The sequence below is a fragment of the Loxodonta africana genome, chromosome 6 (assembly GCF_030014295.1).
Source record: "Loxodonta africana isolate mLoxAfr1 chromosome 6, mLoxAfr1.hap2, whole genome shotgun sequence".
Classification (NCBI taxonomy): domain Eukaryota; kingdom Metazoa; phylum Chordata; class Mammalia; order Proboscidea; family Elephantidae; genus Loxodonta; species Loxodonta africana.
Window position 1 is genome coordinate 98240406 of NC_087347.1, and position 144179 is coordinate 98384584.

Genomic DNA, 144179 nt, shown 5'->3' on the forward strand with positions numbered 1-144179 from the left:
TAGGGCAGAGTAGAACTTCCCCATAGGGTTTTAAGGCTATAAATCTTTACAGAATCAGATTATGGCTGGTGGGTTTGAACCACAGACCTTTCAATTAGCAGCCAAGAGCTGAACCACTGCTCCACCAGGGCTCCAGAGGTAACCTCTAGAAGCTGGAAAAGGCAAAGAAGTGGGTTCTCCTTCCAGATCCTCCAGAAGGAACACAGCTCTGCTGATACCCAGTGAGACCCATTTCAGGCTTCTGACTTCTAGAATTGTAAGATGATAAATTTGTGTGTCTTAAGTTACCAAGTTTCTGGTAATTTGTTATAGCAACAGGATACTAATATACCCCCCTCCCAACAACAACAAAAAAAGATTTTTAATAATAATAATAATAACTATAACTACTTTGGTAAAGTAATATGTCAGCAAAATAAATCAACATGGCACATATGAACTAGCAGCAGCCACTTTGGGGACTATCTGAAATCCTCATTCATGAGAAGAAAGCAGAATAATTCAGCCACTTACATACTTTATGAAACACTTTTTTCATACTCCTCAGCACAGAAGATGTATTTGTTTGAACATAATAAATTATTAAAACATAGCATTACCAAACACATATATATTTTTTATTGTCTAGCAGTTTTTAAAATGATTTCTGGTAAAAACCCACCCTGGCTATAGAGGCAGGTGACTTCAGGAACTAGGAATAAAATCAAATTAAAAGGAGAATTTAAGATAATTTAGACTCCTCCCTTCATTTTACAAGTAAGTGTTTGGAGCCCTGCTGGTGTAGTAGTTAAGAGCTTGCTGCTAACCAAAAGGTCAGCAGTTCAAATCCAGTAGCCACTCCTGGGAAACCCCATGGGGCAGTTCCACTCTGTCCTATAGGGTTGCTATTAGTCAGAATCAAAGGCAATGGGTTTTTTGTTTGTTTGCTTTGTTTAGCCCAGATGTAAAGAGACTTGCCCAAAGCTTTTAGTAGGAGAAGGGGAAGAAAGATTGACATCTCCTCCCTTGTACTCCAGGCCAGTGTCTCTGATTGTCTTAGTCATCTAGTGCTGCTGTAACAGAAATACCACAAGTGGGTGGCTTTAACAAAGAGAAATTTATTTTCTCACAGTGTAGTAGGTTACAAGTCCAAATTCGGGGCATCGGCTCCAGCGGAAGGCTCTATTTCTCTGTGTCAACTCTGGAGGAAGGTCCTTGTCCTCAATCTTTTCATGGTTGAGCAGCTTCTCAGGCACAGGGACCCCAGGTCCAAAGGATGCACTCTGTTCCCAGCACTGCTTTCTTAGTGATGTGAGGTCCCCAACTCTCTGTTTGCTTCCTTTTCCTTGTATCTCTTGAGAGAGAAAAGGTGGTGCAGGCCACACCCCAGGGAAACTCCCTTTACATTGCATCAGGGATGTGACCTGAGCAAGGATGTTACATCTCACCCTAATCCTCTTTAACCACAGGCAGAGATTATTGTTTATGACACATAGGAAAATCACAAAATGGAGGACGACCACACATGGCCGAACCAAGTTGACACATTTTTGGGGGGACACAGTTCAATCCATTACACTGATAGATGACGAACAGAAGGGAGACTGGTAGATCAGAACCTAGAGAGGATAGGAACTAGCCACATACAGGAATTTGGATTTAATCTAAAGAGCAATTAGAAGCCATAAATCTGATGTATATTTTTTAATTTGTAAATTTACTATAAGCTTAATAAATGAATATATAAATTTGCTCTTAAAAAGGCAAAAGAGTAGGCGGGGCCAAGATGGCAGAATAGCCAGACACTTCTTGCGATCCCTCTTACAACAAAAACCCGAAAAAACAAGTGAAATCATTATATTTATGACAAGCTAGGAGCTCTGAACATCAACAGCAAAGTTGGAAAATGGACTGAGAGGCAGGCGGAGGGAGAGACTGTTCAGAAGCGGAGAGGAGTTGCCGGACCTGAACCGCCAGGATCCCTCATGCACCATTCCCAGGAGTGGCTGCAGCAGGCTGGTGGTAGCATTTGGCTGTAGTTTCCTCAGGGAGAAGCGGCCAGCCGCACAGCCTACTCACACCTCCAGAACCAGAGAATAACGGTGCTCTCAGCAAAAGCTAAGTACTTGCGTGTATTTTACCGCACCCCAGCCCCAAGCCACCTTCGGTGGCTGTTGATTTCCCTGGACTTGAGATGGGTCCCATTAAGTGTCCTGAGCCATCCTCCCGGTTTTGGAGTAGGAATAAATTCACAACTGGGGGAAAAGATAATTTACCAGCTCCACTAACCAGGGGAGCTCAGGACAGAAGAGGCTCCTGTCCAGGCATAAATGGTCTGTGGACTTTGAATAGCCTTCCCCCCTGCATGGTCCTGTGTGGGACTTGTTGGCAGACTGCAACAATTTCAGCTGTGTAGTGAAGAGGTGGGTGTTTCATATTTAATACCACTTTGCCTATTAAACAGGGTCCTCACCTACCCACATCAGGGGCCTAAGGACTGGTGGCTCCACTCAGGTCACCCAGCCACCTGTGACAGGGGCCTAAGGATAACTGGTACCTCCCAGTTCTTAAAACCAAAAGCATTGGGTGCCCAAGGTCCATCTGCAGAACCGGCCCACCTGTACGCTCTAGGGAACAGGGACATGCTTTCCTTGCAGACAGTCAAGGGATGGCTGTCAGCCCCCTGCCTTGTTCAGAGCATGACCCCCTGCTGCAACTAGATAGCGGTACCTACACCAATCACCCCTGCCCCTCTAAGACTGTAGAACAGAGCCTGTACCACACACTTGATGATCAGCTACCCAGACACTTGAGCTGAATTCATACAAGAAAACTGAATGGACTCCTAGACTGATATACCTGATAACAGCTCTAGCCACCTGGGGACAGGACATCAGCCTAGGTCACTCAAGCAACCCATTTGGGCATATCAAAACAAAACAAAGCAATAAGCCAGGATACAGTAAGCAAACATAAAGTAATACAATAGCTTATAAATGGCTCAGAGAAAACAGTCAATATCAAGTCACATAAAGAAACAGACCATGATTGCCTCAACAAGCTCTCAAAACAAAGAATCAACGGATCTTCTGGATGAAGGTGCATTCCTGGAATTACCAGATGCAGAATTCAAAGGATTAATATGCAGAACTCTTCATGACATCAGGAACAAGATCAGGAAAGAGATCAGGCAATATGCAGAACAAGCCAAGGAATACACAGATAAAGCAGTTGAAGAAATTAAAAAGGTTATTCAAGAATATAATGAAAAATTTAATAAGCTGCAAGAATCCATAGAGAGACAGCAATCAGAAATTCAGAAGAGTAACAATAAAATTACACAATTAGACAACACAATAGAAAGAGGAGCAGAATTGAGCAAGTGGAAGGCAGAATTTGTGAACTTGAAGATAAAGCACATGGCAGTAATAAATTTAAGAAAAATAAGATAAAAGAATTAAAAAAAATGAAGAAACCTTAAGAATCATGTGGGACTCCCTCAAGAGAAATAACCTACAAGTGATTGGAGTACCAGAAGAGGGAGGGACAACTGAAAATGCAGAGAGAATTGTTGAAGATTTTTTGGCAGAAAATGTCCTTGATATTGTGAAAGATGAGAAGATATCTATCCAAGATGGTCAGTGAACTCCATATAAGGTAGATTTTAAAAGGAAGTCACCAAGACATAGTATAATCAAACTTCCCAAAACCAAAGATAAAGAGAGAATTTTAAGAGCAGTTATGGATAAATGAAAAGTCACCTACAAAGGAGAGTCAATAAGAATAAGCTCGGACTACTCAGCAGAAACCATGCCAGCAAGAAGGCAATCAGATGACTTATATAAAGCATTGAAGGAAAAAAATTGCCAACCAAGAATCATATATCCAGCAAAACTGTCTCTCAAATATGAAGGTGAAATTGGCATATTTACAGATAAACAGAAGTTTAGGGAATTCATAAAAACCAAACCAAAACTACAAGAAATTCTAAAGGGAGTTCTTTGGTTAGGAAATCAATATCAGGTATCAACCCAAGACTAGAACACTGGACAGAACAATCAGATGTCAACCCAGACAGGGAAATCACAAAAATAAATCAAGATAAAAAAAAAACCCCTCAAAACAGGGAAACAGCGATGTTATTATGTAAAAGAAGACAACATTAAAACACTAAAGAGGGACTAAGAAATGTAGTCATAGATCTTTCATATGGAGAGGAAGACCAGGCGATACAATATACAAAGAAATAAAAGTTAGGTTTAAATTTAGAAAAATAGGGGTAAATATTAAGGTAACCACAAAGGAGACAAACTATCCTACCCATAAAAATAAAATATAAGAAAAAATAGAGACTCAGCAGAAACAAAACCAAGAATAACGAATAAGAGGAAAAGACAATATATAAAGATAAACTACTCAGCACAGAAAATTAAGTGGGAAAAAGAAACTGTCAACCACACACAAAAAAAGACATCAAAATGATAGTACTAAATTATACCTATCCGTAATTACGCTGAATGTAAATGGACTAAATGCACCAATAAAGAGACAGAGAGTGACTGAATGGATTAAAAACCATGATCCGTCTATATGCTGCCTACAAGAGACATACCTTATACTTAGAGACACAAACAAACTAAAACTCAAAGGACGGAAAAAAATATATCAAGCTAACAACAATCAAAAAAGAGCAGGAGTGGCAATATTAATTTCTGACAAAATAGACTTTAAAGTTAAATCCATTATAAAGAATATGGAAAGACACTATATAATGATTAAAGGGACAATATACCAGGAGGATATAACCATATTAAATATTTAAGTACCCAATGACAGGGCTGCAAGATACATAAAACAAACTCTATCAGCATTGAAAAGTGAGATAGACAGCTCCACAATAATAGTAGAGACTTCAACACACCGCTTTCGGTGTAGGACAGGACATCCACAAAGAAGCTCAGTAAAGACACAGAAGACCTAAACGCCACAATCAACCAACTTGACCTCGTAGACATATACAGAACACTCCACCCAACAGCAACCAAGTATACTTTCTTTTCTAGTGCACATGGAACATTCTCTAGACTAGACCACATATTAGGTCATAAAGCAAGCCTTAGCAGAATCCAAAACATTGACATTACAAAGCATCTTCTCTGACGATAAGGCCATAAAAGTAGAAATCTATAACAGAAAAAGCAGGGAAAAGAAATCAAATACTTGGAAACTGCACAATACCCTGCTCAAAAACGACTGGGTTATAGAAGACATTAAGGATGAAATAAAAAAATTCATAGAATACAATGAGAATGAAAACACTCCTATCAGAACCTTTGGGACACAGCGAAAGCAGTGCTCAGAGGTCAATTTATATCAATAAATGCACACATCCAAAAAGAAGAAAGGGCTAAAATCAAAGAATTATCCCTACTACTTGAACAAATAGAGAGCAAGAAAGGAACCCTCAGGCACCAGAAGAAAGCAAATAATAAAAATTAGAGCAGAATTAAATGAAATGGAAAACAGAAAAACAATTGAAAGAGTTAAAAAGACCAAAAGTTGGTTCTTTGAAAAAATTAACAAAATTGATAAACCATTGGCCACACTGACAAAAGAAAAACAGGAGAGGAAGCAAATAACCCAAATAAGAAATGAGATGGGCGATATTACAACATGCCCAATGGAAATTAAAAAAATCATATCAGATTACTATGAAAAATTGTACTCTAACAAATTTGAAAACCTAGAAGAAATGGATGAACTCCTAGAAACACACTACCTACCTAAACTAACACAAACATGGGTCGATTTAAACACACTACCTACCTAAACTAACTACTTAAACACACTACCTACCTAAACCAACACAAACATGGGTCTATTTAGAACAACTAAATAGACCAATAACAAAAAAAAAGAGATTGAAAAGGTAATCAAAAAACTCCCAACAACAAAAAAAAGAAGCCCTGGTCCAGACAGTTTCACTGCAGAGTTCTACCAAACCTTCAGAGAAGAGTTAACACCACTACTACTAAAGGTATTTCAGAGCATAGAAAAGGATAGAATACTCCCAAACTCATTCTATGAAGCCAGCACATCCCTGATACCAAACCAGGTAAAGATTCCACAAAAAAACAAAACAAAACAAAAATTACAGACCTATATGCCTCATGAACTTAGATGTAAAAATCTTCAGCAAAATTCTAGCCAATAGAATTCAACAACATATCAAAAAAATAATTCATCATGATCAAATGGGACTCAAACCAGGTATGCAGGGATGGTTCAACATTAGAAAAACAACTAATATAATCCATCATATAAATAAAACAAAGACAAGAACCACACGATTTTATCAATTGATGCAGAAAAGGTATTTGACAAAGTTCAACACCTCTGCATGATAAAAACTCCCAGCAAAATAGGAATAGAAGGAAAATTGCTCAACATAATAAAGGTCATTTATACAAAGCCAATAGCCAACATCATCCTAAATGGAGAGAGTCTGAAAGCAATCCCCTTGAGATCAGGAAGCAGACAAGGATGCTCTTTATCACCACTCTTATACAACATTGTGCTGGACTAAACTAAAAGCAAAGAAGTTTCCTGAATAAACTGAATGCTTTGAAGGCCAGCGTAACAGGGGCTGGGGTTTGGGAACCATGGTTTCAGGTGATATTTAAGTCAATTGGCATAATAAAATCTATTAAGAAAACATTCTGCATCCCACTTTGGAGAGTGGCTTAAATGCTAGCAAGCGGCCATCTCAACCCACCTGGAGCAAAGAAGAATGAAGAACACCAAAGACACGAGGTAATTATGAGCCCAAGCGACAGAAAGGGCCACATAAACCAGAAACTGCATTGGCCTGAGACCAGAAGAGCTAGACGGTGCCCAGCTACAACTGATGACTGCCCTGACAGGGAGCTCAACGGAGAACCTCTGAGGGAGCAGGAGAGCAGTGGGGTGCAGACCCCAAATTCTCGTAAAGAGACCAGACTTAATGGTCTGACTGAGACCAGAAGAACCCCAGAGGTCATGGTTCCAGACCTTCTTTTAGCCCAAACAGGAGCCATTACAAAGTCAACTCTTCAGACAGGGATTGGAATGGACTATGGGATAAAAAATGATATTGGTGAAGGCTGAGCTTCTTGGATCAAGTAGACACATGAGACTATGTTGGCATCTCCTATCTGGAGGGTAGATCAGAGAGTAGAGGGGGTCAGAAGCTGGCGGAATGGACATGAAAATAGAGAGTAAGGGGAAGAAGTATGCTATCTCACTAGGGGAGAGCAATTAATTAGGTGTATATAAATTTTTGTATGAGAGACTGACTTGATTAGTAAACTTTCACTTAAAGCACAACGAAAATTTAAAAAAAGAATAAATTTCATTTGGGCAGCTAGAGAATCATTTGAAGACAGTATATTTTCCACATATAATAATATGGGGAAATATTCAATGTGCGTGTGGAGAAAATACTTCAAAGCCGGGGATGCGGCAGGGGAAGGGTGTACCAGGTAGAAGAAATTTGTTAGTAAAAGTCTAGTTTCAGGATTTTGTGATCAGATCATTGTGGTCCATTACATTATTATGCTTTATAACTTACAAATACATAGCGTTATGTTATTTTCTACGGATCAAACATTGTAGCAAAGTAAAGAGAAAAAACTGGATATAGAAGAAGGAAAAAACACTTGTATGCATGGATCATATTTAGTGAAATAAATTGACATGATCAAAAAAAAAAAAAAAGACAAAAGAGTGAAAATAAAGAGACCAGCTGCAAAGCTATTGCAGTAATCGAGGTGAAAGATGAAAGCAGCTTGAACAAGAATGATAGCCACGGTGATACAGAAAACTGGATTAGTTAAGATCTATTTGGAGGTATAATCAATAGAACTTGCTGACTGATTGATAAGTAAAGAGACGGAATCAAAGATTATTCCCAGATTTGGGGTAAATGGCCCCATATACTGAACTGGGAAAACTCAGGAAGAACAGATTTGGGAAGGGAAAAGCAGAGGTTCTATTGTATCCTCTTAAGTTCAACCAACCAGTTAAAAATCAATGTTCCATTTCCTGATTCAGTCCTTCAGAATGCACCTACTTGTAAAGCATTCTTCTGGGAATAATAACGTATTCTCTTCTCTTACACACGTTGTGATCAAGGGAAAGGGGAGGTGGGGGAGGGTGTTGGATAAGTTTAAAGATACCTGTGCGGGGCAGGCAGAATAGGACCTGTCACGAGAGATATAGTGCAGTGCTACAAGAGTGTAAGTGAGGTTAGTACTTACAGGAGTAAGAAAAAGAGAGGTATCCTAGAGGAAGTGTTACTTGAAATGCACCTTACAGGAGTGAGAGAGAGAGAGATGGCATTCCAGGCACAGGGAACAATGTTCTCAAAGGCAAAGGGATAGGGAAGCTCAGAGCATGTCCAAAGTCCACGGAATAGTGCAGTTTGGTTTTGATTGATTGATTCAGTGATTCATTCAACAAGTATTTATTGAAAACTTAGTATATGCCAAGTGTCACCTGCTAGGGACTGAAAGATGTTGGAAGCATAACCTTTGCCCTCAGGAGGTTTACTGCCTGATAAGCATGTCAAATGAATTCAGTAGACTTATCAGGAAGAGGTACATAAACAAATATTTGTTTCATCCTTTTTTTTTTATTCAATAGAAATTTATTTAGTGTCAACAGTGCTCCTGACATTGTTCTAGGCATGCTTTCGTTGGAAATTATATTTTAGTACAAATAGATGAGGTTATGGACATATTAGAGAAGAATTAGCAAACTCCATCTGGTTTTAGGTGAGGTAGGGGTGGGATCGTTGAAGAAATTTTATATGAGAGTAGTTGGGGTTAAGACCAAACTATTAGGCAAGGGTCATATACTATGTAAGCCCTTGCATGTCAGCCCAAGGGGTTTAGACTTAACTTAGTTGGAAATCATCGAGGGATTTTGACCGCTCAAGTAGCAGAATTACAGCTTTAATTTGACGCAGGCAGAGCTAAAATAAGGAGAAAGGGGGGGCGGGGGAGGAGTTCTGAAAGCCTTTCCTTCTCTCAGAGGAAAAGTAATGAAGCTATATGGTCTAGGTGGTAGCAGTTTGTGTGGAAAGCAGAAGACAGACTAAAAGAGATACTACAGAGATTAAATAAATGAGACTGGGCAACTAATTAGCTACTCCTTTGTTTCTACATTTAAACATGACTGCAGTTTCAAAAGTGAGTGGCTTTTGTTGGAAAGGATAGAGAAACTGGAACCTTCCTACACTGCTGGTGAGAATGTAAAATGGTGGAGCCATTCTGGAAAAGAACCTGGCAGTGCTTCAAAAAGTTAAACATAGAGTTACCATTGCTGTTGTTGTTAGGTGCCATTCAGCCGGTTCCGATTCATAACAACCCTATGTCCAACAGAACGAAACGCTGCCTGGTCCTGCACCATCCTCACAATCATTGCTATGTTTCAGCCCATTGTTGCAGCCACTGTTGGAGTCAGTCCATCTCATTAAGGGTCTTCTTTTTGCTGACCCACTACTTTAGCAAGTATGACATCCTTCTCCAGGGACTGGTCCCTCCTGATAACATGTCCAAAGTATATGAGACAAAGTCCCACCATCCTTGTTTCTAAAGAGCATTCTGGCTATACTTCTTCCAAGACAGATTTGTTTGTTCTTCTGGAAGTCCATGGTATATTCAATATTCTTCATCAACACCGTATTTCAAAGGCATCAGTTCTTCACTCTTCCTTATTCATTGTCCAGCTTTTTCATGCATATGAGGCAATTGAAAATACCATGCTTGGGTAAGGTACAACTTAGTCCTCAAAGTGACATTTTTTTCTCTTCAATACTTTAAAGAGTCTTTTGCAGCAGATTCTCCCAATGCAATATGTCTATCTGATTTCTTGACTGCTGCTTCCATGGCTGTTGATTGTGGATCCAAGTAAAATGAAATCCTTGACAACTTCAATCTTTCCTCCATTTATCATGATGTTGCTTATTGGTTCAGTTGTGAAGATTTTCATTTTCTTTATGTTGAAGTGTAATACATACTGAAGGCTGCAGTCTGTGATCTTCATCAGTAAGTGCTTCAAGTCCTCTTCAGTTTCAGCAAGCAAGGTTGTGTCATCTGCATAACGCAAGTTGTTAATGAGTCTTCCTCCAATACTGATGTAGCACTCTCCTTCGTATAGTCCAGCTTCTCAGATTATTTGCTCAGCATAGAGACTGGTTAGGTATGGTAAAATGATACAACCCTGACACATACCTTTCCTGATGTTAAATTATGCAGTATCCCCTTGTTCTGTTTGAGCAACTGCCTCTTGGTCTGTATACAGGTTCCACATGAGCACAATTAAATGTTCCAGAATTCCCATTCTTCACAATGTTACCCAAAATTTGTCATGATCCACACAGTCAAATGCCTTGGCATAGTCAATAAAACACAGATAAACTTCTTTCTGGTATTCTGTGCTTTCAGCTAACATCCGTTTGACAACAGCAATGATATCTCTTATTCCATGTGCTCTTCTGCATCTGGAATTTCTGGCAGTTCCCTGTCGATGTACTGCTGCAATCATTTTTGAATTATCGTCAGCAAAATTTTATTTGTGTGTGCTATTAATTAGATTGTCCGATAATTTGCACATTCTGTTGGATCACCTTCCAGTTGGATGGCCAAATAGTTGTCTTCCAATTTTCTTGGCACAGACAAGTGAGTGTTTTCAGCATTGCATCCATTTGCTGAAACATCTCGACTGATATTCCATCAATTCCTGGAGCCTTGTTTTTCACCAATGCCTTCACTACAGCTTGGATTACTTCCTTCAATACTATTGATCATATGCTACCTTCTGAAATGGCTAAATGTTGACCAATTCTTTTTAGTACAGTAGGCTTTGTGTATTTCTTCCATCTTCTTTTGTTGCTTCCTGCATTGTTCAATATTTTAACCATAAAATCCTTCAATGTTGCAACTCAAGTCTTGATTTTTTTCTTCAGTTCTTTCGGCTTGAGAAATGCCAAGCTACCATACCAAAACCAAACCCACTGCCATTGAGTAGATTTCAACTCATAGTAGAACTGCCCCATAGAGTTTCCAAGGAGAACCTGGAGGATTCGAACTGCTGACCTCTTGGTTAGCAGCCATAGCATTTAACCACTACGCCACCAGGGTTTCCAAGCTACCATATAATCGAGCAATTCTACTTCTATGTACATACCCAAGAGAGAAAAAGAAAATATATATATGTCTATACAAAAACCTGCACATAAATATTCACAGCAACATTATTTGTAAGAGCAAAAAAGTGGGAAAAACCCAAATGTTAACGAACTGATCAATGAAAAAACAAAGTGTGATATATCCAAACAATGGAATATTATCTGGCAGTAAAAACGAATGAAGTACTGATACATGCTACAACATGGATGAACCTTGAAAACATTATACTAAACGAAAGAAGCCAGACACAAAAGGCCACATATTTTATGATTCTATTTATATGAAATGTCCAAAATGGGCAAATTCATAGAAAGAGAAAGTAAATTAGTGATTTTCAGGTACAGGGGAGAAGGGAGGAGGATGAGCGTGGCTACAGGGTTTCTTTTTGGAATGAAGAAAATACTCAAAAATCCAATATTGTTGACGGTTGTACAACTCCACGAAAAAATTAAAACACTTAATTTTATACTTTAAAATGGCAAATTTTATGGTCTATCTCAATAAAGATGTTATTTTTCTTAAATGAATGGTTTTAAGACTGATGATATTATTAATAGGGTCTAGATAGCATAAGGAAGAGGAGATTTTAGAAGACGATGAGCTTATTAGGACATACTAAGTGGAAATATCTATTATTGGAAATGCTCATCTGCAGCTTTAAAAGAGATTTGGGAATTGTCTGTACAGAAATGATTATTAAAACCATGTTTTTGTTGTTGTTGTTAGGTTGCCATTGAGTCAGTTCCAACTCATAGCGATCCTATGCACAACAGAATGAAACACTGCACAGTCCTGAGCCATCCTTACAATCATTGTTATGCTTGAGCTTATTGTTGCAGCCACTGAGTCAATCCACCTCGTTAAGGGTCTTCCTCTTGTCCACTGACCCTGTACTCTGCCAAGCATGTGTCCTTCTGCAGGGACTGATCCCTCCTGACAACATGTCCAAAGTATGTAAGACGCAGTCTCGCCATCCTTGCCTCTAAGGAGCATTCTGGCCGCACTTATTCCAAGACAGATTTGTTCGTTCTTTTCGCTGTCCAAGGTACATTCAATATTCTTCGCCAACACCACAATTCAAAGGCATCAATTCTTTCCCGGTCTTCCTTATTCATTATCCATCTTTCACATACATATGATGTGATTGAAAATACCATGGCTTGGGTCAGGCGCACCTTAGTCTTCAGGGTGACGTCTTTGCTCTTCAACACTTTGAAGAGGTCCTTTGCAGCAGATTTGCCCAATGCAATGCATCTTTGGATTTCTTGACTGCTGCTTCCATGGCTGTTGATTGTGGATCCAAGTAAAATGAAATCCTGGACAACTTCAATCTTTTCTCTGTTTATCATGATGTTGCTCATTGGTACAGTTATGAGGATTTTTGTCTTCTTTATGTTGAGGTGTAATCCATACTGAAGGCCATGGTCTTTGATCTTCATTAGTAAGTGCTTCAAGTCCTCTTCACTTTCAGCAAGCAAGGTTGTGTCATCTGCATAACACAGGTTGTTAATGAGTCTTCCTCCAATCCTAATGCCCCGTTCTTCTTCATATAGTTCAGCTTCTTGGATTATTTGCTCAGCATACAGATTGAATAGGTATGGTGAAAGAATACAACCCTGACACACACCTTTCCTGACTTTAAACCAATCAGTATCCCCTTGTTCTGTCCGAACAACTGCCCCCTGATCTATGTAAAGGTTCCTCATGAGCACAATTAAGTGTTCTGGAATTCCCATTCTTCGCAATGTTATCCATAATTTGTGATAATCCACACAGTCGAATGCCTTTGCATAGTCAATAAAACACAGGTAAACATCCTTGTGGTATTCTCTGCTTTCAGCCAGGATCCATCTGACATCAGCAATGATATCCCTGGTTCCACGTCCTCTTCTGAAACTGGCCTGAATTTCTGGAGAGTTCCCTGTTGATATACTGCTGCAGCTGTTTTTGAATGATCTTCAGCAAAATTTTGCTTGTGTGTGATATTAATGATATTGTTCTATAATTTCCACATTCAGTTGGATCACCTTTCTCGGGAATAGGCATAAATATGGATCTCTTCCAGTCAGTTGGCCAGGAAGCTGTCTTCCATATTTCTTGGCATAGACGAGTGAGCACCGCCAGTGCTGCATCTGTTTGTTGAAACATCTCAATTGATAGTCCATCAATTTCCAGAGCCTTGATTTTCCCCAATGCCTTCAGAGCATTTGGGCTTCTTCCTTCAGTACCATCGGTTCCTGATCATATGCCAACTCTTGAAATGGTTGAACATTGACTAATTCTTTTTGGTATAATGACTCCATGTATTCCTTCCATCTTCTTTTGATGCTTCCTGAGTCATTTAATATTTTCCCCATGGAATCCTTCACTAGTGCAACTCGATGCTTGAATTTTTTCTTCGGTTCTTTCAGCTTGAGAAATGCCAAGTGTGTTCTTCCCTTTTGGTTTTCCATCTCCAGCTCTTTGCATATGTCATTATAATACTTTATTTTGTCTTCTCAAGAGGCCCTTTGAAATCTTCTGTTCAGTTCTTTTACTTCATCAATTCTTCCTTTTGCTTTAGCTGCTCGACACTCAAAAGCAAGTTTCAGAGTCTTCTCTGACATCCATCTTGGTCTTTTCTTTCTTTCCTGTCTTTTCAGTGACCTCTTACTTTCTTCATGGATGATGTCCTTGATGTCATTCCACAACTCGTCTGGTCTTCAGTCACTAGTGTTCAATGCGTCAAATCCATTCTTCAGACGGTCTATAAATTTGGGTGGGATATACTCAAGGTCATATTTTGGCTCTCATGGACTTGCTCTGATTTTCTTCAGTTTCGGCTTGAACTTGCCTATGAGCAATTGATGGTCTGTTCCACAGTCAGCCCCTGGCCTTGTTCTGACTGATGATATTGAGCTTTTCCATTGTCTCTTTCCACAGATGTAGTCAATTTGATTTCTGTGTGCTCCATCTGGCAAGGTCCATGTGTATAGTCACCGTATATGTTGGTGAAGAAAGGTATTTGCAATGAACAAGTTGTTGGTCTTGCAAAATTCTATCATTCGATCTCCAGCATTGTTTCTCTCACCAAGGCCATAGTTTCCAACTACTGATCCTTCTTCTTTGTTTCCAACTTTCACATTCCAATCGCCAGTAATTATCAATGCATCTTGATTGCATGTTCAATCAATTTCAGACTGCGGCAGCTGATAAAAATCTTCTATTTCTTCATTTTTGGCCCTAGTGGTTGGTGCGTAAATTTGAATAACAGTCTTATTAACTGGTCTTCCTTGTAGGCATATGGATATTATCCTATCACTGACAGTGTTGTACTTCAGGATAGATCTCAAAACGTTCTTTTGACGATGAATGCAACACCATTCCTCTTCGAGTTGTCATTCCCAGCATAGTAGACTATATGATTGTCCAATTCAGAATGGCCAATGCCAGTCCATTTCAGCTCACTAATGCCTAGGATATCAATGTTTATGTGTTCCATTTCATTTTTCAAGATTTCCAATTTTCCTAGATTCATACTTCGTACATTCCAGGTTCCGATTATTAATGGATGTTTGCAGCTGTGTCTTCTCATTTTGAGTCATGCCACATCAGCAAATGAAGGTCCCGAAAGCTTTACTCCATCCACATCGTTAAGGTCGACTCTACTTTGAGGAGGCAGCTCATCCCCAGTCATCTTTTGAGTGCCTTCCAACCTGGGGGGCTCATCTTCCAGCACTATATCAGACAGTGTTCCACTGGTATTCATAAGATTTTCACTGGCTAATGCTTTTCAGAAGTAGACTGCCGGGTCCTTCTTCCTAGGCTGTCTTAGTCTGGAAGCTCAGCTGAAACCTGTCCTCCATGGGTGACCCTGCTGGTATCCGAATACCGGTGGCATAGCTTCCAGCATCACAGCAACACACAAGCCCCCACAGTACGACAAACTGACAGACATGTTGGGGGAAATTCAATTAGGAAAAACCAAAACCAAAACCAAACCTGTTGCCATCAAGCTGATTCCTACACATGCCGACCCCATGTGTTAATGAGTAGAACTGTACCATTGAATTTTCTTGTCTGTAATCTTTATGGAAGCAGTTCGCCAGACCTTTTTCCCATGGCACCACTGGGTAGGCTTGAACTGTCAACTTTTAGGTTAGTAGTTGGAGCTCTGGTGGCTCAGTGGTTAAAAGCTTGGCCGCTAAGCAAAAGGTCAGCAGTTTGAATCCACCAGCTCCTCCTTGGAAACTCTATGGGTGGTTCCATCACCTAGGGACCTATTCAATAAGGATGAAGACTGAAAAAAAAGAAAAAATTGATGAAAACTTCAAATATAATTCCACAGTGAAAATATACCGTAAATATTTTAAATTACAAAACCCAAACCTGGACACAATCTTTGGATGAGTTGTAACCGATGTTGTTGATGGTTGTTGAACACGGTTTGGGAAAGTTGAAAGGGGCCACTGAGATTCGGTGGCCTTCCAAGAAGCTTCAGTAATAGGCTATGACTCGACCACCTGAAGGGGGTTCCAGAGATGGCGTTTCCAAACCCAAAGTCTCCCAGCTCCTCCCTCTCCAGAGTTTCCACTCAAAGACAGCCAGGAATGTGGAAACAAGCTGGGAATTCCCTATAATACCTGGCAATTTCTTAGTCGCTAAAAAACAGAGGAGGAAAACATCCACACCTGATTCACTAAATCTTGTATGTATTTCTTAAAGAATATGTTTATCTTTTCCTATCTACACACCCCACTCCCACCTTCAACAATCTAAAAATTTGTGCTCTAATTCCAGTGAGCCAAAGGTATAATTGGTCAGTTTTGGGGGTTTTACCCAGTTAGATGTGCAAAAATAATCACAGCGTAAATTACAACATTGGCTAACAATTTTGTGCGGAAAATATCACAATCCAATAATAACTTCAGTGCTAATGGCTATCAGTGAGGTAGGATAGTGATTTTCTGTTATTTAAGGTAATTCAGTCCAAGTAGTCCATAAACATTATAAAAATTTATACTTTTAGTTAGATCTATCTTACGTGCATTTGAAAGCTAGCTGTATTTAATCATTTTTAATTACATAAACTAATGATGTGGGTAATGTTGTTGACTTTTCGCCCATGTCTTAATGGGTAGTTTCAGAGCTAACCCACCTAAGTGCCCTCCTACAAAGCTGCTAAATGATATGATCAAAGTCATAGGAAGGTGACCAGTCATTCATCAAGAACCAGAGCCCTAAGTCAAAGGAAAGAAAAAATGGAGTTGAAAGGTATGCATAGGATCTCTCCTGCAGTTGCTCAAGAAATATTTAAGTATCTTTAAGTTTGGTTGCATTTGGCTTAAAACTATACTGCGCATAAAAATTACACTGCCCTGATAATCTTTTTTCCAAGTATAATTTGCAAAGTTTGATTTTTAGGGGGTGTGGGCTTTTAAATTAATGTGCAGCAAAAACCAAAAACCAAACCAGTTGTCGTCAAGTTGATTCTGACACACAGCAACCCCACGAGTGTCAGAATAGAACTGTGCTCCATAACGTTTTTAATAGCTGATTTTTTCAGAAGTAGATTACCAGGCCTTTCTTCTGAGGCACCAATGGATGCCGAGTATATGAACCATTTGTGCCACTCAGGAATAGCAATGTTCAGTCAGCCTTTACTTATTTGCAGACTATAAAGCTTGGTTATAATGTTTTTGGGTTGTACTGGTCTCTGCTTCTCTTTTTTCTTCTCTTCTTCTTTTTTTTTTTTTCTTCTGCTGCCTGTTTTGGAGTTCTGTCATCCCTTGTTTGTACCTCCACTTGGCAAGGGAACAGAGAAAGGAACTGAAACTTAATTCTATTCATTTTACCTCTTGCTTACAGCAGTGGTAGATTTATTACAGGAAGAGGTTGGAAGTATTGGCAAAATGAAGTTCAGGGAATTTGGTATATTTCAATTACTTGTGCTCTCGCTCTGTTCTTTAGCCAAATAATCCAGTCCTGGGCACGCAGTCAGTTGTTCAAGTCTAATTGTCTCAAGTGTGGGGTGTTCAGGTGCCGTGCGTGCCTCTTCTTTGCTGTTCTCTCTACCCACCTTTGTCAGCGGTCCTAACTGTCTGCAGAAAGACAGCACAAGTGAAGTCTAGCCTCTCATTGGGTTCACAGTACTGTAGGGAGAGTGAGAAATTACAGTGTTGGAAGACACAGTCCTTTGAGGTAATTTACAGTCATCTAGAGATCTTGTTAAAATGCAGATTCTGATTCAGTAGGTCTGGGAGGAGCTTGAGATTTTGCATTTCTAACAAACACCAGGAGCCCTGGTGGTGAAGTGATTAAGAGCTCAGGCTACTAATCAAAAGGGTCAGCAGTTCGAATCCACCAGCCACTCCTTGGAAACCCTATGGGGCAGTTCTACTGTGTCCTATAGGGTCTCTTTGATGCCACACAACAATAACAACAACAAGCACCCAGATGATGCTGATGCTGCTGGCCTCTAGACGCACACACCTTGAGTAGGAAATGCTTAGGAAAACCGTCTGTGGTAGATCTTGATGAGCAATAAATAAGAACTGATTTTATTTTCGTAGAACTGACCCATAGGGTTTCCAAGGAGCAGCTGGTGGATTCAAACTGCCAACCTTTCAGTTAGCTGCCAAGCTCTTAACCACTATGCCATCAGGGCTCCACATAAGGTTCAGGGTACAGATAATAAAGGTCCTCCATGGTGAATATTTATTTTAATACAGACAGATGTATATTTTGCTATAGATCAACGGTTTTCAAACATGTTTTCTGAAAAGCAGTTGAACCTTTTCTCAAAAGAAATATTTTATAAAATTTCAATGTATAAAACAGATTAAAGTGGTTGAATGAAGGGAGAATCCCCTAAACCCTACTCATTTGCCCACCCTCTTGGTTTTCATCAGCTGAACGTATCCCATGGAACTCCAGGTTCCAAAGGACACAGATTAAAAACCATTGCTTTAGGCTGCAGTTATGTCTCCTGGCCAGTGCCACAAGGTAGCATTCATTCACTCACTCAGCATGTATTATTGAGTGTCTATTACGTGCCCGGCACAGAGCGGAGCTTACATTCTGGTGGAAGAGACCAACAATAAACATAACAAATAAATAAATGATATAATACATTGCATTGCTTAGGGGACACTGGGCATTTGTTAAGGATGATGGAAAATTTTGGTAGTGGATAATGGTGATAGTTGAACAACACGGTAAACATAATTAATCTCACAAAGCAAATGTTTTGTTACATAAATATTCACCATAATAATAAAAAAAAAAGAGAGAGAGAGAAGTGCAATAATGAAGCTATAGAAGGCAATGAAGAGCAGAGTAAGAGGGATCAGGAATCCCTCTATGGGGCAGTTCTACTCTATCACATGGGGTCACTGTGAGTTGGAACCAACTTGACAGCACACAACAACAGCACAGTGAGGATTCAGAGCAGGCTACCAACCCAGGCTTGGGGGATCACAGAGGGCTACCTGACATAAAGGACAAGCAGCCTCCAGAAATAGCAACCTACCCCCTCCACCAACAATCTCCCTGGCTGAAAAATTGCCCCTACAAGTCTGAAACCTTTTATAAATACCAGGTTTTGACTCATGGGTTTATTTTATTTTATAATTTTTTTTTATTATTGTTAATTGAAGTAAATCGTTACCTTCATATATTCCTGGACTCTGCGTTAGTGAAATGTTTTTCCTCATTTACGGAGTAATTTATTTTGCTATACATTTATTGTGCATGACACTTCATCATGCTGAAATGCATTTTCTTGATTGTCTGTGGAGTTACCCAGGGGTAATAAATGTGTTGCTACATTTTGTAAACTGAAAAATGTCCTTGGTGGGAGAGCAACAGAGAGGGAGGGTAGAAGGAGGAGGGAGAGAGGGACACAGATATACAGAGAGAAAGGCAGAGAGCAAACAAAAATAAGTCAGCCCCAGAGCAGCAGAAGGAGAAGCCTGTTTTGTCCATATTATAGCAAGGCTTGTGCCAGTCAGACCCAGGGGTCAGCCTTCTGGTCATTTATGACACCTTCATCCTGAAACAAGGTGCCCAGAAGAGGAAGTGGATAAATAGCACAATATCCCAGCACGGAGAATTTGTCTTTGGTGGGGACCAGACTTTTCAATTGAGAGATCAAAGAGGCATGTCAGAGCGGAAGCCAGATTTCAAAGGCTGTCACCAGAGCTGGGCAGATAGGCGTGGTGGTTCCTGTGTTCTCACAGTCCCACCCAGACTCCTTTAGGAGGCCACGCAGACAGCCTCTGGCTGTCGTGTTTCTCATCAGTATGTGTGTGCCCCAGCAGGCAAGTATGCATTTTTTGTTTATAGGACTTGGCGATCTTTTAGCCTATGGGTCCAGCTCTCTTGCACAAAAGTTGATGTACATACTGGGGACTGAGTCCCTGGGTGGTGCAAACCATTGCACGCTCAACCACTAGACAAGAGGTTGGTAGCTTGAACCCACCCAGAGGTGTTTCGGAAGACAGGGCTGGTGATCTGCTTCCGAAAGGTCACAGCCTTGAAAACCCTATGGAACAATTCTACTCTGCACAGACGGGGTCGCCATGAGTCGGAATCACAGCAACTAACAACAATGAGCACACTGGGGTGGCCCCAGATGCCCTTTGCTGCCCTTCTCTCTCTACCCCCTCCTTCCTTCCCCACTCTGCCCTCTATTCCTTACAGACACCTCAAGCAAAAATAGCTAGAACACAGCTCTCTCGATTGTTCTGAACATTAATTGATCACCACCCCCCACCCCCAACCCAGGCTGGAGAAACTCCATTGTGATTATTCCTGGGACTGTGCCTTGTGCCACAGATGGACACAGAGCCAGTTTTTGAGTGCCCCCCCTCCTCATTATCATAGATGCCTTCTTAGATCCGAGGCCATCAATCAAGGAGCACTCCTCAGGAGGCTCAACTAGGAATGCTGAAGAGAGAAATAATTGCCAATGTTCATGCCTGGCCTCGCTTTAAACACCCAGGTTTCAAAAAGAATAACCATGTGGACACATGGACCACTCAGCCCATTATCCTCTTTCTGACAGTGACATTGAGGGACCGTTTGTGCAAAGCATAATTTGGAGAACTTTCTCCAAATCGTAGTTCATTTTAGCAGCAATCTCAAAAGATTCCCTCAAGCATTCCTCTAATGGTGACATAGTGATCATGAATTTATTTATATACTCTCAGTCCTACTAATTATTTCATGTAGGAAATACCTTCCCTGGGTTTCCTATTAATTGTATAAAGTACTTCTTTTGGGGGAGAGTGTGCTAAATTTATCTCTTTAATTCCTACTTGCAGCATTTAGTGAACAAATCTATATTCTATACCCTATAGGATTTTTATTCACTTGTGTATGTATTCAATAAACACCTACAAGGGTTGGCAAAAGGTGACTCTGTGGAGAAAAAAAAACCCTGGTGATCTTCTTCCATAAAGATTACAACCAAGAAAAACCCAATGAGTTAGTTTTTATTGAGCACTTACTACTTATGGCTAAAATATGTTACTTTTTTTGTAATTTACCTTCACAGAGCTATCTTTTTGTCTCCTTGCTTACTTGCCCTTAGGTGTGCTATCTCAGGAAGCCTTATGCTTTTCTGAATGATTGGCAGCCAGCCCTTTACATTGCACCCCAGCTATGGACCCCTATATTTTAACACAAAGGTAAGATAATGCTCTGTGTCTTGTTCCAATACTCCTAGTGATAGACTGCATTTTGTTAGTCTTTTTATTGCAACTCTACATGTTACTGTAAAGAATTAGTAGTTACCACTAGGATCTTTCATAAGTAATGCCTGAGTATTAGCTTAAGGTATCACTCCTTTGGAGTACTTTTTCCTAGTGCCATTACTGTCCCCTGTGCATACTCTAATGCATTAGACATTCAAAACATCTATTAGCAAAGCCTTGGAAACCCTGGTGGCATAGTGGTTAAGTGCTACAGCTGCTAACCAAAAGGTTGGCAGTTCGAATCGCCAGGTGCTCCTTGGAACCTCTGTGGGGCAGTTCTGCTCTGTCCTATAGGGTCGCTATGAGTTGGAATCGACTCGACAGCACTGGGTTTGGTTTGGTTGGTTTATTAGCAAAGCCTAGAAAGAGGTCATCAGTTAGCATTATACTGTCTGGAATATTTCATTCTATTCTGCGATATGAATTCAAATCAACTGAAAAGCAGCTACACTATCTAATAGTTCCTAATTTGCCTATTAAATTGTATCAAATTGAATTTTAGCTTTATCAATATTTTTTCAACCCCTATCAATTATCTATGATTATAGATAACAAAGAGAGCTGTGTTGTTATTAAATCCACAAATAATTCATCAGTCTCATTCTAGCCTTCACTATTGAACCTTCTTTTACTGTTTTTCACCTTCTTTGCTCTTCTCTGTTATCATTCTATCAAAAAAGTTATGAATGGTCAAAATCACTGATAAAAATAGTAGAGATGTGAATAGTATCCCAGATTTAATAGCCAAATCATTGATAAGCAAAGCAGTTGAAGGCATCATTTTCTATTTTTGGATGGTTTCAAGGTATCCACCAAAATCCATTCTTCCCTTCTTCCTGGGACACACCTAAACTTCATTTTCCAGCCCCCCTCCCATTCAGGGTGACTGAGTTCTGGCTAACATCTATTGTATTGAGCCTGTTTACATGTTTGTGTCTATTTCTTACCACAACTTAGTTTACTGATTAATAAAAGGACCTGTCTCCCTTATAGTCAGTCTCTCAGCCAGGAGGAATGATTCCCATTGCCTAATAAACAGATACCCATGCTATCAAGTTATGTGGTAGAATTCCCGGAGAAAAAAGGACCCTGCTACTCTCTACTACCAGCACTATGAATCTGTGATTTTAAGAGATGGGAAGAAGTTTTATGTGGACGCTCATGTATACTCATGGTTAACTCTTCTGGTGAATAGTCCCCTGTTTCTAATTCAGGGTTTTTCTCCCCGAGCTGTTTCCCTTGTGGTTTCGATAACTTATACAGGCTCTGCTGCAGGAGAAGCATCCAGAAAGACAAGCACAGATGGCTTTTCTGTGAGGTTCATGAAGTTGAAGCTTCAAGAGCCTTCATTTGCTCAGGCCTTTCTAGGGCCCTGTCCCCCCTCAACACACTTTTTTTTTCTTACTAAGATTTAATTTATACACAGTAAAATGCACACAGTTGAGGGTATAATTAGTTGACTTTTGACAAACATGAACTTCCAAAAGTTCTATATCATGCAAATAAAACTGTATATGTTCTCTCTTCAAGAATATCATATAAACGGAATCATACAGTATATACGTAGCTTTCTGAGTCTGGTTTTCCATTGTATTGATTATTGCATTGAGTTGGATTCCATTGTATTGATTATCACAGATTATTTATTCATCCCCAGTTGAGGGATATTTGGTTGACTTTCAGTTTGGATTATTATAAATAAAGTTACTCTAGACATTCATGCACAGGTTTTAGTGTGAACATAGTTTCTGTTTGACTTGGATAAATACCTAGGAGTGGGGTGGCTGGATTGTATAGTAAGTGTATGTGTAACTTTACAAGAAACCACCAAACTGTTGAATCATTTGTCTGGTTCTTTCACCAAGTTTAGTGTCTGGAAAGTGTTTCCTCATGATTACATGTACCAGTAGTTCATTCCTTTTATTGTTGAGTAGTATTCCACTCTGTGAATATACCTCTTTTGTTCATGCATTTGCTTGTTGATGGACATTTGGGTTGTTTCCAGTTCAAGGCTGTGAATGTTCTAGTACTAGTCTGTTTATGGACATATGCTAATTCTCTGGGCTATGTACCTAGGAGTGGAATTGCTAGGTCATAGAGTAGGTGTATGTTTAACTTTGTTTGAAACTCAGGTACCAAATGTATATTCTTTTTCTTAAAGAGAATCTCTAAAATTGTATAAGCTGAAGGTCTCGCAGAAGATGAATCTGCCCTGCAAACAAGATTTCAATCAAGAGGCCAAAGTCGAAGACAAATCTCCTTCTAATAAGTTAAATCAGAACATACATGGCTACCACCACCCATCTGTCAGTTTGTCACACCGTGGTGGCTTAAGTGTTGCTATGATGCTAGAAACTATGCCATTAGTATTTCAAATACCAGCAGGGTTACCCATGGTGAACAGGTTTCAGCATGGGTCATAGTGCTGGAAGATGAACCCCCTAAGTGGTCACAACAATGGACACAATTATACCAACAATCATAACGATGGCACAGGACTGGGCAACATTTCATTCTGTTGTGCATGGGCTTGCCATGAGTCAGAGCCGACTTGATAGCAAGCAACAACAACACATTTGTCTACCATTTAGAGTTATCAGTCTTGTATTCCCTACAGTGCAGCATCCTGCTGACAGCTACGGTGAGCTCTTTAGCTCACACTGCAGGCCAGATCTGTACAAGCAACTTAGAACATGTGCCCTGAAGTCAATGTATCTGGTATCCGGAAAGAAGGGGCAGTTAGCTGCCCAGATAACCCAGGACCTTGATCCCTTTTAGCTAACTCTCAGTTAATTGGCTATTGCTTCACACGTCTGTTCTCCTCTTCACTTGGTGGGTATTGACAGAGGCTTGACACATCATTAGGATATTTTTTGTGACCCAAGTTCTCTCAATGTCCAAGAAATCCAATGCCCTCTCATGTGTCCTTTGTAGTGGAAATGCTCTAACCAAGTTTTCCTGCCTCTGGGTGGAGAAGATTAGTCAATAGCCTACATCAGGTAGAGGCATCTTGCATTTACAGGATGCTAACTACTTCTCCATTTCTGACCAGGGTCTTCCCATGGGTCAGCTTGTTTCCCCATTTGGCTAGGTCATTTTCATGGTTCATTTCAGAAAATAAGCCTGTGATGAAAGACATGAAGTTCACCTATGGTCACTGATACTCCTCTGCACAAAGAGAACACTCCCTCACAATGCTTTCCCAAGGACACACCTCTCATGCTGGGCAACCCAAATATAATAGTCTGATTAACCCACCAGGGGCTCACAGGGGCTTTAATCAGTGCAAATTCACCTGGGCACTCGTCTTGCAGTTAATCCTATCAAAAGTTGTAGGCTGGGGCTGGGATGAGATTACAAATCCAAACATATTTACACAGATGTCTTTTTTAGCCCTGCCACACAGCCAGAATTGCTTTTGCATCTTGTAACAAAATCACAATTATCACCCATCAGGCTTGTTGGAAACTCAAGACCAGGATATTGAGAGAGAGAGAAACGATGGAGATTAAGTGAAAAAACAGCTTATGGGGAAGGGCTTCCTGCAGCAATAGGCTGAGACCAGTAGGTCTGTGTCCAGCCTATGTGGTTATTTTCTGATTAAGCTGAGTTGTCTGTTTAATCAGATTTTCTGCTCCCCTGTTATCCATCCTATTAGGCTCTCTCTACATGTGCGGCTTAGGGTTCCCTGGCAGTCACAAGATGATTCAAAGTAATGACCAACAGAGGGTAGGATAGCATTTATTAGGTTTATTCCAAGCCAGAGCTCTCTGACTCCTAATAAGTAAGAGGATAGATTTTCGCATTTAAGTCTCATGAGGAATCTAGTTTTCATACAAATCTAATAATGAAAATAGTTTCTAGATTAATCACACAAGGTCTCCTGGGCAGAACTTGATCTAGTAGAATTCCTTCAAGATAAATAAATACTACTCAAGGCCAGCTACAGACCAGGCACCAGGCCAGAGAGTAGGAATAGGATGAGGGATAGAAAGATGGATAGAATACGTACAGCACCTGTAATTTTTATAGTCTGGGGTACAGAAGTGAAAATTACTTTCTTTGCCTAAAAATTGTACAGGCAGAAGGGGCACAGGAAGTCAACCCTTGCTCTGCCAGGAATGGTGACATTAGAAAGAATGTTTTTTCTAACAGTCAAGAGGGTATGGCGATCCCTGCCCCCCTAGTAGCTAGAACAGAATGCCCTTGTGAAGTCTTTATGTAAGCAACTTTGAAAACAAATTAAAATGACACAAGGTCTTCACAAAGCCTTCCTGTACTTTTAAACTTGACTATTTGGGGCTATAAGAATGATAGAATTGTTTTGTAAAAAATATCATTTTAAAGAAAAGAAAGACAAGTACATTATGCAGTTGTACGCAGGGTAATCTTTCAGATTCCATGACAAGCAAAATATGGCTATTTAGCAGAGAAGGCAAATTCTGCCCAATGGCTAAGAATTGAAGTCCAAATCGAATGTGAGAAGAAAACTCATCATCTCTTTAAATGCCATCTACAGATGGTCTCAATGCCTTCAGCAAGAATTGCGTAAGTTTACAAAATCACACACTGCACAAGGATCTTTTAAAGGTCATGCTCACATTAAAGTGTTCAGAGACCCTCCGTTTGTTACACGAACATTCTATACTTGCTACTAAAGCCAGCCCTGACTACCACAGAATTTCTTACACTGTGAAAAGAAACCCTCGTTGACCTGTGAGTTCTTCTGATTTCAGAACCTATGCTTCAGAAATTTGCCTTAAATCCAGCATCTAAGTTTTCTGAGTCCACCCTGGCTGAGGTAGAATGGGAACAGGAAGGGTGGAGTTGACCAGAATGTTCTACTTTGGGAATCAACCATCTAGGAATGGTAACTTCATGCATTGATCCAGCTCTCTAGCCACCATATAACATTTATCAAGGTCCAGTTACGATGTGCCAGGCCCTGTGCTAGGCCCTGGAATCACAAAAACAACATATTAACCCTCAAAGGTTTGATGTTTTTTATAAAAACCTCACATGGCTCTCATGGTAAGAACTGTGCTTTACCGCCTCATTTGCTCCTGTGATGGGGCATTCCAGCCTCCTCTCCTTTGCTCCACAATGTCTGAAATCTTCTCTAACGGTCTGCCAGAATGCCAAACACACTTAGGATTTATTCTAGATTTGGTTCCCCAAATAAGAAACCAGAAAAGCAAATATGAAGCCTCCAAGGGGAGAAAGGGCGGCTCCTGATGTCTTGTTTCCATTCCTACATTGACACTGGACGAGAGAGCTCAAGCTCACTGAAAACTAGTGCAAAGTAGAGCCCACCTTCCTATTGTATGGAAATTGAGGGTGAGCATAGGAGAGCAACAAAGTTCTAGAGGCATCTCTATGAACTAAATCCTGCTACTCAGTACTTCTCTTGTTACCTACATGACAAACTTGTCTTCTAGCCCCTGCTCTCTTCATTCCCATTACCTGTGACTACTGCCACAGTCTAGACTCCTGCCACAGTCTAGACTCCTGCCACCTGTTCCAAGGCTCTTAGGCTTTCCAATTCAGACTCCCCCTCTTCAGATCCCCACCACCATCATTCTAACAGCTTCCCGTGTCCCCATTCTCTCATAAACAATTTCTGGGGTTACCAAACTTTGCTTCATATATATCTTCTACCTGCTAGTGGCTAACACGTGCCTTTCCCTTTACCCTCCATGACAGTGGGGATGTCTCAGTGGTATCACTTTCTCTGTTTCTCCCACCCTGCAACCCATGGCTGAACCCTGAGCAGGGATCAGCAAAGCCCTTACAACTACCTCCACATTATTGACCCATTGCCTTCACTATACAACCACCTCTTTGATGGGAATGCATCTGTGGCATCCTCTGAACCCCCAGGCTCCCACTACCCTCCACGATATCAGTCTAGGAATTAGAAAAGTTAAAGTCAAACTACCTATCAGATACTCAAAGTCCTGGTGCAAACCCCCAGTGAGCCCATACTTGAATATCCTAGTGATTAAAAAAAAAAAACAAAAACTCACTACAGCAGAAACCATGCTTTCTATTTTCAAACATCTCTAGCCATGATAAAATTCTTTAATAAGCTAAAATCTATATCCCTATAATTAATGTTATTGGTTCTAGTTCTGTCTTTTGAAGCACTATAAAAGAAATTAAATTGCCATTCCATGTGATAGCCTTTGGACAACTTGGATACTTTTATCACGTTTTTGCTAAGACTTTTTTGCTTCAGAATAACCAACTCCAGGGCTTTTAAATTTTCTGAATATAACACAGCTTTGGGTTTCTTCACCCATATAGTTTGCTGTTCCCTGATCATTCTCAAGGTTGTACTTGTGGCACACAGAACTTTACACATTGTTCTGAGTGTGACGTGATTAGTGGAGCTACTCCCTCCCGTCTGGAGACTGTTTCCAGGAACCACATTCCAGGAACACAGACTAAGAGCTCATTAAATTGTTGTTGTGGTAGTGATGGTGGTAGTGGTGGTAGTGGTAGTGCTAACGGTGATGGTGGTGGTGGTCACGGTGGTAGTGATGATGATGGAGGTGGTCATGATGGTGGTGGTCACGGTGGTGTTAGTGTTGGTGGTGGTGGTGGTAGTGGTGATGATGATTGTTTCAGTGATCACGTAGTACTGTTGACTCATAATAGTCAACTAATTAAAACCAGAAGATTGTTTTGCTGTGACCAAGTCACATCCCTGCCATTTTTTGCATGTACTGTTGGCTTTTCGGACCAAGATTAAGACTACTGAAATTTATCTTGCTATATTTGAGCCATCATTCAACCCACTAAAGATCACTTTAGATCCTGATTTTTTTCACTGTTTGTTTGTCTTTCTTTCCAACTCTGGTTCATCTGCAGATGAATAAACATGTCTTCTATATTTTCATTCAAGTTGCTGCTTAAATATTCATCAAACAGGGTTAAGGTTAGAGGTCTATGAAAAGACACTAAAGAGTATTCTTCATGGTAATATCCATTTATTAATTAGCATCTTTTGGATAAAATTGTTCAATTTTAATGTGTCTCATTTTTCTTGATTTTTGTTCCCAAGAATACGCTGAAATTTGGCTGCTTTCTATGTTGCATTTCTCATGTGTACCAATTTAATAATCATCCAGAAAATCAGTTGTCATCAAGTCTGTTCTGACTCATGTCAACCCCATGTGTTACCTCATGTGTGTCAGAGTGGAACTGTGCTCCATAGGGTTTGCAATGGCTAATGTTTTGGAAGCAGATTGCCTCGCCTTTCTTCTGAAGCCCGTTCTTGGTGGACTCGAACCTTCAACCTTTTTGTTAGCAGCTGAGTACTTAACTGTTGGTGTCACCCAGAGACATTTCAATAACCACACACACAAAAAAATTGCTGTCTAGTCGATTCTGACTCATAGTGACTCTATAAGACAGAGTAGAACTGCCCCATAGAGTTTCCAAGGAGTGGCTGGTGGATTCCAACTGCCGACCTTTTGGTCAGCAGCTGAGCTGTACCAGCAGAACTGTACCACCAGGGCTTCCTACTCCCCTCAAAAACATTGGTTTGATATGACTTCTTCAGTGAGATTTAGTGATCACCAGATTCCTTTTGTACGTAAGCTCTCCCCACCATCTATTCCTCGAGTCTTTGAATCTATGAAATCCCCACTGATCTGGAGTGATTATCGAGAACTCCTAATTTTCATTCTGAGAGCCAGAATCACACCTGCCCATCTCCAGTCTTTCAACATCTCTGCTCTTGACAATTCCCTCATTGTGGAAATAATGTATTCCGCCTTTGAATCTCAGGACTCATTGAAGCCTCATGAAACAGATCTTACCCTGCCTTATGTTAGGGCTATCTATATAAATACCTTGTTCTCTCTATCCTTCACCTCCCAAGAGACTCACGCATGATTATAAACTCCTTGGCAACAAGGGATGGTGCTTATTTTCCTTGCTCTTCCTTGCAGTGCTTTGTACTGTATATTTGAAAGTTTGAATTGAACTGAATTGCACAAAGGAAGAAAATCAGTTTTATCTATGCAGTCTCAAAATCATTTTTTGGTCAAACTGGATTCTTTTCATCTATCTTAATATCTAATTTGTGCATAGTTGAATCAGTCTTGCAGTTAATCAGATGTGGTCGTTAAGACTACTGAAGACAGTAAATTCATTTTCTTGATCTGGTGATTTTTAATCATATAGTCACAGTCATTCACACAGAAAAATAAAACAGCAGATTAAACAGCAAATTAAAGCAGAATGATGAATGGAATTATCCGTAGCCCTAAAGGCTATTACAGACAAATCTACAGCTTCTGCCAAATTCACTCATTCAGTTTCAATCCAACACTCTTTTGTTAGATGGTAATAATAGCCCCCAATTACTGAAGACTTCCTATGGGCTAAACCCTTTGCTAACAGAGAATAACATAGTGGCTAAGATATCAGGGCTTGGCTTGTGTTCTGGCTCCACCAGCTACTATTCATGTAACCTTAAGCAATTGCTTCAAGTTTCTAAACTTATTCTTCATATGGAAAACAAAGCATAATAAATGTTAGTGATACTGTTATTATTTAAATGTATTATCTTGCTTAATCCTCACAACAACCCTAAGAGCAAATATTATTTTCTCCTAATTTAAAAATTTGTAAGGTACAGGGTGCTGGATGCTGTAGGATTCATATAAGTGTCCACATCGGATTCAGACATGGTCCTGCCCTCCAGAACTTTACAATTAAGAAGGCTGGATTTTAAATAGATCACTCTAATCAAAAGCAGAATAAAGTCTCTGCCATGGAAATGTACGCATAAAATGCATGAGAGGACAGAGGAGTTAATGGATGGTGTCTTAGTTACCCAGCGTTGCCATAACAGAAATACTATCAGCGATGAGAGAACAGAAATTTATTTTCTCTCAGTTCTGGAAGCTAGAAGTCCAAATCAGGGTCTCGGCTGTGTTAACTCCTTTTGTGGGCCTTTCTTCTAGTTTCTCGGGTCTGCCAGAGATCCTTGGTGTTCCTTGGCATTTGTCTTCCTCTGTGTGTGTGTCTCTGTGTCTATTACAGCCTTCTGATAACTCAGACGTGACTAGGTTTAAGATCCATCCTACACTGGTATGACTGTATTAATGTAACAAAAAGAATATCTATATTTCCAAACAGGATCACATCCACAAGCACGAGGGTCAAGAATTCAACATATATTTTGGGGGGACACATTTCAATCCCAGCTAGCTTTACAGGAAAGGTAGAATTACAGTTTAATTTGGAGAATTTCCAAAATCATAGAAGTTAGGGGTGATCCAGAGTGAGGGCACCATATAAGCAAAGAATAGCAGCATGAAAGACCTCTGAGGGGTACAATAATAACCAGAGAGCATTTCTCAACTTGCTGGGTTAAATAAGTCCTCCCATTTTAGTGGGTCCCAACTAGAATTATTTTTAAATATGCTATATATTAGATGGAAACCCTGGCTGCTAGCCAAAAGGTCAGCAGTTAGAATCCACCAGGCGCTCCTTGGAAACTCTATGGGGCAGTTCTACTCTGTCCTATAGGGTTGCTGTGAGTCAGAATTGATTCAATGGCACTAGGTTTGTTTTGGCTTTGGTTTATATATTAGATAGAAGTCCCTGGGTAGTGCAAACAGTTAAGCACTCAAATACAAACCAAAACATTGGCAGTTCAAATCCACCTGAAGGCTCAGGGAAGAAAGGCCAGGCGATGTGCTTCCAAAAGGTCAAAGACTTGAAAACTCTGTGGGACACGGCTCTACTCTGCAACACATGGGGCCACCATAAACCGGAATCAACTGGATGTCAACTGAAAAAAAAATTTTTTAATATTAGATAGAAAATATTAGCATACATTGCACAAAGAAATAATATTTATTTAGTGAAATGTTTTTCAGTGGTATATATGGGTATGGTGTTACAATATAAAATATATTTCTTATTGTGAGTTGTAGTCAAAGTTTGAAAGATCCTAAGTTAGTTGCCTAGGGCTGCTGTAACAAAGTGCCAAAAACTAGGTGGCTTAAAACGACAGAAATTTATCCTCTCACAGTTCTGGAAGCTAAGAAACTGAAATTACGGTGATGCCAGGGCCAAGCTCTCCCTGAAGGCTTTAGGGAACAATCCTTTCTTGCTTCTTCTTAGCTTCTGGTGGTTCCTAGCAATTCTTCGTTTTCCTTGGGTTGTGGATGGGTCACTCCGCTCTCTGCATCATCCTCACATGGTCGCCTTCTCTCTGCATCTGTATCTTCTCCTGTTGTTATAAGAATGTCACTCATATTGGATCAGGACCCAGCCTACTTCAGTATGACCTCGTGTTAACCTGTACTGTCTTCGAAGCCTTCTTCCAAACAAGGTCACATTCACAGGGGGTTAGAACTTCAACGTATCATTTTGGGGACACAATTCAATTGATTACAGACACTGATCTAGAGAGGCTGGACTCTAAGTCATGAAGAGAGATAGATATACTGCGGGTATGAGCCTGTTGTTCTAGAAAAATAGCAGCTGTGAAATGATAAATTCATATTTGAGTTGAGAGGTGGAGAGAGATAAGTTAGGAAAAGTCTACGTTAGCACTTCCCAACTTTGTGTTAGTAAACCTATTCTGAGGGTTATGAGTAGGAGTGGAAGAGAAAAAAGTCTTCCCATCTGCAAACCCTTTATTTAACATGTAAAACCCCAAACCAAACCCAGTGCCATCGAGTCGATCCCGACTCATAGCGACCCTATAGGACCGAGTAAAACTGCCCCATAGAGTTTCCAAGGAGCGCCTGGCAGATTCGAACTGCCGACCCTTTGGTTAGCAGCCATAGCACTTAACCACTACACCACCAGGATTTCCAGTTCCTATCATCCTCTGGGAAGACCCTGGTCAGTTTAGCTTACGCTAAAGAAGCATAAGCTTCTGAGACTCTCATTTGCATGGGTTCCTTCCAAGCCTCTGTTCTTAACTTTATATTCATAATTTTGTAATCTTTTTCTTAAAGAAGGCCCCAAATTGTATAAGCTTCAGGACCCACAGAACCTGAATCCTCTTCAAGCTTGTCTATAAATTTAAACAGGTGTCTTTTTTGCAATGCAGGGCTTCTCAGAGACTTTAAGATACTAATTAGCATTTTGGATCCCCTGAGGTAACAATTGTATACCTTCTCCTCTTTTTTAAACCCCACATACCTCTTTGCCCTCTTTTTTAACTGGCACTCACACCTCATACTTTATGAGCAAAATGGAAGCTGTAAGATGCAACCTCGCTCACCTTTTTTGCACCAACACACTTAAACCACATTGGTGTCAAAAGGTATGCTACAGTTCAAGTGAGGGGAAATGGTGACTTTTTTTTTCTCTAATTGACTTCATCTTTCTCAAGAGTTTCCATGAAAATAAGTTCATTAAAAGTAACTTAAAAAAAAACAAAAACAATAAAAGACTTCTTTTTTAAAGAACATTTTCAACAGATTGAAACCTATAAAATATATCTAAATACATGAGTCCTTAATGATAATTTTTTTTTAATAACTGATTGCCTTCAGAGGATGATAGGAACCAATCTCTTATCTTGAAAATTAATAAATAAAGGGTAAAAAAAAAAGTTGCTGTCGAGTTGATTCCGACTCATGGCAACCCCATGCGTTGCAGAATAGAACAGCACTGCACAGGGTTTTCAAGGCTGTGACCTTTGGAAACAGATTGCGAGGTCTTTCTTCTGAGGTGCCTCTGGGTAGGTTCAAAGCACCAACCTTTAGGTTAGTAGTTGAGTGCTTAACCATTTGTACCACCCAGGGACTACTAAAAGTAACTTCGTTTCTTTTAACTTAAAAAGGTCTTTTGGTTAAATACTCTCTTTGGGGTAACTATGCAACCTTTCAGAGTGTTTTCAATTTTCCTCTGGTCCCGGGGCACCATCCAGACACAGATGAAGTTCACGTGCATTTACAAAGAGGGGGAAGAGGCCTGTCTCTCCTATCACAGGACACCATCTTTCCTATCATTCACAGCAAACCACTTGGAGTCCTTTAAGTCTTCACTGATCCCTGCTAAAGGATGGGTCATTCTGGTCTGCTCCTGTCTGTCCTGCAGTATCCACAGATGATGCCCTGGTGTACATTGCCACCTCAGGCTTATCCTGAGCGACTATTCCTCTCAGCAGCTCCATCTTCACAGGAAGCTGGAAACTCAGCTGCTTTCTCATGCCTTCGGAATGATTTTGTGTTGATGGAGAGCCTCTGAGAGGCAGCTCTCTGACATCTCTTCCAGCCTGAATTTCTCTCCTGTGCCTTATTAGATGTGATGTTATGCCGCATGTAGGGCTTATCTGAGAGGATTTCAGCCACCCCAAGCTATCCCTCAAGGAAGTATACACCAGAGCTCCAGATTCTGTTTCCTGGAACCCTGTTCGGAACTTTCCAACATATCATACTCTCAGGCTAGACACTAAGAGGACTTGTGTGACTGATTCTTCCTTTTAAACATCTTCCCTCTGGAGTCTCTTTCCAGGGCCAGAGCGCTTTATACTTCCCTTGCCTGCCTGGCAGGAACTCCCCTCACATCACTTCCTCCTCGTCTTCTATTCTTTCTGCTTTACTCTGGGCAGTATCCTCCACTTCTTCCCTGCGAAAGCATGCTTTCTAATTTAGCCTTATAGTCGTGGGTGCACAAGGGAAGAAAAACCCAGATGGTAGTAAAGAAAAAATATATAAGAAAATGTTCTTAAAATTTCGAATTTACTACACTACAAACGTATCCATCTTTTCATCCATCACAACTTTCTTTCCCAGTTACCACTGAAATCAGTTATATCAAAGGCCAGTCCTCCACTTATCTTTGTGATAACAACCCTCATCGCCCTCAAAATGTCTCCGTTTAGGTTATTTCTCCTCACTCTGCTTTATCAGTCTCTTCCTCCCAGATTACTATCCTCAGCATACAAACATTCCAATATCAGACATCTTAAAATACCTCATTGTTGACCCAAAATACCTCTTCATCTAAAGCACCTGTCTGTCCTATTATTCAGATCCTGTCTTAGTCATCTAGTGCTGCTTTAACAGAAATACCACAAATGGATGGCTTTAACAAAGAGAAGTTTATTCTTTCACAGTCTAGTATGTTACAAGTTCAAATTCAGGGTGTCAGCTCCAGGGGGAAGGCTCTCTCTGTCTGTCAGCTCTGGAGGAAGATTTCCTGTCATCAGTCTTCCCCTGGTTGAGGAGCTTCTCAGGCACAGGGACCCCAGGTCCAAAGGACATGCTTTGCTCTTGGTGGTATGAGGTCCCCCTGTCTCTCTGCTTGCTTCTATCTTTTGTGTCTCAAGAGATTGCCTCAAGACACAGTCGAATCCTGTAAGCTGAGTCCTGCCTCACTAACACAATTGCCGCACATCCTCCCTTATTAACACCATAGAGGCAGGATTTACAACATATAGGAAAATTGCACAATACCAGGAATCATGGCCCTACCAAACTGATACACACATTTTGGGGGGGAGGGGGCGGACATAATTCAATCCATGACAGATCCAAACCTCTCAAAAGAGTTATCCCATATCACATTTCCATTTCCTGGTCTCCCTCTCACTATTCAATTCACTAAGATCTGGTTTCTTCCCCAGCCCTTCCACTGACTTTAATATTGTCAAGATCACCAATGACCTTACTTCCAAATCCAGCAGACATTTGGCATCTCATTTTTTGCCTTCTCGACAATATTTGATACAATCAACCATTGCTGTCTTCTTGAAACATGTTTCCCTCTTAGTTCAGTGGTAGCACTTTTGTTTCTCTGGATTTTCCTCTGCCTCTCTGGCCTCACTTTTTCAAGCCTTTTTGCTAGGTCTCTTTCTACTTCCTGGCATCTGATTGTTGGGATTACTAAGGGGTCAGTCCTAGATGCTGTCCCTCTATGTTCATGATCCTCCAATTTATATTATCAGCCCAGGCTTCTATGTTGGGTTCTTCATTTCCATATCCATATGCCTAAACAGCTCCTCTTGGATGTCTTACATGTATCTTATGCTTGACTTGTCTGAAAAACAATGATTGATTCTTCTCAACACACTCCATACCAAACCAAAACCAAACCCACGGCTGTGGAGTCAATTCGGCTCATAGCAACCCTACAAAACAGAGTAGAACTGCCCCACGGAGTTTCCAAGGACCGCCTGGTGAATTCGAACTGCTGACCTTTTGGTTAGCAGCCATAGCACTTGTCCACCATGCCACCAGGGTTTCCAACACATGCCATACCCACCCCCAATCCCTTTGCCATTTTAGTAAAGGGCACTGTGGTTTAATCCGTTTCTGTAGTCAAAACCTAAGAGTTCTTTGTAGTTTCTACTTTTCCTTCACCTCCCACATACTCTCCAACAGAAAGGTCCTTAAACCCTCCAAATATCTTCTTTTTCCCTCAGCTGCCAGCCTCTAAAATCAGGCTTACTGACCTTTTGCAGTAAGCTTCTAACTGCTTTACTTCTGCCCCCTTCCAACCATTCTCCGTATGATAACAAGGGATATTGACTTAAAATACAGTGGGGGTCTTCGTCTTCCTTTTCTTCGCTTCCCTACCTTTCCTAAACAATTCAGCCCAAAAGCCATCTGGTGGTGCTAAACCAGGTAGGCATCTGTGGTGTGGGGAACTGGGCACCACAACCCAGGGCAGGTGTAAAACCCAAGCAGGGCTGAGGAGGGCAGCCCTGTACGGAGGTGGTTTGGTGCAAACTGTCTAAGCCCGGATGGGTGAGAAGGATAGAAGGTGGGCGGCTTGCCCTGTGAGGCCGGCTGAGGAGGCGGAGGTTGGGCCTCAGTTACCACTCAGTCGGCTCTCGGTTCTCGGGCTCTAAGCTGCAGGCGTGCCGGGCGACGGCGTAGCGGCCCGTGGAGTTCCAGGCGGCGCTGCTGAGCCCCGGCTCCCCGTAGCGGCGGCGCGGCACCCCTCTGCCCGGCCCAACTCTAGGCCTCAGAGCCCCGGCTCCCCGTAGCGGCGGCGCGGCGCCCCTCTGCCCGGCCCGACTCTGGGCCTCAGAGCCCCGGCTCCCCGTAGCGGCGGCGCGGCGCCCCTCTGCCCGGCGCGACTCTAGGCCTCAGAGCCCCGACGCCGACCGCCCCCGCCGCCGCTTCAGACGACTCTGCAGCGGTCCGCCCCGCCCGGCAGCAAGCGGCGCCTTCCAACTCCAGAGCGCGTTTTCCAGAACGTAAAACTATAGGGTCGCGATGAGTCGGAATCGACTCAACGGCAATGGGTTTGGGTTTTTTTTTTTTAAACAAGAATATAGTCGTTATCAGAGGTGGAGGCATTTAGAAGTTGTACTTAATCAGAGTGAAGCTGAAAGTTTGCCTCACTCGTGGGCACTCACAGCAGCTAGTTCTCCAGGTTCTTCCTGATGAAGAAGGACCAGCCCACCTTCACCCTCCGACAAGTTGGAATAATATGTGAGCATCTCTTAAAAGACCATGAAGATAAAATTGGGGGGGAATATGAGCAAATGCTTAATACCAAACTAGGAACAATGTGACTCTTGTGAAGTTCACACATGAGCAGATCATGAGATGATATGGGACAAGGCCAACAAGCTGCGTCTGGGGGCTTCCTTGTGTATCCGGGTACCAGGTTTAACCTTAAGAGATGTCTGTGTACACTTTTAGCAAATGGTATGATGTCGCATTTCAACTCCAACTTTGCATCCTGAGAACACTTAAACATTTCTGCAGGTCCATTTTTATATGGTTTGAAAGACCTTGGGAAATGCTGGTGGGGTAGTGGTTAAGAGCTACAGCTGCTAAACAAAAGGTCGTAGTTCATGTCCACCAGGCACTCCTTGGAAACCCTGTGGGGTGGTTCTACTCTGTCTTATAGTGTCGCTATGAGTCAGAATGACTCCACAGCAGTGGGTTTGGTTTTTTGGGGGGTTTGGAAAGACCTTGAACCTTTCACATTGCCACAAGCATACCTTTCTTTTCTGCTCATCCAATAAACAACTCTGCCCTATGGTTGTAGATTTTCCAAGCAAAGTAGCCGGAGCAGCAGTTTAGCAAAATATGCCTTCAGTATGCCTTCAGTGGCACTCAGCAAATGGAGTTTTCCTAAGCACAGTTCTGTAAGAAGTGTGTATAAGAATGTGTGTATGTGTATGTGTATTTTAAGTTATTATTTGTATCATTCTTAAGTTTTTTGATCTTGGGGAGTCTGGCTGTGAATTTTATGCAGGACAATTATGGTTAAAAACATTTGCTTGATCTATGGAAGATCATTAACGTTTTGTGACCACGTAAGTTGTAACAGTAGATTGTTTTATGCGTAGGTATTCTTGTTAAATACAAAGATTGTTTCCAGGCACAGATTATGAATCATAAATTAGGAAGGACATTAGATTATGATAACATTGTGAAGGTCTGCGGTCCTAGGTCTGCAAATGTATGGTGAGGAGTTAGAAAAAACAGAGATGGGGTCATTTGACACATGGATTCTGCCTAACCATGTTAGAAAAATACTTTGACTCTAAGCCTTAAAATAGCCATGTGGAGTCTGCTCACTTCATTCACCCAATCAGAGAGCTCCCTGGACACTGAAGCTCCAAGGGGAAAAGATCTCCTGGGAGAAAGAGCATCAGGGTTTGCTCAGGAGCATAAGTGAGCCTAGGACTGGGCCAGGCCCCAGCACACTGCTACTTGGGAGGAACCTCTTCACCCTTGTATCAGTCATTACAAATAGAATTTGGATCCCTTCATCAGGTTCCCCCAAATTCTTTTCAGAGGTGTCCATATCCAACTACTTGAGCTTTGTTTTGGCAACCCCCTGCCTGAAGTTGCTTACAGGCTATTCTTCACCTTGTATCCAAGGCTGAGGAGCAGAAAGTAGCCTCTGTTTTGAGGAGGTGGAAGTAATGTACATGTTTATTTTTTACTGTGACTTGTTTAGGACCACATTTGACAAAATGCCTTGTTTCAATTATTATTGTTTCTGGAAAGGAAAGTTCTGTTAAAATTGTTTTCATTAGAATATAATTTTTTTTTAATTAAAGGCTTATTTTGAAAAATTCTGATTTTAATTAAAATGTATGCCAATACCTTCCAAAGCAAGGTAATACTCAGAGACAATTGTTCTGATCAGATGGCTTAGAGAAATTTCTGGAATATTCCTATTCGAAGATTCCTTATTAATGAATGTCTTTGATTTAAATCTAAACAAAAACTGCAACATTATTCTTTGTATACTTTCATTATGTAGTGTTAACATGCTTAAAAAAATTTTTTTTTAGTTGCAAATAAATAAAATACTTAAGCTAAAAAAGAAAGAAAGAGAGTGGTTAAGATGGCAATAGTCTGGCACAGGCTGTTGGACCCTGAGTGGGAGCCGGGGAGGTGGCAGCAGACTAGGGAGATTGATTACATGCAGGGACACTGATCAAATAAGTAAATATGTTATGGATAATGGGAGCCAGGTTTCTCATGGCAGGAGAAGGGGTCTACAAATATGAAAAAGCAGAAAAATAGAATTTACCCCATGGTGTGGCATTGGAATTGGAGATGTCAACGTGAATTCATGGTTCCCAGCATATGGAGATAGATATAAAGATAAATGAGGAGTCCCTGGGAGGCACAGATGGTTAAGCACTTGACTACTAGCCAAAAGGTTGGCAATTTGAACCCAAGCGGGGGGGCCTTGGAAGACAGGCCTGGCAATCTGCTTCTGAAAGGTTACAGCCTTGAAAACCATATGGAGCAGTTCTACTTTGCACACGTGGGGTCACCAGGAGTCAGAATTGACTCGACGGCAACTAACAACAACAACATGTAAATAAACACAGATGTTAATGTGTGTAAACACATAGACACATACATACATATATCCTAGCTCTGTCCACTGGGAAAGCCTGGCAGCAGTGACAGCCCAATAACAATAAGCACAGATCTTAGTTTCTAAATATCATTCTCTACTGAAAGGAACCAGGGCTCTTCAGTGACATGACTGATCCCAAGGCTGGGGTAGGGAAAGTACAAGATGAGCCTGGAACATGTTTTGTGTTAGAAACTAAGGGAGTACTAAAAATTGATGAGACATGTCAAAAGAAGGTAGAGAACAGCTTGAAGGAACTCCTACTGGCCAAATCTGAAATTATTTTAGCATCAAAGAAAATAGTGATGGTAATATATTATTATCCATTGAACAAAATAGAAATCTATTATTTCATACTCATATAAATGAATAAATCAAATGTTTCACGAGGAACAGGATATTTACGTAGGCTTAAAATACCGCTGCATAATATAATATTAAACACAAAGGGGGAAAAAAAGCAATTTTATAGTGGAGAAGCCTGGTCGACATCACCCTAATCGAGTGATCAAAGTTAGCATCAGTAATAATGAACGGATAAGCTTATAATGTTCAAAAGTATCATATGACCATCAGGGAAAGATCAAGGAACTAGAGCAAACTGAAGGAAACTAAACAGACATGACAACTAAAATGTGATTCCACACTAGATTCTTTTGATATAAAGGGCATTATTATGACAATTGATAACACTTGAATAGGATCTGAGGATTAGATAATAGTAATGTATCGATTTGATTCACTAATTTTGATTATATTGTGGTCATGTAGGACAGTGTCCTTGCTTGAAAAGTGTGTGGGGCGATGGGGCAGCTGGTGGGCAGCTTCCTGGCGTTCATGCCCTTGTATATTCCCCTCCCCTTGAGTGTGTGATAGGCCTAGTGACTCACTTCTAACTGATAAACTGAAAAGCCAAACCCATTGCGGTCGAGTCGATTCCGAATGGTAGCGACATCATAGGATAGAGTAGACCTGCCCCATAGAGTTTCCATGGAGCAGCTGGTGGATTCGAACTGATGACCTTTTGGTTAGCAGCTGGGCTCTTAACCACTTCATTAGGAAACCCTATTCTAACTAATAGAATATGGCAACAGTGAGGGGTTGTTGCTTATGATATTAGGTACAAAAAGAACGTAGTTCCCATCTTAAGTGTTCTTTTTTGTTTTCTCACTTACTTCATTTCACAGAGAAACTAGCTGCCATCTTGTGAGCTGCCCTATGGAGAGGCTCTCATGTCAAGGAACTGAGGGAGGCTCCCAGCCGACAGTCTGTGAGGAACTGAATCCTCAGCGAAAAACCGAAGCCATTGGTTCAATAGCCTGAGAGGAACTACATCCTGTCAGCCACCATGTGAGCGGGCTTGCTCAGAATCCTTCTGCAATCCAGCATTCAGGGGAGAGTGCGGCCCTGGAAGATGCTTCTTTGCAGCCTTGTGAGAGTCTCTGAGACACCAGACTCAACTGAGCCTCTCCTAGATTCTGACCCATAGAAACTTTGAGATAAAGGTTTGTTGATGTTGTTGTGGGAGCCCTGGAGGTGCCGTGGTTAAATGTTCAGCTGCTAACCAAAAAGCCAGCAGTCTGAATCCACCAACTGCTCCTTGGAAACCCTGTGGGGCAGTTCTACTCTGTCCTTTAGAGTTGCTATGGGTTGGAATGGACTTGACAGCAATGGATTTGGTTTTGTTTTTTTTGTTGTTGTTGTTGTTTTTTGATGTTGTTGTTAGCTGCCATCAAGTTGGCCTCCGAATCATGGTGACCACATGCACAATGGAATGAAATGCTGCCCGGTCCTGTGCCATCCCCCTGATCAGCTGTAGATCGGACAATTGTGATCCATAGAATTTTCACTGGCTGATTTTTGAAAGTAGATGACGAGGCTCTTCTTCCCAGCCCGTCTTATCTGGAAGCTCCACAGAAACCTGTTCAGTGTTGTAGCGACACTCAAGCCTCTGCTGACAGACAGCTGGTGGTTGCACATGAGGTGCATTGGATGAGAATCCAGTCCGGGTCTCCTACATGGAAGCCAAGAATTCTACCACTGAACCACCACTGCCCTCAGATAAGTGATAAAATATCCACTGCCGTCGAGTCACTTCCAACTCATAGTGACCCTACAGGACAGAGTGGAACTGCCCCGTAGGGTTTCCAAGGCTGAATCTTCATGGAAGCAGACTGCCACATCTTTCTCCCACTAATAAGTGATGCAGAGCATTGTATCAGAACTTACTCTCAAAGGGCTCTAGGGGCGGGTAGGAAAGCTGTACTTTAAGTTTGAGGTTGTTTAAAAAAGAAGTGTGTGTGTGTGAGAGAGTTGTGTCACTTTCATGCTCAAAACTCTTCACTGGCATCCCATCACACTTAGAATAAAATCCAAACTCCTCACCACGCCCCACATGTTCTGCTCCTCATCATTTCTCCAACCCCTTCTCACTGCTCTCATCCTTCCTAACTGCTCCTGCCACACTGGTTTTCTTTGAGTTCCTTGAACAAACTTTTTCCCATGAGAGGGCCTTTGAATTTGCTGTTCCCTTTACCTGAGATGATCTTTCCCCATTTCTCACAACTATCCTATTCTCATCCTTTAGATCTCACCTTAAGTATCGGCAGAAGTACCCTAACCCTCATTCTTATTCTCTTTCTCAGCTCCTGGTTTCATATACTTATCAGAATGTATGATTATTTCATTTATCTATATGCATGTTTTTATCAGTCTCTACCCATTGCTACCGAGTTGATTCTGACTCACAGTGACTCTGTAAGCCACAAGGGAATTATTCTTCTCTTCTGCATCATTGTATCCCCAGTAAATCCTCTTTAAATAATTCTTGAATTAATTAACTAATATAATGCTTGAGCACCTCGAAAGAATTTTAAAAGCCAAAATTTCATTTCTTGTCTCTCCTAAAAATAAATTTTTAAACAGGGAGTGTTCAATTTTATAAATACAGGCAATCAAGCCTGATCATCCTAGATTTTTTATCTTCCAGTATCAAAATTGACTGTGTATACTGGACTGCATAACCATTCATTGTATCCTTTATCCATATTCTTTTCTTGTTTTCTTGGATATCATATGTACTTGTGTATACAATGTTGGTATTGTTTTCTATATTCTCTCAAGCCTAGGGTTTCATTCTTGGTATAGCAAAATTCTACAAGCAAATAACAGCACCATCTTCCAAGAATTCCAGGAATGACCCCCACATGGATTTAGTGGGCCAGGGTGCATGGCTCCTAGGTTGACTTCGATGGTGGAGCTGAAGACACTCTTCTAACAGCTGCATCCCCCTCCCCAGTCCCTGCAAAGTTCAGCACCATGAGCGGGGGGTGGGGGGGGTGCGGCGGGGGGCGTGCTAGAAAGAGGCAGCAAGTGAACCTGAAATCTCCCAGCCTGTGTCTGCCAGAACACATCAGTTCCGGGTCATGTTTCTGCAACACACATGTCATGACGCAAGCACGAGCTGTCGATATGGAGAACTGAGAAGCTCGTTTGACAGCTCTCACGTCTACATTCCAGACCCATTACAGCAGGAAAATTTGTTGTTCCTCTTGAATGAGCCCCCTCTCCCTCTGCTGAGTCCCCCAGCTAGAGAAATACATCCACTGCTGGAAGAACCCTCAGTGTCAAGAGCTGGAAGAGGCCGTGTCCCTGCCCGTCATTTATAGTTCCAGGACTAAAACTGTTATAGTTAGGGGTAGGGGTGAGGAGGGACAAACAGGCAGAAACACAGCCTGTCTCCCAGGAAGGTCCCACCTGTCATTTCCCAGTCTCACCATGCAAGTGTGTTCAGTTCAAACCTAGACTCACAAAAAAGCAAGCTTCAGAATTAACTTCCTTTTGATGGGAATATCCTGGTTCGGGGAGTAGCTTTCAAGAAATGAGTAACTAAACATTTTATTGAAAATTATAAACTCTGACAAATTACCTACCGGTAGAATTCTCCCTTTCCATGTGGGAGACCTGGGCTCTATTCTGGGCCAGTGCACCTCATGTGCAGCTACCATTTGTCTGTCAGTGGAGGCTTACATTTTGCTATGATGCTGAACAGGTTTCAGTGGCGCTTCCAGAATAAGATGGACGAGGAAGGGAAGGCTTGTTTATCTACTTCTAAAAATCAGCCAGTGAAAACCCTATGGATCACAACACTCTGATCCACAACTGACCATGGAGATGGTGCAGTTCTGGGCAGCATTTCCTTCTGTCATGCAAAGGCTGCCATGCGTTGGGCCAACTTGATGGCAGCTAACATCAACAACAATTATTCATTACCTTTGAATTCTAATTTCTGGGTCTGAGAGGATTGGGAAGGAAAGCAAAACATTTATTGACTGGGGTTACATATTATAAAATAAAGGAAGAGAGGAAATTCCATTTGACAACAGAACCTGGTTTGAAGACCCTGAGGCAGTCTCTCCCAGCTTTGGATTAAAATTCCTGAAAACCCAGTAAAAAAAAGTTCCTTTTTTACACTGACCAGAGCTAGTACTGATCATCAAGCTCTTGCTAGAATCTAGGAGGAATTTTGATGAACTACAAGGATAGTAGAATTGGATTGAGAAACACATTTTGTGGGCTTGTAACTCTTCACTCCTGAAAGAGATCAAATCTGGCAGTCCTTCCACTATCACTGCTGGTCCAACAAGCAAGGGCTAAAACAGCAGAGAAACTGGGAACTGCCTCTCTACCACAAAGGTGGCTCGTCAAAGGGCTGTTGTTGGCTAACGGTGATGATGTCATGGTAAAAAAAATGGGTAAAGATGAAACAGGCCTTAACAGCATTGCATACAGGGAGTGGAATTTTTTTTTTTTTTTTTAAGTATTCCAAAGGTTCAGAGCGTCAGGGAACCTTGCCACATTCCAGGAGATCTACACTGGATGGACACTTACGAGGTACAAGGACCTGGTCTTGGACCTATTCATAAAATCCTTTCATCTTTAAGGTAAAATTGTTCATTCATTCAGCCAATTTATTTACTGAGCAGCTACTATAGGCCAGATACTATTCTCGGCACGGGAGTCCCTGGGTAGCTCAAAATGGTTAAGCACTTGACTACTAGCTGAAAGTTTGGCGATTTGAACCCACCCAGAGGCACTTTGGAAGACAGGCCTGGTAATCTTCTGAAAGGCCACAGCCTTGAAAACCGTGTGGAGCAGTTCTACTTTGCACACATGGGGTCACCATGAGTTGGAATTGACTTGACGGCACCTAACTACAAATTCTCAGCACTGGATAAACAACCTGCCTTTGCAGGAGCTTATTTTCAAGAAGTGAATCAAATAAGTAAATAGCAAATGGTGCTGTTTAACATTAAGAGCTACGAAGAAAATTAACTGCAAATAAGGATGTGGGGATGGAATCTAGGAAGGCCTAAGGAAGTGATATTTGAACAAAGACTTGAAAGAAGTAAAGGTAGGAGATCAATATGAAGATTGAGGGAGAACATTGTAGAGACCAACCAAACAAAAAAAGTGGGTGGCGGAAATGAATGCAGACGCCTGTGTGATCTAGGGGAGATTGGCAGGAGAAGAGAGAAGACAGATGGGCAGGACCAGATAACAGAGGGCCTGGATTTTATTCTAAGCGTAATGTGGGTCTTGGAGGGTTTCGAAATGGTGAGTAACATGATCAGATTCACATCATTTAAGGAGCCTTCTGACTACTGTGTTAAGAATTTACGCTACGTGAACAAAGTAGAAGAGGGACACCAGTTAGCTATCACATAAGTCCAGGCAGGAGATGGAGGTGGCATGGATTAGGGGAGTGGCTATGTAGATGGTTAGAGGTGGTCATATTCAGGATATATTTTGAAGGAAGAGGTGACAGGATTGGCTAATGAATTACATGAGTAATTTGAGAGGAAGAGAAGTATTAACAATGACTCCTTGATTCTGGGCCACAACAACCAGATGAGCGGTAGTGCCATTTATTGAGATGAAAAAATCTAGGGCAGAAGATAGTTTAAAAAAAAAAAAAAAAAATCTGGATTCTGTCTTGTATATCTTTAATTTTAGCTATACTTTAGGCATCCAGACCAAGATGTGTGTGTGTGTGTATAGTTCAGGGGACAGATTAGCTGGAGATAGGAATTTGGGGATCATTAGCATAGAGTTGGAATTTAAAGCCATGAGACTGATTGATATTACCTAAGAAATGAGTGTAGATCTAGAAGAGAAGACAGCCAAGGCCTGCGCCCTATAGCACTCCAGCATTTCATCAAGAAGAGGAACTAGAAAAACCAATGAGGTATGAGAAAAACCCAGAAGAGGACAGTATGGTAGAAATCAAGTGAAAAAAGGGTTCTAAGAAGGAGGAAGTTACAAATGTTTCAAATGCTGCCAAGGGGTTAAGATGAGGACTAGGAATTGGCCTTTGGAGTTGGCAAGATGGAGGTTACTAGCCTTGGAAAAAATGATTTCATTTAAGAATGGACAAAAAAAAAAAAAGTGGTAGGAGTGGGTTCAAGAGTGAAAAGGAGGTGAGGAAGTGGGGGCAGCAAGTATAGACTACCCTTCTAGAACGTTTTCTTGTAAAGAGAAGCAGAGAAGTTGGGTAATAGCTCGAAGGAGACATTAGTCTAGGTAGATATTTTCTTTTCTTTTTTAATCAATCCATCCAGAAATAGAAGGAAGGATCAGCTCTTCTCACTCCTATCACAATGCACTTTCCATTTTACCTCAGAGATTCTTGCTTCATTTTAACTTAGATGAGAAAGCGCGAAAAGCTTCATAGTTGGGAGACTATTTGCTGGCGTGAGCAGCATTACGGCATGCTTGTACACCGATGGGAGAAAAATCCAATACAGCTAGAGAAATTGAAGATGGGTGACTGTGGTTGCCATGCTGAATCTGTACTTCTGGCTGCTTTTTTAAATAAAATTTTATTGGAACACAGTGACAGGCATCACTAAAATATTTACTTCCTGGCCCTTCACAGAAAAAAAAAGGAAAAGGGCATTTTATAACTTCCTTCATAACTGGAGTAGGGGCAGACAGTATACAAACAAGTACATTAATAAATCTGGTAGTAGGGTATCGGTTGTTCTCTTTTGATTATTTGTTTTCTCTGTGAGAAAAAAGTGAAGTTATCCATTGAGAGTGTGGGAGGGAGAGAATGTTGGATCTGAAGATGTGAGAAATAAATTCAAAAGTGCCAAAGGGAAGGGGGGCAGCAAGGATGGACGTACCCAATCATGTGACAAAGAGTGTATCTGGATAGATCTTTCCTCATTTGAAAATTTGCAAATTAAAAATAAATTAACATGGGACCTTCAAACAATCACTAAAGATCAAGAGAAAGGGAACATTCTCACTTCGCGAAGAGAATAGCTAAAAACTAACACTTTATTATCTTGCTGTTAGTTGCCATCAAGTAGAGTCCAACTCATGACAACTGTGTGTGTGCAGAATAGAACTGCTCCACAGGGTTTTCCAGGCTGTGATCTCTCAGAAGCAGATCGCCAGGCCTGGCTTCCAAGGTGCCTCTGGGTAGGCTCAAACTGCCAACCTTTGGCAAGTAGTTGAGCACTTAACCCATCTGCACCACCCAGGGACTCCTTGCTTTATTATAAGAGATATTAATGTCTAACAACATTTAAAATGTACATTTTTCACGTGTACACTTCAGTGACACCAGTTCTGTCAATCATGTTGTGAGACCATAAAAGGACTGCATGAGATCCATAACCAAATTTCTCATCACCATAACCAGAATCTCAGTGTCTCCTAAACAATGATTCCCCCTTCCTCCCTCCCATAATGTTGAACTGCCAAATGATGTCATCTATATCTCTGCAACAATTTTTTTAAAATGTGTATTTCAATGACCTAGTAATTGCATTTTTAGGTATAGTCTAATGAAATTCTCTTCAGTGTGTAAACATAAATAAATAGATAAATAAACTCCATCAAAGGACTTTTACTGCAGTCCTTTCCTAGTAATAGCAAAAAATTGAAAACCACCCATATGTTCATAGCAGTGGTACAGCCAAATTAATTCTGGTAGATTCATATGGTGGAATTCATTAACACGTAAGTAGACCTGGAGAGCATAATGTTAAGAAGACATTCAAGTTGCAGAATATTATTACAGTAAATTATTTACATAAAATTTACACCCACATAAAACATTCTACACTGTTTGAGAATGTATAAAACAAGGACTAAAATCACAAAATTCATTATAGCAGTTAACTCTGGGGAGAGAGGATGAAGAGAAACATGACCAAGGAAAGGTTTATAGGGATTTCAACTTTACTGGTAATATTTTATTTCTTTTAAAGATTGAAGAAAATATGACATAATATTAACATCTGTATATTCTGGGTGGTAACTACATGGGTATTTTTCTTACTTTTTTTTTTTTTTTTTACTTTTTTGGTATTTAAATTATTTTTTCACATGAAAAATAAATTATGACAGTTTATAAGTTTTTTTTTTTTTAATAACTAAAACTGGAGCCGAGATGGGTTATTTTTAGAATGTTACCGGATGGCAATCACCATTATAAAAAGCTCAGTAAAAACATGTGACCTGCGAGGACCTTGCCGTTTGACTCCTTACTTACTCATTGGCAGCCTGAGCCTCTGAATGCATTTCCTCTCCTCCCTATTACCTGGCTCCATTTCATCCTCAGGTCTCCCCTTACACATCATTTTCTCTGCGAAGTCTTTCTTATTTTGTAAGAGTGAGTTATTACCCTCCCCACTTTGTGCTTGATAAGTTTTTGTGTGTACCTCAACCTTGAAGCATTTATAACTCAAGTATAATTTCTTATTTACTCGCTTGTTTCCCTTGCGAGATTGCTAGCACCTTAGGGGAGGGGCAATATAGCTCCCACTTGGCAGAGTTCCCAGCCCAAAGTACAGCCTTCCTTCATTTTTGCTGAATTTTGCAAATTCTTTGCCCAGATATATGCTGGCAGAGGGCAGAATGAGGGTACTAAACGCCTGAAGATGCCAGTAGGAAATATTCAAGATAAACCATCCATTGAAAACGTTTTGCCTGGAGCTGGCCTTGCATTTCAGAGTCGTTATCATCTGATGCTGATTTTCTTGAAAAACGTTAAGACTCACACAATCTTAATTTTAAAAAAGAGTTGATTTTCAGGCTTGCTTTTCTTCCATGTTTTATCTAAACACCCAGAGAGGGAAAGTTGGCTCAGATTGTCCAAAATTGGATTTTTCTTTTATAATCTTCACTCAAAATCTCTCATTAAACAGTTTTCCTCATAAAAAAAAAAAAAAACTTTAGTCCTACGGAAAACATTCTATAGACATTTTCCTGTTTTTGCATCTTGTCCAATTTTGGAAAATGTAGCCCATCAGATCTACCTATTCTAACTAATAGGGAACAGATGGGTAGTGATGATGGGGGTTGCAAAGAATGAAAACCACGCCCCAGTTAAGCTCGACCCTGGCCCGTCCCTAGCTTTAAGATCATAATTTAATACTGATATCCCTGGCTTGAGAGCCATTGGTCAGAACACTTCGAAAGGCATGGTTCGCAGTCTGAATCTTGAAGAACACAATGCTTCTGGGACTCAGACACACAGCTAAGTAAAAGACCACGTGGTAGGCTGTGTTGTGGTTCCTGCGTCTTCACTGCCCCTTCCCTGGAGAAAAATTATACACTTGGAGCCCCTTTCATGTGACTTAGAAGCATCAGGTTGGAGGAATTTACCTCCCTACAGTGCTTTTGGCAGCAGTTTGGCCACATGACTCACCTGGGCCAATGAAATGTGAGCAAAAGCAAAACTGGGCCAGTTGCTTGTAGAAGACGTTAAGCGGTGTCATGGTTTCCTTTCAGCTTTCTTGCTCTCCTCCCCTTCCACCAAGAGAATGGCATGTTCCAGAGGGAGGCAACGTTTTTAGCTTGGATTCCAGAATGAAGGCGATCCCTGGAGCTCACCTACAGCTGACGTATAACATGAGCAAGGGATTAAAAAAAAAAACTTTTGTTTTTGAAGCCACTAGGATTTTAGAGTAGTCCCTGGGTAGTGCACACGGTTAAATGCTTAACTACTAGCTAAAAGATTGGCTGTTCAACCCACCCAGCAGTGCCTGGGAAGACAGGCCAGGCCATCTGCTTCCAAAACGTCACAGCCATTGAAAACCCTACGAGCAGTTCTACTCTGAACACATGGAGTTGCCATTAATCGGAATCCACTGGCAAGCAATTAACAATAACAACAGGAGTTTAGGGTTCTTGGTTATCATGGCACAACCTACTGAAAAACATAGATGGTGACTTAAAAAAATAATAAAAAATAAAAACTGTACTGCACACAGTGGGCTCCTCTCTGCCTCCAACCAGCAGGTGTTCTGTAGAGAGTGTGACGGGACTTTGGCCTGGATGGGCCTCTCTTCTTCTGCAAGGCTGGCTGTAGCAAATGCTCTGTTTCTGGTGCACAAACTGACAAGAAGCCGTTTTGGTCTTTTTTTTTTAATTCATTTTAAAGATCCAGAAATATCTTGAGTTCAGGACAAGCTCCCATGTTCCACTTAACCTCCTAGGGAGAAGTTTAACGAATTCCTCTCCCGGTTGTGGCAAGTGACCTTTGTTGTTTGAGCAGAGCAGATTGTTCCCTATCTTTTGTGTCACTGGTTGGAAGTACTAGAATTTCCCAAATTAGAGTTATTTTGTTCTTATTGATTTTGCCATTAAGGGCTATAAGTGGCTTCTCCGGGAAGATAGAAAGCTTTTCATCAAATATTCCTTGAATGTGAGTGCAGCCCAGAGCCTGCCCGTGGCTATCCCATGGTACAGGAGCTAGATAAGGGTTTCATGACCGCAGAGAAAAGAAAAAAAAGCAGAGTTTCATGGAAACATGGTGCTGGGCAGGTAACAGGAACTATGATAAAAATGATTTATAAACACTGGAAACTTAGAATGAGCTGGACCTTCTGTCCATTTAATTTTAGTGGAGTCAATACATCATTTTTTTCAGCACACATGGGAACAATGCTGTATATCAAAATAATTATTTCTCAATACAAAACATATACATGCTGTTGATAATTCAATACATCATTCCAGTTGACTATGGGTCACACAAACAAATGGTTCAGTGGTCGGCTACTAACAGAAAGGTTGGTGGCTCTCAACCACCTAGAGGTGCCTCAGAAGAAAGACCTGGTAATCTTCCAAAAAGTCACAACCATGAAAATTCTGTGGAGTACAGTTCTGCTCTGAAACACACGTGGGGTCACCAAGAGTTGGAATTAACTCAGTGGCAACTGGTTTTGGTTTTTCTGATCATTTTATGATCATAGGTACATATTTTTTAAACCAAACAATAGAGACACATGACTAGAATGATTGCTGTCAATTTTTAGAATGCTTATCTACAACAAACCTTTAGAAATTGATGTAGGGTGTAGTCCTTTGTAGTAAATCATCTCCCTTTGATACCAACGCTCTCATTTTTGCTACCTCCCATCCCAGTCCTGATCTTTATTTTCTCCTCCTTTCTTCTTTCATATCTTCTCTCCCATCCCCCATCCTTCTCTCTGGACAGTTGAGATCCTCTTTGCCTGGTCTCCGTCTCCTGCCTCCACCATCCACTTGGGCCTCCTCTCTTCTCATTCTGTGTTTACAGCATCTCCTCAACCCTAAGAGAGGTTGTGGTGCAGTGGCACATGAATGGAGCTCAGACAGATGAAACTTAGGTTTGAGTCTTAGTGCTGCTATCAGCATACTGAGTGACCTGTAATAAGTCACACAACCTCTCTGGGTATCAGTGCGCTTATCATAAAGAGAACTAAGGATGCTTGGTTTAAATTTTTCTAAGGTCCATTGCAGCTTTTCGATAATATTGATCTTTCTGCTTCTGTGCGTATCAATTGGCCATTTGATTTTGTTCTAGTTTTCCTGAACCATTTTTGTCATTGACATTTGGACTTTGGAAAATCGGTATTCCCTCTTTTATGGCAGTTGCTCTATTATATTTAAACATAATATCAGTTGTCCCTAAGATGATATTCCTGCTTCGTAGATATTTTTAAAATCCAGAATACAGGGTTGAAGGCTTGCAGGGCAAACAGGGTAGTGGGGAATTTTCTTCTGCCTGGAGATAGCAAGTGAGTTAATCTAAGTCACCAAAGAGGACCATCCCAAAGCTACTCTTAACATAATTTCAGCATTTGTTCTGCAAAAGACAAGAGGGTTTATTTCCATTTGTGCTAAGCTAAGTCATAAGTAACAAGGGGCAATGGCATTATATTTACCTTTCGGTTGATGGAATGAAGGAGAGGAAGTAAAATGATTTGTGTTGAGGCAATACAGCCTGTGTTTGGCAGAGTGGAGAGACGGTATCCAGATTTGTCGTGTGCCATTTGATTCACAATCTGATACATAGTAAGTGCCTCAGGCCTTCAGAGAGAAATGTGTCCTGCAGGTAGACAACAGCCGGTGTGGCATCTCCCTTGGGAGGCAATATGACCTGTCCCATAAGAAGCCCTTGCTCCATATTATTCCTAAAGGGGAAGGTCATTGTCCCCCCTTATCTACACATCTCCTACTTTCCTCTACTGACCTAAAATAAACATGCTTGTTAATATTTTCAAATGAGGGGAAAAAAGAAATTGCAGAGATTAAAATATTAATAATACCAAGTTTAGGAGGGTGTAAGGATACAGACACTTATACACTCTTGGTGTAGGCATGAATTGCTACAACTTTCTGGAAGGTTATCTGGGAATATAGATCAAAATGGAGAGGAAAGCAGAGGAGACGGGAGGAGGGGGAAGAGAGAAGAGGGAGGATGCTCTGAATGCTTTAGTATTCCTTGGGAGCACTAAGACCTCCCCCCCTTCTCAGCACAGCATTCCCACACATTCAGCCAACATAGATTGGAGGGTGAGAAGCGGTGAGAGGATATCTGCTGGGAAATACATTTTTCAGCATCTTTCTTCCTCCAGGGAAATATGCTGCCCATAACTCTGGAGTTGAGGAGTCATGTTGAGACAGATGTTTCCTGGCTGAATACTCTCTTATCACGGAGTAGACAGGGAGGCCCTGTATCTGAATCCCATTTGCTGGAATGCCAGGCGAAGGTAGGCTCCCAACATCCTACCTGGAGGCCAAGGTGGATCCCCTGGGCCCACAGACACCACTTTCATGCCGACTCAAACCTGAGGGAGTGTTGGTGACTGGCCTGGGCTTGACAGACCTCAGCTGGGCTTCCATCCAGCAGGTTCTCCAGGCACAGTGAACCTTCTGCACTAGTCTTTAAAGTTCCATGTCTGGAGGATTTCCCAGGCCATGGCTTCCTCAGGTGCTGGGAGAGAAGCCATCTTTTTTGCTCACTCAGAGCTCTATCCTGTCAGGTGAGATCTCCTGTAGACAAGTATTCCACTTGCCTTCCAGGAGTTTCTTTATCATGGAACATTTTTGTACTAAAATAGAGAGGGGGGAATGTCCTAGACCAGGCCATAACCAAGAGAAACTCATAACAGACCCAGAATTCTATGAACAGTCCCAGTTCAACTACTGTGAACCAGTGGGGTTCTTAGGTGGCAAGCAACAGAAACTGATTCCAGCTAATTTAAGAACTTTGTTGGAATAAAATGGGATTGATCAGAAGAATATGGAGGAGCTCACAGAATTGAAGGGAGGCTGAAAAAACAGGAAAGCGCAAGAACCAACCATTATACCAGGGCTGATTCCCTCTGCTTTTGCAGCTTTTGGCTTTCGTAACCAGAATAACAATTATAAGACAGCCAATTACTCAATAATACTTTCTTCTTAAAATGCTCATCTTAGAATCTGAATGTTGTTGTTAGGTGCCATCGAGTCCATTCCAACTCATAGTGACCCTATAGGACAGAGTAGAACCACCCCCATAGGGTTTCTAAGGAGTGGCTGGTGGATTTGAACTGCTGACCTTTTGGTTAGCAGCCAAGCTCTTAACCACTACAGCACCAGGGCTCCAGGAACAGAACATGGATTATAAATTAGATGAAAGTAATGTATCAGTGATGAGTTTCTTGATTTTGATAACTACAGAGTGGTTAAATTAGAGACTATCTTTGTTCTTAAGACATACGTGAAGTCTTAAGGGGTAAGGAAGCATAGTGTATGCAGCCTTCTCTGAAATGGCTCTGAAAATAAATATAATATTATTACAGAGAAAGGGGATGGTAAATCAAATGACACAAAATTTAAAAATTAATGAATCCTCTGGAAACTTTTCTGTAAGTTTGGAATTATTTCAAAATAAATAGTTTAAAAAAAGAATTTAAAAGGAATGAAGTACTGATACATTCCACAACTTGGATGAACCTCAAAAATGTTGTTGTTTTTGTTAGCTCCCGTGGTGTCAGCCCTCGACTCATGTCAACCCCATGTACAACGTAATAAAATGCTGCCTGGTCTTGCACCATCCCATGATTGGTTAGGGATCAGACCGTTGTGAACCACAGGGTTTTCATTGGCTAATTTCTGGAAGTAAATCACCAGGCTTTTTTTCCTGTCCGTCTTAGTCTGGAAGCTACACTATTCAGCATCATAGCAACACGTAAGCCTCCACCAACACGTGGCCGGTGGCTGCACATAAGTTGCATTGGCCTGGAATTGAACTTGGGTCTCCTGCATGGAAGGCAAGAATTATACCACTGACCCACCACTGCCTCTCAAAGATATTATGCTAAGTGAAAGAAGCCAGAAACAGAAGGTTACCTATTGTATGATTTAGTTTATTTGAAATATCCAGAATAGGCAAATTCATCAGAGAAAAAAAGCAGATTAGTGGTTGTCAGAGATTGGCAGGGGTAGGGGGATGGGGAGTGACTGCTTAATGGATATGCGGTTTCCTTTTGGGGTGATGAAAATGTTTTGGAACTAGACAGAGGTGATGGTTGTACAACATTGTGAATGTACTGAATGTCACTCTTTACAATGGTTAATTTTATGTTATGGGAATTTTACCTCAATTAAAACAGAAAGAATTAAAAAACACTGATCTTTAAATGTCACCCCAAATAGTCTAATCCAAATCTGTGGAGGCAGGACCCAGGCATCAGCAGTGTCTGAAGCTCCCCAGGGAGCCAGGGCTGAGAACCAGAGTGCGAGGACTCCAAGGCCTGCCCTGGGGTAAGAACTCCTGAAGAGAAGCCTCCAAAGTAATAATAACCATTACTTTTAACATGTGTAATCTTACCTGTTTTTTATATTTATGTTTTTCATTATAAAAGTAATATAATCACATTACATATAAATTGGAAAATATTAAATAAAAAGAGAAAAAGTTACTAGTAGAAGATATGCAATGAGAGTATTTTGGTCTATTTTCTCCAAGTATTTTTAAATGTACAGATTTGCTTCCTAGATACTATGACACATTCAACATATGACTTTAGTGCTGCTAGTTTCATTTGACATTGAAAATACCTTTAGAGCAATCATTTTTGATGATACTATATCAAGTGGATATGCCGTTATTGGCTTAACTATTACTCTATTCTTGTACATTGAGGTTGTCCTGATTTTTTTTTTTAAGTTACAGATAATGCTGCGAGGAACAAATGTATTCATAGCAGTGTTACTCCATTTCAGGCCATTTCCAAAAGTCAGATTATTAGGCCAGAATATGTCCATTCTCGTGACCCCGACACATATTGCTAAGTTGCTTTACAAAAGAGCTTTAACAATTTATGCTGCAACTAGGAAGAGATGCTAGTTTTGCAAAATTTGACATTGTAAAGTTTGTTGTTGCAAATTTAATATGTGAAAATGCGTCAGAAGTAAATCAGGACTGGAAGAAGGGAAAACTAGATTTTAACTCTTATTCAGTCACCACCTAGCTATGTTTTAAGACTGAGCCTTACTCTTTCTTCATCATTTCATGTATTTTCTCAACAAATGCTTATTTAGCACTGAATGTCCTCTGTGCTGGGAGTATACTAGTGTTGCAGGTTGGGATCCCTGTGAAGCTGCATCTAAGATGAAGACGAATGTGCGGGAGATTTGTTAGGGAGTGCTCTTGGGTCAACACTTGCAGAAGGGAGGGAATGAATGGAGGATGGGCTGCGGGAAAAGCTGAGCTGTGGTGAAGTCTCAATAAATGTTATAGACAACCCCATGTAAAGTTCTGAAGATGGAATACACCTTCAAATGTATTCCAAGTTGGGATGAGGGGTGGGCCTTTATATCCCCGCTTTTCTCAGTTACTACATGCAGACTGCCCCAGGAGAGGGTTATGGCCTCAAGTAAGGCAGCTCTCCTCAGTCCAATCTGTTTCTGAGAAGGATTAATAGCTGAGGGCTGTAGATGACAGTGCTCCCATCAGCTGGGGAAGTAAGTCCTTCATTCCTGAACGGACGTCTGGGTGGTATATCACAGCAAAGCAGAAAATGGTCCCTGCCCCATGGGGCTTAGATTAGAAGGGGAGACGAATAGACACTGATCATACAGTCACCTCCACACACATATAATGACGAACTGCAAAGTCCTATGAGAGAAAAGTTCCGGGTGATATGAGAATGGGTAATGAGGTGACCTGATCTAATCTGGGCACCTCAATGAAGACATCCTTGAGAAGTGATATTTGAGCTGAGATATGAAGGATAAAAAGGAAGTAGCCATGTCATAGGTGGGGAGGGGTGGTGAGTACATCTGGCAGAGGAAAGAGCACTGTGCAAAGAATTAAAACTGGAGGAAGCAGAATGTTGAAAGAATTAAAAAAAAAGTGAAGGGAGGGCATAGCAAGATGGCGAAATGAATGGATGCTCCCATTTATTCCCCCAGCATCTAACCCACTGAACTATGAATAAAAACAAGCACAGACTGAGAATTCAGAATTCTGGATAGCAGCTGAAGTGTTGGTGAGTCCAGAAGTGGCAGAGAGGAGGAGCAGGTACAACACAGAAGCTGGGAGACCCCACCTACTAACATCTGAAGCACTTGCTCATCACGGCCATTTTGGGATGGGGCTGGGGAACACCCTGAACAGGAAACAAAGAAAGGGAGCTAGTCAGAGGAAATTGTAGCCCAATTTTTTAAGGTGGCACAGATTGGCTGTGGGGGTTTGCAGGCCATGCAATTGGGAGGGGGCGAAGGGAAACCATGGCACTGCAAGAGACTGCTGTTGAATCTCACTTAGGCCCGAGACAGATGGGCACTAGGACTGGGAGGAACTTTGAGGGTAGCAGGGCAAGGGGAACACTTCAAATAGGCAACACAGAGGGAAATGGCTGGTTTCCTGCCCACAGCAGGACACCGTGGGAGAGCTTGTGCAGGGGCACCCAAGAGGCAAAAACTTAGAGCCTCACCACTTACTTCAGTGTCTGCAACTAGCTAAAACCCCCTACTCCCCAAGCATGTGTTTGAATTTCAGAGATCAAGCATACAGAACTCCCAAATCAGCACTGAGAAAAAACTAAGGATAAGAGTGTCCTCAGTGGTTCTCAGGGGAAGATACCAACCTCACTGTTGCTGGGTCAGTTCTAACTCATAGTGACCCTGTGGCGTAGAGCAGAGTTGCCTCATGGTGTTCCCAGGGCTGTGAGTCTTTGCAGAGGCAGTTTGCAGCATCTTTCTCCCTCGGAGTGGCTGGTGGGTGGGGGCCTCAGCCTTTTGTTTGGCAGCCAGACACTTGGCTGCTGCACCAACAGGGTGCCAATCAGAAAATTTTCCCACAAAAACAAGAATACAAAATTTAAAGTAAAAAATAATAACAAAATGACCCAAGTTCAACAAAAAATAGAAAATACACAAAATCCCAAGAAGGACAAATCAAAAGCAAAACATGAAGAAGAAGAGATTTCTCCTGTGGAGGCCAGACTAAAAGAAAGAATTGATAATTTTCAGGCTGTGGTGCAAAATATGTTTAAAGAAAGTAAAAAGCACACAGAAAATAAACTAGCAATGATTAGGCAACAAGTGCACAAACAAAATGAGAGGCTCAACAAGGAAATTGAAAACACCAAAAAAAAAAAAAAAAAAAAAGAGAGAGATAGAGAACTACTGGAACTAAAGAATAAAGCAACTGAGTTAGAAAAAGCAAGAGAAACACTCAACAATAGAATCTACCAGACAGCAGACAGGTAAATGAACTAAATGGAAGACAAAATAACTGAGCTTATTGAGTCTCAAGAAAAATGAGAGAAAAGAACAAAGAAAAGCAAACAAGCTCAAATAGAAATGTGGGATTCAATTAAGAAATCTAACATTAGAATTATTGGAATCCCAGGGCACCATGAGAATGAAGTCATAGAAATAATTTTCCAAGAGATAATAAGAGAGAATTTCCCAGACCTGAACAGAGAACCAAGCCTGGAAACACAAGAAGCTACACAAACCTCAATTAGAAGAAAAACAAAAAGATCAGCTTCATGCCATATCCTAATAAAATTATTTGAAAACCAAAGACAGGAGAGAATTCCGAAAGTAGCAAGATAAAAATGCAATATAACATACCCAGGGTCTTTCATAAGAATCAGTGCAAATTTCTCCCCAGAAACTCTTAAGGCCAGAAGACAATGATGCAACATACATAAACTACTGAACAAAAGCAATTCCTAGGAGTGGGCTGTTATAGAAGCCAAGGGAAATATGTCAACAAGAAGGGAGTGGTCAACAATGCTGAACAGCTTGTGCTTCAGTGAATTCAGTAAATGTGGTGGTCAGAAGCCAGATTGGAGTAAGAAAAGGAGAGGGTTAGAAGGAAATGAGAATGATGAACATAGACAATCTTTCAAGAAATTTGTCTGAGTAGGGCAATAAAGAGAGAGGGGGTAACTGGAAGGGGAAGTAGGGTTTAGGTAGATTTTGCTTTGTTGTTTTGTTGTTATGATGTTTGAATGTGAATGGGAGAGACAGTAAGTGGAAGAAGCTGAAGATGCAGGGGTAAGGTAGGGGACCATCAATACAGTGAGGTGCTGAGAAGGGTGAAGGGAGTGGGATCCTGTGCACAGGAGGAGGGATTAACCTCATCTGGGTCACTGGAGGGACAGAGAGAGCATCACTGCAGATGGAAGTAGGTGCATGGTGTGATACAGGAAACTAAGGGTGTTCTCTATTTCTTTTTCTATTTTCTGTGTGACATTGGCGAAGTGCCATCTGTGGGGAATGAAGGGGAAGTTGGAGGTTTGAAGAGCACGGAATGAAGAGGTTGGACTAAGTACTTTGTAAAGTCCTCCAGCCCTGAGTGCCTGCGGTTTTCAAGTTCAAGGCCCTGATAAAGCACAGTGTTGGTGAAAGCTGAGGACTAAGACTCTTCATAGGGTGGGTCCTGACAGGGCAGGGACCTCTTGGCCAAGACCTTTGCACTGGTCTGCTTCTCAGGTCTGTTGCTTGTTAACCCAGTTTAAATGAATTACTTCTTCCTTCTGTCCTAGTTTGGTATCATCACTGGACAGGATTATCAATGAAAGGATAATTATCTAACATTTGTCCATAACCCTGGGCTGAGATCAGTTTTCTGGGGGGTGACTGTATCTACAGGGAATACTATATAGGCAAGTTCCTGTTATATCCATTTGGTCTGGTGAATTAATGAATGTCTACTGTGCGCTTTCTGTGTAGTAGGCACTGTGGTCTGTACGGTCACTATGAGTACTTGGCATAGAGCTTACAATATAGCAGGAAGTCATAATAGTAACCAGTTAAATAATTACAAGTGAGTAAAAGGAATCCCTGAGTAGTACAAACAGCTAATATACTCAGATGCTAACTGAAAGATTGGAGGTTTGAGTCTGCTTCAGGAGAAAAACCTGGTGATCTACTTTTTAAAAACCAGCCATTGAAAACCCTGTACAGCACAGTTCTACTGTGATACGCATGGGATTGCCATGAATCAGAATCGACTCAATGGCAACTCAACATTTCTTAAAGTGTCATGGTAAGTATAGAGTTCTATACAGTTAATAGAAGGAAGTCTTCATTTTAGTGGTGAGAGAAGGCTCCCCAGGGAAAATTATATTTCATCTGAGAGATGGAAAACGAACAGGTGTTAGATTAGTGAAAAGAGTTAAACTGTAGAGCAGTACAGGCATCACAGGGTTATGAAGTTTGAATTTTTTTTTTTTTATGGGGTCAATGGTCAAGCCATCTGCCGCTAACTAGAAGGCTGGTGGTTTGAACCCACCCAGCTGCTACACAGGAAAAAGAGCTGGTGATCTGCTTCTATAAAGATTACAGCCAAGAAAACCCTATGGGCCAGTTTTACCTTGTCATATGAGGTTGCTATGAGTTGGAATCAACGGCACTCAGCAACAACATGGGGTCAATCATGGGAAAAGTCGGTAATTAATTATAAATGAATATAACTTAAAAGTTTGATGCCAGTGAACCAGGCCATAATTTATTTTTCTAGACTGGTCTTCACTAAGGCTACTTCTGTGATTGTTCATCCTTGATGGCTGGTTAGCCCTTCGTGTCTATGTTAGCTAATGGCTGCCCACAGAATCACCTAAGATAGCACAAATCCCTGGATGGCACAAGTTTGCACTCAACTACTAACCCACCCAGTGGCTCTGCAGAACAAAGGCCTGGTGATCTGCCTCTGTAAAGATCACAGCCAAGAAAACTTTATAAAGCAGTTAGACTCTGTAATGCATCGGGTCACCATTAGTTAGAATCAGCTTGACGGCAAGGGGTTTGGTTTGGTTGTGGGGTAGAGGGAGCTTTAAAAGCCTCCTGCTGTTTTAAAGCACCCTAGACCCACTTGCAGGGCATGAGACCGGTGGTTATTATTTAGCTCGCATTGAGCACAGTTGCTATGGGCCCTGGGAGATGCAGGTGCACTAGGGTTTAGTCTCAGGGTATCAACCTCAAGGCTTCAGAGTGAGGATGCAGAATCAGGAGAGAAGCCTCTACCTCCTAGATGCCACCCTCCTAGGGAAAGCACTACCAGGCATTCCTGCCTCCCCCGGGCTGAGAGATTTCATGCCTGCATAGGTTTGAATTTAAACAGGCTCTTGTCCTTTCTTTTGGTGAGGTCTGCAATAATCTCAGTAACTTTGGCCTTAAGTTCTGGCCTCATTCATTTATAAGAACTCTAACCATCCATCCTTCCCTTCCCTGTCTCCAGAGGCCTTGGTCGCTCTACTACAGCAGGGCAAAACCAGGCCAGTGGGGTGGCCATGAAGTTGGACCAGTGCTAACCGCACAGTGACCACCACCTGTGCTCAGACTCTGGGAGCAGACTCCATGCAATCACTACAGACACACTTCTTCATGGGGAGAATGACCCACTGCTGTCAAGTTGATTCCGATTCGTAGCTCAAAGATGAATGAATTTGCTGAGGGTATGGTTTATTTTTAGCCTGTCCTTTTACATTACGGCTATGTTCTGGTGATGTCTAAACTCAACAGAATTGCTTCTCAGACACACTTTCCCCACTGGGACAAAATGATCTCTGTCACCTGCCTAGAAGGCCTGAGCTCCAGCCCCAGGGATAACAAGGATTTTGGAGGCCACTTTCTGACACTAGTAATAGCATAAATCCCTTAGAAAACCATTTTCCAAATGACCGATACCTCTCTAATCTAGACACATCGTTCTGCTTTTTTAGACTACAATTCGGAAAAGACTTATTTCCACTGAGTATGCTCCTTCTCAAGTTAGAATTCTCAAGTTAGAATAAACTATGTTTCCATCAGGCTAGCTTGCCTTTCTTGCAAAATTTTCCCCTCTCCAATTTTTATTCTCTGCCCTTCCCTACACTGATGGTCCTCGTAGTGCTGCCAGCCCCACAGTGAGAATGAAGGAGGAGGAGACCTCCAAATGTTTTTCATTACCCACATCTCAATTTCTTTGTGATTCAAAGAAGGGACATTTTGACAAGTTTTATCTACTCCTTAATGCAAGCTATATGGTTTTCTCCTCAGAGACAAGTAATCTAGATTGTCTGGGATTCTTTTTCCTCCCGTATAAAATAAAGGGGTTGGACTACATGTTTTCTGAGGTCCTGCTCACTTTTAACTTTGTGACCTAAGAAATGGCTTTTTAATATAAATGCCAGAGAAGGGTGGAGCCATGATGCATGTTATCCTGGTGACAAGCGTATGTGGTACAAAAAGTCCTAGACCAGGAATCGAGGTCTTTGTAATATAAACTAGTGGTAGATGTTGTTAACTGCTGTTGAGTCAGCCCCCGACTCAGGGCAACAGAAAGAAAGGCTGCTGGTTCCTGTGCCATCCCCATGATAGGCTGAATACTGAACCACTGTGCTGCAGAGAGTCTTCATTGGCTGCTTTTCAGAAGTAGACTCCTAGGCTTTCTTCTTAGTCTGTGTTAATCTGGAAGGTCCAGTGAAACCTGCTCAGCATCACAGCAACACACAAGCTTCCTCACGGATGGGAGGTGGCTACGCATGGGATGCACTGGCTGGGAATTGAATCTGCACCTCCCTCAAGGAAGGTGAGAATTCTATCACTGAACCACCATTGCCCCCAAAGTAGCACTGGGGCCTTCTTCAACCACTCCAAAGCTTTAGCTTTGAAAGCTGCAAATGGTGTCATGTTGATCAAACAAAGCAATGTACATGAAAGTGTTTTCAAAATAAAACCATATATAAAAACCAGAGGTTGCAATTAGGAGAACAGAAAAGAGGCTCCCTCAGAAACCATTGATCAGCCTGTGGGTGTTGGTGTCTGCTCAACTTAAAGTATGATGGTGTGTGGTAGCTACATACAATTCCCACCCCCACCCCCACCCCCACCCCCCCCGCCCGCCAATCCCAGCAGCTGCTCTGGAGTTAAAATTTGCCAAAGGTAGCAGCAAGACAATAGTGATACGCTAGCGGGAGACGTCATGATTTCTGAACTTAGCTAAGAGGAGCAACTGCTGAAAACGACGGCCTGGCTTCAAAGACATTTTGGCAATCTGCATTGGTTTTGTAACACCAAATTATGTTAGACATTTTGATGTTAAAAAAGAAAAAAATAGATCTGTTTTCCAGTACATTCCTGTGGAGAGTGCTCCAAGCTAAAGCCATGGTGTTTCATACTCAAGCCTTAGTCCTGCCTCTGAGCCACAGTGTCACCTCAGAAAAATGGTTAAATCTCTCAGGTCAAGTTCTGCCAATTACAAAATGGATAAATAATAGATGCTCAAAGAGTTTTCACATATTTCACTGCTAGTTAGGAAGTTAAAGGTAATTTATTAAAAACATTTGTGAAACGCTCTTCAAGCATTTCAGATGAAAGATACCATAATGTATTCAAGGCACTCCATCTGGCTTTACATACTTGGAATGCCTTAAGTGGTGTTTGTAAATAAAATCTTATAAATGTGTTAGGAAAGAGGTATGAAATGTCTTTATAAAATAAAGGCTCCTTTTTAAACTCCCAAGCTGTTTAAACGTGTAAGCCTCCGTTTTCAAAATTAGGTTTTCTAAAAGCATAGTCCAGCAGCAGGGCTATTTACGTTAAGCACATGAACTATTCAGAGATTGGCACAGATCTATCTTTGAGTACATATGACAGTATGACATTTTAAGGAGTGCTGACGACGTCACTGATCCAGAACCTAATGGACAGCCTCTAACTTTGGGGGAAAGATGTGCTCCCCTGAAAATTTCAAAATATTGGGTGTCAAAGAATAACCAGGAATCACAAATAAGCTGGAGTTTTTCAAGATCACTTTCAATGTCTATAGTTTACTAAGAGATATATAATATATTCATTGTATAAATAAAAAAGACATTTATACTATTCTAAGATTTATTTCTTCCTGCAAAAGAAATAATCAAGGGAAAATGCCTTCTATCACATCATTCTTCACATAATTTACCCCAAGAATAGAGTAAGGTGTAATAATAAAGGGTTAATGGGGCAGGACTGATAACAAAGAAATGTTCTAGGGAGACTACAGACCTGGTTGAAAAGTCTAGTAATCTTTCCTCTTTGATTTTTTGAGGTTCTTACCATCTGTATGACTCATCTGGCACGGGTGAATTGTCTCGTATCTTTCCGTACTTGTACTTCTTGCCTGTACAATAGGAAGTGAGCTCCTGGCAGGAGGCTCCCTGTGGCCCTAAGCCCAATGTCTTGTACATAACCTGGGAGCATTAACCATTGACTGACAGGGAGGAGCCTGGTGAGATACACTTAAAACCTTTATTCATTAATTTACAAAATGTACAATATTTACAAAATTTAGGCATTAATCTCCTAATGACATGAAAATGCGATGGGGAGTCGAAAAATAAATATGTGGTACAGAGGTTAATATACACATCGCTGCTCTTTGCACTTCAAGACTCCATCAACGTGGGACTTAACTGGAGGTTAAATGTGGTTGATAGGTTAGATGGCTGACCTGTCCTTGGCCTTCCATATCAACATCCCTCTTGGCTCATTGAGGCCAGGGATGGCAAATAAACCACTTTCTTGAGAGAGAATTAAACACAAACCATTCTGGAAGACCCACTGGATACTCGCAGCAACATTTGTGCAGTCTGCAGTAATGGGCGCAGAAATGGGTGATGAATGAATCCACACCATTGTCAACTGACTCCCTGCACATGGCCAGGGAGGCTTTGGTGGGGTCTCTTTCTCATTAAGAACCAACATTTGGATTTTGTCTGTTATTCAAATAGCATGCAGTACTTGGAAGATGCTAATGGAGAATGGCCATGCATGAAATTGGTACTTGTAGACATGTACAACATTGAAATTTCATTACATCTTGTAGCATCTTGAGATGCAGGATCAACCTGTCTCATCTTTTAGCAAGAGAGATGAATGAGGAAGCCATCCCCTGAGCCCCCAAAGAAAAAATATCACCTGGGGACACACATAAAGGGCATCCTGCAGAAGCAGGACTAGATAAACTCCACATGGTAAGATGGACAAATTCCCATGAAGTCAGGCCTGGAAGCTTTCCTAGGGATGCTAATTCCACCTTCTCTTCCTCTTCAACCCCACCTCGTCCCACATAACCTAAATCTGAAGGAAAAGGTTTCATGTTATTGAGCTTCTATGAGCCTCAGTACCTTCATCTGTAAAGCATAAATAGTAGTAATATTCCTCAGAGGGTTCTTGTGGGAACTATATGACCTAACCTACATAAAGTGCTTAGCGTAGTGCCTGGCACATAGGAGGTGCTTCATAAGTGTCTTGCTTTCTCTCCCTCTACTCCCCATCCCCCATTAAAACAACATATTAATATGCCTACCAACCTCTGAATTAAGGCTGTCTGATGCAATTTATTTTATTTTATTTAATAAAATAAAATTTTATTTGATGCAATTTAGATTATTCTGTATCAGAGGTACCAATGTCAATTCATATTTAGTCCCTGAGAAGGTCTCATTTTATGAGCCAGAGACATTTTCCTATACAGGGCAGATGAAGCCTGGCAACACTGGCCTCTTCCTCAGCAATGGCTCTTCTGAGATTCATGTATACATGCTGCATAACCCTATGCAGAAACTCATACCAGTGATGATCACCACCTGAATACTTCTAGAACACCACCACTGAGGAAACCATGAACAAAAACCTCAAGGCAAACACATTACTCTCACTCATGATATAAGTTAACTTTTTTCAACACTGGTGCTAGTATTATAGATAACTTTCAACAAACATATATTACAAGCTCTACCACTGCTGAAAATAAGTATTCTAATTTGATCGTCTTGTTCAGAATAAAGAATTTTTTACAATATATTTTAGTTTCTAGTATGCCATATAAAAATAAATATTGTATAAATGATTTACAAGGAAGAAGAAAAAAAATAGTAACTTGAGGTGCCAAAAAAAAAAAAAAAATAGGAAGGATGGTGAAAATTTCACCATCTACTTCAAAAGCAAGCATCTAAAAGAAACAAAAATGGCCCACTGCGAAGTCAACTGGGTCTCCTTACTAGCATCGTCATCCTCCCACAGGTCCACATACATCTCATCTTAGCATATTATGTCTTTTTCCCCTATCAACTGCAAGACAATTCAGGCAGAACCTTTTCCCTAAAGTCACTGGGGATTTGGAATTAGAACAGGGAAGGAAGGCTCTGTGGTAACAGAAGCTCCAGATGGAGGAAGAAGCTGGCTGAACCACTTACTGTGCCTTTTTTGAATTAAGACCAGCCTCCACACATCACCTTCCCTTCAGTCCAGAAATCCTCCCTCTGTCTAGATTAACAATGCCTGGAGAAAACCCCACCTCTGGAAAAAATATTCTGCTTTGGGACTCTTAGAACGATGGCTACATCTAAATGTTCAGGTGGAATCCAGTCTCTTAGCGAGCAAAACTAGTTGCCAAGTCAAGGCTACTCTCACCAATTATATAAAGGGATCAACCTAGCCACTTTATGGATTCCATTACGTTGAGGAAAATCCTTCTGCAGCCACTGCTCAACCATACAGTAGACTTCTATGATTACCTTTTATCTCCCACATAGAGCAGACGAAATATCAATCTCACCATTGGAAGAAGAATGGTGGGGAAAATAAATTGGACAAACTGCTTACTATCTTCCAGGGACTCAATCAGCATCTCCAAGGAAAGAGTCCATCCATTTTGGAAAAAACATTTTAAAATTCTAAAGCTGTAAGTGAATTCATGATTGTATGAAAACCAATGGTTCTTTATCTTTGTCCTGAAAAACATACATCTATGCATGTCCATATAACATGTCCATATAACATAGCACCTAGCATCTCAGAGGATCCCAGGCCCCTCTGCAGCTCATGCACGTATTCCAAATGAAGAACCCCAGATCTCAATAAATACATAACTGTTTCTTGGAGCATAAACAAAGGCCTGTGGTTTAGAACTCAGGGTCTGTACGGGCGGTAGGCTGGGTTTGATGGGGTTTTGGTTAGACTCAAAATGACCATACTGAAGCAAGGGTTGTTCCTAATGGTAAGTGGTAATACTCAGCTGTGAAGACATCCTTAAGTGTTGTGGTCTCTCACATGTAACTACTGTCAGGCCAATGACTCATGCATGAATATGGACCAGTGAGATTCCCTTGGATGGCTACTATACACGGCGCCCTGGAGCTGCTATAACGTGAGTCCCAACCATACCCACAAGCAGGATACTATCACTGACATGCAGTGCGGATACCCATTTGTCTGATTTATGGGTGATGTTGTGGCAAAAGTGGCATCAGTTTCATTTCGAGGGAGTGGCAAGTTACAGATATTGCCTTCACAGCAGGAAGTGCAGACCTAAAAGAAAGGAAGAGAAAAAGAAGGGTGATGAGAAGCAAGCAGGTTTTGGAAGGAGGAAGGAGTTCTTAAAGGGACCATCTCCCTCACAGCAAGACTCAAATGAAAATTATCTGTTTGACAAAGGAGATGTCAACCCTGCATTTGGGGGGCAGTGGGATGCTATTTTATCTGGAAGCAACAAAGTCAAAATGAAAACTCCCTAGACTGAACTTCAAGGGTTCTCTTTTTGGCAACCCCACCATGTGGTTTCTACAAAGTGTCACAATCTTGCTAGGCCTCAAAGACTCCATCTGTGAAATGGGGATTATAATACTTGCCCTACCTTTTAAAATAGGTTCTTTCTGACCACTTAAAAAGGAAACTTAAATTGAAAAACTTTCATCTGCCAAGTTTCAACAGTGAGAATCAGGTGCCAACAAGCCAGATAATTTAAATTTGAATATTCACTTTCGTTAGAACTGTTGGCCTAATTATCTCCAATCTCATGACTGAGTTTAAGTTTAAAGGGTTTTCATTTACGCAGTTACTAGTTATAAGGTGTTGTTGAATAGATTCTGACTCACAGCGACCCCATGTGTGTCAGAGTAGAACTGTGCCCCATAGGATTTTCAATGGCTGTGATAGTGGGTTTTTTTTGTGATTGTTCAGAAGTAGATTGCCAGGCCTTTCTTCCAAGGTGCCTCTGGACAGACTCAAACCATTTGCACCATACTGCTTTACTCATGGATCACAGTAAAGAAATAAACCCAAACGTGTAGGCTACAGACGCCAGTTTTGGTAGCAGTTGGGAGCTTGTCAGAAATAGAAAATCTCAAGCCCCACCCCAGACCTACAGAATTATAATCTGCATTTTAACAAAATCCCCAGCGGGGGTTCATATGCACAGTAAAGTTTGACAAGCTCTATAATAGATCATTGTCATTGTCCTGCAGGATTTGAGTCTGTGGTCACAGTTGACACCGGCTAGGAAGACAGTGTAACATTGAACAGACAGATTGAAGGTTAGGAGTTTGGGTTCTGTCTCTGTCACTTAGTAGCTGTGTGACCTCAGCACAGGAAATAACCTCTCTGATCCTCAGTTTCCTCCCTGGTGAAGTACATAGAGTAATGCCTGAGAGCCAAGCATAGCTTGCTGGAGGTTCAGGGAAAGCCCTGGGTTTTACTCTTCCTATTTCAAACCAGGAACAAGTAAGCAGATCATATTTTAGAAGTTAATTCACAGTATATTTATGATGTTGCTTGAAAATTAGGTTTTTGTTTTCTTAAGACTTAGCCTCTGCTGACAGTGTTATTCCAAGGTACTGAGAGTAGGAGTTGCTCCAACCACCAGGAAGGCAGCCTGATGTGGTGAAGTGGGCAGACTCTACATAAAGACCAAGGCCTGATATAAAAGATCATACACACAGCTAGCTCCGAGGCACCCGCAGGAGCAACAGCTGAATTTCCCCCTCCAATCATGAGTCAGAGGGCCTTTCTCTGGTTCTTTGTATTCTCCTTCAGGGGTGCCCTCAAAGTTCATTTTGCACTGAGTGCATCTGTGTACATACACCAGAAGAAGTTTGAGGGGAACAACCCACAAGAAGATGGTCCTGTTACCTCCTCAAATGACTCAGGAGCCTCCAGATGCTTTCCCCAAGTCAGCAACCTGACAAAGTCCTGAGCCCCCACTTCACAGAAAGTTCTAAAGCTACATTGCCTGGGCCATCCTGGGCTGCAGGAGTTGCTGGTACCTCTGCAATGCTTTCCCAGGATGCACACAATTGGCTCCTTGCTCCTCTTTCTTCTAGTACCTTTATTCCTTTTTTCTGGGTGAAGAAAGGATGTACTATAATTTTCGTTACCTTCTTCGCATGTGTTTACAAAATTTACATCAGTTGTCCTATGCTCTGGTGTAAATTTATATACTTTTAGAGCAAACAGGAGAGGAAGCATCTTTTCATATGGTATAAAGACAGTCAAAAGCCAGCCTGCATCGGGGAGCGAGACTTTGCTCATGGCACTGGCAGGCATCAAAAGTGAAGAAAGGCTGACTAGGATGTACCAGTCACTTGCTTTGTTTCCCAGACCTTGTGGCCTTCATGCTCGGCGTCTCTGCAGCCAGTGGACAAGCACTCTTCCAGCGGTACACAGCGTTTGGTGACAGAGATGCTGTTTCCTGTGACTTCCATTATGTGCTGAGTGTAGCAGTATCTGGTCTCTGTCAACAGAGAAAAAAATTTTTTTTTATTTGAGATGGAAAATGTTAGTCCAACTTGCCTAAAAGGAAAACAACAGGGATGTCAACACTACAACTCCTGGAAGGATCCAGCAGCACATGGGATGTATACGGGGTCAAGTTTATGTCCAATTCCAAAGATCTCCTTTGCAAGATCCACTTTGCAGTGGAATGAGGACAGCATTCAGAAGAGTATTTGTCTCTCTGTCCATCCTAATCACAATAAATGGACACACAGTAGTATCTCTCTCTGACTTTTAACTCATTTTGCCACTGTACTGATGTTTCTTTTTGGAAATGACGGGTTTGGTGGAATGGTTTAGGTTCTGAGATTCAGAACAATTTTCAGGGACCTGAAAGGGTGAAAAAGTTAAAGAAGTTTGTCAGGTGACTGATTGTCAAGGAGATAAAGGACCACAGCAAAGGCTGGTGTGTGTGTCTGTTGTTATTCTTTGTTTATTTGGGAGAAACAACTATTCCCAATTAAGGGCAGAACAATTGAAAATAGATTCATTTTGTCTGCAGAAAATCACTTTATCCAAAAATAAAAACTTCTTGCCAATAAGCATAGCTGCATCTTAGAATTCACTGCAGAAGGTTAAACTAACAATGAAGGCTTTCCAGAATCAAGGAGCCTCTTCTCTCCCTAACATGACTTCAGCGTCTTTCTACATGATGGCAGATGAAGACCGTGATGGGGGTCCCTAGAGGTCCCTCTAAGTCTTATGTGGTCTGAACACTTGTGATTTCTTCCAAAATTCTGTAGAGAATTTTCTAATTTTTAATTTAAAAACTAAAGAAAAATGACGTTGTGCATGTAATTTTCTAAGGCCTCCAGGCAGCGTTCAGCCTTCTAAGCTTGGGATTTAGGAGAATGTTCCCACTCCATTTTCACATTAAGAGAGAAAATGAATAATTCTTAGGAAATGTCACTGAGCTGTTTTTCATCCATATCTTGAACCCAACTTTGCATGTTTTATACATTTTAGCAATTTAGTGGCTAATATGGAATTATGACCTTCTATGATGTTATTTATTAGGCAATAAAAATCCCCCCCACCAGATTCTGTCATGATTTTGGCAGCTATTAACTTGAGTAGTGATATCCAAAGAAGAATGCCTAAGAACTTTAGGCCTCGATACAGACCACATTGATACATTTTGAGAGTCATGAAAATTCAAGGGTTTTAATAAACTTCTTAGGAGTCCAAGGGTGGTACAAAGGGTTAATGGTTCGAGTCCACCTGGAAGTACTTCAGAAGAAAGGCCTGGTGATCTACTTCTGAAAAATCAGCCATCGAAAACCCTATGGAGCACAGTTCTACGCTGACACACATGGGGCTGCCCTGTTGCCATGACTCAGAGTCAACTAAACAGCAAACGGTTTTTGGGGGCTGGGTGGGTAGTAAACTTCTTAGACACTCTTACCTGACAGGAATCCTGAATGGCTTCCGACTAAGTCTTCCTGAAGGCAGCAACCTTCCCAGTGGTGACACTACTGGTGGGTATGACCGGGCAGAGTCTGTGGCAATGCCCTCCCCCTAAATACCATCCCGTATCTACCCTGTCAGAATTTTGTCAGCAGGAATCAGGTCAAGGCAGTCCCTGGCTTGCTACGGAGCTCAATGGGAGTGAGGTAAGGAAGGTCCTCCAATGAACACACAAGAAAACTTGAAAGTTTGCACCCGGCGATGATTCTCCCAGAGCCCCCAAACAGTTTCAAACTGGAGTGATTGTTTTTGTGAGGAAAAGGTGGCAGCTCTCCTCTGATGATTTTTTTTTGAGCCTTTGGCAGGTTTGACAAATGGAGGCCAGAGGCCAGAGAAATTTAACACACTCTCCAAAGAGGACTGGTTTACTTCTTTGGTATCAGACTCGATGGGCATTTATGGCTATAATAAGTACCCTTTTTCCATCCCCACCCCATCTTCAAATGTTTAAGGCAGCAATAAAAACAGGAATGTTCTTATCTCCTGTCTCCTCTTCATGCAGACAACCCGAAGCAGCTGCCAGCCATTTTATTGCTCCAAATGTAAACCTGAGCAGATAAGATCACAGGTTTATAGAACAAGTAAATCACCACATGGTTTCAGTTTGGGAAATTAGACTTGCCTTCCAAGTAGTGCATTATCTTGTTTTAAATAAGCCTTAAAATAACAATTGTTGAACTTGACACAACTACTTTCTGTTCTTACTTTTCAGTCAATAACAGACTCACTGATTTATTAGTGAGGAGCTTATACCATTGAATGAAAGTAAAGGCAACAACTGATGAAAACATCTTTTCAGAAAATATGCACAGCTCTGGTACCAGTTCTTGCTGTTCTTGGCGGGGGTGGAGGTCAGTGATGTGGCTGGGTAAGGTTTTTTTCTTACGCTTCTCCAAGTCCAATCCATATAACAAAGACATATTGAGAACACCCTATCCTTCCAGCAGTAGAGCCCTTACTTCTGAAACATCAATCCCTCACAAGTCTCCATCCCACCTTTTATCTTACAAAGCCCGTAGGTGGATCATGAAATGTTAATGTGGAAAGAAAGTTTTGTGGTTAAATAAGTTTTGGAAATGCTCAAATAAAGTAAAACGGGTTTCTTTTACTGCACACTTATGAGAGCCTTGCATATGTACTGTGATCTCCAAGGGGGGAACGGAGAAGATAGACTCCCAGGCAGAATGAGGTGGACCTCCTGTGGCTTATTACTGGGCTGTAGCGTTGATAAAAACCGAGTTAAGCCACCAGCATTGCTCTCCATGCATTCTGAATAATCCCTGAGTTAGTAATGAGGTTATATGAGAATCAAGCCTGCTGATAACTTCACACTAAAAGGATTTCAAAGGCTTTTATCTAAAAGATAAAAGATGGATTTGAATTTCTACCAGGTTAGTTTCGGCCTCAAAAATCTCATATTCTGCCACTGCATGATATCCCTAGAGGTTGTGAAACCAGTCTTTTACTCTAAGACTCATGGGTGCACAACGCAAAATTGGCACTGGGAAAAAGCTGAATTGACTACTGAAAAACACAAAATTTAATTTTTATGAAATTCAGACATACACATATTCCAAAACTTAGTTCTTTAATTTAAAAAAGAAAAAAAAAGCCTCAAAGCTAAAATGTCAATTTACATTTATCCACCAATACCCAGTTTCTAATAACCGGAACTGTATTTAAACAAAATCTACATAAAACGACTCGATTTAAAACTATACACCAAAAACAACCACCTCTATGGTAAAAAGTTTTCTTGACACTTGGTTATTCTCTGTGGCTCTGTCACTTTTGGTTTCTTACAAACATATATAACGATTGAAGTGACCCGGGGTACAAGTGATCAGGTGCAAGACAATTAGTGGGGGGAAATAACTTTAATAATAACGTTACAAATTACATTGAAAAATAAAACCTGCACACTCACTGCCCCAATTCCTTGCTGTATACTCAGCCCTTCCCATCCTGCTGTGCTACCTCCAAATCGTCATCTACAATGACTTTAACTCAAGGGTCAAACTCAAGGCCTTTCCTCACGTCTGACCCTACAGGAACTCTTTGTAGCACGGGTCTCTGTTGTTAGTTGCCATTGAGTAGGCTCTGACTCATGGCAATCGCATGTATAACAGAAGGAAACATTGCCCAGTCCTACCCCTTCTTCACAACTCTTGGTACCCTAGAGTCTGCTGTTGTGGCCACTGTGTTTTGAGGGCCTTTCAACCTGGGGAGCTGATCTTCTACACTATATCAGGCAGTATTCTATTGTGATCCACAGCGTTTTCATTGGCTAATTTTCAGAAGTAGGCTGTCAGGCCTTTCTGGTCTGTCTTAGACTGAAAGCTCCGCTGAAACCTGTCCACCATGGGTGGCCCTGCTATTTAAAATACCAACGGCACAGCTTCTAGCATCGTAGCAACATGCAAGCCACCACAGTACAAGATGACAGATGTGTGGTGGCAAGGGACTACACTACTCATAATCACATTGTGAATTTTCCCATCCTTGACTTTGCAGTTTCGTGTTCTAGTTTTTCTCTTGTACCTCTGGCCTCTTCTCTTCAGACAGTTTCCCTGGCTTGAATGTCAATATTCTCCCATGTTCTGTCCTTGACCCTCTTCTTACTCTATATACTCTGAGAGAGTGACCTCACCCAAACCTCCTATGCCACATCTCCAGTCTGATTCTCTCTCCTGAGCTACAGAAACAAATTTCTATCTATTTCCTGGATGTCACCAGCAGCACCTCACGGTCAATGTGCGTCAAACCAAACATACCACCTCCCTGTCACGTGCATGTATCCATCTTCCTGGGCTCTTATCTCAGTTTATGGCACTTCCATTTTCCTGAAAACTTGGACTAGAAAACTTGGAATCAGCTCAGATTTTCTACCCAATCCAGAAGTCTCCAGGTACCATAAAATGTCTCCCATAATCATCTATTCTCCTCTATTCTACTTTTCATTCCCCCAGTTCTGGCCTTTACCATTTTCTGCTCTTGGCCTCTGATCCCTCTCCTTTCTAATGACAACCACCAATGTATCTTACTGAAGCAAAGGTGAGATCCCGCCACTCGCTGCCTATAAAAGCAGCAATAATGTCGGAATGTCAAGGAGCTCTGACTGCTGCATTGCTAGGTTTATTTGGCCTTCCAGGGTGGCTAGGAAGGTAAGCCATTGCTCCCTTCCTGCTCCTGACGCTGTGTCAAGAGTAATTGTACTTCACTGTAGATCATCAATGACATTATTAGTCCAAAGTCTGGCATTGGAAATACAGCACTTACCACTTAAGGCTCTCCTTGATCTAGGCCCCAAGCTACCTCATCATTGCCCACTATGTACTTTGAGACACCTTACATTGAACTTTTAACTATTCTTCACAACAAAAAATTTTTGTGCATCCTCAACTTGGTGTGGAATGCTTTTTCCTATTTTCTGCTCTATAGAGCTCTGATAATCTTCAAGGCTCAATTCTAACTTGACTAATGCTGCAAAACCTTTCTTGACTTTCCTCCCAACCAGGTCAGCATTCATCTTTTCTGTTTCCAGGTTTCCACAGTGCTTCTTAGTGTCCTAATTTGACATGTGGCTTTCCTTCTAGATTGGGTTATCTCAACCGTGGCAATATTGACATTTATTTTTTTAACTTGTTCAATTTTGTTGGTTTGCTTGGTTTTTTGTTCTTTTATATATATATATATATATATTTGAGATATCTGTGAAGTCACATGTATTTGTAAGAAATAATACAGAGTGATCCCATGTACTCTTTTTTTTCTGCAATTTTTAAGTAAACTTTTTATTGAAATCAATAAACAGAGAAGGACATAAATCCTAGGTATACATCTCAGTGAATTTTTATAAACTGAACACACCCACATTCAGTTTCATTTTTTATTGCTGTTTCTTTGTGAATCATCAAAGAAAAAAAAATCCACTATAATATTATATTATATAATATTATAATTATAAACCCCACTATAATATTACCCTGTTGCTGTCGAGTCGATTAAAGGGTAATCCAATTATGTATTAATTTTCTTTTTAGTCAAAATTTTTGCTTTTTTAAATTGTGCTTTAAGTGAAAGTTTACCATTCAAGTTAGTTTGTTATACAAATACTTATACCCACATTATTATGTGACCCTAGTTGCTCTATGACAGCACACTTCTCCTTTCCACCCCAGATTTCCCATGTCCATTCAACCAGCTCCTGTCCCTTTTTGCCTTCTCATCTCGCTTCTGACAGGAGCTGCCCATTTAGACTCAAGAAGCACTCTCTTCACGAGTATCATTTTATGTATTGGAGGCCAGTCTATTCTTTGTCTGAAGAGTTGGCTTCGGGAGTGTTTTCAGTTCTGGGCTAACAGAGAGTCTGGGGGCCAGGTCTTCTGGGATCCCTCCAGCCTCAGACCATTAAAGTCTGCTCTTTTTACCAGAATTTGAGTTCTGCACCCCACTTTTCTCCTGCTCCATCAGGGACTCTTTGTTGTGTTCCCTGTCAAGGCAGTCATTGGTGGTAGCTGGGCACCATCTAGTTCTTCTGTCGTATGTACTCTTTACTCAGTTTCTCCCAATGATAACATACTACAAAAATATCGTATGATACAGTAACCAGGATGTTGACATTAATACAATCAAGATACAGAACATTTCCATTACAAAGAGTCCTTTATGTTGCCCTTTTATAACCAGACCCACTTCCTTCCCACCCCCACCTCCTCCTTAACCTTTGGCAGCCACTAATTTGTTCTCTATTTCTATAACTCTCTCATTTCAAGAATGTTTTATCAATGAAATCATACCCTTTAGAATTGGAATGTTTCATTCAGCCTAATTTTCTGAGATTCATCCAGGTTACTGCATTTATCAATAGTTCATTATTTTTTATTGCTAAGTAGCATTCCACGGTATGGATGTACCAAAGTTTGTTTAACTTTGAAAAGAGATTTAAGTTGTTTCCAGTTTGGGGCTTTGATGAAAAAAGCTGCTATAAATACTCATGTTCAGGTTTTGTGTGGACTTAAGTTGTTATTTCTCTTAGAAATTGCTCAGAAGTGCAATTGCTGGGCCACAAGATAGTTGCAAGTTTAGTTGTTGAAGAAACTGCCAATCTGTTTTTCAGAGTGGCTGTACTATTTTATATTCCCACCAGCAATATATGACCAATCCAGTATCTCCTTATTTTTGCCATCGTTTATATGTTGTCACTTTTTTTTTTTTAGTTTTATCTATTCTCTCATGTGTATAGTGGTACCTTGTGTCTTTAGTTTACATTTCCCTAATGGCTAAGGATGTTGACTATCTTTTCATGTACTATTTGTTCTTGTGTGCTTTCGGGTCAATTTTGACTCATGGTATCCCTATTTACCAACTGTATATTACTCTGTTTATATTTTTTGAACTATTTTCTAATTGATTGTTTTACTGTTGAGTTTGCTTTTTTTAACTGTTGAGCTTTGAAAATTCTTTATATATTTCAGATACTAGTCCCTTGTCAAATATGTGATTTTTCAAAATCCTTATCTCAGTTTGTAGTTTGAATTTTCATTCTCTTAACAGGCTTTTCTGCAGATCAAATGTTTTTAATTTTTATAAAGTCCAATGTCTTAGTCATCTAGTGCTGCTATAACAGAAATACCACAAGTGGATAGCTTTAATAAAGAGAAATTTATTCCCTCACTGTTTAGTAGGCTATAAGTCCAAATTCAGGGCATCAGCTCCAGGCGAAGGCTTTCTCTCTCTGTCAGCTCTGGAGGAAGGTCCTTGTCATCAATCTTCACTTGGTCTGGGAGCATCTCAGAGCAGGAGCCTCAGGTCCAAAGGATGAGCTCTGCTCCTGGTGTTGTTTTCTTGGTGGTATGAAGTCTCTGTGTCTTTCTGCTCACTTCTCTCTTTTACATCTCAAAAGAGATTAGCTTAAGACACTAAATAATCTTGTAGACCTCATCGATGTAACTGCTGCTAATCCATCTTTATTATATCATAGTGATTGGATTTACAACATATAGGGAAATCACATCAGAAAATAAAATGGTAGACAATCATACAAGGGAATCATGACCTAGCCAAGCTGAGAGATATTTTTGGGGGACACAATTCAATCCATGACATCCAATTTATCATTTTTTTTTTCTTTCATGGATCATGCTTTTGGTATCCAGTCTAAGAACTCTTTGCCTAGCCCTATGTCCTGAAGATTTTCTCCTTTTTTTTTTTCCTAACGTTATATGTTTTTACCTGATATATTTAAGTCCATGATCCATTTTAAGTTAACTTTTACATAAGGTATGAGGCTGAGTTTGAGGTTCATTTTTTGCCCATGAATGTCTAATTGCTCCAGCACCATTTTTTGAAATGTCTGTTTCCTCCACTGAATTGCTTTTGAACTTTTGTCAAGTTAGTTATATTTTTGAGGCTCGATTTCTAGGTTCTCTCTTCTGTTCCCTATGTCAACTTCACAGAGACTTGATTACTATAGCTATATAATAAATCTTGAAATTGAGTAAGCTGATTTCCCCTACTTTATTCGTCTTTCTCAAAATTGTATTCATTTATTCTAGTTCCTTGCCTTTTCATATAAATTTTAGAATAATCTTCTCTGTACCTACAAAAAAAAATCTTGCTGCAATTTTGACACAAATTGTGTTAAATCTGTATATCAATTTGGGTAGAATGGGCATCTTTATTATGTTGAGTCTTCCAATCCATGAGCATGGTATGTATCTCCATTTACTAGATTTTTTATTTCTTTCATTAGTGCTTTGTACTATACAGCACACCAGTTCTGTACATGTTTGTTAAATTTACACCAAACTATTTCTTCTTTTTTTAGTGACTATAAATGGTATTATATTTTAAATTTCAGTGGTCATGTGTTAATTGATAATATATATAAATGCAGTTGAGCTTTGTATGTTTATCTTATATTCTGTAATCTCACTGCTGTATTCACTTATTAGTTCAAGGAGGGTTTTTTTTTTGTTTGTTTTTGGTAGATTCCTTGGGAATTCTACCTAGACAAACATGTCATCTTCAAATATTTCTTATTTTCCAATCTGAATGCCTTTTATTTCCTTTTCTTGCCTTATTGCCTAATTTCCAGCACTACATTGGCTAACAGTGGTGAGAGAAGAAAGATATCATTGCCTAGTTCTTCTTGAGTAAGGGAAAATGTCTTTCAACATTAAGTAAAATATTAGTTGTTAGAGATGCACTTACCAAGTTGAAGAAGTGTTTGGAGATTTTAGTGTTATCTTTACAACCTTTATGGTAACGTGTTTTTTCTCTCCTGCTGTTTCTAGATTTTTTCTTTGTCCCTAAGTGTTCCGAAGTTTGACTATTATATGTCTTGGTCTAGAATTCTTTCATTTTATCCTGTTTGTGGTTTGCTCAGCTCTTTAAATCCAGAAGTTTATATCTTTATACCTTTTGCAAAACTTTGAAAGTTTTCATCCACCATTTCTTCAAGTGCTTTTTCAACTCTGCCCTCTTTCTCCTCTCCTACTGGCACTTTGATGACACAAGTATTAAATCTTTTTTATAGCACCACACATTTCTGAGGCTCTCTTCTTCTTTTTTCTCCCCAGTATATTTCCTATATGATCAGATACTGAAGGAAGAAGTCCAAGCTGCTCTGAAGGCATTGGCAAAAAACAAGGCTCCAGGAATTGATGGAATATCAATTGAGATGTTGCAACAAACAGATGAAACACTGGAAGTGCTCACTCATCTATGCCAAGAAATATGGAAGACAGCTTTCTGACCAACTGGCTGGAAGAGAGCCATATTTATGCCTATTCCCAAGAAAGGTGATCCAACTGAATGTGGAAATTATAGAACAATATCATTTATATCACACGCAAGCAAAATTCTGCTGAAGATCATTCAAAAACAGCTGTTGCAGTGTATTGATAGAAGTGCCAGAAATTCAGGCCGGTTTCAGAAGAGGACATGGAACCAGGGATATCATTCCTGATGTCAGATGGATCCTGGCTGAAAGCAGAGAATACCACAAGGATGTTTACCTGTGTTTTATTGACTATGCAAAGGCATTCAACTGTGTGGATCATAACAAATTATGGATAACATTGCAAAGAATGGGAATTCCAGAACACTTAATTGTGCTCATGAGGAACCTTTACATAGATCAAGAGGCAGTTGTTCGGACAGAGCAAGGGGATACTGATTGGTTTAAAATCAGGAAAGGTGTGCATCAGGGTTGTATTCTTTCACCATACCTATTCAATCTGTATGCCGAGAAAATAATCCAAGAAGCTGGACTATATGAAGAAGAACGGGGCATTAGGGTTGGATAACTCATTAACAACCTGCGTTATGCAGATGACACAACCTTGCTTGCTGAAAGTGAAGAAGATTTGAAGCACTTACTAATGAAGATCAAAGACCAGAGCCTTTAGTATGGATTACACCTCAACATAAAGAAAACAAAAATCGTCACAACTGGACCAATGAGCAACATCACGATAAACGGAGAAAAGAGTGAAGTTGTCAAGGATTTCATTTTACTTGGATCCACAATCAACAGCCATGGAAGCAGCAGTCAAAAAATCAAAAGATGCATTGCACTGGGTAAATCTGCTGCAAAGGACCTCTTTAAAGTGTTGAAGAGCAAAAATGTCACCTTGAAGACTAAGGTGCGCCTGACCCAAGGCATGGTATTTCCAATCGCATAATATGCATGTGAAAGCTGGACAATGAATCAGGAAGACAGAAGAAGAATTGATGCCTTTGAATTGTGGTGTTGGCAAAGAATATTGAATATACCATGGAATGCCAAAAGAACAAACAAATCTGTCTTAGAAGTACAGATAGAATGCTCCTTAGAGGCAAGGATGGCGAGACTGCGTCTTACATACTTTGGAAATGTTGTCAGAAGGGATCAGTCCCTGGAGAAGAACATCATGCTTGGCAGAGTACAGGGTCAGCGGAAAAGAGGAAGACCCTCAACGAGGTGGACTGACACAGTGGCTGCAACAATGAGCTCAAGCATAACAAAGATTGTAAGGATGGCTCAGGACCGGGCAGTGTTTCGTTCTGTTGTGCACAGGATCGCTATGAGTCGGAACCGACTCTATGGCACCTGACAACAACGTATCTTCTATATGTTGTTCAGTTTGGGTAATTTCTATTGCTCTTCCAGTTCACTGATTTTTCCTCTGTCCCCTCCATTCTGCTGTTGAGCTCAACTATTGAGTTTTTTTTATTTCAGTTTTTTTATAGTTCTAAAATTTTTATTTTGAACTTTATATTTTCTATTTATTTGCTAAGACTGTCTATTATATCATTTGTTTCAAGCATATTAATAATTATTCATTGAAGCATTTTATAATGCCTGCTTTAAAATCCTAATCATGGAACTCTAACATCTCTATCATCTCAGTGTTGGTTATCTATGGATTCTCATTTTTCATTCAGTTTGAGATCTTCCTGGTATGATGAGTAATTTTTTTTTTTATTGAAACCTGGATATTTTGGGCATTATGTTATGGAATTTTGGATCTTATTTAAACCCTCAGTTTTAACTGGCCTTCTCTGACACTGCTTCAGCAGGAAAAGCAGGGGGGTGTCATTCCATTATTGCCAGGTTGGGGTAGAAGTCCAGGTTCCCTCCAAAGTCTCCTTTCACACCTGAGGGGCTGTCTCCTCATTACTTCTCAGTGGGAGTGGAAGTTCCAGCTCCCCACTAGGTATCCTCTAACATTTCCCTGGCCAAGAGGTGTAACAGTGCCTCATTGATGCTCCCCACATGAACTCTACTGACTTCACAAGGATGAGTGTAGCCTCACGAAAGTAGTAACTATCCACTAGACCTCCTCTGAGACTGCGCCAGCACAGATGGTAAATGAATAATTTCTTTTACAAGGATCAGCACAAAGCTGGTTCCTATGAGGCCAAGGTTAAAGATGTCCCAAATATCCAACTTTTCCAAGCTGCTGTGCCATCCCATCATCACCAACATCAACTACTCCCTCTCTCCTCAGCACTCTCCCTCCTGTCTTTGGGTTCCCTAATTCACTGCAACATCTCACAGAACTCACAAACCATATAGAGGAAATGGGTCAAGTGGTTGCAGAGGCTGGAAAGTCCCAAATTCATGGGTCAGCTGTAGGCTTCTTCCTGGCCCTCAGTCTCTGCCCATAGGCACTCAGTTTTCTTGCTTCGTGGGCTAGGAAACCCACTGCACTGTCTCCTGCGGGTCTCTCCTGTGATTCTCCCTTGAGGATCTCTCCTTCCTTGGTGGTGGTGGGCTCTTCGCTTTCCCACCTCTGGGGTGGCTCATTTCAAGCCCAGCAGGATGGCAAAACTGACCAATCCTCTTAGTGGCTCATAACTACGCTATCACACAGTCCCGTCCAATCTCCTGGGTAGGAGTTATAAAACCATGGCTCGAAAGGCCACACAAAAAAGCAATCCATTACGCCACAGAAGGGGAGGATACGTTATTATTGATGGATGGAGGTTAAATTCCAGGCTCCCAATGTGGTCTCCACTGATACCTCAGGGGGAGGCCTCATTACCAGCTCCCTACTTCTCTGACACCATCCAGCAGGGGTGTTGGGGTGCCTCATTACAGCCTGTTGAGTTTGGAAGTCTAGGCTCTCCATTCAGCCTTTGCTGGTGTGGATGGGGTGGGGCCACAGTTTTTTTTTTTTCTGTGGTGTTTGGCTGGATTTGAGTTGTTATTGTCTAAAAGCTTTCTGTCTTACTAGGCTATCTCCTTCCTGAGCCTTTGGTAGAGACAGTAAGCTTTTTTTCAGGCCTATTTTTTTTTCTGTGTATCTTTTTTAATTTTTTTTTCTGTGTGTGCCCATTGGCATTTCTAGGTTTCCAGCTTCTTCAGCTCCAAGTATAAAATATATGAGGCAAAAAGAAAACCCAGAAAACTCATCACTGTATAATTCCTCAGATCTTGAGGCCCCAGCAAGTCTTTTTCTCTCACCTCAGTGTCTTATCCATGTTTGCTTAATATATAGTGTTTAGGGTTTTGAATTATACTTAGCAGGAGGAACAGAAAAGTATGTCTCACTCCTCCTTCCTAGAAGTAGAATCCTAAGCATTTCTAATGCTTTGGGCCAGATAATTCTTTATTTGGGGGGACTACGTCATGCATGGAAACCCTGGTGGCATAGTGGTTAAGAGCTACAGCTGCTAACTGGAAGGCTGACAGTTCAAATCCACCAGGCACTCCTTTGAAACCATATGGGGCAGTTCTACTCTGTCCTACAGGGTAGCTATGAGTCAGAAATGACTCTATGGCAACAGGTTTTTGTTTTTTTTTTTTAATCCCACACTTTGTAGAATGTTTAGCTGCATCCCTGACATCTTTCCTGGATGCTGCTAAACATCCTACAATGCATGGGATTAAAAACGACAATAACCAAAAATAAAACCAAACTTGTTGCCATAGAGTCAATTCTGATTCATTTTGGAAACCCTGGTGGTGTAGTGGTTAAGTGCTACGGCTGCTAACCAAAACGTCGGTAGTTCGAATCCACCAGGTGCTCCTTGGAAACTCTATGGGGGCAGTTCTACTCTGTCCTATAGGGTTGCTATGAGTCAGAATCAACTCGACAGCAATGGGTTGACCCCTTTCTACTAGCTGGCAGTAAGCCAGCTGGCAGTAAACCAAACCAACCAAACCCGTTGCCACCGAGTTGATTCCAACTCATAGTGACTTTATAGGACAGAGTAGAACTGCCCCCACGATATTCCCAAGGCTGTAAATCTTTACGGAAGCAGACTGCCTCATCTTTCTCCCACAATGCAGCTGGTAGGTTCAAACTGCTGACTTGTCAGTTAGCAGCCGAGCACTTAACCACTGTGAAACCAGGGCTTCTAGCTGGCAGTAAAATTCCCCAATATTGACAATCAAAAATGTCTGCAGATATAGACAAATGTCCCATGAAGTGCAAAAATCACTCCCAGTTGGGATCTACTGTTCTACATAATAATCTTCTTAGAGAAAGGTTCATTTTGGTTTGCGTCTGCTTTTTCCCCATTCCATAACATAAAGCCCTCCTCACTGTAGGCACTTCATGTATTACGAACAGAGATGGATGGGTGGGAGGGATATATCTAGCTGAACTCATCAACTTAAAGCTGAACTAAATTTGAACATTTTAATTTAGTTCTATCATGTTTATAAACATCTCTTACTTTAAATGGTCTTATCGAATTTAAAAGTAAAATAACACTGATTTGCACTCCTACCAGCGGTGTAACTCTCATACTGCTGGCAGACGTGTAAACTGTATAACCACTTTGGAAAATCGTTTTACAGTGTCTGCTAAAACTGAACCTAAGCATATTCTGTGAACTAGCAATTCCACTCCTAGATATATACCCAACAAAAAAAAAAATGTGAGTATCTATTTGTATTAAGATAAGTACCAAAATGTTCATAGAACTGTTTGTACAACCCAAAACTGGAAACTACAAAGATGCCTGCTATGGATTGAATGATGTTCCCCCAAAATATGTGTTATAAATCCTGACCTCTATGCCTAACCCATTTGAGAATGGGTTGTCTTTGTTATGTTAATGAGGCAGGATTAGTATAGGTTCTATCTTGAATCAACCTCTTTTGAGATATAAAAAAGATTAAACAAGCAAACAGAGAGAGAGAGAGATGGGGTAAGATAGATGCCAAGACACATGGAGATCTCCAAGGAACCAGGAAGCAGAAGCTGCAGAGACAAAGACCTTCCTCCAGAGCTGACAGAGACAGAACTTGGACTTCTAGCCTCCTAAACCACAAGAAAATAAATTTGTTTGTTAAAGCCATCCGCTTGTGGTATTTCTGTAATAGCAGCACTAGATAACTAAGAATCTGATACTAGCAGAGTAGGGTGCTGCTCTAACGGACACCTAAAATGTGGAAGTGGTGGTTTTAGAATTGGGTACTGGGTAGAAGCTGGAAGAGTTTTACGGTGCCTAATAGTAAAAAAGCCCAGACTTTCCTCCAGAGTCAAGAGAGAAAGCTTTCATCTAGAACCAGCACCCTGAATTCAGACTTCTAAACTCTTAAGCTGTGGGAAAATAAACTTCAGTTCTTTAAAGCCATCCACTTATGGTATTTCTGTTATAGCCGCACTACATAACTAAGACATGCCCATCGACAGTAGAATGAATAAATTATAGCATATATCATACAACAACAAGAATGAAGCACAACTAGATCTAGCAAAATCAACAAATCTCACATAATAATGAGTGTAAGAAGTTGTATACAAAAGGGAATATACTGTATTATTCCATTTCTATAAAGAATAAAAAAGAAGCGAAATTAATTTATGCTATTGGAAGTCAGGACAGTAACCCTTGGATGGGGGGGCAATGACTAAAAGCAGGCACGAAGGTAGCTTCTAGATTGCTGGAAATGGCCATTTTTTTAATCTGGATGCTGGTTATATGGGTGTGTTTAATTTGTGAAGATTTATCACACTAGTTACTGTTCTATATATTATACCTGAATAAAAAGTATGAAAAAAAGAAAGTGGAGAAAAAAGGATCCAAGATGAAAGAAAACAGACTTAAGGATGAACTACTAACTGAGTTGCAGATAAACTGAATTATTTAAAACTTATGCAATTAGAAATTATCACATGGTCTCACGGTCTCTGCTATTCAAGTGTCAGATTAGCCTCTTGGCTCTCCTGGTTTGATCAATTACTCTGCATAAAATAAATAAATAAATAAAGACATCTTTTCCTTTGCTTGTCCCAAGTAAGAAACTCCTCAAGGCAGAAATTAAAAATAAATACTCATCAAGCCTGATTGAGTCATAATTACTTTCCTGTACCTTGCAGTTAGCACCTCTTGAGAAAACTGTCAGTTTTAAAAAGAAAAAACCATAAACTCCTGTTAAGGGTAGTGGTGCACTCACTTGCAGAGCCTCTTTTTTAAAGGACTGAAATTGAGAAAGTGATGTGTTTATTATCAGGAAAAGACCAAAAAAAAAAAAAAAAAGATGTCGAGAAGGTAGGTAAGGTGAAAACAAAAACAAAACAAAAATCCAAACCTGTAGCTGTCGAGTGGATTCGGACTCATGATGATCCCGTTTACAGAGCTGAATTGCTCCACAGGGTTTTCTTGACCCTCGAAGAGATAGACTGACACAGTGGCTGCCACAAGGGGCTCAAACATAGCAATGATTGTGAGGATGGTACAGGACTGAGCAGTGTTTCGTTCTGCTGTATGTGGGGTCACTATGACTCAGAACTGACTTGCCGGCACCTAACAACAGCAACAACAATCTTTACAGAAGCAGATTGCCCGGCCTTTCTTTCCTGGCACCGCTGGGTAGGTTTGAACTGCCAACCTTTAGGCTGTCAAGTGTTAACTGTTTGTGCCAAACCATTTGTGCCACCCAGGGATGAGGATAAATAGGCTAAATAGGATTTTTACAGTGGACAGTGATTAAAAGAAAAGGGACAAGGCAAAAGTATCAAAAGGGTCCTTCCTATCTGAGGCAATTGTATCAAAAGAAAACGTTTGGACAAAAACATTGGGAAATGGAGTAGGTTAAATGCTCTCAGGTACATTAAAAAACATCTTGTATAGGCTGGTAGTAGAAATTCTGGTTGAAAAATTGCTAGAAAATTTCTAATTAGAGAATAATTCCGGTAATTTCAACGTACGTTGGCACAGATGGGCTAGTTTATATTCTCTTACCAAGACACAGTGAAATAAAATTAAGCCAGCAAGATAAAATGAAAAAAAGTGAAAGCATAGGAGAGCTACCAACACAGGCAGGATCTGAAGAATAAGGTACCAGAGAAAAGAAAAACCCATTGAGGCGAGTCTGACATTTGATACCAGCTTTTTTTTTTTCCCCTAGAGGCATTTGCTGATTCATAAGCTGCACAGGTGGAGAGGCTGAGGGAACAGGCAAAAAGTTCAGAGAACAAGCAGAAAGGTTTGCCCATTTTAAGGGATCAGGAGGCGAAACCAGGAGTTCAGAGCTAGGAGGGAAACCTGAAGGGACCAGAAGGACAGGGAAGTGAGGTGGATAGTCCCTGTGACGTTCTAGGTCAGGAGCTGTTTACTTTCATTGCTTTAAAAATGCATTCCATCACCTCACTTCTATTATTTCTGTCAATACCAAGTGCTGGTAACCTTGTGGAGCAGCTGGCACTTTCTTGATTGCTGGTGGGAGTGTGAATCAGTACAACCACTTTGGAAACTGTCAGGTAGTATCTAGTACAGTCAAAGTGGACATGCCTATTCCCAGCAATTCCACTTCCTGGGATATATGCCCACATAAAATATGCCCACATAGCTGTACCAAAAGTCACGGACAAGAAGGTTCATAGCATCTATTCATAAGAGCCCTTCCTCTGCTAAACTCCAACAGCAATTAATGCCGTGTCTTACTTGGCACTTACCTTTGTCCTGCTATTTTTGATATTTGATATGCTCAGATCTTATCACCCCAGCTAAACTGCATGCTCCTTCAGAACAGAAACCAGATTCTTACTTTTCACTGCAGAATCCCCCAAAGGGCCTGGCATGGTTGTTTTTTGTCTCATGAATCTCAGTGTATGACTCTCCATTTATCCTATAAATTTAATGGCAAAAAGGTAAAAGTGGGAGAAAAAAAAAAAAAGGAAAGGAAAAATTACACAAGGCCATCTGTGATAATTTTAGGTATTTGTTCTTTGAAAGGATAGATTTTAAATAGGTTTATATTTTAAAGAAGTTTTAGGTTTACAGAAAAAATGTGCAGAAAGGACAGAGAGTTCCCATATATCTCCTTTTACCCCCTGTACAATGTTTCTCCTACTTTAGCTTCTCTCATTACTGTGGTACATATTGATATGTTATTATTAACTAAAGTCTGTAGTTTACATGGAAACCCTGGTGGCATAATGGTTAAGTGCTACAGCTGCTATCCAAAGGGTCGGCAGTTGGAATCCGCCCGGCGCTCCCTGGAAACTCTATGGGGCAGTTCTACTTTGTCCTATAGGGTCGCTATGAGTCGGAATCGACTCGATGGCACTGGGTTTGTTTTTGTTTTTTTTTGGTATAGTTTACATTAGGGGTCACTCTTGTGAAGCTCTATGGGTTTTGATGAATGCCTAATATTATGTGCCCACCATCATAGTATCCTACAGAATAGTTTCACTGCCCTAAAAATGCCCTGTGCTTGAAAGGATAGATTTATGACTTCAAAAGCACACATCGAGATGGAACTTCCTATCTTCCCAAAGAGGAATTCAAGCCAGAGTGCTACTGTTGTTGTTGTTAGGTGCCATCAAGTAGATTCTGACTCAAAACAATGGACAATAGAATGTTAACACTGCCTGGTCCTGCACCATGCCCACAATCATTGTTATGCCTGAGGCCACTGTTGCAGCCACTGTGTCAGTCCATCTTGTTGATGGTCTTCCTTTTTTCCACTGACTCAGTACTTTATCAAGCATGATGTTCTTCTCCAGGGGCTGATCCCTCCTGACAACACGTCCAAAGTATGTAAGACGTAGTTTCGCCATCCTTGCTTCTAAGGAGCATTCTGGTTCTACTTCTTCCAGACAGATTTGTTTGTTCTTTTGGCAGCCCATGGTATATTCAATATTCTTTACCAATACCACAATTCAAAGGCATCAATTCTTCTTTGGTCTTCCTGATTCACTGCCCAGCTTTCACATGCACACGAGGAGATTGTAAACACTATGGGTTGGGTCAGGTGCACCTTGGTCTTCATGGTGACATCTTTGCTTTTCAACACTTTGAAGAGGTCCTTTGCAGCAGATTTGCCCAATGCAATGCGTCTTTTGATTTCTTGACTGCCACTTTCATGGGTGTTGATTGTGGATCCAAGTAAAACGAAATCCTTGACAACTTCAATCTTTTCTCCATTTATCATGATGTTCCCTATTGGTCCAATTGTGAGGATTTTTGTTTTCTTTATGGTGAGGTGTAATCCATACTGAAGGCTGTGGTCTTTGCTCTTCATCAGTAAGTGCTCCTGATCACCCCTTTTTCTCTGTGGTCAGGGATGCACTTGTGTACCATCAGACTTGAACTGAGCCTCTATGAAACACAGACCAAAGCCTGCAGAGAGTACCAGTTCCCAATCCCTCCTTTTCCTCTGCATTCTCTCTGCTACCATAGTGTGTGCTAAGGCAATTCTAAGAGAAGCACGGTCACACTTCCTGCACAGTAGCTCTGAGCAGTGGCAATGGTTTCAAGAGCCCCAGCAGCCATGTGCCCAAAGATTCCCGGATATAGGTGCACATCATTGTGTTTTTCTACACAGTCAATGTTTAATTCAGTTTTTCTCAAATTTTGCAGCATATTGGAACCACCTGAGGCTTTAATGCCCAGCCACACTCCATACCAATTAAATACAAATTGCTGGGAGTGGTCCCAGTCATCAGCATTTTTTTTAAAACTTACCAGATGACTTCAGTGTACGGCCAAGTTTGAGAAGCTGTAGTTTAACCAGCTTGATAACAACTTACCCAGACATTTGTTGTGTAGTGGTAACGTCAGAAAATACTGGCTCATCCTAAATCAAAACCGCGGTGAGATACCATCTCACCCCAGCATTACTGGCTTGAATCAAAGCAACAGGAAGTAATAAATGCTGGAGAGGCTTCAGGGAGCTCGGAAATCTTATGCACTGCTGGTAGGAATGCAAAATGATACAACCATTTTGGAAAACAATATGGCGCTTCCTTAGAAAGCTAGAAATAGAAATACCATATGATCCAGCAATCCCACTCCTAGGAATACATCCTAGAGAATTAAGAATTATCACACAAATAGACACATGCACACCCATGCTCACTGCAACACTGTTCACAATAGCAAAAAGATGAAAACAACCTAGATGCCCACCAGCAGATGAATGGATAACCAAACCGTGGTACATACACACAATGGAGGATTACACAACGATAAGAACAATGAATCTGCGAAGCATCTCATAACATGGATGAATCTGGAGGGCATTATGCCGAGTGAGTAAGTCAATCACAAAAGGGCAAATATTGTATGAGACCACTACTGTAAAAACTCATGGAAAGGTTACATACACAAAAAAACAATCTTTGATGGTTACAAGGGATGGGAGCGGTAGGGGTGGCAATACACTAAATAGACAATAGATAAGTAGTAACTTTGGTGAAGGGTAATACAGTACACAGTACTGGGGAAGCCAGCACAATTTGTACAAGGCAAGGTCATGGAAGCTCCACAGACACATCCAAACTCCCTGAGGGACTGAATTGCTGGGCTGAGGGGTGTGGGGACCATGGTTTCCGGGAATATCTAGCTCAACTGGCATAACATAGTTTATAAAGAAAATGTTCTACATTCTACTTTGGTGAAGAGCATCTGCAGTCTTAAAAGCTGGTGAGCGACCATCTAGAACACTCTACTGGTCTCACCCCTTCAGAAGCAAGGAAGAATGAAAAAAACTGAAGATACAAGGGAAAGATTAGTCCAAAAGACTAATGGACCACATCTACCATGGCTTCCACCAGACTGAGTCCAGTACAACTAGATGATACCTGGCTACCACTACTGACTACTCTGACAGGGATCACAATAGAGGGTCTCAGACATAGCTGGAGAATAATGTAGAGCAAAATTTTAACTCAAAAAGAAAGACCGGATTTGCTGGCCTGACAGAGACTGCAGAAACCCTAAGAGTATGGCCCCCAGACACCCCTTCAACTCAGTAATGAAGTCTTTCCTGAGGTTCAATTTCAGCCAAAGATTAGACAGGCCCATAAAACAAAACAATACTAAAGGGGCACACCAGCCCAGGGATAAGGACTAGAAGGCAGAAGGGAACAGGAAAGCTGGTAACAGGGAACCCAAGGTTGAAAAGCGAGAGTGTTAACACGTCGCGGGGTTGTTAACCAATGTCATAAACCAATACGTGTACTAACTGTTTAAGGAGAAACTAGTTTGTTCTGTAAACCTTTATCTAAAGTACCATAAAAAAAAATAAAAAGAAAAAACCACTGGCTCATCCAGGAATTAGCGGGCGACTCTATAAGGCGACAGGGACAGGAGTCATTCTTTGATTACCCAGATGGCTGAGTATCTAGCTTGTGATCAAGTTAATCTTTAGTGTCTCCACCTTTTTGTCTTCTCTATAGTCTTTGGTTTGGCTTGCATCGTCTTTTGGGATCCCATTAGTATCTCTACCTAAAATTAAACAAGAGGAATCTAGAATTGATAACACTACAGCTCACTTTCTATTAGTGGACAGAGAAGTCCCCAGTGGTTGTCACTCTATTCTCATTAGAATTACCGGAGATATTTACAAATCTGATGCAGGGCCCTACACTCAGTGATGCTGACTCAGATTTAGCACTGTAGTTCATCAAGTTGTGGTCTCTGGACCAGCAGTATAACCATCTTCTTGAAAATTTACTAGAAATGCAAATTCTCAGGCCTCATCTCAGATCTACTGAATCAGAAACTCTGGTGTGGAGCCCAGAAATCTGTGTTTTAATAAGCCTTTCAGAGAATTATGATCATGCTGAAGTCTGAGAACCCTTTTAAGGCACCTCTGCATAGGGCACAGTGTCCCTGGGTAGTGTAAACAGTTAACACGCTCATTGCTAACCAAAAGGTTGCTGGTTCGAGTCCACCTAGAGGCACCTCAGATAAAAGTCCTGGTGACCTACTTCAAAGAAAAATCAGCTATTAAACACCCTGTGGAGCACAGCTCTACTCCAACACACACTCATCATTAGTCAGAACCAACTCAACAGCAACTGGTATGCTGGTATATAGACAGGGCACAAGCTTCGGTGATTCTGAAAATTCCACAAGTGTTTCTACTGGGCAGCCTAGGTGGAGACTCATGAGTTAAATACTGCTGGCTAAGGTGGTTGACATCTGTCTCTTGATTATGGTTTCCCTGTTCCCCCAACTTCTAATCCACCATGAGGAACAGAATGTCATTGGGGTGGGTATGAGAGCTCTCGCATCATGTTGATAAATAACAGACCTGGCGGTGCTGTGTTCATTTGGACACCTGTATTAGATCAGCAGCAAACTGCACATTTAAATTCTTGCTCAAACATTTGTCAATAAAATGCCCCATCCTCGCTTTGCCCCCACCAAATGAATCAACCTTCCTCCAAAAATAAAACAGCCAAGTAATCGTTGTCTCAGTAGCCAAATATAACAATCTTTTTTCATTTGATAGGATTTAAAAGAGGTTCTTCTTCATTCTAATCTGGACCTTTTGGTCAAAATTTCATGCTTCAAATGGGCATCTATCTTATCATTCAAAGAGAACTTAACAGTTTAAAACATTTGGGGTTTTTATTTGTGCAGTGATGACATTTAAAATTCCAGCTTTCATGTAATTTTAGGTCAAAAGTCTCTGCTATATAACTGATGAATGGATTCCTTATATGAACATCGATTTATAATTTACATGAAGGAGGTTACTGCGCAATGACTAATGCTTCAAATAAGAATAGACAACAGGCTGGCTGTTTTCTTCCTCTTCTACATTCAGCTGGGCCTGGGGGTGGAAAGTATCACTTACCTCCTTTGGGGTTCCAAAGATGCTTCACAAGATAAGGGACAATCCTACGGATGAGTTTATGCCTCTGAGAGTCTTTGATGATAAATTATTGGTGTGGTATAAAAGATCTACTACTTGTAGCCTCAGGCAAGAGTAGTAGTTGAGATTGCACGCACGCCTCTCTCTATGCACGCACCAAAGTCAATGGGGCTGTTCACTCATGGATAGCTCTGGGGACCCCAATCTGTGTACTAGGAGTTTACCTCGAGGACAGTAGATGTCCGGAGCCCATCGGTTGCATTCATAATTGTCCGCTGCCTTTTCACAGGTGAAACACTTAAATCCACCAGGATATGGTGTAGCTACAAGGAGGATCAAGAGAAAAGATTAATTTGGGGGTTGTACACAGAACCAGGCACTGTGAAGTCAGACATTTTCATTTTTTTTAAAAGGTTCTCAAAACAGTTTAAGAGTTTCTTGCAAAACTAAACACACAACGACCACATGACCCAGCAATTGCACTCTTGGGCATTTATGCCTAAGAACTGAGAACTTACGTTCACAGCAATATCTGTACATAATGTTCACAGCAGCCTTATTCGTAACAGCCCCAAACTAGAAACACTCCAGGTGTTCTTTAACAGGTGAATGGTTAAATAACTGTGGTATAGCCATACCATGGAGCACTAGTCAGATATGAAAAGGAATGAACTATTGATACATGTAACTACTTGGATGAATCTCCAAGAAATTAGGATGAGTGAAAAAATCCAATCCCAAAAGGCTATGTGGTGCATGATTCATATGCCACTTTTGAAATGATAAAATTTTTTAGAAATGGGGAATAGATTAGTGGTTGCCAGGGGTTAGAAAAGAGAGCAGGCGGGAACTGGATGTGACGGCAACAGGAAAAATCTTTGTTTGGTATCTTTACTGTGGTGGTGGATACACATATCCACAGATGTGATAAAATTGTATAGAACTAAACACACACACATACACACACACGAATGAGTACAAGTAAAACTGGAGAAATCTGAATACTATGAGTGGATTGACGTCAATAACCAGGTTGGGATATTATATGCTAGTTTTTCAAAATGTTACCATTGGGAAAATTGGTAACGTATACATTTTTATACATGGCATCTCTCTGTATACTTCTTACGACTGCACGTGAATTTACAATTATCTCAATAAAAATTTTAATAATAAAAGGCATTCTCTGAATTTTCAGTAATTTATAGGTAGTCCATGCTGGGTGGGTTCCTCAGCTTACGACGTATTTGAGTTACAACAAACCACACTTAGACCACCTATTTTTTTGGTACATCTTATCCTTAGTAAAGGAGCCCTGGTGGCACAGGGTCAAGTGCTTGGCTGCTAACTGAAAGGTAAGCAGTTCAAATCCAACAGGTGCTCCATAGAAGGATGTGGCAGACTGCTTCCGTAAAAGATTACAGCCTTGGAAGCCATGTGGGGCAGTTCTACTCTGTCCAATAGGAATCACGATGAGTCAGAATCAACTTGAAGACAGTGGGTTGGGTTGGTTGGCTTTATTTTTAGTAATATGTACTATATACAATGTTGCAGTGCATAATTTGCTGATGTTATCATTCTCAGATGTTAACTAGCGTATGTTCAATGTTATGATTTATAGATACTGATAATAAAAAGCAATAATAATGAAAACAAACAAAAAAATGAGATATTGGACTTATATGAGAACCAACTTAAGATGGAGTCATCAGAGTGGAACCCCGTCGTAAGCTGGGGGCTACCCTACTCTTATCTGCCACCTTATATAAACATGTCAGTGTATAAGTATAAACATTAAGTTGAATCAAAATATTTCATGTTTGACCATTTTTGACGCACAAAAGTGACAATTTCCATGGTTCAATGTAATCATTTTATCTGGTCAGATCTGATACAGTTAAGGATCTTTGGGGATAGAAGGTACCAACTAAGAGAAGAGCGTCAGCAAAAAAGAGGAAGACACGCAATGAGATGGATTGACACAGTAGCTGCAATGATGGGCTCAAATATAACAGTGATTGTGAGGATGGCGCAGGACCAGGCAGTGTTTCGTTCTGTTGCACGTAGGGTCACTGTGAGTCGGGATCAACTCAATGGCACTTAACAACAACAACAAAGAGAAGAGTCTTTATTGCTTAACTGTATGCTCGCCTTCAGAGGGACCCTTCTCTGGGGCCTTTCAGGCACATGCTGAAACACCTATGGACCTCCTTTCATGGGCTTTGGGAGCGGGCTGTTGAGGGTAATTGGTGAACTCAAGCACCTTTTCACTAACTCTAATGAGTCTCTGGGTGGTGCAAACAGTTAATGTGCTGGGCTGCTAACCAAAAGTTAGAGGTTCAAGTCTACCCAGAGGTGCCTCAGGGGAAAGGCTTGGTGATATACTTCCAGAAAAATCAGCCACTGAAAACCGTATGGAGCACAGTTCTATTCTGACATACAGGGGGTCGCCATGAGTCAGAGCTGACTCATTGGCAACTGGTTCGGGTTAACTCTAGTGGTCCAGCCTGAGACAGAAATAATTTCAGCAAGACCCTCCTATCTATTCCCTACTCTCCCACCCCTGAGTTGCCTCTCCCTGCCTTCTGAAAAGATTAACCCCCAGATATTCATATTCATTGCCTTACATTTAAGCTCAGATGGGCAGATGTCACATGAGAGTCATGCTCTGGAAAGCCTTCTTTCGCCAGCTAAGGATGAGGACTTGCAGGACATCTTAGGCCAGATTGTTCTCTGTCCTTTTCACTCAAGTTCTTTTACTTGCTTCTTGTTGTTGTCATTGGGTGCCATCAAGTTGATTTCGACTCACAGCAACCCCATGTGACAGGGCAGAACTGCCCCATAGAATTTTCTAGGCTGTAATCTGTAGAGGACCAGATTGCCAGGCCTTTCTCCCGCAGAGGTACTGGATAGGTTTGAACCGCCAACCTTTCAGTTGGCAGTTGAGTGCTTAACCATTGTACCACCACATCTCCTACTTGCTGCTTAGGTGAAATCATTTGCTTGCAATGCTACTTAGAGTTTTATCTTTCGTACATAAAACTTGTGTGTGTGTATCTGCGTGTATTAATTTGTAAAAGTACCTGGCCTATTTGGAAATTGCAAACACTCGAGCACTTCATCTGCAGGAGCCAACTGTTTTCCCTCACAGATGGCTGAGTGAGCATATCCCACTGGCAGAAATAATCATCTCAGGGTAAATTGGTTTGCCCACATGGAACCAATTAAGTATGTTATCAAAAATAAATGAAGGAGGAGGCAGCAGCTTAAGGCCAGAATTATGGTCCAGATATAACTTTGGTTTCCACCTTGTCTGGAAGAGCTGCCCATCCATGTACTTGCCTGACAAAATCCATAACTTAACCTGACTCATAAACTGTCTCAAAAAGACATGCCACTGGACCTTTTTATGGGGCCATTGGAGAATTATATGTTCCTCCAAGTGGATTCACATTCACAAACAGGAAGATGGTGAAGGCATGAATTGTCTTAGAAAATGAGAGAAGGAAAGCAGCTTAGACACAGCCATCAAACTACTCATTCTCAATGAAAAGACTTCACTATGGGGGAACACGCATTCCGATCATAAAATTATAATTCAGCAGAAGTATTCTGCAAAACTCACACAAATAATTTGTGCACCTCCATGTCGCACGACCCAGAAAGTGGGTTACATCGAATTGAAAGATTCTATTTAGGTAAGAATATGCCTGCAGAATTTAAAACAAATAGATTCTCTAATTCCAAAGCCATTCAATATTCTTACGGACATTTTAATTTTTTTTTAATAAATATCATTACGAGAAAAACTACACAAAATATTTTAGGACATTTTCCTGATTGAATACATTAAAAAATAGTTTCACTCTCAATTTTAAAATATGTGATATACAAATAAGTTTAAAAGGTATAGCTTTAATACGGCTTATAAAATTTAAAGTAAAATGATCAAAGTAGGGGTGTTGAAAAAAATGTAAACTGTTGAAAAAGAGCATTTTGCAAAAGATGATCATCATATTCACCAAAGTTTACGACGGCAAGCTTAGCCATACCACTTCAGCTTACATGATTAATTCACGAGAACATCCGATTTTATCTGTCATTGCAACCAATGAAAGTTTTGGATAGAACGTTAGATTAGTTATTCCTGGAAATTTTCCCATTAAAGAGATAAATTAAGAACTTTGAATGAAGACTGATGATCCAACTGCTCCGAGAATAAACTTATTACGAACCTAACACTAGTAAGTTGTAGTGTTCCCAAATTTAGATTATTTAACGGACTCTTCAAAATTTTCTTTTGCAAGACCAACGACAAATTAAATGCTGTCATTTCTTACGTAAGTAGGACTGGACCTGAAAGTAACCCAAAGTATATTAAACTTTGAACCAGAGTATAAGCTAATACACTCTGGCAGCAAAAAGCAGCTTTGCTTCAACGCGTTCATCTCTGAATGTGTTTATCAGTATGTATTACTGGCAATTAACCAAGAGATCTCATTTTAGGTGTTTTATTTTTCCATATTTGTATAGCTTCTCAAGGGTGACAGTTTACTATTTGTTTATAACCCAAAAACCCATTGCTGTTGAGTAGATCACAACTTATACCAACCAACCCTTTAAAAAAAAAAAAAAACCCTATAGGTACTTTTATTTGCTTCTTGGCAGGTAATACTGATTATTGAATAATCACATCCTTTTCGATGGCAAATCTCTGCACACGTACTCAGCTTTACAGTGGCTAACTGTAGCACAATACCAAGTAAATAGTTCACTTCTTCCCTCCAGTAATATTTAGCCAAAAATCAGGCTGATAGATGAACAACTCTCTCCAGTCACTTGCTAGTTGATACCACATCTGATAAAGAAGTTTTTTAAAAAGGACGGAAAGAGGTTTCTAAGAGATGGTGCTATTTTCTTCTTTGTTACTTCAAAGCATTACAGAGCCAGTAAAGTTTCAAATTGTTGTTGCTCCAGCTGTGAATGAATCTAATTTGGCTCTTGATCACAGAGTTAATAAGCTTAGTACTCTGTATTTCAGGGCGTACGTCCTTGGTCCCTCAAGAGAAGGTGATTGTGAAGAAAAAAAGGAACGTCAAAGTGCCCAGTTACTTCCTGTAACATAATCTACCCATTAACTCTCATGGTCAGACATAGTTCAACAGACCATAATTCGTCTGTAAGGCATCGGAAAAGATTTCGTCTTTGTTTCCATCTCTTGGAACTTTTGCCTGGACAAAGGCCTTCAGTTACTGAAAACACGGGGAGAAGGGAGTCTCATTTTGAAATGTTTGCTGATGTGAAATGCACTCCAACTTTATTCTTGCCAAATTAATTTCCATTGTTTATGGAAACCAAATGCAAATATAGAAAATTCTAGAAATTTAATAATTTTACCTTCCTTCTCAGGCCACTTGGAAATATGGTCAGTATTATTTTAATAACAAGAACATATATCTCATAGAAATGTAACTCCTGGTGCCTTTCTAGAAAGTCTGCTTACCCTTTAAGAATTATGTAGTGTGGGTTTGAGAGTAAACTTTGTTGGTTCTCTGTCTGAACAAAGACAAGCCACCCGCAGAGACACAGTTCTTTGGTGCACATAATTAAAAAGAAAAAAAAACTCAAAACATGCAACCAGAGGGAAGCTGGACATTCTGAGGAAAATTTCTATTCCAAGGAAAGAAATGGAGGCCAGGAGCAGGTCAAAGCCACTTCAGATTCTAAATTGTTCTATCTTGCATGATAGGCACCAGACAACCAAATAAGTAGCTTCATTTCTCTTAATATCAAGAGAAAACCCTCTTTTGAAGGATTTTATTAGACTTTCATACTTTAATCATGTGCTAGGAAGAAATTCATCCTGAAAAGCCAAAAACATATACAAATTATGGAACAGAACGTCACTGAGGCTCACACCTCAAGTTTGAAATCCATAAGCTTTATTTCTTTTAAAGGCTTGGAAGCTTCCAAAATCAGGTAACCAGAAGCAGAGATTAGTCCTGAGAGGTTGAACTTTCCCAACCTAGGTTCCAATCTCACCCCAGTTATTCCCTCCAATGGCCGTTCTGGGCCCATGAGAAGTAAGTTTATATCTGCCTGCTGTAGGAAACTTGTGTGTCTTCTCACACATTCCACATCACCACATTTCTCCTAGCGCAGGCTCTGAGCTCTCGCATCTAACATTAATGAGATCTGGCTCAGACACTGACCCAGAGAAAGCTGCTTGTGCCTCCATCTACAGAGTGAGGTGATTACATAAATGATTCAAAATAAAAATAATCCCACACTTCTCTCATGTATTTTTTATGGTCTATGTCCGTATGTCTTACAGAAGTCTGTTTATGTATAGAGAGATAGCTCCAACTAAACATGGTCTAGTGGGTGCTTCTCAAGGCACAGGACCATGACCATTTAAAAAAAAAAATCAAAGTGTAAAAACAAACACCAAGAACTTCTGAAACACTGCAGAGAAATACGAAGTTAACTCTGACTGAGTAAACCAGGTTCTGGCCATGCAAGAGGAACTCACTGTAAATTCAATCCAACAAGAATTTATACTCCTCATGACCAGTTACAGAGGTTCAGAAAACAGCTTGGGTCCAGATCTGCTCACCAGGAGCGAATCTACTTACTCTAGTGTAGGAATGACTTCTGTCCTACATATTTCAAAATCATATCAGAAAACTCCACTAATCCTTTTCATACAGTGAGTTCCTTCTAATCAGGTCATGGCTCTATCCAATTAACACAGGTCACATAAGCAGAACTTTTCATCAACTTTTAAAGAGCACAAGTGATTCTCCTTCTGGCCTGTTTCAAAGAGCTTATCTTTCAAGGCCCCGTTCCATAAACTCTCCAAACAGGGGCCCACTCACTCAGCCACTGACCAACCACACCACTGAGGCAGAAGTTGGCTGTTTGCTGGTTGGTTTTTGTTCACTTAAATACAAGCAATCACATCACTTTTCCTTCCCACTCTGGGTATACAATCACAGCCTCAGACAAAGTCCTGTGTGGGCCTATTTTTTGGGCCAGGTTACTACTGAGTCTCTCATAGAAGCCAACAAGAAATCCCACCGAAGCTGAAAATCCTGACAATCAAACCTAAGAGACTGAACTCTAAGTTTCTGCTTCACCAAGACTAAGAAGAAAGTATGGCTGTTTGGAGAAAAGAACAAAATCCAATCCTAGAAAACAGCAAGCAGCAATGCACCTTCTTTTCATGAATGTTATTAAAACAAAGTAAAGAGTTGTGCAAAAACAAGCAAGAGATAAGCTTTCCATACAATTAATGAGTAGGTACCACACTATACTTGTGAGTGGGTACAGTTGTATTGAATGTAAAGAAACTATTTGCTGCCTGTCAAAAGGGTATTTGGAGTTGCTCGAAATTTGTTGTTAGTTGACGTTGAGCCTATTCCTACTCTTGGAGACCCCACATGTGCAAAGCAGAACTGCTTCCACAGGGTTTTCAAGGCTGTGACTTTTCGGAAGCAGATTTCCAGGCCTATCTTTCGAGGCATCTCTGGGTGGGTTTGAAACACTACCCTTTCAGCTATTAGTTGTGCACTGTAACCATCTGTGCCATCCAGCCAACTATGCGAAATTAGGTTGATGTATTTTTGGCACCCTCAGGTTACTGTATAAGCCAACAACAACATCATAAACAACAACCATTCAATTGCTTATCAATGTGTGTGCCTGGTGTTTTACGGATATTATTTCTAGTCCATAAAATAACATTAAAAAAAAAAAACATTAGAGGGTATGTATTATTTTATATACTTTAGGAATGAGGAAATTAACACTTTAAAAGATTCTGCGAACACTAAGTATTTACTATGGCTCACATTGGGTGTGGTAAGTGCTTTGCGTGCACTATTTTATTTAATCCTCACAAGGTTAGGGGGTTTATTTCAGGTCAGAAGGGTCTGAAGCAGCTGAGCTAGTTGCTGACCCCAGATCCGGTGGACTCCAAGCCCCTGTGCATTCCAGTGCAGCAGGCTACCTCTCAGCGAATCCAGAGCATTTCAGTGTTAAATGTTCTAACGGTGGGATCAAGGGAGTCCCAGTGGCTGCCTCCACTTTGTAGATGGTAAGGTCCTCAAAAGCAAGGAGTCTGTTGTATTTGTCTTTATACCTCTGATGCTTATCGCAATGTCTGACACACAGTAGACACTCAAAAAAATGTTTGTCGAATAGAGTATTTCAAAAGAAGAATGTTCCCAGGGGCATAAGCTAAAAGGTCAAAATGCACAGAATAAATGCAACTCTCACCACCACAGTGGCAATACAGAAGAGGATTTATACAAAAATAAAGGAGAAAAGACAGACATCGGGATGGAAACCAAAAGTGGAAATAAAACTGCAGTCTTTCCCAAAGTGTGATCCTTGGAATATTTGCAGCAGAAGCACCTGAGAGTCTTGCTGAAAGCAAAACTCCACAGTCAGCTCCAGACACAGGTGATCAGAAACTCCAGGGAAGGGACCTGGGAATCTACATTATTATAGGCTCCCTGGAGAATTCTTAAGCACAGGGAACCAAAAGGGATGGGAACGTGAAGTTGTGGGAGGCAGCTCTGCTGAAACTGAGAACTGGATGAACAGAGAGGAAGACCAGCTATTATCGTGCCTGTAAAGTATGCAGCTTTAAAAACAACCCTTCTCCCAGAACATGGCGGTCCACTCTGATAACTGACTCAGTGCCAGCACAAGTGAAAAAGAAGGCTGTTCAGAATCAGAGTGATTGTGTAGGTGACAGAAAAAACAGCCTTAAAATTTGCTTTAGAATAAAAAACAAACACTGTGAGAAAAGGTGAGGGTAAAACATACTGCATCTTTTGTCCTCACTGCACCCCCCAATTAAATCACCACAGGTGTCCCCTTCACCGAAGGCTGCCTTCCTCTGGCTATTTTTCAACTCACTTCTTACTTGCAATACAGTAACATTTCTGTGCAAAGAGAAGAGTCTTACTTGAAGGGTGGAGGTAGATAATGTCTTTCACTGTGAAGTCGCGGGACTGGGTGGCTTTCAGACAATCGGCCAGCAGGCTCAAGAGCAGGAGCCAGGCCAGGGCAGGGCCAGGTTCCATGGCAGACTGCGGTGTCAGTCATACAGAGGGCCCAGGAGTGCGGACTTGGGATGCCAGGAGAGAACTCGCACCTGAAAGATGAAGAAAGACTCATCTCAATGCCCAACTTGAGAAAGCCACTGGTGGCCTGGCTGAGTTCCCAGGCTGGTAGGATGGGCTAGGGAGGGACAGGGAGCCCAGAGCACAAGGAAATGGGTAGATGTGGAGAGACACTTTATAAAAGGTAATTTTAGAGCACTTATAAAATTCCAACCAAATTCTACTCTTAATCAGGTCGCTAAAGCTCTGCTGTAGCAGTCCCCTCTAATAACCAGCAGAGATAATATCACGGGAGATTGAATTTTAATGAAATCCAGCTCTTTTTTGCCAGGAGGCCTGGGGATGGCTGCCAGAGAGGGAAAATAAATAAGTCAGTTACAAAAGCTCAGAAGAATTTCCTTGATAATGGTGTGGGCCAAGTCTGAGAGTGTGGCCTTACTGGGTAGCATTACTCATGCAAACCTGTACAAGGTAGACTTTCAGAGCTGGAAAACAAAAAAAGGTAAGTTGGCCTCTCCCAAAACAAAAAGTTCGTCTACAGCACAAAATTTCCTTAACACAACTAACATTTATTGGCCCGGTGCTATTGAAGTGCTTTGCATCTATCAATTTACATATTTCTCCTAACAACTCTCTGAGGTAGGCACTATCATTATCTCATTTTGAGTAAACTGAGTTCCATTTAATAAATACAGAAGCTGATTCAAACCTAGTCAGTCTGTCCTTTGTGTCTGCATTTTTAACCACTGGGCAATTCTGAGTTCTTCCTAAGACTGATTTGAAATGTATAAACAAAACCTGATAAAATGAGATCGGAGTATCTCTGTGGCACTAAGCTTCATCTATTCTGTCCTCTCTTCTGCCCTTTGCTTCTATTGTTGAGAGCAGAAAAATTATTTAATAGGTTGAATTGCCCAGCTTACTAGAAATGTAGAGACAGGTCTCTATATAATTTCTCTATGTGTTATTCATGTCCATCTTCTTAATTTTCTATAGAGCTTGTTCCTCATGTTCTACAACGTTTTTCCCAAGCACCATCATCTCACTGACCATGTAATGGGTCAAGGATATTCACTCTACTTCAACCTGGCTGAAAAAACATAGCTTGGACATTTTTGTTTATAACTTTAATACACATATTCAACAAGATTCTTTAAATAGCATAATGAAATAATACTAAAATTCCTTTGTGAGAACAAATAGCCAAAGAGTAAATATATCATGAAGCAAAAAATCAATGGAGGAAAGTATGGCCTAGGCACTATGAGAACTTAGAATATGCTACAAAACAATATTAATGAAGACAGAATTAAGAGAGAATATAAAAATGAATACAGAAAGTAGAACACTCTAAGGAGCCCAAAATAGACCCAACTATTTACATGACACAAGCAAGTTTTCAAAACTACATAATAGGAAAATACTAAATGAATAGTATTATGATAACTTGATTAAAAGATGTGAAAAAGATTAACTGAAACTAAGCAATGCACGATTCACTAAAATTAATTCCAGATGGGTTAGTGTGTTCAATTCAGAAAAAATAAAAAAAAGACAAACTCTTAGAAAAGAAAGTAAAGCTGCTATCACCCTGCAACAGTTTGATGATGCCAGCCTTGCCGATTTCATGCTCACTCACCATCTTTGGTTTACAATTTGGTTCCACAAAGCAAACTTGCATTCAGGGGGAGAATGGACTGATTGTTCACTTACTAAATAACGACTGCCAGGCATTGTGCTAGGCACTTGGTTGAACAAAATGATGAGGAAAACAAACAAGTCAACCAACAAACAAAAACGTGTGGTGTCTTTCCCTCACTGAACTAGCAGCTGAGTGAGAAGCAGCAGCGCTATCTCAATCCTAAAAGAATGCACACAGCAGTACTTTGACGTAAATCAATTCTGGCTTTTCTATGCCGGTGTGGGGAGTGCGGTAAGACGAGGCTGAACCTGAGGGACAGACCTGCGTAACACCCTGTAGGGACCTGACTAGGCCACCAGTAACGCTCCCATCTCCTTACAATCTGCAGCAGGATCAATTTTGAGAGAGATTAAACTTGTATGACATTATGCTTGTAACTGTAAAAATAAATGTGAAAACATTTATACAGACAAAAGGCTGGAAAGGAAAAGACAAAGATAGAAAAGGCAGGGTTTTTCTTATAAAACATTCTGTGTAATTTCACAGTTGTATTGTCGTTACATGAGTTTTTTAAAAATTACGTAAATGATCTGAAGGTGCCACAGAGTGTTGTAAACTCCATCCGGAGTTGTGGGGCCTGCCCCTCAAGGCAGGAACTTGCACTGATTACTTTCACATCCCCTGGCTCAGAACCATGGCAAGGGCTCAGTAAACCTCTCTGAAGGCGATGTGAACATCTGCCTCAGAGTATTCTAGTGCTGGAACCCTGGTGGTGCAGAGGCTAAGAGCTTGGGCTGATAACCAAAAGGTTGGCAGTTCAAATCCACCAAATACTTCTTGGAAATCCTGCAAGGCAGGTCTACTCTGTCCTATATGGTCGCTACGAGTTGGAATCAACTCAACAGCACAGGCTTGTTTTGTTTCATTTTGTTTTTTAATTCTAGTGCACTTATTCCCCTCACCAATTCATCCTGTGTTTTGCAATAAAAAAAAAAATTTTTTTATGTTTTGCTATAGAAAGTTAAAAAAAAAATACATCTGCTAAAAAAATTATCAAGACCTACACTACAGAATAAAACTTAATTTGAAGTATTGTATGGTATTACTGGAGCGCTGGTGGTGCAGTGGTTAAGGGCTCAGCTGCTAACCAAAAGGTCGGCAGTTCGAATCCACCAGCCTCTTGCTCCTTGGAAACCCTATAGGGCAGTTCTCCTCTGTCCTGTAGGGTCACTATGAGTCAGAGTTGACTCAGCAACAGGTTTGGGTTTTTGTTTGCTTGTTTATTCTGTTGCTATACCTATTTTATGATCCAAAATATAAACCAATGGGAAGGTGGGTGTCTTGAAATGATACTTTAAAACTTATCAATAATATCAAGAATAGGGAAACCGATCTTCATAGTAAAGTAAATTAAATAGGAAACTTTAGTGATTTAAATTTAAATCAATGAGATCAAGTATGGCAGAGCTTACATTCCAGTTACCTTTTTGAAAAGTGTAAAAAATTTTAAAACTAGCATCACTATACTTTCAATTTACTTTTCTACTTTAATCTTATGTAGCATATTCCATTTTTGTTTGTTTATTTTTAATACTGTGTTGAAATTGTCTAACATGCTTCTCCTCCTCCCACCATATCATTTACTCATTGTCTAACTGGCAGCTACAAACATTTAAGGGCAGAACTGAGAGCAAACACAGTAACCTCGTAGTACCTCCCCTGTGCTGGGGACAGTCATGGGTTGACAAAGCAGGTGTTAATAATTAATCTAAAGAACAGTTGTGTTAAAGAGCTCAGTTACAGAAGTTCAGCTTCTCCTAGAAGTTTCTCTTGGCTGCTCCTCCTACCTATTGACCTACTCATCCCAGAATATGCTAAAAAGGACATCAGTGTGAATTCTTTCTAATGCACTTTGCACTGGAAATATAGGTTGGAAAATTTTCAGTGGATTAGCTGAGCTTAAAAAAAGGTGACTATCGTGATAGGCTGAACACTGCCCCTGCCCAAAGTTTTCCAAGTCGTAATCCCTGGAATTTGTCAATGTTACCTTACATGGTAAGAGGGACTTTGCAGTTGTGATTAAGGATCTCTATGTACTTGCTGTACAATTTTTCTGTAAACGTAAAACTGCTCTAAAAATAAAGCCTATTTTTTTATTTACAAAGAGAGAGAGAACCATTTCTACTTTCTACAGAAAAGGGCCAGCTTGAGTCTTTAGGCCTAATTTGTTTAGCACACATTTTCAAATTTGAGGGAATTCAACTACTTTTGTTAACCATGAGTTTTGTTTTCTTTTTTTTTTTTTACTTAATGCTAAAATTTCCAAATTTTTAAAGTAGCTGAATCTTAATTATTCCAATGGTTTCTTGTGAAATTGTTCTTTCTTTGGGAAAAAAAAAGTATGTATTTTCTAGGCTTCTATGTGATTACTGAAAAGACTGAAAGGATAGACACCAAAATTATCTAGAATTTTAGGTGATTTTAATATTCATTTTGCTAAATTTGAATATTAAAAAATTTAATGACCATGTATTGCTTTTATAGAGGAAAATAGTTTTTTGTTTTGTTTAAAAAAAGATTGCTTTTCAAAGAATGAGTCTGACAATCATTTTGCTTTTTATGCACCAATAATCTTTTCACCCAAAGACAATGAAAATAACCTCAAAAAAGTCCATATCTCTTCTAAAACAATAGAATCAATATTTGGCAAGAATGTCCTCTCTTGCCCTCTTCACAAAGCATTTCCTTTAGTGTCTTAGTCCAGGTCTTCTTCAAAGCAGAACCTGGGGCATGGTTTAAGGTGCTAGCACTTTGATTGGGAGCTCCAAGCCCAGGATAATGAAGGCAAAAGGCGAGAAGCGAGAAAGGAGTGAAGCTAGAAAAGATAAAGCCATGTGATCCTAAATTATTATACTGGTCACCACTTGACAATAAGCCACAAAAACAAGATTGCAAGGAGAGCTTATACCTGAGTATAGTCCGAGGAAGGAGTAAGGAGGGAGAATTTATCTGCCTGGTCCCCTCCTGTGTGCTTCCCATTGATCAAGACTCTCCTCACAAGGTACTCACTCCCCCATACTTCAGCAGCCAGAATGGAGGGTCAGCCCAGTGTCAAGGGACCAAAAGAAAAAAGAGGCCAGTTACAAGAATCTCAGAAAGCACTCAAGGTTTGTCTCTGGTACAGGGGTTATTAACCCTTTTAAATACCACATTGTCTTTATTATTTTTTTCTAGAGTTTATTACTTTTATCTTATTATTTTTAATCTTTTTACTGAGCTAAATTTACCTTTTAAAGTGTACAATTTGGTCATTTTTAGTATAGTCACAATGTTGTACAACCATCACCAATTGCTATTCATTTGTCACCCCCCTACCCAAAAAATCTTGTACCCATTAGTAAAAGCAAAAACCAAACCCAATGCTATCACATCCATTCTGACTCATGGCGACCCCATGTGTTACAGAGTAGAACTGTTTCATAGGGTTTTCTTGGCTGTAATCTTTATGGAGCAGATCTCCAGGCCTTTCGTCCGTGGGTGGGTTTGAACTGACAACTTTTATGTTAGTAGTCAAGCACAAATCACCCAAGGATCTCACCCATTTGCAGTTACTCCTAATTCTTTCCTCTCCCCATCCCCTCACAACCACCAATCTACATACTGTCTATGGATTTGCCTATTCTGAACATTTCACGTAAATGGAATCATACAATATGTTGTAGAATAATCATTACTTCATTCCTTTTTATTGTGAAGATATTATTTCACATTATGGGTATACCACATTTGTTTATCCATTCAGGTGATGGATATTTGGATTTTTTTCACTTTTTGGCTATTGTGAATGCTGCTTTGAACATTTATATACATATTTTTATGTGAACATATGTTTTAAATTCCTTCAATATATACCTAGGAGGGGAATTGTTGGATATTACGGTAACTCTATGATTCACTTTTTGAAGAAATACCAAACAATTTTCCACAGTAGCTGCATCGTTTTACATTCCAACCAGCACTGTATGACGGTTTCCAATTTCTCCACATCTTCACCAACATCTGTTACTATTCTTTTCTTTTTCAAAAAATTATTGCCCTCCTATTAGGTATGAAGTAGTATCTCAGTGTGGTTTTATTTGCAGTTCTCTAATGGCTAATGCTAAGGAGCCCTGGTGGCACAATGGTTAAGTCCTCTGCTGCTAATAGAAAAGTCTGAGGTTCGAACCCACCCAGTAACCCTGTGAGAGAAAAGACCTAGCAATCTGCTCCCGTAAAAATTACAGCCTAGGAAACCTTATGGGGCGGTTCTACTCTGTCATACAGGGTCATCACTACGAATCGGAATTGACTCAATGTCTCACAACAGCAACAACTAATGCCGTTGAGCATCTTTTCACGTGCTTACCAGCCATTTGCATATCTTTTTTGCAGAAATATCTATTTGGATCTTTTGATCATTTTTAAATTGGGGTATTTGCCTTTTTATTGTTGAACTGTAAGAATTATTTATATATTATGGATCCTAGACCCTTATGATACGTGATTTGCAAATACTTCCTCCCATCCTGTGGGTCATCTTGTCTCTTTCTTAATAGCGTCCTTTGATGCACAAAAGGTTTTAATCTTAACAAAGTCCACACATTGCTTTTCATAAATATGGATTTTGTACCACTGTAAAAGTCAAGTTCGACACAGTGCTAAAAATAAAGATCTACATACAATGAACAGTAAAAGAACTTGTCTACTTTGCAGCGGTCAGTGCTGTATTTTCCACCCCTCTTTTCCATGAGACGAACAGGATGGGCAGGACTCTTTGTTAACATCACTCACTGCTTACACTGCAGTATATCATGAAGCCCCACTCACTCTATTAGTATTTTCTAGGAGCTGCAAAACGAAACATGAGTGACATGCATTCACAATTAATCTGCTGAAACATGGGGCCGCTGTGGGAAATGCATCTTGTCTCTATAGATTCTCAGTTGTTGACGGTGTTTTAATCTCCAAACCTCACTTATATGATGCTGGACACGCTCAGAGAATATGAAGGGTCTTTTCTGGAACTTTGATGTTTTCCCCTGGAGTCCACTGTGCCTTTGGACTGTTCTAGACATTTAGAAAAGATGTTGAGTTTCCATTTTACAGTCCTGCTATTTGAATATGCACTGCAGATCCTGTCCCTGACTACAGTTCTCTTTATGAAGAAGTACACTCTCCTTTTCACAGCTCTGTGACCTTTCATTTGTTATATATGAGCTTTTGCAAATCTAATACCACTCCAACAGATCTAATTTGTACTCTAAATTACCTTTGCATGAGTTACTCAACTGCTGGTTTTATTCCAATGGATTATTTGCTACATTCCGAAATTAAAAAAAAAATTAGTTCGATATCTACTGGGCTTCCTTTACCTGGGGGAAAGTTGAGAAAAGTTGCATTCTGAATTTTTACTCTGTGGATGGCAATAGATAACATAAAGGAGAATATCTACACTAGTCAGAGAGGTGAAGTGATAGGATGTTAATCCAGGTCAAGCTTTACAAATCTACACCCTAATTGCTGTTTCACATAGAGTCCATAAAATAAGATACTCTCATTCTTTAAGATGGTCGCTGGAAGAAAATTAAGCACCTCTGGAAGCTACATTAACTAAGGTAAGAAAAAAAATTTTTTTTAAAAGCAAGCGGCAACCTGACTCATGGCGACTCTGTGTATCAGAGTACAACTGAACAGTGGTCCACAGGGTTTTCAATGGCTGATTTTTTAGAAGTAGATGGCCAGGTCTTTCTTCCCATGTGCCTCTGGGTGGGCTTGAACCTTCATCTTTCAGTTAGCAGCTGGGAGTGTTAACCCTTCACATTGCCCACAGATTCCTTGACCAAGGAACTAAGTACTAAATGACAACACCTCAGTACTAAGCCAATGCTTAAATAATGGTGAAGCAGAGAATTAATTCAAATCTAAATATACAACAACTCTATTCTAACTGAAGTTTTAAATACCTAATACGAGAGCAAAAGGTAATTCTGAAGCATAAAAGATCACGGATATCATAACAAATCGATGTAATTTTCGATATGTATAGACTAGGCTTGGTAGTGCCTTGGTGGCCTGAAAAAATTAATTACGCTCCCCAAAGTATAAACTAAAACCATGTCATCACAAAACTAAGTCTACTCAAAAATATCATTCTGACCACAGGTATCTTTCTTACAATTTGGTAACTGTTTATAAGATATAGCAGTTTAAGAGGTCTACAAATTCTGACATGCTTCCCATCGGGGGGTGGGTTCTACATCCTTCCCCATTGATTCTGGGCTAACCTTATTGACCAGCTGATCGATTACGGCAGAAATGACACTACGTGGCTTCCAAGATTAGGTCATAGAATGTGATACAGCTGGCACCTGGTCCTCCGGAACACTCTTGCTGAAGCCCTGAGCCTCATGAAAGCAGTCTGACTGCCCCAAGGCTGCCACCATGTCAGGAAGCCCTAAGTAGTCCACACAGAGCTGCTGAAACTTCATGAACAAAGAGAGATGACCTCAGCTGTTCCAGCCACCTTCCCTCACCTCCATTTCAGCTTCAGCCACTGTCTGATCACAGCTGCATAGACTCCAAGCCAGAACCACCTAACCATGCTTTTCCACTTTCCTGACCCACAGAAACTATGAGAGATAATAAAATGATTGTAGTTGTAACTAGCCACTAAGTTTTATGGTAGCATTCTTGCCTTACATGCAGGAGACCTGGGTTCAATTCCCAGCCAATGCACTTCATGCACGGCCACAACCTGCCTGTCAGTACAGGCTTACGTGTTGCTATGATGCTGAACAGGTTTCAGTAGAATTTCCAGACTAAGATGCACTAGGAAGAAAAGACTGATTCTTCCTGGATATTTTCCAAACTAGAATTGGCAAAAGACAGTCAGCCTCTCTCTGGTACAGGCGCCCCCAAGGTATGACACTCAGGAACATGTGAGCCAATGCAAACCTTCTGGATCACAACAGTCTGATCCGAAAACGATCATGGAGATGGCGCAGGACCAGGCAGTATTTCATTTGGTTGTACAAGGGGTCACCGTGAGTTCGGTGTTGACTCAACAGTAACTTACAGTAGGTTTTGTGGCAATTTGTTACACAGCAATAGAAAACTGAAACATAAAGAAGTGGAGCAAAAGAGCTAACTAGGAATTTTAGTTCTGTTCATGAAAATAACTGCTTTTTCACAATATTCATCATTAAGTGCGAAAATCCAAATCAAACAGGCATTAGCCACAATGTGGGGTGGGGAAAGACTTTACTGGATTACCTAACTGGCTGGTTTAGGCATGCCTGGACTTTCAAAACCAAATTATCAAGAATTTCCATCCATCAACTCTGCTTTGCCCCCTATTTTGCCTTTATTATCATTCAAGTCCTCCCCAAACTGTGGCCACCAGGAGCTCCAGAAGCATTCTCAGGGAGTCTCTTTCCTAACGGTTCCCAAAAAAGCCCAAAGAAAGGAGAAGGCCATTATGTCCACCTTTGGACCAATAACTGGCTAGGGGGAATGTGACATTCCAAATGGCTAGAGCTGGGTCGCTAGCAAGTCACAGGAACAAGAGCACAGTGAACTTCATGCAAATCACATGGCTGGAGAGTAGGGGCGGTACTGGTTTCCCAAATGAAAATCTACGTGTTGTCTCCTGAAGAAGGACTGGATGCTGGGCTATCAAAATCACAAAGATGACCACTATGATAAACAATAAAAAAAAAAAGGGTATGAAATAACCTCACTAGCCTGTAAGTGCAAAATGAAGCTAAAGATAGCTCAAATGAATGTCTTTGCGAATGGCAAAAGATGAGAACATTACCTACTGACATGATTTTCCTCTATAAATACAGAACACCACTTCTTAGAACTTTTCAAATGAAGTTATTAATCTGAAATGAAAAGACTGGTCTATTTAAAATAGTTCTGTCCTTCCCACTTTCCCCTTTTTATGAGAACTGGCCCTCTGTCACATCACCCACATGTTACTATTGGGGAGTACCATGTTTTTAAATAGCCCATCCTACTGGCCACGGTGGTCTGGGCCAGTGTTAAACATCTGATCCAGATGAAGACAATCTAAGTTCTTCTTGCACATTTTTCAAACTAGAATTAGAAAAAGACAGCCTCATTCTAGTACAGGAGCCCTCAAGGTATGACACTCAGGAACATGTGAGCCTTGTTATGAAGCTTACTGGCCAAGAGACAGGAGATGGGGAGAAAAGGCCCAGCTCTGTTCAACTCTTGACATTTTGGCTAGTTTTTGACTCTTGCCTTAATTATGACAGAACTTTAGTATCCATCTAATTGTTATTGTTAGGTGCTGTCGAGTTGGTTCAATTCATATGACCTTATGCACAACAAAATGAAACGCTGCCCGATCTGTGCCATCCTTACAGTCATTGCTATGTTTGAATCCATTGTTGCAGCCACACTGTCAGTCCATCTCATTGAGAGTCTTCCTCTTTTTCACTGACCCAAGAACCCTGCTCAAGTTTTATGTTAAATGATCTGGAGGGTTGTCTCCATTTAGCCCTTGATATAACAAAGAACTATAATTGCCAGTTTGATTGGTGTGTATAGCCCTTCCAGAATTTTCTGTGGGCTGGGAAACCAGACTGTGATCTGTCTTCTTGTGGGAAAAATGAAAAGAGGAAAAAAAAAAATCTAGTAGCCAACTCCATAAGAATGGCTTATGTAAAAACCCTTGGTCATATTTTTTAGCCACTAGCTTCTTTACAAGCCAATTTCTAAATCTTAATCAAGTTTTCTCATTTGATAAAGAACAGCCTTGTAAAAAAAAAATATATATATATATTCATGTACCCATCCTCCAATTTCTGATCAACCAATATTTTGAGCTCCACACAATATTATCTAACACTCAAAAATCACTGCAGTTCCATTTCTGTAAAAGGATATGGGGGCTTGCTAAAACTCACAGACTAAACTATAACTCGGCTTTCAAAGCATATTTAATAAACTAGCACAACTATTTCCTCACCTTGGGTTTGGAGTCAGGAGAACTCATCAGATGCCCTCCCAACTCTGTACCATTGGGGTAGAAATTCTTCCTGTGTAATACACCATCTTCACTTAGGAGCCTCTATAAATAATGGTTATTAAAAAAGTCTATTATTGTAGCAGAGCAGAATATAATAAGATTTTACATTATATTCATTCAGGCATAAACAGATATAGGAGTTATTAATAAAAGAGGATTGCCCTTGGTAATAGAAAATTTTTGGTTTTGCATCTAAATTAATTTTCCTTCTGAGAGAAAACAATACTGAATAGCCTCTTGTGGTGGCTCAGTGGTTAAGCATTTGACTGCTAAACAAAAAGTCAGTGGTTTGAAACCACCAGCAGCTCCTTGGGAGAAAAATATGGCAGTCTGCTTCCGTAGAGATTTACAGCCTTGGAAACCCTACGGGGTCGCTATGAGTCAGAATCGACTCAACGGTAGTGGGTATATATAGGTAGCCTCTTGTGGATAAGGGAATGTAAGTTACCTAAATGGACCCTACTCCCTGACTGCTGATGCTGAAAAAGCCCATTGGAATTTCTCTCCTCCCCCTCTTACCAAGTCTCCTATTTCTCTTCCTCAATTGTCCTCCGTGTTTTCTATTTTACTTGCTCATTTGGTCACTCACTTGCTGTCCTGTATGAGGCAGGCATGGATTTTATCTATTATACATGTTATTGTTAACAGTCCCAACTTAATAACCAAATTATTTAACTCTGTTGATAAAATCATTATATAATTCTTAAAAGAAAAATCCCTACAAAGGCTGCTAGGAGGAAACAGTGACTTGCCCAGTATGTAGGGAAAAGATGATGAGCGTTGGAGTCATTCAGTCAAGAGGGATCATGGTTTGATTTTGATGTGCTGTCCTTTCAACCAAGACCACATACTTGTAAGATACCAAGGAGCAAAGGGCCAAGTTACACAACAACTGCATTAACTATACACAGGCCCTCTGTGGATGGAGGTCACAGAGCATTCTCAAAGACACCCAACAAGAGGTCCATGTCCCTTTCTGCTAAACATGGCAGCTTATTTAGAAGAAGGAAAAGAAGAAATGGAGGGAGGGAGGGATGGCAGACGACCTGAAGGACAGGCACTAGCTGTGAAACACCCCAGGCCTCCCTGATTCAAAGAGACTCCACTGAGGCTTTCCAGACCCTGACCAGACTGAATACCTTGGCAGCACAAACACTCTCCACTCAAAACCATGCTTAACCTCCAGAGAGAGAGAGTAGGCAATCACCTCATTTTATGACTAAAAGGGTGGTTAGAATGTGCTCCAAATCCATATCCCATCTGCCAAAATTCTCCACCCTTCATCATACCAGCTAATATTGCCAATCAGAAATTTATTTAGGTTCGTAAATGTTTTAAAACTCAAATACCACTGGAAGGCTACTGTATATACTGCATCTACTATAACAAATTACCACACATTTGTTGGCTTCAAACAACAGACATTTATTCCCTCACAGTTCTGGGGACTAGAAGTCTTAAATCTGGCAGGAACATGCTCCCTCTGGGGGACCTAAGAGGGAATCCATTCCTGGACTCTTTCAGCTTCTGGTGGCTGCCCAGGCTTGTGGCCCCATCACTCTGGGAATCTCTGCCCCTGTCTTCATATTGCCTTCTCCTCTAGCTGTCTCTGTCCTCCTCTCCTCTCCTGCTATGTTATCTCCCTTTGCCTTTTTCTGATAAGGACACTTGTGAGAGCATTTAGGGTCTGCCTGGATAATCCCGGAGTATCTCATTGCAAAATGCTTGATATAATCACATTTGTTACCATATAAAGGCCCCTGGGTAGCACAAACTGAGCTGGACAACTAAGCTGAAGTTGGCAGTTCAAACCCACAGTGGCACTGCAGAAGAAAGGCCTGGCTATCTACTTCTGTAAACATGATGGGCAAGGAAACCCTACTGAGAAGTTCTGTTCTGTAACACATGGGGTCACCATGAGGTAGAATCAATTCTATGGCAAAGGGTTTGGTTTTTGCATTGGTTGAAATATAAACTAATATTTATCGGTTTTGGGATTAGGACTTGAATTTACCCTTTGGGAAGCCACCATTCAACCTATTACAGGTCATTTAAGATGTGCTCCCTTTACTGAGGGCTTCCACCTGATTCCCTGACTTCTAAGTCACACCTCAGATGCAGCTGCCCCAATGCTGATGAGAGGGAAGCAGAGGCTGGGACCTGGGCAGGGCCCTCCGACTGCTCCTTCAGCCACCGATAAGCTGACTTTTTATCTCCTCTACCAGGAGGGGTGGGTGGTTATCTGTGCTAGTGTTCCTCTCCAACTGCCAAATCATTCAAGGACCCCTTACATTTTATAAGGAGCCCTGGAGGCACAATAGTTAAGTGCTCCGCTGCTAACCAAAGGTCAGCGGTTCAAACTCACTAGCTGCTCTGTAAAAGATGGGGCAGTTTGCTTCTGTAAAGATTACAGCCTTGGAAACCTTATGGGGCAGTTCTACTCTCTCCTATAGGGCCACTATGAGTAGGAATCGACTCCACGGCAACGGCTTTATATTTCATAAAGGTCCAGATAACCGTCTGAGCTCGTATAGCTAATCAAATAAGTATACTAGTCATAAGATATCAGAAATAAGAAGAATTAGAGAAAACAAAAGATGTTAAAAATTCAAAAGTTTCATAGCTAGAGGTAGGTTTATCATGAAGTTAGTGAAGAGTAAGCTTCAGGGGCCCTGCTTGCATGGGGCCCAGCCAAAAACCCTGTTATGATTTATGATTTTAATTTTATATTCTTTTTCTTAAGGATGGCTCCTCCCTAAAATCCCACCACCCCCGCCACAGTGATGCAAAACCGTCTTTATTATTAGTAATATTAGTCTTCCTTTTCTCTGTGAGGCCTTGCTAAAAGCACCACACATGTCTTCCACTCTCAAGGGAAAAAAAAAGGCAGGCCTTCTCAAAATTGTTGTTGTTAGCAGTTGTTGATGAGTTGATTCCAACTCATGTCGACCTTGTGTGTACAGAGTAGAACTGCTCCATAGGGTTTTCAAGGCTGTGACCTTTTGGAAGCAGATCACCAGGCCTGTCTTCGAGGCACCTCTGGGTGGGTTTGAATCACCAACCTTTCAGCTAGTACACAAAGACCTAACCATTTGCACCACCTCGCAGGAATCCGCAAAATTGGGAAAGTGGAATTACAACGGAAGAAAACAAATAACCAACCAATTAACTTCATTCTATGATCCTCCTCTAGCACTGCCTGTGGCCACATCTCCCAGGACCACTTAATAGGGAACACTGTGATGCCCCGAGGCAATTAAGGCAAGAGGAAGGTCCCAGCTTTGGATTACATGTTTTTTTTTTTTTTAGCTATTTTAAGAAAGCTCAGAGAAACCACTTCTTAACATCCAAAGGAGCGCAGAGGTCCTGGGCCTGGAAAGAAGGCCACTCCACAGGCAGCAACACTGCCTCGACCAACAGCAGCTAGCAAGGCTGACCTAAAACCAAAAATACCAAATCTGTTGTCATGGAGTCGATTCCAACTCATAGCGACCCTACAGAACAGGACAGAACTGCCCCATAGGGTTTCCGAGGTGTAGCTGATGGATTCAAACTGCCGACCTTTTGGTTAGCAGCCAAGCTCCAAACCACTGCACCACCAGGGTTCCACATAGGTACGGAATTCCTGGGCACATGGAGACCTCCTGAAAGGTGAAGTGTGATCTGCCTTAGGCAATAGAGCAAGGGCATTGAGTGATCTCAGCTCCCTTTACCCATCTCTTAGGATTGTCATGGGCTAGAATCCTGACTGCTACTTATAGCTGAAAAAGCCCATGGTGACCCAATGGCTCAGCTGAGAATGACCAGAATGGTGATCTGCCCCTGTAAAAACTACAGCCTAGACAACTCTATGGGGCAGTTCTACTCTGTCACACGGGATTTCTATGAGTTGAAAATTGACTCCGACAGCACCTAACAACAACTTATAGCGGAATAACCTTGGGCAGGTTTCTTTACCTCTCTGTGCCTCAATCTCCATCTCTAAAATGGAAAAGAAGATAATACATGGCACATGCCTGCTACCTAATATACCGGAATTCTCAACATCTGCCCTGAGTGGCCCAGGGAGGTGTCTGGGTTATTAATTTGAGCCAAAACACCATCTCAGGAACTGTATATTTTCCAGGTCAGAAAGGACCTTAGAAAAGTCTTCAAAAAGGCCCTGTGTTCTATTTTGAAAAATCAAAAGCCCAGTTGTTTGTCAGATTTTATAACTGATTCCAAACTAAGGTCAGCATTCTACAGTGAGAATAAACAGGGGCAGGCAGGTGAATTTAGATGCAGCAGACTGGGAAGGTCTAACACAAAATTTCTTAAACGCAAGCAAGGCATTCCCCTTTAAAAGGATTAAAAAAAAAGTCACAGACAGAACTTCTACCCTCACTGTCAAATATTTACAGCGTGATGTTACTTAAACATGCACAAACAAAAAGCTTGGATTAATCCCCTCAGGCTTAAAGCTCCTATAGCTTTAAAGCTAAACAAAAAAATTACCAACTATAAATAAAATTACATTCAAATTAAACAGTTTAATTTTATAAAAAGGAAAATAATAGTAATTTACTGAGCACATATTGAACAGTATGAAATTACCAATATTTGATCATTTCTGACCTACAAAAACAGCAGTCTCATATGGTTCAACCCAGTATGTGCTAGGCACTCTCACAAGTGCTTTCTTTAATCCCTACAACAGCCCTATGAGGTTGGCATATTACTGCTCCTATTGTACAGATGAGAAAACCGGAGCACCAAGAAATGAAAACACACATTCTTCTAACCTCCTAAATAACTGGTATAGCACCAGGCAACGTTTCTTCTGTTACACACAGGCATGTCTCGGTTGGAGCCGACTCTATGGCAACTTAACAACAACAGAGAACGGTAGATGATTGAGAATTCATTTGCGGAAGCCCAGGAGTGAGCAGACACTCATTTGGGAAGCTCTGACCAAGGAGGCATAAAGCATCCTGGGAAAGAGGTGATGAACAGCCACGATTAGACAACAGTTCAGGGCAACATGAAGGCCCTGGAAGGGCACCAAGACCTGGACAGTGTCGTCTGTTGGCGGGAAGGGGCACCCCTTTGGTTTTGTTTGTTTTTGCTCACCAGGAGCAACCTAGAAGGAGCCCCGGTGGCTGCTAACTTAAAGGTCGGCAGTTTGAATCTACCAGCTGCTCCTCAGGAGGAAGATGTGGCAGTCTGCTGCCTTAAGGACTACAACCTTGGAAACCCTATGGGGCAGTCCTACTCTGTTCTATAGGATCACTAGGAGTCGGCTACTCAATGGCAAGAGGTTTAGTTTTTTGTTTTTGTTTTTTTCCAGCAATCTAGTAGAGGGGCAGAAAGAAGGCTTGGCTGGTACTTCTCAGGAAGACAGAAGCTGGCCTGTGGTAAGGAACAACAGTTAAAGTGAAAACCGGATAAAAGGAAGAGAAGGAAAAAAGGATGATGAAAAGAGAAAGGGAAAATAAGAGAGGTGATAGGATCAATAAGGGCTAGGGTTTCCAATCCTGCTGCACACTGGAATCACCCGGGGATCTTTAAAAAAATACTGACATTGGCTCTTACCCCATCATGATTTAATTGGTATGGGGTGTGACTTTTTTACTGGGATTGTTAAACCCCCCCAGGTGATTCTAATTTGCAGCAAAGTTTGGGAAATTTTATAATGCTTCTCCAAGTTGCTGGTGGAATAAAACAGCCCTAAAATGCCTTGTGTTCATCCACTGGCCCCTGGCAAACAGCACCGAGTGTTCCCCATGCCACTCAGTTAAGGGGCTATTTATTAAGCAGTCCAACCTAATCAGAAGGTAATTTATTCCACTAGGTCTCCTCTGTCTGTCCTCTGGCTCCTGGGTGTCTTGGGGGAAAGGAAGTGGGCTGGCTATGACCCATAAAATCACCACAGCATCCTTCCTGGTTTCTACAGTGCTCTGGCTCTAAACATGATAGGATTATCTTTACTTCTTTGATAACAACTTCCCAGAACTGGTTTCACCCTCTTGAAGTGAAGGCCCATGTTGCCCTTGGAATGCTCCATGTGCAATGTGGTCTACCTTCCCCACACAGTAAAAAACCCAGTGCTGTCGAGTCGATTCTGACTAGTAGCGACCCTGTAGGACAGAGCAGAACTATTCCATGGAGTTTCCAAGGAGCGCCTGGCGGATTCGAAGTGCCGACCCTTTGGTTAGCAGCCGTAGCACTTAACCACTACAGCACCAGTGTTTCCTCCCCACATAGTAGTACACTTAAATTTTACGACAACCAAAAAGAATATCTCAAGGCCTCTCCAAGCATAAATTTACACTCACACCCACTACACTAAAGGTAGCCCAGTGAGATGGGTGAGTTTTTGAGAAAGGATACAAATATGACAACATTTCCAGGAACTGCATGGAGTGATGGGAAGAGAATGGCTTTTGCAGACACCTGACATAAGCTTAAACTCTTGCCCTGCTACAAAGAGCTGTATGAACTTGGCAGGGCTTCAAACCTGTTCAAACTGGTTCAGTCATGGTCGACAAACCGGAACTGGAACAGATCCGAATGTTTACAATTTGGGTGATCTGGAATGACAACCAGGATGAGAAAAATTACAGGTCAAAGCCCTGGAATGGAAGACTAGGAAGAGGGGTAGTGAACCCTTTCAGTAGGCTCATGCATGAGATTGGATGATTGGCAGGACTGTGGAGCATGATGCACATTCAAAGTGGCTGGGTTGGCTGCCATCTTTGAGCGGGGCACCACTGTTTTCAACTCTGCTCAAAATCTCATGGGCAACGATTTGGTTGCTATGCAATGTGTACACTGTCCTTGTTTTCTAAGAGGGAAATTAGGTTTCTAGCAGGGCTTCAACCTATAATTTTTCCCGTTCAGGTTATCGTTCCAGTTCACTCAAATTTAAAAATTCAGGTCTATTCCAGTTTCGTTTCCTCAGCCATGGTTGAACCTAGGAAAATGAGTTCAAAGCCCTGGAACTTGAGCAACAAAACTTCCTCATCTGCAGTGATACAAAGATAGGTTTTCAGTTCACTGGGACCCTACAGTGACATTTCCTCTGTAAATAACTATGAGTGCTAAGTCTTGATTATCCAGTGATCCCCTCTCTTTGGTGGTGGCAAATTTTCCAACCACTCTGACTTTCTAGTCAATGATTCTGATGTTATTCAGAGAAGAAAAGCAGGGTGAGGGTAAGGCAAGAGGGTATGAATAAGAAACACAGTCAAGAACAAACAGGCAACCTAGTGAAATGTTCACCCTGACTTCACTCTATAAATTAGGACAACACAATTCCAGCACCAAATTCATACGCTTTACTCAGTTGCATTGTATTCTACTAGATCTTTTCAACTGGATAAAAAGGCAAAAACAAAACAACTTCACAATTATTTGTACAGAATTATCCCATAAAAGACAAAGGAACTAGATTACAAGTCTTAAAAGGATTAGGATTAAAAATGACCGGTTGCTTCAATCCCTGCTTTTACGCCTAGAGGTATCTAAAGTCTCTGGTGAGCCTGTCTGTGCATAGGAATATAGTAAGTAGTGATGACAAGTGCTACAAATAAGTCTATGTACACAGGGCAGCGTGATAAAGAGTAAATCAGCACTGTCCAGTAAGACTTTCTGCGATGATGGAAATACTCTGTGCTGTCCAATTCAGGATCCACTAGCCAAGGGTGACCTTTGGGCAACTGAAATGAAGCTAGTGCATCTGAGGAACTGAATTTAATATTAATTAGCCATATATTGTGAGTGGTTACGATACTGATATTGGGATATTGGTGGTTCAGTGGGAGAATTTTCCCCTTCCATGAAGGAGGCCCAGGTTTGATTCCCAGCCATTGCACCTCATGTGCAGCTATCACCCATTCATCAGTGGAGACTTGTGTGTTGTTATGATGCTGAACAGTTTCCGGGGAGCTTTCAGACAAAGGCAGACTAGGAAAAAAGCCATGGTGGTCTACTTTCAAAGATCGGCTAATGAGCACTCAGTGGATCACAACGGTCCATCTCCAGTCTGATCACGGGGGTGGCACGGGGTCGGGCAGCGTTTAGTTTCAGTACGTGTGAGGTTGCCATGGGTTAGAGGCCAACTCGACCGCAGCTAACAACAACAAATAAAAGATAAATGAGAGAAGAAAAGTCACTTAAAGTCGTGCTCTCAGAACCAATCAGGACTAAGGTAAAGTAGAATGATCGGTTTAATGTTAATTAAGTAATATCCGAAAAGATCACACAACTGTTTCTATAGAAGGCACTCCGGGCCTGATGATTGCTGCTGGGAGAAAAGGGATAAAAAGGAAGTGAAAGAAGACTGGCTTGCACTGATTGGTCCGGGAAGGAATTCTGGGGGTTTCTATTCCCCCGGAATTGTGTCACAAAGTAATGAGATAAGTATTGCCTTAGTTATCTAGTGCTGCTATAACAGAAATACCACAAGTGGATGGCTTTAACAAAAAGAAATTTATTTTCTCACAGTCTAGTAGTCTAGAAGTCCAAATTCACGGCATCGGCTCCAGGAGAAGGCTTTCTCTCTCTGTCGGCTCTAGAGAAAGGTCTTTCTCATCAGTCTTCCCCTGGAACTAGGAGCTTCTGTGCACAGGAACCCCAGGTCCAAAGGACTCGCTCCGCTCCTGGCTCTACTTACTTGGTGGTATGAGGTCCCCCTGTCTCTCTGCTGCTTCTCTCTTTTATATCTCAAAAGAGATTAGCTCAAGACACAATCCAATCTTGCAAACTGAGTCCTGCCTCGTTAACATCAACTGCCACTCATCCCACCTCATTAACATCATAGAGGTAGGATAATGATGTTACACAGGAAAATCAGATCAGATGACAAAATGGAGGACAACCACACCATACTGGGAATCATGGCCTAACCAAGGTGACACATAATTTTGGGGGACACAATTCAATCCATGACAAGTATCTACCCAGGATTTTTTGTTTCACACTGCTTCTAGTCAAGATTTAAAGAAAAGGATCACTCTTGGTCCATTTCTGTCGTTGGACTTGATAAAACCATAAAGATCAGTCCATAAAAATCAGGAAATATGTGTGTTGCCCATGACTTAATGCAAACAGTCTCTACATGACATGAGGTTTGTAAACAAGTCATCTTCTCTGATGTTCATTTATACTGCAAGTTCCATATCTCCCACTAATAACTCATGCTCTAAATATGGAGAACAGGCATCACAAATTCTAGATTAATTATTGCTTTAGTTGGGAGAATTCATTCATTTGACAAATACTTACTGAGTGCAATAAATATTGAGAACCGAAAGGTCAGCAGTTCAAAACCACCAGCCTCTCTGTGGGACAGCGATGTCCCAATCTGCTTCACTGAAGATTTACAGCCTTGGAAACCCTACGGGGCAGTTCTACTCTGACCTATAGAGTCACCATGAGTTGGAATCAACCCGGCGGTTTGGTTCTGTGTTTTGGGTTAACAGTGTAAACAAAACAGATGAAAACATTTGATATTCGTGTTCAATATATTTCTGGTTTATCCCAGCTCAGTATTTTGGGGAAAAATTAATTCACTAAAAATTAATATTAGGGTGCAATTGAAGAGCCAGTTGATTAAATGTAGCTCATTAACATTTTTGGCTTAGCACAGTTTGTTTCTTCTACTGGCATTGTCCTTGGGGACTCTTTAAAATGCAAGAACAAAAATATGACACACAAAATCCTTTTTGGATACTCAGCAGAACCCAAAAGCTCAGAATTATTCTGGACATTTCCCTTTCTTCCTCCCAACATGCAATTTTCTCCAGTTTTACTTTCTAAATACTTCTCAATCAGTCCCATCTTCTTCGTCATGCCTACAGCAAGAACTTCAATTCAGGCCCTTAATTTTTGCTCAGATTATTGCAACAGCATCTAAACCAGTCTGTCTCCAGTTTCTTTTCTTTCCAATCATTCTGCAAGAACAGTTTTCTAAAGCAGAGAACTAGTTATATAGCTCTACAGTTAGAAACTGTCAAAGGTTCCCCAATGCTCATAGGATGTAGTTTAAACATTTTATGGTTAAGTATTCAACTGCTAACCAAAAGGTCGGTGGTTCAAATCCACCAGTCCGCTCTGTGGGAGTAAGACCTGGTAATCTGTTCCCATAAAGATTTTAACCTAGGAAACACTATGGGGCAGTTCTACTCTGTCATATAGAGTCCCTTTGAGTCGGAATGGACTCGACAGCACCCAACAACAATAACTACGTGGTGCTTATGCCACGCCCCAGTGGGAGGATTACAACACAGGCCCCTGGGATTCTGGAGTAAGGCCATATCACCTGCAGTGGAGAAGTGTACCCCTTTTGCGATACAGTGCCTGGCATTGTTATTGAGCCCTGGTGAAGAATGCTTGCTCATGTGTCACCAAGTGAGCATGCATCTGAAACTGCCCCTCACCAGCTGAGTTCTTTTGGACCTGTCGAGACAGGAAGTCATATTTCATAATCCCATGCTACTGAAGACTATGTTAACTTCACCCAAGAGGAAACTAATTGTTTCATTCAACAAATATACACTGAGAAGTTAGGTTAGCCAATCCCCATACTAAGTTACAGAGGTTCAGATTTAAATAAGCACCAGTCCTTATTCTCAAGAAAGTCATAATTTAATAGAAAAGGCAGATGTGTAAAAAGTACAAATTTAAGTTATTTGAAGTGAATTTTATTGATACATTTATTCCCTACTAAAGGCAACACAAACCAAAAAAAAAAAAAAAAAACCAAATCCAGTGCCAACGAGTTGATTCCGACTCCTAGTGACCCTATAGGACAGAGTAGAACTGCCCCGTAGAGTTTCCAAGGAGCACCTGGTGGATTCAAACTGCCGACCTTTTGGTTAGCTGCTATAACACTTAACCACTATGCCACCAGGGTTTCCAAATGCAACACAAACATCTTAATTTCACAAAGAATCTTAATGTCCTTTGAATAAAAAAAAAAAAATGCTATTTTTAGAAGTACCTTGAAATCATAGCTTGGCTCTTCCCAAGAAAGATTATAATGGATGAAAAAATCTCATGACACAATTGTAGAAAGAAGATGAGGATTTAAAAAATATAAATAGTGAGCATTTAAAAAATAAATTAATAAATATTTAGTAAATGTCTTAGTAAATGCTTTAATAAAATCACTTCAAAATTATTCCCACAGTCTGGAATTTCTTTCTCTGCTTGGTGGCATAAAACACAAATAAATTTGGGGGAAAACAATAAAATGAGCAATAAAGCTTTCTTAACTGAACATCTACTCTATCAAAGTCCCACTACTTGTTATGTAAGCCCTATTTCTGTTGTGGTGGTCGTTGTTAGTTGCCATCGAGTTTATTCCGACTCAAGGTGACCCCTGTGCACACAGTAAAGCCCTATTTCTAGTCATGTAAATTTGTAAAGATACATAAATACCACACCAATTGGTTCTAGGGAAACAGGGCCATAGACTTCGAGGGCTGCTTGAGGCCCATCTATACATGATAAAGTGGCCACCCTGCACCCCTGTCCCTACCTTAGGGTACATTTGAAGCATGTTCTCACTGTGTGCAAGGTGCAGCGTGTCTTGGGGACCAGAATTCCCCTACTCAGTCCAGTGGGCTTAACAATTGTTCCAAATCCCTCTTCCCTTGTTCCCCACAAAGCTGACACAGTCATACAGCAAATCAATTGCCTGGCACCATTATGTTTCTGCAAAGCAGAAGGGCGAACTTCACTTTCCTAATGACCCCAGCCAACACTTTAAAACACACAAATTGAAAGTGCTCCATGTCAGTGAATACTGGGAGAATTTTCACAACTGGATTAAAAAGCCAATCAATTAGTAAATCCCCGGGGGACGCCCTAATGCAAGGGAACAGATTAACTGTTAAGTGATTTCAAGAACAAATGCAAAGTACAAATCTCAGAGAAATTAAGTAGGAAAGGAGAATAAAGCAGGTGGAAATGAAAAATTTAAGGAAATGAAGAGCCATGGAAATGGTGACTTGATCAATCTATAGCATCCCAAAAAGAGGAAATTCTTTTATTCTAATTCCTCTTCAAATTAGGTTTTTTATTTCTTCACACATGAGAGAATCTGGGCTGCCTTATTCTCTTCATCTACTTCACTGCATAATGTTATGGATAAATCAGAAGTTGCAAAATTTATACAGTAACTCACAGACTCAGCCTTTCCCCTTCCCCCACACCAATCTTGCCTGAGCAAGGATGTTGGTTTCAGGATTACTGAGTAATGGGAAATGTCTGCAGGACCCAAGTGGAGAGTTCTAAATATCCTTCATTGGCCTTGTCTTAAGATAATGCCAACTACTGCATGATACTTAATGATATAAACCCACTGCTGTCAAGTTGATTCTGACTCATAGTGACCCTACAGGACAGAGGAGAACTGCCCCACAGGGTTTCCAAGGAGCAGATGGTGGATTCAAACTGCTGACCTTTTGGTTAGCAGCCATAGCTCTTAACCACTCTGCCACCAGAGCTCCACTCATCCTTTATAAAGTCAGGGAAAAGGGAAAAGGGAAAATTCAGTCCATGGGAGAAGTTTTCTGAGATAACTGTAGCCGTCTCAAAAACAATAGAAATGCAAGGGAAATAAAAATAGCAGAAGCCTAGTCAAATATCCACCACTTGTCTGTCAATCTGTGGTACTCTGGTAGCTTGTGCGTTGCTGTGATGCCAGAAACTATCTTACCGGTATATCAAATACCAACAGGGTCACCCATTTGGACAGGTTTCAGCAGAGCTTCTGGACTATGACAGATGAGGAGAAAGGCCAAAAATTAGCCAGTGAAAACCTTTTGGATCACTACAGAATATTTTCTAATATATATAGTGCTGGAAGATGAACCCTCTAGGTTGGAAGCATTCAAAATACACCGTGGCTGCAACAATGGACTCAAACACACTAATGACAGCAAAGACGGCCAGGACCAGGCATAGTTTTGTTCTGTTGCAGATGGGGTTGCCATGAGCTGGAGCTGACTCAAAAGCAACTAACAACAGGAAAATACAGCTACTATGATTGGGGTTAAATTTCAGCTCTGGACTTCCTGGCAAACAAAACAATATGGGAAGTATGATGGGTTAATAACTATAAAAGAAAAAAATCAACTGGCATATAAATTACAAATAGAAATTCTCCTGGAAATATTTATTGTCAGTCTTTCATTTTCATTTCCACTACAGAAGACATTTTGGGTCCTAATATGAGATAACTTTTTACATATATAATTTTTTAACTTAAAATGACAGCATTTTGGCTCCCAATTACAACAGAACCCACCATGTAATGCTGAATGTTTATTTCCCGTCACCTGAGTAAAGAGAACAGACACAGCACTGGCGTTGAGGGTATTCTCCTGGATACCATGTTTATGTTGTTGAAAGGCAACAGTCCTAAATCTGGCTGATCATCAGAATTACTCTTTAAAAGCAGACTATTAAAGAAACACACTTAGGAAGTCTAGGGTAGAACCAGAAAACCTGTATTTTTTTTTTTAAAACACAGCTTTCCTGGTGATTCTAAACACTTGCACGTATAGAAACTTTAGCATTAGGCCATGAAACACTTGAATAAAAAACGTCATCTCTAAACAGCAGTCCACACAAAAATAAATAAAATTAGCTACTCAGTCCTTTTTTTTCAAATACTCAACCTTATCAGAGTTAAAGAAAGGCAAATCGAACCAATGAGATATACTTTGGTCACCTATACAACTGGTAAAAATGTTTTCATCTGATAATACCATATGGTAGTGAGTGTGTAGGAAAAGAGGCACCCTTATTTGAGAAATAAATTAGTTTACCATATCAGGAAGAAGTATCTATTCATTTCTTTAAAGTACATAGCTCTAATCCAGCAACTCCATTTGTAACAATTTACTTACCAGAGATATTTCAAAAGTGTGCCAAGATAATATAGGCAAGAATGTTCATCATGACCTAAATATCTAGTAATAGGAGGTAAGTTAACATACGACCATACAAAGGAATACTGTGTAATGTTTAAAAAGAAAGACGATCTATAAGATATATTAAAGCAAAAAAGAGCAAGATACAGAAGAGAACGTATACTCTGATGCTTTTTGTGTTCTTTAAAAGGGAAATGTGTAAGTACATATACATATATATGTGGACTATATACATCATTTTTATTTTCTGAAAAGATACCCAAGAAATTGTTGATGATTATCTTTGGGAGGAGGGCCTTCACTGGGAGAGTGAGGGAAGCTTTTTACCTTTCATTTGGTAGCTTTCTATAGTTTACATTTTTTTTTTTACCATGTACAACTACTCAAGAACATGCATGGTGCATTTAGCAAGATATGTTTAATGCCATGCTAATTTCCCCTACTATCTAATACATTCTTTGGTCAAATATCTCTACTGTCAATCATTGTGTGAGTGAGTCAATTTATTTCAAATTATATTCCGCCCCCCACTGCCAACCCACTTACTAGCAAAGCGGATTTGAGAAGGCCTATAATAAAAGATTCAGAGTAAGGCTGTTAAATAGAACAAGCAAATAAAACCCATGGAAAGGAAAGCCCAGGTAAATATATTGACTATGATCAAGCAGTAAGTACAGCTCCAAATTTCTTGATAGAAAAGGAAAAATGGAAACACAACAGGTGGTATCATTCTCATCTGGAAAAAGATTTCATGCCAGTTTATCAAAGGAGACATTTTTATCTGGTGCTGAATTCTAAGAGCCATTACACACAAGAGACTTTGAAAGTATCTTCATTTTATGGCCTTTGGTAGTTCTGGAACTTGACCCGGCATCAGAATCACCCAGAGGACTTGTTAAAACACTGATAGGTCACTGGGCCCCATCCTCAGAATTTCTGATTCAGTAGGTCTGGAGTGGGACCTAGACTTCTCATTTCTAACAGGTTCCTAGGTGATGCTGATACTGCTGATGGAGACCTCACTTTGCGGGACGTTGCCATAGATCAGCCTTTCTAACTGTCCTACCACTTAATGATCAATGTCTTCACCAGTAGTTCTGCTAAAGGCCCAGAGATACTCTTCACATAAGCATTTTAGTAAAACACTGAAATGTAAGACAGTGAAAGCATTTCTAAAGTTAATAAAGTCCAAATACATAGTTTTCTTATTATCTAACCAGAAAACAGAGATGGAACGTAAGACTAGCCATAGATAAAAATGTACACGCCTGGCCCTTCTTAATACAAATGTATTACACATCACCTGCCTCGACAGGGCTTAGACAGGAGCTGAAAATGCAAATTCATGAAATACTGACTCACATTAGCAATAGCTTTATTTAAATAATTTTTATTGTGCTTTAAGTGAAAGTTTACAAATCAAGTCAGTCTCTCACACAAAAACCCATATACACCTTGCTACACACTCCCAATTACTCTCCCCGTAATGAGACAGCATGCTCTCTCCCTCCACTCTCTCTTTTCGTGTCCTTTTTGCCAGCTTGTAACCCCCTCTACCCTCTCATCTCCCCTCCAGGCAGGAGATGCCAACATAGTCTCAAGTGTCCACCTGATCCAAGAAGCTCATTCCTCACCAGCATCCATCTCCAACCCATTGTCCAATCCAATCCATGTCTGAAGGGTTGGCTTCGGAAATGGTTCCTGTCCTGGGCCAACAGAAGGTCTGGGGGCCATGACCACCAGGGTCCTTCCAGTCTCAGTCAGACCATTAAGTCTGATCTTACGAGAATTTGGGATCTGCATCCCACTGCTCTCCTGCTCCCTCAGGGGTTCTCTGTTGTGTTCCCTGTCAGGGCAGTCATTGGTTGTAGCCGGGCACCATCTAGTTCTTCTGGGCTCAGGGTGATATAGTCACTGGTTCATGTGGCCCTTTCTGTCTCTTGGGCTCATAATCACCTTGTGTCCTTGGTGTTCTTCATTCTCTTTTGATCCAGGGGGGTTGAGACCAATTGATGCATCTTAGATGGCTGCTTGCTAGCGTTTAAGACCCCAGACACCACTCTTCAAAGTGGGATGCAGAATGTTTTGTTAATAGGTTTTATTATGCCAATTGACTTAGATGTCCCCTGAAACCATGGTCCCCAGACCCCTGCCCCTGCTACGCTGGCCTTCGAAGCATTCAGTTTATTCAGGAAACTTCTTTGCTTTTGGTTTAGTCCAATTGTGCTGACCTGCCCTGTATTGTGTGCTGTCTTTCCCTTCACCTAAAGTAGTTCTTATCTACTATCTAATTAGTGAATACCCCTCTCCCACCCTCCCTCCCTCCCCTCCCATAACCACAAAAGAATGTTTTCTTCTCGGTTTAAACTATTTTTCAAGTTCTTATAATAGTTTTTTTTTTTTTTTTTATAATAGTGGTCTTATACAATATTTGTCCTTCTAAAAAAAAAATTTTTTTTTTTTTTTTTTTTTGCAACTGACTAATTTCACTCAGTATAATGCCTTCCAGCAATAGCCTTATTTTACCCACACAGAAGGCTGGTCTCCTGCCAACATCCCAATACATTATAATTCAACTACAAAATCAAGAATCAATGACCTTTACACAATCTGCACTCTTCCCCTCACCCACCCCACCCCATGGCCACAAGGAACAGAGGATTAACTGACCAGGAATTAACACAGGAGCTTTCTCCATGAAGGGCAAGAGTTCAAAGCACTGTTCAGGTAAACAACCTCATTTGTCTTCCAACATCCCTTTGGGGTAAGCTAGTCACCTCAGTCACAGCCCTGGAATCCTCTGTCTGAGACCTGTCTCTAACCCCTGCTTGGTTCATGGTTATCAAGGTTGGCACTAAAAGAAATAACAGGCTATTTATTTTGTCCATACAAAAAGTGTTGAATTGGCAAATGTTGTCTTATACAAATATTTACCACAATTTAAAAAAAGAATTGGTGTATTTAACAATCTGTACCCAGATATAAACACGTGAACACACAGGCACCAACAAACTGAACGGCATGTCTTAAAAGATTAAAACCATCGAAAAATATATATATAATGGATGCATTTATAAATATATATGTTATACCTCAAAAAAAAAAGGAAAAATATAAAGAATTTTAAAAAATCTACTAGGTGCTCTGAGATCCCTGAATTTCTGTAAGTTAATCTAGTTTTTAATAGTTCAGTTCAACAAACTTTAACTGAGTACCCTACTGTGTGCCAAGTACTATTTTAGGTGCTAGGAATAAAAATTAGAAAACAAAGCCTACTCTGAGGGCACTTACAAGTATAATGAGATAGTACTTAAATAAAAGACATCTCTAGATAATATGGATAAGGTGAGGAGCACTGGTGGCGGAGTGATTAAGCGCTGAGCTAACTGAAAGTTCACCAGTTTGAACCCACTGGCCGCTCCACGGGAGAAAGATTAAGATTTACTCTGTCCTATGGGGTCACTATGAGTTGGAATTGACTCGATGGCAACAGGTTTGGTTTTGGGGGTTTTATGGGTTAGATGTTATGTTGGATGTATGGCTATACAGTACCATCAATGCTCAAAGGATGGGCACTTAACCTGTCCTGGGGGTTCACAGGGAGTTTCCTGGGGTAGACCTCACTGATGGAAACCTGACAGATGAACAGAACTCAGCAGGACTGAAGATGGAAGGGTGTGGTAAAGGATCCCGGGCCAGCCACTGCTAGCTGTATATCCAAAATCTGGTTGCCCCTAATTTGTTACAAATAGACCCTCAATTTCACTCAGTACGGCAATCTGCTAAACCCAAAACTTACTTCTCCAGAATTCCCTGCAGTTAGGAGTGACCATGTGACACATTCTTGTTCAATGAGATCTTCTAACAGGAAGTCACTGGTAGAGCTTCTAGAAAAACCTTTACAAGAAAGGAGACTCAGCTTGCATTTGGCTTTTGCTTTTCCCCTCTTTGCCCTTGACCCTATTTGCTGCCTGAAACGCAGACATGAAGCCCAGAAGTGTGGTCGCATTTTGGGGAGCAGGAGGAGTACAAAGATGGAAGGAGCTCGGTCTCATGGGGCCTCCACACCGGCCCTGGACTGCCTACTTCCACTCTTCTTGCTACTGAGAAAAATAAAGCCCTGTCCAGTTAAGCCCCTGGAATGAGGATATACCCAGATGCACGCAAACAGAAAGCCACCTCATATTCAAAGGGATAGCGCTCTTAAAGCATTACTATTTATTTACTCTGTTTGCATATTCTGGAGAAGGCCCCAAATTTTAGAGCAAATAATAATACTCAAAAGCAAACTCTGTTTCCTTCCCTCCGACCAAAACATGAAATTAAGGATGTCCCGGCACTTTAAATGCTGCTGTAATTAATTAGCAAACACTATTAACAATTGGGAAACCCTGGTGGTGTAGTGGTTAAATGCTACACGGCCAACCAAAAGGTCAGCGGTTCAAATCCACCAGGTGCTCCTTGGAAACCCTATGCGGCAGTTCTACTCTGTCTATAGGGTCACTATGAGTCAGAATCAACTCAACAGCAAGTTTTTGTTTTTTTTTAATTAACAATGGTGTTACCCAAAAAAACCCAGTGCCGTCGATGGTGTTACCAGAAAGTTTAAATACCATATTTAACCAAGAGCCAGCAACATCTGCAGTTTCCTGCAAAAAAGTTTATGTGAATATATAATCCCAGGCTTAAACAAGATTTGTTTAAACCAGAATTCTTGCCCTCTCATCCCCCGGAAGGAGAAATATAAACTATAACACACCAATGACACTAACACACACACACACACACACACACACACAGCTACCATAGAGTTTTCTGCAAGGACTCCTTGCAGAATCACAAATGGCTCTAAAATTACCTCCATCCCGAGGAAAAAAAGAATAGCGGCTGATTTGCTCCATGTAACTTCACAATGCGATGAGATGACATCATTGTGAATCAAGAGTTGAAGCGAAAACATTCACTTCTGACTTTCTAAGTCAAGAAGTTCTTACGTACTCTAGTCATCCTGATAGGAGCATGATGGTGTATGCTGATTACTGCATTTTTTATTATAGATTGTCAAACCACCCAGTTTGCAAGCAGGCTTTGTATATTATCTCCCTGCCTCCATCATCAAGTCAGAGAAGCCTTTCCCTTCTCATTTGGCACCTTGGTATTCAAACCCCACCACAAAGGAAAGTCATTCACCCTGTTATTGCCATTTCTTTACCAGTCCCTGCTTCAAAGCCCCAGGAGCTAATAGATGGTAATCAATTCCAGTAGAATTTCAAAATCCCTTTGGTTAAAATACTTTTTAAAATGTATCCAGTCTTTCTAGCTGGAGAAAGCTAATCTCATCATCAGCACAACCCAGATCCCTTAACCTTCCTCAGATTCATGAATAAAACTCTCTGATGTTCAAGAAATGCTGAGTCCAGAAGGCAGCTCTTAAGGCATTCCTGGGTCTGCAGTCTGCCAGCTGCAGGCAGGGGCCACACTATGCTCTCACACCTCCTTGGTGAGGCTGCTTTTCCACTCCCCAGCCTGTGCCCACTAACTCAGGGGGCCTTAATTCTTGACAAACTGGTTACTTAATACCTTCTAATATCCTGAAGGAGGAGGAGCCCTCGTGGCACAGTGGTTAAGAGCTCAGCTGCTAATCAAAAGGTTGGCATTTCAGGTCCACTAGCCTCTCCTTGAAAACCCTATGGGGCACTTCTATTCTGTCTCATAGGGTCGCTATGAGTCAGAATAGACTCAAGGGCAACGGGTTTAATATCCTGAAGGAGCCCTGACAGCCCAGTGGTTAAGCACTCAGCTGCTAAACAAAAGGGCGGAGGTTCGAACCCACCAGCCACTCCGGAGGAGAAAGATATGGCAGTCTGCTGCCATAAAGATTTACAGCCTTGAAAACATTACGGGGCAGTTCTACTCTGTCCTATAGGGTTGGCCCGACATCAGTGGGTTTTTAGGGTAATATCCTGAAAGAGCAACCATGAGGCTATTTCTTTTCCAAATTTATGCTTCTGTATTTGTGAGAAGGAAATAACGCTATTATCTTCACTCAGTGAAGCGCTTTGAATTAACATGCCCACACAAAGTCATTTACGACCAGAGTGACTTCACTTGCCTTGCTGCTGAAAATGGCAGAAATGCAAGAATGGATTTTAAATGGAACTTCTTCAAGCTAAATCAGCCCTCAAAATACTTCTGATGGCATCTATTTAAGTGTAAAACTGAAAAGCTATAGACGCATAAATGTATTCAGAAGTCTGATTATAATGAGCATGAAAAAGGGTCTTTTATAGTTATCACTGAATCACTCTAACTTGGGAAGTAAGGAAGGACTTTGTGAGGCTATACCCGAATCTAGCGGGTGTACTGAACGAACACAGGACCACACTCTTCCCATGGCGCACCTGAGCCAACATGTGAGGCTTATTCTTTCTAGTGGGTTCATTAAAAAAACAAAACAACAACAACAAAAAAAAACATTGCCATCAAATAGAGCATTATCTTTATTAACAAGGAGCATTCCCGGGAGGTCAAATTTGGACCTAAAGGATTTCAAAAGAACAGATTCAATCCCTTTGTGTAACCTAAAAAAGAAAAATCACTTAACACCTCTGTATGGCAGTGTCCTGCTTATGTAAATGGGAATAAAACGTAATAACCACAGTGTCCCTTCTCCTCAAGGGCATGTATAATCACTACATGAATTTCTGAGATGTTGAGGGGAACCTTGAGGTATGCCAAGCATTCACAAATTCCATCCTCCTTGCATTTTCAGTCCAAACTACCACCAAGAGAGTGCTCTCTGCAGCCATGCTGCTTTGGCCTTTTACACCATGCTGTGCCCAAGAGTCAGGTCTTCCTATACAAGCTCTAGCCACTCCTGGACCATCACGCTTACCTTCCTATAGCTTCCTTCTGCTCACTTCCTTTGTCCAAGTCAGACAAACCATTTGTCCTGCTGAGAGCACATTCCTTGTTCTCTAGCTCCCCACATATAAATCAGGATACTTATAACCACATTTCTTTCTATCCTTTCAGAAAGCTTCTTTCTACCAGCAATACGTCTTCCTCTCACAGAGAGGGTGGCATTTCACAGGCACTGAGAACACAGGGTCATGTCTGGCTTCTCACATATGCAAATGACCTCTGAAAATCTCGACTTTGAAACGGGATCACGTATCTGCCCTTATGAGGATAAAATCAAATAATGTACATGAAAAGCATTTGATAAATTTTGAGGGGCTATATAAATGTAACCACCACCTGTCTGTCAATTGTCTGTGGTTTGCGCATTACTACGATATTAGAAGCTATGCCACTGGTATTTCAAATACCAGCAGGCTCACCCTGGGTAGACAGGTTTCAGGGGAGCTTTTAGACTAAAACAGACTAGGAAGAAAGGCCTGGCAATCTACTTCCAAAAATTAGACAAGAAAAACACTATGGATCACAACAGAATATTGTCCAATATAGTGCTGGAAGATGAATCCTCTATGTTGAAAAACACTCAAAATATACAGTAGCCAACACAACGGACTCCAGTGATCAATGAATGTGAAGATGGCACAGGACTGTGCAATGTTTCATTCTGTTGTACCTGAGGTTGCCAAGAGTCGGAGCTGAATGGACGGCAACTAACAACAACAAAGAAGACACTGAGGGTAAGAGGCCAGAAAACCAAACAGTGGGACTATGAGTCTAAAGACCTTTAGCCAAGGCTTCTTTCAAATTGTCAATGGAGGGGGCGGAGCCAAGATGGCGGACTAGGCAGACGTTACCTCGGATCCCTCTTACAACAAAGACACGGAAAAACAAGTGAATCGATCACATACATAACAATCTACGAACCCTGAACAACAAACACAGATTTAGAGACGGAGAACGAACTAATACGGGGAAGCAGCGATAGTTTCCAGAGCCTGGAGCCAGAGTACCAGTCAGGTACGGCACAAGCACAGAGACCTGCTCCACCCCCCTGAACTAACCCCGGGAGGGGGACCAGCCGGTTCCACGGGCGGCGTGGGACGCAGCCGGTAGGAGAAGTCCCCGGGAGGCAGTAACTGATCTTGGAGCAGAAAGAGCAGCATCCGAGCCGGGGAACCATCCCGCAGGGATTTGGACTGCACGCAGCGGATTTTCTGGAAAAACTAGTTTCCCAGTGATGGCTCGGAGACAACAATCCATATCAAACCACTTAAAGAAGCAGACCGCGACAGCTTCTCCAACCCCCCAAACAAAAGAATCAAAATCTTTCCCAAATGAAGATACAATTTTGGAATTATCAGATACAGAATATAAAAAACTAATTTACAGAATGCTTAATGATATCACAAATGAAATTAGGATATCTGCAGAAAAAGCCAAGGAACACACTGATAAAACTGTTGAAGAACTCAAAAAGATTATTCAAGAACATAGTGGAAAAATTAATAAGTTGCAAGAATCCATAGAGAGACAACACGTAGAAATCCAAAAGATTAACAATAAAATAACAGAATTAGACAACACACTAGGAAGTCAGAGGAGCAGACTCGAGCAATTAGAATGCAGACTGGGACATCTGGAGGACCAGGGAATCAACACCAACATAGCTGAAAAAAAATCAGATAAAAGAATTAAAAAAAATGAAGAAACCCTAAGAATTATGTGGGACTCTATCAAGAAGGATAACCTGCGGGTGATTGGAGTCCCAGAACAGGGAGGGGGGACAGAAAACACAGAGAAAATAGTTGAACAACTTCTGACAGAAAACTTCCCTGACATCATGAAAGACGAAAGGATATCTATCCAAGATGCTCATCGAACCCCATTTAAGATTGATACAAAAAGAAAAACACCAAGACATATTATCATCAAACTCACCAAAACCAAAGATAAACAGAAAATTTTAAAAGCAGCCAGGGAGAAAAGAAAGGTTTCCTTCAAGGGAGAATCAATAAGAATATGTTCTGACTACTCAGCAGAAACCATGCAGGAAAGAAGGGAATGGGACGACATATACAGAACACTGAAGGAGAAAAACTGCCAGCCAAGGATCATATATCCAGCAAAACTCTCTCTGAAATATGAAGGGGAAATTAAGATATTTACAGACAAACACAAGTTTAGAGAATTTGCAAAAACCAAACCAAAGCTACAAGAAATACTAAAGGATATTGTTTGGTCACAGAACCAATAATATCAGATATCAGCACAACACAAGGTCACAAAACAGAACGTCCTGATATCAACTCAAATAGGGAAATCACAAAAACAAACAAATTAAGATTAATTAAAAAAAAAAAAAATACACATAACAGGGAATCATGGAAGTCAATAGGTAAAAGATCACAATAATCAAAAAGAGGGACTAAATACAGGAGGCATTGAACTGCCATATGGAGAGTGATACAAGGCGATATAGAACAATACAAGTTAGGATTTTACTTAGAAAAATAGGGGTATATAATGAGGTAACCACAAAAAGGTACAACAACTCTATAACTCAAGATAAAAGCCAAGAAAAACGTAACGACTCAACTAACATAAAGTCAAACACTATGAAAATGAGGATCTCACAATTTACTAAGAAAAACGCCTCAGCACAAAAAAGTATGTGGAAAAATGAAATTGTCAACAACACACATAAAAAGGCATCAAAATGACAGCACTAAAAACTTATTTATCTATAATTACCCTGAATGTAAATGGACTAAATGCACCAATAAAGAGACAGAGAGTCACAGACTGGATAAAGAAACACGATCCGTCTATATGCTGCCTACAAGAGACACACCTTAGACTTAGAGACACAAACAAACTAAAACTCAAAGGATGGAAGAAAGTATATCAAGCAAACAATAAGCAAAAAAGAAGAGGAGTAGCAATATTAATTTCTGACAAAATAGACTTTAGACTTAAATCCACCACAAAGGATAAAGAAGGACACTATATAATGATAAAAGGGACAATTGATCAGGAAGACATAACCATATTAAATATTTACGCACCCAATGACAGGGCTGCAAGATACATAAATCAAATTTTAACAGAACTGAAAAGCGAGATAGATACCTCCACAATTATAGTAGGAGACTTCAACACACCACTTTCAGAGAAGGACAGGACATCCAGTAAGAAGCTCAACAGAGACACGGCAGATCTAATTACAACAATCAACCAACTTGACCTCATTGACTTATACAGAACTCTCCACCCAACGGCTGCAAAATATACTTTTTTTTCCAGCGCACATGGAACATTCTCTAGAATAGACCACATATTAGGTCATAAAACAAACCTTTGCAGAGTCCAAAACATCGAAATATTACAAAGCATCTTCTCAGACCACAAGGCAATAAAACTAGAGATCAATAACAGAAAAACGAGGGAAAAGAAATCAAATACTTGGAATATGAACAATACCCTCCTGAAAAAAGACTGGGTTATAGAAGACATCAAGGAGGGAATAAGGAAATTCATAGAAAGCAACGAGAATGAAAATACTTCCTATCAAAACCTCTGGGACACAGCAAAAGCAGTGCTCAGAGGCCAATTTATATCAATAAATGCACACATACAAAAAGAAGAAAGAGCCAAAATCAGAGAACTGTCCCTACAACTTGAACAAATAGAAAGTGAGCAAGAAAAGAATCCATCAGGCACCAGAAGAAAACAAATAATAAAAATTAGAGCTGAACTAAATGAATTAGAGAACAGAAAAACAATCGAAAGAATTAACAAAGCCAAAAGCTGGTTCTTTGAAAAAATTAACAAAATTGATAAACCATTGGCTAGACTGACTAAAGAAATACAGGAAAGGAAACAAATAACCCGAATAAGAAACGAGAAGGACCACATCACAACAGAACCAAATGAAATTAAAAGAATCATTTCAGATTATTATGAAAAATTGTACTCTAACAAATTTGAAAACCTAGAAGAAATGGATGAATTCCTGGAAAAACACTACCTACCTAAACTAACACATTCAGAAGTAGAACAACTAAATAGACCCATAACAAAAAAAGAGATTGAAACGGTAATCAAAAAACTCCCAACAAAAAAAAGTCCTGGCCCGGACGGCTTCACTGCAGAGTTCTACCAAATTTTCAGAGAAGAGTTAACACCACTACTACTAAAGGTATTCCAAAGCATAGAAAATGACGGAATACTACCCAACTCATTCTATGAAGCCACCATCTCCCTGATACCAAAACCAGGTAAAGACATTACAAAAAAAGAAAATTATAGACCTATATCCCTCATGAACATTGATGCAAAAATCCTCAACAAAATTCTAGCCAATAGAATCCAACGTCACATCAAAAAAATAATTCACCCTGATCAAGTGGGATTTATACCAGGTATGCAAGGCTGGTTTAATATCAGAAAAACCATTAATGTAATCCATCACATAAATAAATCAAAAGACAAAAACCACATGATCTTATCAATTGATGCAGAAAAGGCATTTGACAAAGTCCAACATCCATTCATGATAAAAACTCTCACCAAAATAGGAATTGAAGGAAAATTCCTCAACATAATAAAGGGCATCTATGCAAAGCCAACAGCCAATATCACTCTAAATGGAGAGAACCTGAAAGCATTTCCCTTGAGAACGGGAACCAGACAAGGATGCCCTTTATCACCGCTCTTATTCAACATCGTGTTGGAAGTCTTAGCCAGGGCAATCAGGCTAGACAAAGAAATAAAAGGTATCCGGATTGGCAAGGAAGAAGTAAAGTTATCACTATTTGCAGATGACATGATTATATACACAGAAAACCCTAAGGAATCCTCCAGAAAACTACTGAAACTAATAGAAGAGTTTGGCAGAGTCTCAGGTTATAAAATAAACATACAAAAATCACTTGGATTCCTCTACATCAACAAAAAGAACACCGAAGAGGAAATTACCAAATCAATACCATTCACAATAGCCCCCAAGAAGATAAGATACTTAGGAATAAATCTTACCAAGGATGTAAAAGACCTATACAAAGAAAACTACAAAGCTCTACTACAAGAAATTCAAAAGGACATACTTAAGTGGAAAAACATACCTTGCTCATGGATAGGAAGACTTAACATAGTAAAAATGTCTATTCTACCAAAAGCCATCTATACATTTAACGCACTTCCGATCCAAATTCCAATGTCATATTTTAAGGGGATAGAGAAACAAATCACCAATTTCATATGGAAGGGAAAGAAGCCCCGGATAAGCAAAGCACTACTGAAAAAGAAGAAGAAAGTGGGAGGCCTCACCTTACCTGACTTCAGAACCTATTATACAGCCACAGTAGTCAAAACAGCCTGGTATTGGTACAACAACAGACACATAGACCAATGGAACAGAATTGAGAACCCAGACATAGATCCATCCACGTATGAGCAGCTGATATTTGACAAAGGACCAGTGTCAATTAACTGGGGAAAAGATAGCCTTTTTAACAAATGGTGCTGGCATAACTGGATATCCATTTGCAAAAAAATGAAACAGGACCCATACCTCACACCATGCACAAAAACTAACTCCAAGTGGATCAAAGACCTAAACATAAAGACTAAAACGATAAAGATCATGGAAGAAAAAATTGGGACAACCCTAGGAGCCCTAATACAAGGTATAAACAGAATACAAAACATTACCAAAAATGATGAAGAGAAACCCGATAACTGGGAGCTCCTAAAAATCAAACACCTATGCTCATCTAAAGACTTCACCAAAAGAGTAAAAAGACCACCTACAGATTGGGAAAGAATTTTCAGCTATGACATCTCCGACCAGCGCCTGATCTCTAAAATCTACATGATTCTGTCAAAACTCAACCACAAAAAGACAAACAACCCAATCAAGAAGTGGGCAAAGGATATGAACACACATTTCTCTAAAGAAGATATTCAGGCAGCCAACAGATACATGAGAAAATGCTCTCGATCATTAGCCATTAGAGAAATGCAAATTAAAACTACGATGAGATTCCATCTCACACCAGCAAGGCTGGCATTAATCCAAAAAACACAAAATAATAAATGTTGGAGAGGCTGCGGAGAGACTGGAACTCTCATACACTGCTGGTGGGAATGTAAAATGGTACAACCACTTTGGAAATCTATCTGGCGTTATCTTAAACAGTTAGAAATAGAACTACCATACAACCCAGAAATCCCACTCCTGGGAATATACCCTAGAGATACAAGAGCCTTCATACAAACAGATATATGCACACCCATGTTTATTGCAGCTCTGTTTACAATAGCAAAAAGTTGGAAGCAACCAAGGTGTCCATCAACGGATGAATGGGTAAATAAATTGTGGTATATTCACACAATGGAATACTACGCATCGATAAAGAACAGTGACGAATCTGTGAAACATTTCATAACATGGAGGAACCTGGAAGGCATTATGCTGAGCGAAATGAGTCAGAGGCAAAAGGACAAATATTGTATAAGACCACTATTATAAGATCTTGAGAAATAGTAAACCTGAGAAGAACACATACTTTTGTGGTTACGAGGGGGGGAGGGAGGGAGGGTGGGAGAGGGTTTTTTATTGATTAATCAGTAGATAAGAACTGCTTTAGGTGAAGGGAAAGACAACACTCAATACATGGAAGGTCAGCTCAATTGGACTGGACCAAAAGCAAAGAAGTTTCCGGGATAAAATGAATGCTTCAAAGGTCAGCGGAGCAAGCGCGGGGGTCTGGGGAACATGGTTTGTGGGGACTTCTAAGTCAATTGGCAAAATAATTCTATTATGAAATCATTCTGCATCCCACTTTGAAATGTGGCGTCTGGGGTCTTAAATGCTAACAAGCAGCCATCTAAGATGCAGCAATTGGTCTCAACCCACCTGGAGCAAAGGAAAATGAAGAACACCAAGCCCACATGACAACTAAGAGCCCAAGAGACAGAAAGGGCCACATGAACCAGAGACCTACATCATCCTGAGACCAGAAGAACTAGTTGGTGCCCGGCCACAATCGATGACTGCCCTGACAGGGAGCTCAGCAGAGGACCCCTGAGGGAGCAGGAGATCAGTGGGATGCAGACCCCAAATTCTCATAAGAAGACCAAACTTAATGGTCTGACTGAGACTGGAGGAATCCCGGCGGCCATGCTCCCCAGACCTTCAGTTGACACAGGACAGGAACCATCCCAGAAGACAACTCATCAGAAATGAAAGGGACTGATCAGCGGGTGGGAGAGAGATGCTGATGAAGAGTGAGCTAATTATATCAGGTGGACACTGGAGATTGTGTTGGCAACTCTAGCCTGGAGGGGGGATGGGAGGATAGAGAGAGAGGGAAGCCGGCAAAATTGTCAAGAAAGGAGAGACTGAAAGGGCTGACTCAAGACGGGGAGAGTAAGTGGGAGTAGGGAGTGAGATGTATGTAAACTTATATGTGACAGACTGATTGGATTTGTAAACGTTCACTTGAAGCTTAATAAAAGTTATTATAAAAAAAAAAAAAAATTGTCAATGGAGAGCACTTTAAAAATTACTCAGGGTCCAAAATGTGTATGAAATACCTGAACAGAATATCTACCGACAAGGAACTGAAAGCAAATTATAATCAACTGCATCTAATTAGCATGTAGCATTTTCAAAATGCTTACATATGTATTATTCCATTTCAGAAAATGCCAGAAGGCCAAATGCTAAAGGGTCAAAAGCTGGGGGTGCTGACAGGCAAGTGGTCTGCTGACATCATCCCCAGGGAGCAAGCCACTATGTTAGCCACACAAATTCACCCAACAGATCAGCACTGGAATGGACCCCTGCAGCCTCGAAGGGGCTGTCCTGATATGTCAGAGACAGCCAGGAGCAGGGAGTCAGCTCCTCAGAAACATAAAGCCAGTCCCACCTCCACTCAAGGCCTGGCTCAAGGAGAGACCAGTTTTGCATTGAACAAAAGACTTTACAGACCAAAAATAAGGATACCAAACCTAAGTCCAATTGTGGTGGCAGGTCAAAACCCTTAATCCTGATGACCTTCACTGCTATTCAAAGGCACCCACTGTGATGAAAATGTCCCTGGGTTCAGTTTGTAAGCCAAGAAGCAGGCAAAGGCACAGATGTTCCCTCAGGCCATTCATTTACGCATGGGGCCATTTTGGCTTGTTTCTAATTTTCATATTTCTCTAATTTAGAGCTCATCCTTTAAATGCCTTACTCAGTCATTCTCTCTGAAGCCAGCTCCATGCCTAGGTGTGATTATACCATTTCTAGGTCTTAAAATTTGAACTTTTCCTGGTGTCTTTATTTCAGTAAACCCAGGGAAGCATTAGCAAATCGATGCAAAATGACAGGGGTGCCCCTGTTCAGTGCTCCCCACCCTGTAAACCTGGCCGGGTCTCGCTGAGGACAGTGTTTCTGCCATGAAAGAGCTTCCTAGGAAAAGGTTAGGGAGATTGTTATCAGAATGGAAATTAAGAAAAGTGATCGATCAAATGTCACAAAGTGACTAACTAGAATTTCATAAGTCTTAAAAGCCTAGGCTTAGGGTATTTTTTACCTCCCAGCCACTCCCTCCTCCCTCTAAAATCATGGCATAATTAACCTCTAAATCCTATGCTGCAACTTGATCTGACAATGACCACTGTGAAGCCTGACAAAGTCTGCAGTACGGGGTACTAACCAACTCTGTTGGGGAAAAGACTTCTCAATCTTTCCAGAGAAGAAGAGGGATAGTGTACCCAGCCTTGGGAAGGGTTAAGTTCACCAGGCTGTTGAAATTTTTTAATCTTCCTTTTCATGTAAGCCTCAGTACCATTACCGTGGATGTTACTGAAAACAGATTTCGTTGACCAGCTCACAAAAATACCAACAGAGAGAAGGGAAAACGTGATTCTGACTTCAGTGAAGCTAAGAACATATGAACAGGTTTTTAAATCTAGCTAATCATGTTGTAAAACGAAGCCAAGCATTAAGGCAAGAATTACATGACTCTCCCTCCCTCTCACCACCACACGCCCATGATGCTGAGTTGTGAAAGTTCCACTGGCATTAACTGATTCCCGGATACAATCTCCTGACACATCATTTTCACATAAGGACTTTATTGTGTATGGGTTTGCTTAACTCAGGAAGGGGCATCTCAGTGCTTCTCATTCTTAAGTACCTCAACCATTGTTAAAAAATGCCACTGCCCCCGGTACCCAGTGCCGTCGGGTCAACTCAACCCCAATTCCTGGCGACCTCATGCACCACAGAATGAACATTGCTCAGTCCTGCACCATCCCCATGATCAGCTGTGGGATGCAACACTGTGATCTGCAGGGTTTTCACTGGCTGATTTTAAATTATCAGGCCTTTTTCTTCCTAGTTCATCTTAGTCTGGAAGTTTCACTGAGACCTATTTAGCATCACAGCAACATGCAAACCTCCACTGACAGGTTGGTGGTGGCTGTATGTGATGTGCACTGGCCAGAAATCAAACTGAGTCTCCCACATGGGAGGTGAGAATTCTACAACTGAACCACCACTGCTCCCATATCCTTAATCATAGACCAAAAAAAAAAAACCCAAATCCACTGCCGTCAAGTCAATTCCGACTCATAGCGACCCTATAGGACAGAGCAGAACTGCCCCATAGGGTTTCCAAGGAGCACCTGGTAAATTTGAGCTGCCGACCTTTTGGTTAGCAGCCATAGCTCTTAACCACTACGCCATCAGGGTTTCCCTTAATCATAGAATAGAGCAAATACCTACCCAAGGGGGCTTGAGATTCAGCCCAAAGCTGCTGGCCAAAAGCAGAAATGTCCTTAATGCCTCGTATTTTGTTTTTTAAAAATGTGTTTATTACACTCTGCTCCACAATATATCCATTTGTTTTAATATAAAAGCAATATGTTTTCTGAATTCACGTGAAACACATGCTTCGGAAAGCTACACCATGTCAATTCTATGGTCCTGTGACATCCAGAGTCACAATTTACACTACTCTCTATTCCTATAGAAATTCACTCAACCTTTAATCCCATTTGTCTGTATAGACCAGCTTTAGAAAGAAGGTGAGAGAGAATGGTAATTAGACATACTTATTTAAATAAACTTGAAATGATTACTTAGGAACATTTAGAGGAAAGACAGTGCTTCAATTTTACTCTTTCCTCTGCCTTCTCTTCAACCCATCCTCCATACTGCTGAAGAATACGGTAGCTAGAATTTTTGCTACTTTTCTCATTGCCCTTACTTGTAGCTAATAGAACTGTTTCAAGTGGGAGGCCCATTCCAAACAGCTTAGGGAGGTTAATCTCCCAACATCAGTAAAGGGGTTGGCATCTGACCCAGACCCAGGTGGAATATCCATCTCCTTGGCTACAAAAATTGGTTCAAGAACGGGCATGTGGTCAACCAAAGCCAGAGAACTCCCAGCACTTTTGCCCAGAGTTTTTTAGAAAGGTTTTCTCTTTCCCCTATATAACTGTTATGTAGGATTTAACACTGAAGAAGTTAGTGGCCATCTTTGTTAACATGTGAAGAAAGCCTTCTAAGAATCAAGATGATCCATAAAAAAGAGGTTCTGAGAGAGAGTCAGAGAGGAAGACAGACCCAGAGACACAAAGAAAGAAAGGCACAGAGAGACATATATACAGGGAGAGAGTAAGACACAAAGGGTTAGAAAGAGAACAAAGTCCTAATTGACATCATTTTAACACCTAGATTCCACTGTACCTGAACCCAGCATACTCCTCAAACCTCCCACTGATGTGAGGAAAAAAAAAAAAAATTCCTCTTTTGGCATAGAGAGTTCAAGTTTCAGCTCTAAGGGAATCACAATATACTTTCTGGAATGAAAATATGGACATGTAATTTCCAGCTTCAAATCCTTCAGGGTTCCCTATCTCCTACTTACAAGGAATCCAGACTGCTTAGTGCAGTACCAAGGCCGGATCTGCATTCTAGACCCCACCTGCCATGGGTCAAGGATGGCCAACGGAGAAGCCTGGGTTTTGTGCATTACATGCAAAGATGACTGGGAAGATGCCCCAAGCCTTGATAAAGCACATCTTCCCATTTTCTTAATTGGCTTCATGATTTATACTCACGGCTCCTTTCACATTTTCTTGTGTACCTACTACTTTCTGGGAGAGTTCCTCATTCTCACTGTTTTCCCAACAAGTGTCTATCCTTCCAGTCTCAGATCAAACACACTCCCCCCTGAGAGCTTCTCTCCGATCTCTCGCCACTGCCTTACATACTTCTTCCCTGCTTCCTAACACCACTTTCAGAGCTCATGTGACATTATCATCATTGTCAGCAGACCTGGTTCCCCACCCCAAGTAGGAGATCCTGCAGCCAGAGACCTGTCCTATTTATCTTTGCATCACCAGCAACTAACATAGTGCCTCCCATGCAATAAATGAATATTTATTAAACAAATGAAAACATGAATCAGTGAAATTATATTAGTTAATGCACCTCACGCATAGCCACCACCCATCTGTCAGTGGTGGCTTACATGTTGCTACGATGCTGAACAGGTTTCAGTGGAGCTTCCAGACTAAGACTAGGAAGAAAAGGCTGTGGAGATCTACTTCCTAAAATCAACCAGTGAAAACCCTATGAATCACAATGGTCTGATCCACAATCAATCATGGGGATGGCAGAGGACCGGGCAATGTTTCATTCTGTTATGTATTCAGTTGCTATGAGTTGCGGGCTGACTCAGTTGAAGCCAACCAACAGTGCTACTTTAATAATAGACAAGGTAAGGAAACGGAATGAAATTAGATACTAGTCTGCTTCCTTCCATCTGGACCCAGGACCTCTATTACTCAAAATTATCTGGCCTGTGGGAGAAACATCAAGGGGACCAAATTTATGAGGCCGGAAGTATTAATACTTTTCTTCCCTATCCTACTATCCACACTCAATTCCAGCATCTTCCCTAGATTCTACTCATTTGGAAGAAAAATACTCAGATGTTCATATGGGAACTGAGAGCCTGAGAGCTAATACAAAAATAGAGAATCTCAAACCAAGGAAGAAGCTGACTTTCTAGTAGAGCACACCTCAGTGTTGCTGGAGGGAATAGTGTCATGTTGGGTGTGCCGAGATTCTACCATTTGGTTTCATCAACTGCCACTGCGGTCTCTAGCCTTTCCAGAAAATATGCAGTCCTTCGGTTATGATGCAGGTGGGGGCAGACTGCTATTTTTCCATAACTGTGAAGCAAGACAGCTGGTGAATAAGCCTTGATTTTGTGCACTACATGCAAAAATGAATGGGAAGATGCTCCGAGTTTTGATAAAGCACATCTTGCCATTTTCTCAGTTTATTTTATTGTTTATACTCAACAGGTAGTTAATGCTCACAAGGGTCACATGTGGCCATCTGCTCCTTGGCTGCAGGCTGTCACACAGAAAGGGGCATTAGTTCTGGTCTACCAGAATCTCCTGTTCAGCGTTGATTACAGTGTACCTTACATCCATTTTCTCCCTCTTCAGAAATTCCATGAGCCTTCAGATTTGCTCTAAAATGTCTATTTTCTGAGTCGTTGCTTTTTGCTAAATGAGAAGGCATGGTTCTCCACTGCCAGTATCATCCTGTGTTCACTTTCCCCTCATTCCCAGCAGTTGGGAACAGTCTATAGGCAAGGCTCTCGCAGTGTCCACTTAGGGAGCAGGTATTCTGGTCCCCACTCTGAGTTTGATACCAAAGGACCATTTCACACTCACTGCTGAAGTCTCTGCATTACAAATAGGCTCCTTTTGAAGAGAACAGTTTCCAACAGCTTAAGGCAAGCGGATGAGATCAGCGCAATGGCAGAAAATCGGGACCTTCCATGTCAATAAGCATTACTAAAATTTTAAGCACATGGTGGATGAGAAACATGAAAGTCATCTTACGAAGTGGAGAGAATGCTTAGGCAGCTGTAATGGAAACAAAAATACTCTAAGAGCAACAGGAAGCAAAATCTATTAACCCAGCCATTACTTTTAGGAAGATTCTTCTTCCCTTGTAATTATAACTAAGTTCAGGTTAATCTTCATTCTTCAAGAAGGGGTAACTTCCCCCACATGTCACTTATCGTTTTACAGAAGATTCACAGGTTAAAATATATGGCTGAGGTTCTAAGGACCTTTTCATTTTGGAAAACATAGGTAATTATAATGGTTAATTACAGGTTTGGGGGAAAATTCCTGATCTCTTGCCAAGATGTGTTCATAGAGCCACACCCCATGGCATGGTGGCTTGGGGAACAGTGACAGTGT

The 144179-nt window shown here is 40.8% G+C and overlaps 1 protein-coding gene and 1 pseudogene across 1 annotated transcript; one reads left to right on the top strand and one right to left on the bottom strand.

The window, feature by feature from the left end:
* Window positions 1-27426: 27426 nt before the first annotated feature.
* Window positions 27427-36559, top strand: LOC100670592 (akirin-1-like; annotated as a pseudogene).
* A 29155-nt stretch (window positions 36560-65714) lies between these two features.
* On the bottom strand, window positions 65715-99328 carry LYPD6 (LY6/PLAUR domain containing 6). The gene is made up of 4 exons (XM_003406018.4): window positions 99151-99328; window positions 90398-90496; window positions 67975-68105; window positions 65715-65905 (listed from the first exon to the last, which is right to left on the bottom strand). Exons 1-4 carry the CDS (start codon window positions 99266-99268, stop codon window positions 65738-65740), a joined length of 516 nt encoding a protein of 171 aa, XP_003406066.1. The 5' UTR covers window positions 99269-99328; the 3' UTR covers window positions 65715-65737.
* Between the last annotated feature and the right edge of the window lie 44851 nt (window positions 99329-144179).

Coding starts and splice junctions, on each gene's coding strand:
- LYPD6 (XM_003406018.4), bottom strand. CDS start 99,268: ATGGAACCTGGCCCTGCCCTGGCCTGGCTCCTGCTCTTGAGCCTGCTG. Junction 90,497..99,150: donor TATCTACCTCCACCCTTCAA/GTAAGACTCTTC, acceptor TCCTCCTTGTAG/CTACACCATATCCTGGTGGA. Junction 68,106..90,397: donor GGACATCTACTGTCCTCGAG/GTAAACTCCTAG, acceptor CTCTGTTGACAG/AGACCAGATACTGCTACACT.